This window comes from Opisthocomus hoazin, chromosome 2, assembly GCF_030867145.1.
Source record: "Opisthocomus hoazin isolate bOpiHoa1 chromosome 2, bOpiHoa1.hap1, whole genome shotgun sequence".
Taxonomy (NCBI): domain Eukaryota; kingdom Metazoa; phylum Chordata; class Aves; order Opisthocomiformes; family Opisthocomidae; genus Opisthocomus; species Opisthocomus hoazin.
In genome coordinates, this window is record NC_134415.1 from 68328541 (window position 1) to 68472719 (window position 144179).

Here is a 144179-nt window from a genome sequence, read left to right on the forward strand (position 1 = left end):
ACACCGACTGACTGTCTCTGTATCTGTTAGATGTGTTCCTAAGGCCCAGCCTCACCACCCTAAATCACAGTGAGAAATCCCCTTACATCTCATTGATTTCTGACAACTTGAAGTGAAAAAGATTCCATACAAACAGGGATGCGGGTAAAAAAAAAAAGGCTTTCAAAATAAATCGTCATCTGGGGGTAGAGATTTGAAAAAATGCTGAAGGAATTTAGGAGTGCACATTCTTCATCTCCAGACAGATTTATATTCCTAAATCATATAGACAGTTTTGAAATCCATCTTTATTTCATGCCTAAGAGTACAACAACTGCTGTATCAAATCAGGTTAAACAGCGGTCAAAGATCTAAGAAGATTTCTGAGCCAGAGGGAAGGTCTCCTCCTAAATACCATTTGAGATCATTTTTCGTCATGTCTAACCACTTTTTGAACACATGCACACTTTTAGCATCTACCCCATTCTGCAGTAAGAAGCTTTGCGGTTTAATTCCTGGTGCCTGAAGAAATACCTCTTTAAATCTTAGTTATTATTGTCATCATGTAAAATATGTAGGTCAATGTTATTCGAGAAAGTCCTGTGTCCTGCAGGGTAGCATTACCATTCAGATGCTGCATGTCTCCTTTTCAACAGCTACAGGCATTGGCATTCACCACCTTTTTACTGGAAGCAAGTGCATGGAATGCCAAGTTTGTGTTTCACTGCTGGAACAACACCTATTTCACATGAACATACTAAAATGTCATCAAAACAAGATTCTGGAAAATATCTTTACTTTTGCAAAGTACCCAGAATGATGCTTTAAGACTGGCTGCACTGAATTATCATGAAAAAAGTTTGCGATTTTCACAACGCAAGTTGTTTCTTCCAGTGTTTAGCAGACCACAAATGATCCAGGAACTTGGTGCACATTGAAGGAAGCATCTGGTATTGTAAAATATGATATTACTCAAGAAAATCCACACAAGCAATTAAAACATATGTACAGGGATAATGAGAGAAGTACCGTTTGTTATTCCTTTCAGATAAAAACTAATGAAGGCAAAAGACAGGAGTTTAAATATTGTTAACATTAATATTAACATTATTAATAATAACATTAACATTATACTTGGCAAATGTAATGTTAGACCAGCTGGAAAACTCAAGACATAAAGATCTCCAGAAGGGAGAGAGAAGAGAGGAGCCCCTGGGAGGAAAGAGAGGGGAAGTTGTAGCTTAGGTTTTAATGCTGCAGATGCTGTTTCTCCGTCATCTGAATTTCAGTGCTGTGTATGCAAGTATTGTAAGTTCAGGAGATGATCAGATTCAGTAGAACAAAACACCTAATGAAAGCGTTTTGTTGTTTGGATCAAATTTCCCCCCCCCCCCCGTAAAAGGACAGCCACAAAGCCTCCAAGAAATTAGAATAGCTGTGGCACTTCTGTGCTTCGGAGTAATGACAACAGCAAATACTCCGTGTTTCTGGAGCCTCGACCATCACAGCATTCACCAGATACCTGGGTTTGCAATCCTGACAGCTCTGTGCACAAACACTTTTGAAAGCTTAAACATTGTTTAAGAACAATATCTGTATATGAATGTTCATCAGCCATGAATCTTAGAGCTCTCTAATAATCTCTGAGTAAGCGGACTAGAATCATGTTTTCCTAGGACGACTGTAACTTTTCCAATGGAAACAATTATCTAACATTACAGCCTTACATGTTGTTACTGTCAAGAGTAAATGCCTGTCCTTGCACTGCTGCGTTAGTCTATGCCCAAGTTCCTTGCTGATGCGCATCTCCTGCTCACCCGCTCTGCTTCTGTGCTGCTTCTGGTGTGATGCGAGCATGCACACACAGAAGATTTCACCAAGCAGGGAAACCTTGTCTCTCGGTAGGAAATGTTCACACTCTCGTCTCGATGTAAGTGGATGTGGCCAGCACCTGAGCTCACCCCAATCCTCCTTCAGCTCTGGAGTCTTCAACTCTGTCCTGTCACCCCGCCAACCCATGCGGCTTCCTCTTAGACTCCCACAACAAAAAAACACCCAGGGAAATTCCATGAGAACATTTTAGTATCATTCTTTCGAGCTCCATAGTTTACCTCCTCTGCATTTATGAAAACAGATCTTTAGAAATATTTATAAAAGTACAAGAGGATGCACATTGCTTCTGGTAAAGCTGCTTCAGAGTGATAAAATGAAATCGTTTTCTGGGACATAGCCCAGGCAAGAAGCCCACAAGGAAAGGGAAACAATGCATGTTTAAATAATTGTTAAAAAAAAAAAATCCTTCAGGATGACGTCTCAGGGATGAGGTAAGTGTTCTGGGGCAGGGCACTGCACCTTCCCCTTTTTTTGAGAACCAGCATGAAGACTCTAGCAGGGTGCCCGCGGCTGAATCCCTCCTAATTTAGGACCCCAGCATCTTCAAAAGACTGTCCAGAGATGCACCAGAGTTAGGTGTCAGGAACAATTCCTAGCTCACACTGCACAGAATGTGGGGAAACACATTCTTCCAAGTTTGATTCAAGGTGCCCTAGGCATGATCTTTAGGAGCCCAGAAGATCACAAGGGCTATCTTGCCATCCAAACTCAACCCACTGCTCTGCTTTCAGAGCAGAATTTGAGTATGTTGATACAGGTCATAATTTAGTTGATGGACAAAGAGATGGTGGACAAAGAGAACTGAAATCTGCAGGTGAGGCTGACAGACTCCATCTAGGGAACATTTCCTAAAGGGACACATGGCAAGTTCATCAATGCTGGCTCCAGAATCAGTATAAAGGAATAGTAAAAACAGAAGTCTTCCAGTCTCTACCGTTCTCCTTTCATATCTTCCTGCAGCCCATAAGAGAAGTGGAAGGGAATACTCCTGAATCTATTCAGGAAACAGGATGACAAAAAGCAGGTCTTCCACAAACAGAGCAGGCATTCCTCTGCTGACTCCAAGCCGGCACTGGGTATTTCAGGCAGCAGACTCTCAGCCTGTTCACAACTCAGTTCACTCCTTGTTCCAGCTTAATTTTCAAATGAATCTTCTGAGTAGTAGAGTTACGTATGCTTTGTAAAACTCCCGAATCATTTATGTAAAGTTTGTTAGCAAACTTTTTTTTGCAGATTATCTTAAACTAAATACAGGTCTACATTAAACTAAATCAGCAATTCACTTGTATGGACATGCCACAAACAGATTGTCTTCAGATGTCAGAGGCAGATTTGGTCATTCTGTATTTGCTTCCCTTGCCTGCTAAGCTTGTTTGTCCCCAGACTGTCAGTAGTCTGTCATTTATGAGAAAGTCTGTATTACTCAGCAAATCTTGGCTAAGCATCACTCGTTGTGGGATATGTAATGCAGACTCTGTGCAAGTGTTGCCTTCTCATATGAGCTCTTCCTGCTAAGACTAAGAAGCTGGAAAAAAGGAAAATATCTCAAAAGGCAGATGTATGATATTTACCTGATGAAGAACTCCTCCAGCAAAAAGCTTAAAAGCTCATTTATTCTATGCGTTATTCTATGCATTTTTCTATTCATTTGTCTATTTGTGAGAAGATATGAAGAAAAAACCCCCCACTTTTATCGTCAACTCTTGGAAGGATGTTTCTTTAGACTGTCACCATTTAAAAACTAATAGGTTCAACCAAACCCAACTATGTATTTTAGGGGAGGTTGAATTGACTCTACCAGGATGTTAGTGGTGTCTAAAAGTCATTTTACCCTCACCCCAGAAAGAAACATGATGTATTTTTAGTGAATGTTTATTTTTGTCTGGGGTTCCTTTTTCACGGAAAGTTCCAAGAGCTCTGTGTACCAGATATCTTGGCCACATAGTTGAAAAGTTACTGGCAAATCAGTTTGTCTCAGACTAGCCATTCAAGCTGCTGAAGAATTGCTTGTCTTTGGAACGTATCTTCCTATAACACATTCAGGGTGTTAACTCGCCACCACGGGATTGTTGCGCTTAGTGGCCTTGGTACTTACTCTTATCCTCTGAATTGCAGCATAATTTGCAGAGAAAGAATCTGAACAGTAGAGACAGATGACAATTTGAAGATGGCAAAGCATGTGTGCTAAGACATTTCTTTGTTAGTTACCCCTTTAGACTTCTTTAGTGTCAATAATCACGGTAGCATTCATTGACAGCAAGTTGACTCATAGTGATGCCTTGTGACACATGGTTAGAACCGTTCATCAAATAGCTGGACAAGATCTTATTACATTTTGAATCTCAAATCATTTTTTTAGTCTAGTGTATTTAGAAAAAGGTCCAGAGTTTACTCTGAATTGCTCTCCATGGAGCAGAGGGATAGGCCAAGCAACTCCTTAAGATGAAGTAATCATGTGCTTTAATTGACAGTCACAAGTCATTGCCCATATTCTGCTGGCTTAGCAATCCACCATGCCCCATGGCCTTGCAGAGCATGTACAATCACGAAGCAAGGAAAACTTTGGGCCTAGCTCCGTGTTCTTGTTGATATTCTTAGAGAGCAATGCGAGTGTCTAAGAGGATTCTGTAAATGCAGATTAGTTTTTCTACAGAAACAACACAGACTATTTCCCCATGTACACAAGTCCTAGTTTCTTTGCCTGATGCCTCACAGACACATTTCCTCTGGCTTTTGTCACAGCCCTCTTCACTAGCACAATTTGTAGCACAGGAGTCCCAAGCCTGTCTCTTTCCATGACTCGCATTTCTCTAACATGAAATCCAATTCAACAACTCTGAGATTGCTCAGGAAGACCGACCTGATAAGGAGGCCTGCTTATGCAGGATCAACACCTGTGGCTCCCATTATGACCTGTTCTCTCACCACAACCACCAGTCCCAAAAATTAACTGGTCAGTTGGTCCCAGGTAATGAGGTGGGATGGATCCCAAACACTGATGGCCAGTCCCAGCAGTGCCACTGCCCTTGTACTCCATCCAGTCTACAGTTTGTTTACAAACAAAAGCCTGCATGTTAGAAAATATTATTGTTGTTTAGCTTCTCCACTAATCATTGGAAGATAGATATTAATGGAACGGGTTTTGAGGATGTAAGGAAAATATTACTCTACTCCTTTCTCTGTGTGAGCTTACAGTCTCAAAGTACATGCCAGACATCTGTCTTTTTAGGAGTTTTATGTGAGGAGCAGAGATAAGTAAGCATTAATTGTACCCTAAGAACTACGTAAATACTGAATCCTTGCAAGGCTTACATGAAAAGCATTTGGAATAACCTTTTTAGAAAACTTACAAGGCAATAAATCTGCTCATTCTTCCCCTTTATGGTATAAAAATCCAAAGCTCCATCGTATCAGTTTTAGCTCATGCATCAGCTCAAGCATATAAACCATTTTCCCTCTGATCTCCTTTCTGAGGTAATTTCTCAGCCATTGGTGTTTATCTTACACGTTGTGTGTCTCCTAGATAACTGAAAGGAGGACAAAAAGATAGAGTTTTTTTTTAATTAATCTGGAAGTCTGCAAATGATAAAACAGGCAGGTCTTTCAACTGCTCAGCATCCTAGCATCACAGCTCAGTATTCTTCTGTCACTGATGAAATAAGGATACTGATGAATAGTGATCAACAGCTGCATCCTGCATCCAAAACCATAAAGGGTCAAGGACCCAGCTGTTATGACAGTCACGTGACAGTCACGTGGTAGTCACTCAGTCAATCAGCTCTCACATCTAGATAAATTAATACATTTAATTGCCTTTAGCCTCCTGCATTTCTGCTCCATCTACTGGCTGACTGCGCTCAGGGAATATAAATGGGAATGACTGGCAAGGCAGCTTCTCTGCAATGAAAGGGACTACCACATTCTCCGTCATGTGTCTGGGATCTTCTTAGCCAGGCTGCTGTGCCCCAGTCTCTGCATCTGTTCCAAATAAAATTCACGTATCTTTTTCTTATGAGGAGTTGGAATAGGATTTTAGCAAAGAAAGCAAGGACAACAGCATGAGTTTTGGATGTGCTGAAGAGCAGAGTCATGGCAGAAATGCTGTGCTGGAAAAAATTTCCTGTCCTCAGGGAATTTTTAGGACTTCAGAAACTCTCATACTCTGCACCAGGTCATAGCCATTTTCAGATGGCGAGAGCAGTCAGACAGAAAGGCAACAAAACAAGCAGCAGGTTGGTAGTTAAGATAGTCACTCGAGTTGTACAAAATCCAGCATCAAGCCTGTGCCTGCAAGCTGCTCCGACTGTGGATTTTGTCAGTTCAGCCGGCCATGGAGCAATATGGCTGTCAGCCAGAATTCAATGAGTTCAGGTTGTTTGTCAGCTCAGAAGAAGCCTGAAAAAAAAAGTCATGGCGATGATATGTTGGCATCTAACCTTGTTCTGAAAATTGCTTGGCTGACAAATTTGTGTTGGGACACCACTGAAAGCAATTTCAGACTCTGCAAAATTATTTAATTTCAGTGAGCTGACTAATTCATACCAAAAAGAAAAAACCCCAAACCAAACCAAGTTTTATTAAGCTTTTTCTGACCAACTCTATCCATCCCCTTTTTTCCCTAACTAGTCAAAGGCACTTTGTACAGACATTTTCTGGCTGAGCATGACATCTCCTGTCGTTACCTGCGTGAGGTTTTCTGTCACGCATTCTTGCAGGTACTGTGCAAAACAGTCAATAAAGTCAATACCGGAGGGAGGTATTGATGAGCTGCATTACAGCTCCACCCTTGGAATAAAGCACTCCTCCACCCTCCCACCACCTTTTCCTTCAGTCGTCCACACACATACTTCCCAACCTCACAAACACAGCTGGAAGCAAAGCAAGTAGGGAACAGTTCTCCTGTGCAAGTGTTCAGGAAGATGATTCACAAGCAGTGAAAGCAGAGCGGGAGCTAGAACTGCTGAAATGGCAGCACGACCAGGGCTCATACAAATACTGGCAACACAAATAGGTTTTATTTAAGTTGCAGTAAACCCAAGTGTGTTTCCCAAGCCATGAGGACTTTCTATGTTAATTTACATTAAATAACCTTAAGCACTGTCTCAATCAAGCAGATCTTGCATTACCTTTCTATGATAAAAATGCTTTTTTTAATATACATTTAATCATTATTCACTGAGGCAAAAAACACAGATCCCGCTGAGTCATTGAGGCAGTTCCCTGTTATCATGGGCAACTGTGGCACTCAGGCTGACCGAGCTCTTTCTTAAAGTATTTTTGTTTATTCCTTGCAATTTCCCTCCAGTAGCTGTTCCAAAAGCTTACTGGTGAGAACTTGTCTTCCGATTTCCAGTTGGAATCTACTGCTAGCAAACTTATATATAGTTATAATTATTTGGTGCCTACACTGTTCTGTATCATAGATAGCTTTATTTTTGTCTTTCTCTGCTGTTCATCACTCCTATCACTCCTAACAATACAGCCGGAAAGATTGGTTTGTCTCCCCTCAGGTTCCAGGTTTGCTCTGCTAAACAAGAAGAGGTTTTCAAATCTCCTGTTTGAGAAGAGACTAACGTAGGCAAGGATATAGGGACTTTGTTTTTTGTACCATAGCAGGATCCTTCCTTTCCTCCTGCTCCAAATTGAAATCACCTCTTCCGTAACGGGAATTGCAGTGTTCCCTTACAGTTTGAAGTCCCCTTCACCTACTAAACAGCAACAAGAAGTATCGTCAATATGCATTAGACAGCCTTACCCCAGCTCTACTCTATCTCTACCTACAACTGCCTCTGGAGACCATGTGGACAACAACTGGACAAGCTGTTTGGCTACTGATGGCCAGCAGTCCAAGACAAGGAGGTGCCACGAGTGACAGTCACACCCTTTTTCAGTTTGAAGCAAGCTTTTGGTTAGGTGAGAGACTGCTGCAGCTCTGGGTGAACTCTGTACAGGCTTCAGGATGACTAAGACCATTTTCTTGGAAGTTTCACTGCCAGTGATGGTCATTCCAGGTCTGCCACACAATCCCTGTGCCATCTAGTCTGATCTGGCTAAACCTTAGTACCTATACATGAAACCACTCGGAATTAATATCTAGAGAAAAAGTTACACAATTCTTTGTTTCCTCTCCTCTACTTGGCCTTTAGGGCATCACTGCAGTTGTCACTTGGCCCAGACAAGCCTCTGTGGCTGTATAAACACCAATACACATGGAACACTGCATCTGTATGCAAAGCAATACAGAGAAGTTGACAGCAGTTTCCAAATGACACCTAGTAGTTAAAAAGCAGATGGATTAGTAGAGACCAGGAGGAAATAATTGCTTTCTTCAGTTTAACCACAAACCTCCGTAAACTAGACGTCACCCAGGAAAATCCCAGAGCATGAACAACATACTGGCGCGTCATGTCCCATATATCATTATCCCATGCTATAGCTGTCCAGAATGCTGTGCAGCTTTGTTGGACAAGAAGTAGACTGTGGATTCAGTGATTCAGAAGCAGAAGCTTTAACCAGAACACACAAAGTTTGTCAGTGCTATTTTTCTCTGCAGTTATTCTGCATTAATTATAGTATAGAAACATATCAGAGAAACTATAAAATCAGTTTTTATGAAGAAATACAATCTTTCTTACAGTGGGTTTCATAAAGTTCCTGAGATATTCCAGAAATCAGTTAGACAACTTCCCTTTTGACTTTACGTCATTCTTCAGTGTCTCACCAGGACCCGTTTTTTCAGCAATCGATCAGCAAATTTGTCAAGCAATATTACAGCAGTCTGTCCATGGTATTAGGCTGTTCATGTCTGGAAAACAGGGAGTCTTCCATAACCACACTAACAGCAGGCAACAATTTCTGCCTGCTACTTTGAACTATACACTACTTGTCTTGGTGTGAGACACAAAACACTTTTTTTCCTGTTTTTATTTCTATTTCTAGAAAGCTTCCACATTTCTTTTATACAGATCTTTTAACATTTGGTAGCTATTAATAATTAGAACGTTTGGGATTGCCTCTGACAACATTTCCACTGCATTATTTCTCTTAAAGTTTTTTTTGTGTGAGGATAATATTGAAAGAAAGGCCAGGTATACTTCTGTAGCCCATACAGTTTTGCAGCATTTCTCATACAACGATGTTCACTTGTAAGTTCTCTCGCACGATTTGTTTAGATCAACAGAAGTTTTCTGTCAAAGGGTCTTTACACCAGTAAGTGAAATCAGTGCCTCAGAGAAGAGTTACAATGGCATGCGTGTTACTATAACATGTTAAAGTCTTTTGTTACTGAAAATGCTTATTTCTGGACTTCTCATAGCTCACCCTACTCCTTTGGCAGAAGCCGTATGATTTTAATGACTAAGTTCATCACTTTTATGCTGAGCTTCCTGCAGGCCATGTGTTGCAGCAGGAGCGTGATTTCTGGTCAGAGAAAGCATGGGTGGCAGTGATCACAATCCCGAAGACAGAGCAGGGAGCTTGTTTACAGACTGGTTTTATTTCTAATTAATTGTTTAAGGAATATGGCTGGCACATGAACAGTCGGGCCAAATGCTAAGGGCCGAGCTGGAGAAAGGAACAGGGACTCTTTTAATTGCAAATGGCAACAGCTGGAGAAGCCAAAGACCACATTGAGCCAAATGTGTAGGGGAGAAATATGGCTGGGGCTGGGAAGAGAAAAAGACACTTTGGAATAACAGGAATGATAAGCAGGAACCATGGGAAAAGGAAGGTGCTGGACAGCAGACACAGCCAGTGGCGTGAAAAATAGAAACTGATGTGATGATTGCTTCTTATACCCAACATTGTGGGTCAGCTACAAAGACAGGTCACTGGCCAGTCCTTGTGCCCTCCACAGCCCACAGTCTCCCAGGGAAATGTTACCAGTTCTTTTTGAAACACACCTCACTGCCATCTCCTGCTCTTTTCTCATTCCTCCGCTTTCCCACCAGACAGCGTCCTGTTTGCTGTCACTCCATCTGACCATCCCTTTAGGAACAAGGATTGTAGGGAATTATTTGTTGCCAAACCACCAGAAGCATGTCTGATACACTAAACAGAGCCTGAAAGTTGTTGGCAGTGTTCATAAATAAAAATTTACTAAAACATATATGAGATCATATTGTGTGCATTTCCTAGCCTATGCAGCTAAACTATTTCCAAAACTATGTACTATTCATAGGATTAAGTAGCATGCCATATAAAATGTAATCTAACTCATAACTGAGGAAAGGAAATGAGGCAAGATTTCTCATTCTGTGGAAAGAATTAGAGTAAGCAACAGTTTGAACTCACCTTTCCCATGGGTCTGCAGTTAAGCTTTTAAAAATACCAACGAACAAAGTCTTGAATATTCTTTTTTTTTTTTTCCCCTGCATTCAGTCAGTGCTTTTTTCCTGCCCTTCTTCCTCCTTGGAACTGAAAACTGATCTGAAATGCTTAGGGGATCTAGGGAGATATCCAGCATCTGGAATCTCAACAAAAAATTTAGAAGAATATAAACTGGTGAGATAAAAAGATGTGGACAATGGTCCTTAGGGAAGACTGGAAAGGAGGGCTGCAAACTAATACCTTTGGAATCTGCTGCTGCATGAAAATGTGCTCCCAGATATAGAAAAGGCATCCTTTTGCCTAAAATGGAGGAAAAATTCATAAGGAGAAATTAAAATCATCTATCATTTCTGAAGCACATTTTGCATTCTTGGCTGATGGGAATATCCTTCAAATGTTCTAGAGAGGATAGAAATGGTATTCACAGCTGTAGTTTTGGTAGTTAGACACAAATCTATCAGCTTTTCTCCTGAAAACAAAAAGCAGAACAGCTGAATAGATGGAAGTAACATTCACTGGCTTGCCTGCAAAGCAAAAGGAGCATTCTTTTCCAAAATGCTTTTTCTAAGCCATTCCCTGTCCTTTCTTCCCCTGGAGACCTGGTTACTCCTGAGGTTCAAGAGAAAATTCTGCAGCATGTCCTGCATACAGTAATAAAAGTAGGACAGAGAGGTTGTTAGTTCCCGTAGTTATTATGAAAATATTTTTTCGTTGATGAAATTGAGTGTTTTATATTTACAGCTGAGTGATACAGCTTCCATCTGTGCTGAGGAGTGTTAAGCTGCTCCTACAAAACACTCTGGCATAGCTGAAATGCAGGACTGAAAAAACTCTTTAATCCTGTTTACAGAATAACAGGCTTGTATTGTGCCACTAAGACAATTTCATTACATAAAACCACTGGCTTCGGAAAGCATTCCAAAAAGCACAATGATTAGCCTTGCAACCTTTGGGGCATTGCCGCTGCCGAGTAGTCACTAGTGGTGTACCCCAGGGGTCTACTCCGTGTCCAGTAGTGTTCAACACCTTCATTAATTATCTGGATGATGGGGCAGAGTGTACCCTCGGCAAGTCTGCAGATGACACCAAGCTGAGAGGAGTGGCTGATGTGCCAGAGGGTCATGCTGCCATCCAGAGGGACCTCTGCAGGCTGGAGAAATGGGCTGACAGAAACCTCATGAAGTTCAACAAGGAGAAGTGCAGAGTCCTGCACCTGGCAAGGAACAACCCCATGCACCAGCATATGCTGGGGGCTGACCAGCTGGAAAGCAGCTTGGCAGAAAAGGAGCTGGATGTCCTGGTGGACACCATGTTGAACATGAGCCAGCAATGTGCTCTTGTGTCAAAGAAGCGCTTGGTATCCTGGGCTGAATTAGGAGGACTGTTTCCACCAGGTCAAAGGAGGGGATCCTTCCCCTCTACACCGCAATGGTGAGGCCACACCTGGAATGCTGGGTCCAGTGCTGGGCTTCCCAGTAGAAGAGAGACGTGGGCATACTGGAGAGAGTTCAACAAAGGGCTACTGTGGTGATTAAGGGGGTGGAGCATCTCATTTACAAGGAAAGGCTGAGAGATCTGGGACTGTTTAACCTGGAGAAAAGCAGTCTCAGAGGGATCTTATAAAAGTATATAAATACCTGAAGGGAGGGTGCAAAGACGATAGAGCCAGGCTCTTTTCAGTGGTGCCCAGTGACAAGACAAGAGGCAATGGGCACAAAAGGAAACACAGAAGATTCAACTTAAACCTAATAAAAAGACCTCTTTGGTGTATTAGGATGCGCTATGTTTGCAATCATCTAGAAAAACCATCTAGACCAACCTTCAAGTTACAGGTCTTTTCAGGTTTTTCCTCCATCTTAGCCTGTAAGTGGTCCTTGTAGGCACTCGGGGATCTTCCTGAACTACAGTGGGTATCCTGGCTGGATCCTGTAGAGAAGAACTCAAGTTGCTAAAGGGCAGAATTAGGAAAAAAAAAAAAAAAAAAAAGCTAAGGGGTTTTCTTTTCAGGAAATCATAGAACTTTGGCTTATCATGCCCCCGTCGAAGTAAGGAGCCTAACCAATTGCTCATTTCTCTTTCAGATATATGGCACTGCAAACAGTCATGTACATCATTAAAAAGCCCTCAGTTGCCTTTTTTTGTATGCCTGCCTTTTTGTATCCAGCCTCCAGCTGGAGTTGGTGTGGTTGGCATATCTGTTTTAAACTGTTGATCTTGCTGAAATCACAATGTGGTCAAAACTCACTTGTCCAGCCATGGCTCTCCTAAGAGAGGGGTTTCTAAATCATCTCCTGCTGTTATTGTAACTGTGAACTTCTGTTGTTAAGGTACAACCAGCTGGAGGAACAACTTTCTTACTGCCAAATGTGAGATTACCTGAGCCTCTTCTTTCGTAAGAAAGAAAGACTGTGCCCACCGTCTGCCCAGCTGAGACCACCCTGCCTCTTAGCTTGTTACACCACTCCCTACAGTCCCTAATCTTATGCAAAACCACACATGCCTTTGGTGAGTTGTTCCATTCGTTGGACAGCAACCAATGATTCCATGATAAGAAGCAAACTAGACAGCAAACAAAGCTCTGCAAGTTTGCCTTTCCTCGGAGAACCTCTGGAGAACTGGAGACCTCTTCTCACCAGCCACGTTTCTCTCACATGGAGAAAGACCTGGAGATCTGCCCTTCCTTACAGCCAGACTTGGGAAGCACTTGCTCTCCTTCCAACTTCCAACTGTTACAGGCAAACCAGGCTGTGGCTGAGCTTCATGGACAGTGGGCAGTTTCGTTTACGTGCCACATCAGTTGCCAGGTCTCCTTAATATACATTAATAAGTAATTTGGGTCCTTGGCAAAAGACTCCTCCCGCTTCACGTCTGGCTCATCCCAAACCCAAAGCTGTCCTAAGCCCTTACCCTGTCTGAAACCAAATCACGTTCCACCCACCACCTTTTGTCCTTCTGAGGACACTCAGAAGTTCTTTGGTTTCTGCTCCAGGAATTGGGAAGGGTTCACATTTCCTGCTACTTCCAGGCTGTGGGAAGGAAGGTCATTCCAGTAGTCTTCACTTCCCCCTCCCCAAGGGAAATGGAACCGGGCAGGGAAATGCTACTTGATTAAGAGGACACTTCTGAACCTCCACTTCTGCCAAGACATCAGGCCCAGAGGCATGAAAGATTTGCCTGCCTCCTCATTGACAGCTCTTCACACAGGAGCAGGAACTCCCCACACTGCACAGAAACGGTGCAGTTAGGGTAGAAAAAAAATCTGTACTTTTAAACACAATTACACATATTGCATATGAAAAATGCCATCATCCTATGTACAAAGATTGCAGGACCAGTGCAGGACGTAATTTGAAAAAACAGCCCTTTCTATAGCTATTAATGCTATTTTCCTTAAAGAAGAATGTCCAAAGTAGGAGTCAAGGATATTCCATGCCATTTAAATGCCTGCACTCGTTTGAAAGTAGCCTTCAGTGAGGTACTGAAAAATAGCCATTGGTCTCTAGAATAAATATTAAGTGGAAAAAAAAAAAGGGTGTTTCATATGATAATAGTCTCTCAGGGACAAGGTGTGGTGTTAGGGAAACACGGTAGCGCTTGCTAAAAAAAATTCAGTTAAGCTTTTCCTTGCTCTGGCTGTAGGATTTTCTGGAGCAGGGTAGGCTGTGTTTCCCTTGCCTGCTCTCTTTCATTATTACCCTACCTTGCTACAGAGACAACAATAGTTATAGATAGTGCCATATTTCAATATTTGCTTGTAGGTTTGGTTCTAATACTCTAAACCTCAAAAAACCCCAAGCATAAGAGAGGGAAACAGCCATATCCTCCTGAGTTCAGATTTTCAGTGGCCACAAGAGTGCTCGGTATCTCAGCTTCAGTAGTGGTCTCTGGAAAATCACATTTTACAGAATTTGCTTTTTGCATAAGGTGGCTGTGAGAGCTGATACTCAGCTTTTGCAGTCAGCAGATGGATTTACCCCATCCCACTCCAGCGTGATACTTTGGGGTCTCAAAACTGGCTAAAAAACACAGAAACAAACAGCTTGCCATTTTTGGGAAGTTGTACCCACATCCCCTAGGAAACAGGAGAAGTTTGAAACTTTCAGAAACAGCATTATTTCTTAGTTTTCAGGACAAAGCAAAGTGGTTATCAAAGGAAGAGTGTGTTTTTAAATTAAATATTTGCCATATATTGGTTTTACTATGTGTTATGGTCTATTTATTGTTACTTTTACTGTTTCTTTGTTTTAACTTCTGAATTTCTCAGCATTTCTGAGTAAAAAAAAAAATAATCAAATTTTTCAGTCAACTGTTCTTTTGTGCTGATTTCCTACAGTAAGGAACGTGCCCCAAGTAGACTTCTTACAATGTCACATAAGGTTTCACTGCCTCGGAACTGCAGGATAGAACTTACTGCCCTCCTATTCTCTTCTACACATCAGAGCTTTTGTATATTTGACAACTTTAATGAAGAATAAATATACTTTGCTTTTGAAATACGAAAAAGGACAACCAGTTGAGAGTCTAGAAACATAAGTGGCTGAAATGTTCCAGGTCAATTTTATTTGAATAAAATAATTTTTTTAGATTCTCAGAATGACTGTGCTGTAGTTTGTAGCTTTGGTTGCACATGAATTCTGTTTGAGGCAGCTGTTCGTTTCCATCTCCATGCAAAGTGCGGAAGTTACTCTGTTTCAAAAAGGAAGAGATCATAAAAATGTCTTAGGGAACGGTATACGTTTCAGGCTATATTTCTACTGGTAATGCAACCATATGTACAAAGTACTGTTTTCTTATGAACTGGCAAGATTTTTTTATGTTTTATTTCTATAAATGGATAAAGCATAACATTTCTTTTCAAATTTACACAAAAATGCCCATGCAAGCCTATGAACCTGTTAACAATTTCACATAAGGTCACCAAAGCCCAAACACCAATGAATTTTCCTTTGCATAAATCTCTAGGGTGTGAGAACTGCACTTCCTTCTATGTGCAGCTTTAATTCTGTGATACAAAGATGGTACACAGGGCCAAATCTATCCCCTAACCGTCATTCTGTCAACTTCACTACTAGTTCTCTTAGTCTCCAGTGCAGGCACCGGTTCATGTAACTAGGGAAGGGAAAGCAAGAAAACTTAGCCCACAATTTTCCACCAAATTGGTCAGAAATGCAGACATGCTTTGAAGTAGTTGATGACTAGGATCCCTGGCTGAACTTAGGGAGTTGGGGAGAAGAAAACTTCCCATGCTTGTTCCTGTGAGCAACAAAAAACACAACAGGTTTAAAGAGGCCTGTGAAGCCATGAGATCAGCTAGCAGACGGATGTTACAGCCTCTGAGGAGAAGGAGAGGGAGCACAATGCTTCCAGAAGCAGTTTATAGCAGAGTTCATGTCATGGGGTATGACAGAAGCTGTATGGTACTGCGTAGAGAATTAGCACTGACAAAGCTGGAGACACCGCAACGTGAAGAGAGTACCCAGGCATCAGTGCTAAGGGAAGAATAAAGGGCTGAGAACCAAGTCCTTTCCTCACAGAACATTTTCAGTTGGTTATTCCTGTGTGATCTCCATACTTTCATCTGTAAATGACCCACTACACTTATGAATGCTTAATATTATGACAGCTGAACAAATAGTAGGGGACTTAAACAAGACTATAGCAAAACCACTTTGATATTTGGTTTCTTAGAGTAACTGCAACTTCAGACACCATTACCAGAAAAGTTTGGATAAAACTCAAAGATGTGATCAAGATCCCATGTGTTAAGATGCCGTACAAATACTGAACGAGAAATACAGTTTTTGTCAGCCTGATAGGCAAGGATTTTTACGCAGAAGGGGCCAACTTTTATCAGCTGGGTGGGGTGCTTTTCAGGGGGAGGCTAGACATTTTGGCAAAGAAAAATACTAAAGAATCTTGTGAAGGAGGACAGCGAGTTAATTCCAGGTTCAAAGAGATAGTGCTATGGTTTAACCAAAGATACAAATCTTGACACTCAGCCTGGTCCCACATCTTCATGTAAGACAAATATTGCTAAGCTACGTTTGGAGTGTATGTGCATATACTGATCATCTAAGATATGAGGGAAAAAACATCGTGTGGTGGTTTGTGTTTTTTTGGGTTTTTTTTGTGTAGGCTTTTAAAGCTTCCTTTTTTAAATAGTTACAGATTGAAACACTCTTTGATATGTGTCTTTAAAACTCCCCCACTGTGCCTATAAATCAGACAAATGGTCCATTGTCTGCTGTTATTCATACCTGCGCTTAGCAGCACTTTTGGTGGAGAAAATCAGCTCAACACTCAGTTAACGCATGGCATTTCTGTAATAGTAGAATCTGGGAATTTCCACTGCCTTGTCCCACTTACCTGCCCTCAGTAGTAATTTGTGTACAGCACAGTGCGAGTTAGAGACTCTCCTTGTATAAAGTCACTACGGAAGGAACACTGACTATTTTTCAGACGTCACCAGTAATTTTGTGCTCTAATCTCAGGTTTAACTATTTAAAAATAGACACAAACATTTAGCCATTGCCAGGCATTTGGAAATCGTTGCAAATACAGGTAAATATCCAGACAAAATTATTCTGGCTAGAGCATTTCTTTTACGTCTTCATGTTCAGAATGCTTTAAGATTTCTGAAGGGTACGGAATATAGTTCATTTACGCTAACTTCACTTCTTACTAGCATAATGAATTAACCCAATTGGAAGACACAGGGGATGATCACAGACGACAATTCCACTATTATACAAACTTTTTGCAAGTCTGAATACATTTTTTAAATACATAGTGGTTTCCATGTGAATTAATAGGTGAGAAAGAGAAATTCAGCACGTTTTAGGACATACTAGTATTAGATAACAATAACCTCTCTGATAAACACAAGGGAAAAAATACACATGCTCCTTTCAAACTGTTTCACTTTCCAACTCCATTATAGAAATATTTTCTATACAGTTTACAATTCTGGGGTCTCTATGGGTTTCACTATGAAACATGCTCCTTTTGCTGTATTTTTTTAAACAACTACTAATAAACATTCTCTGTTTTGAAAGTCTGGCTCAGCAAAGATGATTTAATTTACCTTAGGTAATTTTTATTCAGTGGCACAAAACACTTGACTGAAGAACATGAATTTGAAAAAAGAAATTAGCTTCTCTCAGTGTGTTTTCCCATAGAAGAGCTGTAGTCCTTTTTCCTACATACTTTAGCAAGGAAAAAAGTTAAAGCACTTAAATTTGCTTTGTTCTAAGCACTGACACTTTTTCAACAGATACTCAGTTAGTTTCAGTCTCAAATATTGGCAAATATGTCTTTAGCTGTAAGATGTTGGAGATGGGTTCCTGTCTTTCCTGGTAAAAGTCAAGCCCGGTTAGCAGCTCCACATCCCGAACACGTGCAGAATGAGCCTGAACTCTTTCTTCAACCCATTCAGAAAGCGTCTTATTTTCCTGCCAAAACAAACAAGAACAACGTTCAAACACATAAACGGCACTCTGTTGTTTGGCGGTGGTATTAGACAGTAACCAGTGTTTGAACTGGTTTGATGGACTAAAAGTCTCCAGCTGGTAAAACTTCATTCAGGTTTTCCTAGACATCTTTACAGCCTTGCATTTAGGGATCTCATTTAAACAGAATCCAATAGATGTCCCCTCTCCCCACCTCCAAAGGAACAGAGAAGAAAAAGTATGCTGAAATGGCAGGTATGACTTCAAACTGCAAGGTACATTTCAGTCATGGTTTAAAGACAAAAGGACAGCTTGAGTTACAGTATAAATTAGCTGCAGTGCTCAGGCTAGCCAAGCAACAGGCGCCTGACAACCTGAACAAAGTCCTTGCAGCAGCTCAGTCCTGGCTGTTGGACAGCAATAACAATTGCTAGATCGACAGGGAAAACAATGGAAATGTAAGGACTAATCAATCAAAAATGTTATTTTTCAATTCTTTTACTACAAATATTTTTTGCAAAGAGATGGTAATTTGCTTTTCCGTTACCAATATCTGCTTCTGACACAAACGGTTCATGAAATTAACATCACCGCAAGACACAATGAATATAAAGGGCAACTGTGTTTGGGGTTTGTTGCTAAACTTCAACAATAACAGATGTTAATTTCTAAAGTGCAAAGACTAATTCATTCAAATTACTTATTTTGTGTATTTAGTCAACTCTCAGCTACCAAAAAGATCGCTGGGCAGTTGTGGATTAGCCTGCAGAACCATCCAGCTGAACCCCTACTGTCTAATTTCTGATAAAGGTGGAACGAAAGATTGAAAGAATTCTTCTAGCTACACTGAAGGGAGTAATACTCAAAACCCTCTGATACCTCTGGAGTAAGCTTATCCTGCAGCCTCCCATAAAGCCATCTCATCACCCTGTTGGCTGTGCTGCTGTTCTCAGCCCTTCTTAGGTGACAGCATTTCCAAGCCCTCGAATCAAACCCTCCTTTCTGCTTCTTCCTTGCTTCCTATCAGCTCATTAGTTTCCAGCTACCTCTCCTGGAGCTTCCTGCTCTCCTAGCCATCGTTTTAGCTCTCATCTCACTCTCAACTTATGGGGAATGAATTAATTAAACATTTAGACTTCTAAAGATTCTCCAGATGACTGGATCCCACTGGGAGTCAGTTCACAAAGCTCACTGGCCCATAAGAGCGTAGAAGTATACTTACAGCACAGCTTTCTGTGTTGTCAGGTCGATGAGGAATGATAAAAGACAAAACATCCAAGGAGCCTGAGCAGTTCAGTGGTGTGTAGGACTTGTCCTTGCAACTAGTCAGAACCACAAAGTAATGGGTTGGGACAGGGATTTCTGTATTGTTTACATGCCTACAAAACAAATATTAATTAAGGGATTTATCTAGATACCAAGTACTAAAACCACTGACGCTGTTAGTAATTTATAGAACTTAGCATAGATCTTCCACTACTATATGACTTTTATTTATTTTATAATTGAAATAAATACCTGATGGGATAGATAGCCTCACTGTCTGTTTCATAAACAACCGAACACACATGGATTAGTCCTTTTGCTACAAGCAGTCCCACTGAAACCAACAGGATCACTTGCATGGTCAACACTGCTTTGCCAAAGCCAGAGATCTCTACATCAGGAAGAGGCAGCATAGAGCATCGTATTTGCCCTTCATTACTTTAAGAATTTCAAGCACATGAAACTGAATTGGAGAAGAGTGACAAGAAAATTAGCTTCTGGTTCCTTGCCAGTAAGAAATGCCAGAATGATGACTTGTGGCTATGTGCTACAGAAACCAATTCAGGATACCTGATTGAAAATGTCTGCCTCCCTTTTCTGGCTCTTTCATGAACATGGTCACTTTTGTGTATAAACTTATGCAGAGTTGAAAGCTTCCCAAGTTTGCTGTACCTCTTCAGTATTCAACAAAACACCATCACTGAAATCATTATACTGCTTTGTATGACTGACTAATCATTCTGAATAAAACACACTTATTCCAAACTGCAGACAACATTATGTGGTCGACCAGGTATTACAGCATTCTGCTTGGAATGAAGTTCTAGCCTCTCCTCCCTCCCACCCTCCTACTTCGTGGCAGAGCGGATTTTCTCATTCTCAAACCATTTTTGACAGATGTGGTATTAAGTCTAGCCTTGAGTAAAACAACTCCAGTGACAGATTCAGCTGTGCAGATTTCCCAGCACTTTTCTACTACGTAAGTGTTCTTACTGTTACAAGGCATTTTCCCTATATTTGGAACAAAAAGTTGTTTGTTCTTACTCTCTTTTTTCCTCCTGCCGTCCTCATTCACTAACATAAATCATTGATCTTTATCTTTTATACTTCTCTTTTATAGATTTTTTTAATGTAAGTCTTCCCTTATTCATGTTTCTATGCACAGATGAATTTTTAAATGTATTTTGTTATGCTACCAGAGCTCACTAAAATGTACGTAGAACTTGTCAGACCTGCAAGCGACTTGTGTAAGCCATAGCTATGCAGAGGTACTGCTCAGGAATGTTACATGTTACATTCCTAGTTACACGATTCAGTGAAGACAAACACAGAAATCTGATCTTTGATAAAACACATCAGTTTGAGACAACAGGGACAAATAAGAAACAGATGAGCGAGCACAACATGAAAGTGAGAAAATTGTGCTTAAATACGTCTTTTGCGTATTTAGATGTCCTATATTATCCCAGTATTTCTGTTGCAGAGGCCCAGAAATCTAGGCATAAGCTTGGGAAGTAAGTTACTGGTCTGCATCTGTGCGTGTGTACATAGATACACATGTAACTGAAAGGCTTTTTTCTCTTTACTGGAACTTCAACTTCTACAATACTGTATCTGTCTGCAAGAGTAGTTGCTGTTGTGTGAGTAACAGTGGATGTATTATAAAGGGAATACTCCATTCTCCATGTTACTTGTTTCTTGTTCTTTTTGAACAGAAGTTTGTTTGTGACAGTTACAGTGGGAAATAATCTGGAGTTCGACTTCTGGCTTTCCCATGTACTTACTGCTGAATTTCGTCGAGAGTATCAAAATGGCCATCGTAATTGTAATCAAACACTGGTCCACTGACAACATTTACTCCGTTCCTTTCTCTAGCATACTTCTGAAGAAGCTCATTGTGGAAATAGTCCCATATGTCTGTCATTAAAAGAAAATATAAGCATACTTAATATAAATTTGAAGTTATTTCACCACTAAAGAACACATTTCCTTTTTCGCTACAGATGAATAATAGAAAGTTCCAAACTAAACTGCCTGTAAAATCAACGCTTTGTTTCATAAAATTTGGATTTCGTCAGAAGGGACACTCTCAGTCACCATTGAAAGAGGCACAGTAAGTGTTATTATAGCTCTGCAAGGTCTCTTCCACTACCGGAGACAATACATTCAATATGAAGCTGGAGCTACTGTTCTAGAGCTAAGAGGACATTCGTTTCTGGCCTATCTGCTAGCACCTGCGATGGTGCCAATTAGTAGGAACTGAGATAATAGCTTTCTGAGAGGAATATTTACCACCTGAGAGTTAGTCTAACTCTACAGAACTCATGTCAAATATCAATAGGCAACTTGGCTTATTTCACAGACGTTATTTGAGGAAATACAATTTGTAGGATATAAGCTAGTGAGACTATTTGAATATTTACAGTTATCATGGCAAAAAAAACAGATAGGTTGGGGCGGTTGAGGGCATCCCCTGTTGATATACCTCTTGCTTATGGTCTAGAGTAACTTCCTGTAAGTGTAATTCTCTTGTAGAGTTTTCCTTGTAAAACTGGGTTTTTCATAATGTCTTTGATTTACTTTGAAGATTAAAGCCACTTAGGCTTTCTGGATCTCTGTTTTTTATATGACATGAGTAAATGAATAAATGAGGTCAGAATGCATTAGAAAGGTAGTTCGATCATTGCTTTTCCTCTAGCTTTTTCCTTATGCAATTCCTCTTTCTATCTTTTGTCTAAGCAAATGAGCCTAGGCCTAAGAGTAAAACAGGACGATAAGCAATTGTAGAACATTTCTTATCGGTGATTACGAACAAATGTGACTCAGGCTGGATGGAAAGAATTAATGTAGATTTCTGCACTTGTATAATAGAAATATCTGCCTGAAGTAAAGATTCCAAGATTAATATTGTCTGGTTTGAGTTTCCGCTTGATGGAACAGACACTGTAACAGGACATTGTTTAAAAACTTTGTCCTGTCTTCTCTTGAGACCTTGCAAAAAGAAAGAAAAAGTGCCATTTGCATTCACCTTGGGCGTTTCTCCAAGGGGATATTTTCATGAGAGTTTCATAGTTCACATTTCATATTAGAAAAGCACAAAGGAGATGAAGAGAAAATTCAAAAGTAAACAGGTACACCTAAGCAGAGGTCAGACGCAACTATACACAGAAAAAAATTTAACTTATGCAAGTGCATTTTAAAATTTCACACTTCTACTTTTAAAACAGTTTTAAATATATTTGCACAAGATCTGGATATACTGCAGGCCATGCATAAATGTTTTAAGTCCCTGTCATAGCTTTATCAAATCCAGAACCTTAATTACAGAAAATTAATCAATCAAAACTTTGCAACCTACCTCTGAAAGCTCTATACATGGGAACAATATTGCTGGTGAGTAAGGCATCATACTGTTCAAGAGCAGATGAATTGAAGTCTACGTTAAAGAACAAATTAGAAATTAATGAAATACTTTACAAAGACAAATTTGATTCATATGTCACTGTAAATTGCAGGTGCATGTAATTCAGCTACATTTTATATTTGAGCATGAGTGTATGATCCTACTGCAAACATATATCAAAATTTATTTATACAATCTGTTCAATAAATTAATTATGAAATTTTACAATAGGAAATTAATATTCATACAGAGAATGAGGGACAGCCCTTTACTCCAACTCTTTACATCTTTCCAACCAGTTTTCATCACATTCAAGTTGTTCTATTTTTCAAATAAAATCTTAAATGTTCTAAACTGAAAATAATTAGGTACAAGTCCGGCTGTTGGTCAGTCTACAAACACTGGAAACCTTTTTCTGCCCAACATGCTGATGCGAAGAAGTCTGTTTTGGTATTTGGGTATATGTTTAAACATAAACCCACATCCATCTGATTAAGACTTTCTAAGCTCTAGCTATAAAAAGAACCATGCTCACTGGGAGGATAGAGGAAACTGCGGACGAAGGCCAGCCCTTCTGGGTAGTTGGAACAATTTTGGCTCCGAGCAGCAGGGATTCTAACATCAGCCCGCAGACAGTCTGAAACAGTGGGAGGAAGCAATGTGTTTTCCTGTGAAAAGGAAAAAACCAAAAAGTATTACACCCACGGCTGTGGCTAACCCAGTGCTTTGTATGGTTTTAACTTTCTAGAACAGACTTAACTGAATTTTCTCCTATTTTCTTAGTGAATCAGGTCAATGCAAGTAATGGACACTGATGTTTTCTGCCTAGTGTTTTTCCTCTACTTCTGTTTTTAGGTAATTCGGGGAAATCCTTATGCAACATGTAAAATTGTAGTAGCAAAATAAGGTTATACCTTAGGCAAAAACAGGTGACAAGTTTGGCTCATTTGTCATGTTTATATATTTCTGGAAACACAAACTTGATGTCACATCCTCCTGGAAAGCAGCTAGTATATAACGATGACACTATCACCTCCTCTTAGCATCTAAGGATGCTATCTCCATAATAAGATTCTGTGTTGCTGAAGAGTTAAAGCTAAATAAATTCATACTATATTCAGTACATTTTACTGCCTAGCTTCACTAGCTTCAACTGAGACATGTTAACATGCTATGGTCTGGCCAAAAGTGACTCTGAGGAGTATAATTGTTTCTATAACCTTTTTTTTTTTTCTATAACTTTTTCTGTAAATTTTATCGTAATTTTATGATAGCATTAACTAAAACATCAGAATATGCTTTTCTGTGTTTAACTGCATTTTCTTTTTCATACTCCTTTACATGTAATTCATTTTCATTTTGCTAAGAATGGAACACATTTATTTGCTTTATACCTTTATAAACAGTAGTTAAACATCTAAATTGATTTTCAGTACATTGTTTATTTTGATCGGTTAAAACTAAGCAGAAAGAAAGAATTAGAATGTTCTTCTTGTGCCTCCTTGTACTCCTTGATTTAATTTCTTTACTTACTTTTGTGAGAATTCCTGTAAATGCCCATATTATGGCCAGGTTGTATATTAATGGAAAATACATATTCCACATGGAATGAAATATAAAAGACAAAAGACTGCCTTTGCCACCTGAGCAGATAAGCTGTCATTGTCAAGCAAATGTAAAACCCAATACAAAACCGACATCCAATTCATCTGAGCAATTTCTCCTTTCTAGTGTCCAAATCAGTAAGGCAGGGTTAATAGATCAGGGTCACTGAAGAAACCAATATTTTAAACTTAATAATTGAGCTGTGATGTTCAACAATGGCTTCAACTTCAGTATGGCCCCTGAAGGGAAACCTGAATCAAAGTAACAAAGATCGGAGTAAACATGCCAAGGACTGTCCTGAAGAGAACTTCATTCTTCTCACTAAATACAATAGTCACACCTAATGTTATTCAAATAGAGCAGGGAATCTACTTTTGACCTATATCATGAATCTGGGTTATTAATAGCACTCACATGTTCTCAAGCTTGAAGCGATGAGGACACCACTCATATTCAATACAGTGCATAATGAACCTACAAACTCTCAAAATACTGAAAAAGCAACCAGTCAAGAATACTTCAGTTTCTTTTTTTCAAGGTTCTACAGGTCAGCAAGTAAGCAATATCAAAAGTTCTTGAGAGATGAGAATGGCTATGTCTGCGTCACCTTTCAGTACAATGAGATCAACAGTTAACGCATCCCCAGATTGCAAGTCGTATTGCTAATACTCTGTGAACTAATATAACCACTCTGTTACAAACTCTCTTCATTTCTTTTACTCAAAATAGAGGATAAGCTATTTTTAAACAGATTATCTATGAATAAGAAGAATAGAAGCTGTTGATAGTGCTCATTTATTAAGAAATGGGATCTTGACAGTGATAGCCACCACCTCAAAACCTCAGTATCAGAAAAAAACATTTGTCACCAATTCAACTGCTTTATCCTTGGCTCCTTGTCTTTCAGGTCAAAGAACCATAATGTCTTCTGAAGAAAACAGTTACAACTACAAAATGGCTTTGCCTATCACATCATGCATTACTTTCACTGATGCAGGTTATTGTCTTTTGACTAACTAGTAATTAATGTCAAGGAGCATGAGTTATTTGCATTACATGACAGACTTTAAGCATCTGCTGTGGTCTGTCATGTCAGCTTCAGCCACCTCCAGGAATCTTTTTTCAGTAGTCAAGAAGAAAAAATAGTAAACCACAAAAAACAGAACTCCCGTAATCCCCAGTACACTGAGCTTTAGTTCCCAAAACCCCAGTGATTTATACAAGTCTCATTGCTGTTTTCATCCCATTGCAGGATAAATCATATTGTTATACCTTTTAATACATTTTTATAGTAAAATTCTGTGATTCTGTATAGCAAAGCTATTTAAATTCCACAGGTGTCTGCAAGCAGGTGGAGGGACCATCTTTTTGCAGGAAAATCTGCCTTCCAGAATCTGCCTGTCAGATGAGTACAAAACCTCAAGAAAATAAATGTCCTTCAAGCTTAAATTTTCCTTTGATTGAGAATACTAAGTAACCAAAATGTTATCTGGCAGTTTATTTAAGAACTGTAACCATGTATTATTCACAATATCCATGATTTTGATATCACATGCAGGTGCATTAGTACTGCATGGGCTTGATCAGCCATCCAAGTTTCAAAACTTTGAAATCACACAAAACCAGCAAAACTCTAGCCTGTGTCATCTATTTTACTGTGTAAGTCCTGTTTAGCTACCTAATGTCAATAAGTGCCCCACCTTACAAATTGTGTAAATCACTACACAGACTTTACCCACAATATAAATAACCTAGGAGGCAACAAAAATTCTGCATAAATTGCAGGTTTCTGTAATTCCCAAGTATTGTAGTCAAAGCTTACAGTTAAAGGCATTAGCTCTGTCCTTCTGTCCTTCCACTGCTGTTACAATCTATAAAGCTTTTTTCACTTGATTAGTACACGTCATTATAAAAAAACTGTGATGTCAGCTTGCTGTGTAAGGTAAGTCAGTGAGTGAGGTCTTACACTTAGAACCTTTCACCGTTGTGTCTCTGAGAGCATTACAGAGGAAATGTATTCCTTCCTGTTCTTTCTGCAGAAAACATACCTCACTCTAATAGTCTGCTGTGAACTATATCCTCCAATACTTCAGTCTTGGTCGTTTGCTGCTTCCCACAGTGTTGCATAAATCACTATAAGAAACTCCCATGAATATGTACTTCTGTTGAATTAGATGTTACATTGAGCAAGAACTTTCTTTATACACTTCTTTTCCAACTGAGAATTTGGTTTTCAACGAAGGAAAAAGTCTGAAAAGTTACCAGCTTTTTTTGAGCTTTTTGCTGCTGGTGCTGAAATATTAAAAAGACCCCAGCTCTGACGGGACTTTAATTTCTTCAGAGCCAAATCAGAAAAAAACCTGCCCACAATTAACTGGTTTTCATTAGAGTAATGCACTTTCATAGTAAATTTTCAAATCTGTTTAACATCTTTTCAGCGACATGGACAGTGGGACTGAGTGCACCCTCAGCAAGTTTGCCAATAACACCAAGCTGTGTGGTGTGGTTGACACGCTGGAGGGAAGGGATGCCATTCAGAGGGACCTTGACAGGCTGGAGAGGTGGGCCTGCGTGAACTGCATGAAGTTCAACAAGGTCAAGTGCAAGGTCCTGCATGTGGGTCGAGGCAATCCCAAACGCAAGTACAGGCTGGGCAGAGATTGGCTCAAGACCAGCTCTGAGGAGAAGGACTTGGGAGTACTGGTGGATGAAAAGCTCAACATGAGCCAGCAATGTGCGCTTGCAGCCCGGAAAGCCAACCGTATCCTGGGCTGCATCAAGAGAAGCATGACCAGCAGGTCGAGTGAGGTGATTCTGCCCCTTTACTCCACTCCTGTGAGACTCCACTTGGAGTCCTGCATCCAGCTCTGGAGCCCCCAACATAAGAAGGACATGGATGTGTTGGAGCAGGTCCAGAGGAGGGCCACAAAGATGATTCGAAGGCTGGAGCACCTCTCCTGTGAGGACAGGCTGAGGGAGTTAGGGCTGTTCAGCCTGGAGAAGAGAAGGCTCCGGGGTGGCCTTACAGCATCCTTCCAGTACCTGAAGGGGCCCTACAGGAAGGATGGAGAGGGACTTTTAACAAAGGTCTGTAGTGATAGGACAAGGGGGAATGGCTGTAAACTAAAAGAGGGCAGATTTAGATTAGATATTAGGAAGAAATTATTCACCATGAGGGTGGTGAAACACTGGCACAGGTTGCCCAGAGAAGCTGTGGCTGCCCCCTCCCTGGAAATGTTCAAGGCCAGGTTGGATGGAGCTCTGAGCAGCCTGGTCTAGTGGAAGATGTCCCTGCTCACGGCAAGGGATTTGGAACCAGATGATCTTTAAGGTCCCTTCCAACCCTTACCATTCTATGATTCTAAATACGATGAATTAAAAATAATCTTTGTTGAAATGGACATTTGTTTCACTAGACTTCAAGCCTTCTTAGGGTTGGATTTGTAATCCTTCACTCAGATTGTGAAAAATCAGTAGAAAATATGGAATAAAACTTTCTGAATTACTAACATCCTAGCAGCATATATTTGATTCAAATAATTTCCCCATATTTGTACTGATAAAATAAGAAATCATGTAGACATCAATAACAATTCTCTTCAGACAGAAAAATCAGCGTGAAAGTTATTTCCTGAGGGCAACTTAGAAAAAGGGTCAAATTATATGAGGAATTAAGGCTATTAATTTGCATTAGTTTACTGACCCTGAAAACGCAAACAATTTATTCCAAAACCACACACCCTTGGAACTCTCAGAGTTTCATTCAGCTATGATTACATTTTTCTGAAATTACATTGTGTAATAGAGAGCAAATAAACAGAATATACAGAAGTATGCATTAGTACAAATCATCTTGCAGAGTTGTACAAAAGTTTGTTAACAGGAAAGAGACTGTGACATTCATAGGAAAGCTTAAAAGCTTCTAGTTTTGGAAATCACAGCTTGCTTTTCTCCTCAGGAATTGACAGGCAAGTTGGAGCTCTATCTTGAGAGCTTATCCCTTTTACAGAACAGTCTTAATGAAACCAGCTTAGCAGCAGCTCTATCCTTCTGTGTCGTTTGTGTCCCTAACAGATGGCCATTCCCACTTTTTTAAACAATATTTTAAGATAATTGAAACTTAAAAGATATCAAAGACACTTCTTTTTCAGATGTGAGGGCCTTAGGATTTACTAGTCCTTAACCAGGATTCCTGATAAATAAACCACATTTTCAATTTGCTATATTACATGTTTAAGAATAGTACAGATATTTGATAACTTACAGGATTATTCACAGTGTATGCAGTCCACAGTGGCATCCAGATATCATAGCTGTATCCACTCACATACTGATGATGCGAAAGGAGGCAGTATTCATTGTTTTTCTGCAGAACTTTGGGTCTCCCATATGGCAAATGATGTGAGTTTGCCTCCGTTACTGGAATTTAAGCAATAATTATTGATTCATTCTTCTATAATATTTTGGATGGCACAAAGGTTTCAGAGACGTAAATTAAAAATGTAAATTAAAACATTAACAAATATAAATAAAACCAACAGTAAACACAGATGTGTTTCTTCAAGCTCTTAGCTTCTGAGTGGAATAAAAAAATGTAGAAAATAGTTTTCATGTTCTGTTTAACACACAGAAGTCAATGTAATATATTAGACTTGCAAATTGTTGTTTCTTTGCAATTTCATACCAATATAAATCTTTTGAACTTGTCTTGCCAGTGAAGTGAATTTACATCTTATTTGACTAGGAAGAATGACAATGCTAGCTACAATTTCTGGAAACCCCACAAAAAAGTACCAAGAAATATCTATGGGAATTTTTGATCAGAGAAAGGCAAAATTATGACCACAAAGTGGGGAACAAGAATTATGGCATATAGCCTGGAAGTGCCCAGACTTTCTTCAAAGACCACTGAAACCTGTGTGGTTTTTTCCAAGTTTTTAATGGGATTCAGATCTGGTTCCTATGCATAAATGTTGCTACAACAGTATCGATTAGCATTTTTTAAAGAAATGCAAAGAAAAAGAAAAAAAATTATGCTTCTGACTTGGCTTTCCTACTTTACTTTAAATTGTAATTAACATTGCAAAAACTCCCACTGAAACCAATAATACAAAATCTAAATGACGCAATGATTTTAAAACATTGCTGTCCTTTTTATTTCTTGCTACTTACTTTCTTCTGCAGTAAGATTTAATCTCTCATTTAGTACTGAAGCGTTTGATACCTGTAAAATAGAAGGGAATCATTCAGAATGAATCCATAGTTTAGAAAACCAAAGAAAACAGAACACAGTTGACAAATATGATTAAAAGATCCCAGAAGCCCCTACTTACATGCGTGCATGTGCATCCTAGTTCATCTTTGGGAATCAGACTGGAAACTGGACATGAAGAAGGAGCTGAGTCTTCTTTTGCATGTGAAGGATTGTAAAAAGGGGTTTTTAAGAGGTGATTCAGGCTGCCATGTGTTCCATTGTTTGCTGCTGGTGTAATACGCAGCAAATCTGTTGAAACATTTGAAATTTGTAAACATATTTAAAAGCCATTTTAACACTAAAATGGCATTTTTAAAAGTCATTGTCTTTCCAATTCTATGCCTTGCCTATGAATTCACTCTAAATATAGAAGAAATAGCTTATTCAGTTATCTAAACTATTACGGTAACTCCTACCATCAACTTGCAGTTTTCTAGATATGAAGGTTCATTGCTATCTTCCACTGTATCAATATTTGGTAATTATGTATTTTAGTACTGTCGATATAGTTTTATACATTGCCATAACATTCATAAGAATAGATCATTTAACAAAGATTTAATGTGATTGCAAATGCATCACACTGTGAAGCGTACTAGCCTATTGCACTTTTGCTTGATGCCTTAATCTATATTTTCCAGGGCACATACTTCCTCCTTGATTGCTGCCAGGACTGTAATGGTCCATCTGAAGTTATGAGCAAGAGCAATAACTGTCTACAAGATTCTTATCGCAAAACTATTCGACAGGCACCATTTCAATAGCAAGCCCATGCGGCAGAAGAGCCTCTCCCTGATTCTTTAGTGGAATCCTCCTGCAAGCAGAAACAACATTCAAAGCAGAACAATTTCTGGCAGTTAATTTTTAGCACTGTACAGAAGGCAAAAGAGCATGGCTTCAGTGTTTTGTGTGACAAACCTAGCTTCTGAATGAATTCACTGAATATTTAGTTACTCTTCTGTTAGCTTCTACAACACTGGTATTTAAAAACACAGTTGCTTTTTCATCTAAAGTACTGGATTGTTTCTACTCACCACACATAAGGTTGTAAACCTCGATGTTTTCAAAAGCATCCACTTCTGTTTCCTCTTTAAAGCTTGGGCCATATGCTAAGAATATAGCCTAGATTGTAATAAAACAAAAGTTGTTATCTAAAGGAATCCAAATACAAAAAGAATTCAGTTGCATTTTACGGAAACAGGAACACTGGAACAAAATACTGTCTTTTCACAGTCATAAAAGTTAAAATACAGGATTGTTCTGGTAAAGAAGGCAAATTTTGCCTACTGCATATAATTTGAAGACAAATGCAAAACATAAATTAATTTCTCAGGGTACTTTATATAATGAAACTGAGAGGGTGTTGTTCTTTAATATTTTGATGCCTACTTACAAAAATTATTGTTTGCTATGTTTCAAATTCACACCTTTTTACGTTTTCGTTGCAACAGCCAGCAACAATGTCATTTCAACAAACGCAGAGTTATGACGCTCACAGATGCTACCTAAAGGCTAATATTGAGCCAGAAATATAAGCACTGGTGGGCCTGGGGTTTGTTTGTTTGTTTTAATGCATGTTGCATTCTCAAAAGTCTTTGGGTCAATTAAGAGCCTATAGCCATGGCTAAAGCAAGGAGCAGGGAACTGAGGAGACCCACCCCAAGCTCAGCAGAGACCTGTATCAGTACCACTGATGGTACAATGTAGTGATGGGTGGATCTTGCTGGGGTCTGCAAACAATGTAGCAGAACACGGATACTACTTACAGTCTCACATTAGTTTCTACTATTTTGTAAGCCTCCTGAGCTGTCTGCCGTAAGATACAGGAGACATGACTAAACAGGACAATTATATGTCCTAAAATACTACTCTTATGTTCCTATAATAGAAAATGAATTTTTAATTTATTTTAAAAATACAACATTAAGACATTTTGCTCCTTTATAAAGAAAAAAATTTGTTCGGTCATTGTGCCACCAGCATAATGTTATCTATGATTAAGGTTTCCATGTTAACCAGAATTTACCTTTTCTTTCCATACAAACATTCAGCACCATTCTGATCAGTATATTGACATATGGTTTTAATATAGATGTGAAAATCTGGAAGAATCTGATTCTTAGGCACAGAATATGGGACTAGTAGTCTTATGCTTGACCTTACTGAAAGGTTCACACCACAGAAAATACATGAAAAGCCAAAAGCTCAAGACCTCAAAATATTTTCACTGGTTACCAAAAGTGAAAATGAGATGAAACTGCAATACAGCTATATAACATACAGGATATTAATGACTTTTTTGCTTTGATGGTATGATTCTGTCTTGCAAGATAAGCAGAGACAATAAGATTTAGTTTACTTGAGCACGCAGTCTTTCAGTTTCTCAACTGAACTCCCAGAGCCTGTGGAGATTTTTCAGTCCTTCCTTCAGTAGAAGAACGAAATAATGAAATAATTCAGTGTCCCATAGCTGAACATGATATGCCTGGTTTACTGTAGTGTATCTGGCTCCATGGAGTTAAGGTGAGCCCAGACGAGTTTTACTATAGGATCCCAGGGAAGTAGGCCTCGTACACATCGATGAAAGGCAATACGAATATGTGGACCTAGTATGTGTTCACAGTTTACATGTCTGGGTAACATGTAAACAGAAGAAAAAACACACTGCAAAAATTATCATATATTCTGTATGAGTGAGGATGAAGAGTTAGAATGTACCCTCAGCAAGTTTGCTGACGACACCAAACTGGGAGGTGTGGTAGATACACCAGCAGGCTGTGCTGCCGTTCAGCATGACCTGGACAGGCTGGAAAGTTGGGCAGAGAGGAACCTGATGAGATTCAACAAAGGCAAATGCAGGGTCCTGCACCTGGGGAGGAACAACCCCATGCATCAGTACAGGCTTGGGACTGACCTGCTGGAGAGCAGCTCTGTGGAGAGGGACCTGGGTGTCCTGGTGGACGACAGGTTAACCATGAGCCAGCAGTGTGCCCTGGCTGCCAAGAAGGCCAATGGCATTCTGGGGTGCATCAAGAGGAGCGTGGCCAGCAGGTCGAGGGAGGTTCTCCTTCCCCTCTACACTGCCCTGGTGAGGCCTCATCTGGAGTACTCTGTCCAGTTCTGGGCTCCCCACTTCAAGAAAGGTGAAGAGCTACTGGAGAGAGTCCAGCAGAGGGCTACAAGGATGGTGAGGGGACTGGAACATCTCTCCTACGAGGGGAGGCTAAGGGAGCTGGGCTTGTTCAGCCTGAAGAAGAGAAGGCTGCGAGGGGAATCACAGAATCACAGAATAGTAGGGGTTGGAAGGGACCTCTGTGGGTCATCTAGTCCAACCCTCCTGCCGAAGCAGGGTCCCCTACAGTAGGTTGTAGAGGACCCTGTCCAGGCGGTTCTTGAATATCTCCAGAGAAGGAGACTCCACAACCTCCCTGGGCAGCCTGTTCCAGTGCTCCGTCACCCTCAGAGGGAAGAAGTTCTTCCTCATGTTCAGACAGAACTTCCTGTGCTTCAGTTTGTGCCCATTGCCCCTTGTCCTGTCGCTGGTCACCACTGAAAAGAGCTTGGCCCCATCCTCCTGACACCCACCCTTCAGATATTTGTAAGCATTTATTAGGTCCACCCTGCTTCGGCAGGAGGGTTGGACTAGATGACCCACAGAGGTCCCTTCCAACCCCTACCATTCTGTGATTCTGTGATTCTATTCTGGTGGCTCACCTAGCACATCGTGGTTGTCTGTATGAGCAGGTGGAAGACTTGAACAGAAATCATCTTACCTCCATACTTTGAAATTCGTTGTTATAGCCATGGTTACCCCCATCACAATATGTGTAACTCGAGTCCCTAAGGAGAAACCATCATATAGTGTAAATAAATATGGCACAAATACAGCCAGTTAATAACAGTCTTCCTGAATCACTGGAGTCTCGATCACGTCTTAAGAACTGACTCTGGCATAATGTTGCAGTACTTTTTGCTCATTCAGTGTTCACTTTTACAAAGATCTCTTTCCCCTGTAACAGAGATTGCTATGGACAGAAATAAATTATCCTAGGTAGCTACTGAGTGCACAGTGAATCAGTGTTTTCAGAACAGATTGAAAAAACGGCTGTTTTTGAACTGAACCTAGTTACAAGTTTCAGAACAAGTGTAATCTCCGTAGGAAGAATTCTTCAGTTGTATTTGGTGGTATCTGCGTTTAATAGAAAACTTCTAATGGGAGAGCTCTGCTGTTAGAGAACTCTGCTGTGGAACAATATAAATAAGACTGCAAATGATTTTGCCTTGCAAGACAGTGCATTTTCACCACGTATTCTAAACGGTGAAGGAGAGCTGTGGATGTGTGTGTGTGGGTTACAGAATTAATAACATGTCAGAATAGTCTGACTTACAATGACTAACACTTGTTTTCATTACCCGTTGCTGAGATACATGGAAAGATAAAGAGACAGTCATCCCATCCAATGTACAGTTGTCAAGCATATGTATCCCGTTTCCAGAGGCACAAGAACATTTGAGCACAGTAAAAAAAAGGGTGAATATGAGATTTTGCAGTGGTCATTTCTTTTCACATGTCCAGGACAATTATTTGGTTTCTGCAAAACAAACAACCTAGTCATATACTGATTGGGCACTTTCTACTATTTGAATAGTCTTGAAATTCTGCGCTGGCTCATGCTTCTCCTGCAGCAACACTGTAGCTCAGTAAATACAGTATTGCTACTAACAACCACAGGCTTTGTACTGAGTTTTCAAAGCCTCAGGACGAAGGGTTGTCTAAACTGCTCTTGGTTTGCTCAGAGCTATTTTTTTATTCTTTAGATTAAAAGGTGGTTATGTCTAATTTATTATTTTACCAGCTTATCTTTGCATTGCAAAGCCATAGTTTTTATACAGATCGCAGTAACAATTAGTTATTCTGTGTGGAATGGAGACCCCAAGCCCAGAAACAACTCATGGTCATTTAAAGCAATGCAGATCTGGAACTGAGCAAAACCAGACTTCGAGGTAAGAAAGAGCATAAAGAATAAGTACCTAAGACATGTAGAATGCACCACATCTAGTGAACCGAGATGTAATGTTAACTTGCAGGCCAGTGAAGAATGAGCAAGCGTAATGTTGGCATACACACAGGAAGGACCCCATTCAGATCACAGAGTGAGGAAAAAGAAACATCAACATCATATTTCTCCTGATGAAGGACTCATAATGCTGATTACCAGCCGTATCCACACATACACCAGGCTGAAGCCATCAACCTTAGGACCCAGAAGGGCAGTGGAGGGGTGACTGTAACACCAGGAAAAGGGTTAGATACTAGGAAGGCTTTGTGTAACAATTTTAACTACGTTATTTTGGAGGCTTTTTTGTGTAGTAGTATTCATTTCTTTATTTTCTTTATCATTCCTTTTTTTCTGTAAAAATTTTATCTGGAGTAATGATGGTTCTTTTATTAGACTGTTAAGACTTGAATCATACTTATCCTTCATTCTTGGCTTTATATATAAGGCATGTTTCGTTTTTACACATAGTAAGATTTTAAATGGAGCAAACATGGAAATGTAACAAATCTAAAGCAAAACAGGAAATGGCACATCTGTGAAGGAAATTAAAGGGATGAGGATGAGATGAAGAAGGTAACAGTCACAAAAACTGTGTTACCTCACAGCCAGCCACTGTCGATCCACCAGAAGATGAACTTTATCAATACGAAGGTTGTTAGCATAGTGGAATCGTTTCGGCAAGTCAGGCGTCAGATAAGGCTTGAAGTGCTGAGGGGATCTCTTGCACTGTGCAAAAGGAAAGAGCCCAGTCATGAGTTTTGCTCAGTATCAAAAATAAACCCATCATTGAAAATTAACACAAACATCTTAGTGACAGGCATGTAAGCACAAAGCACATTATTCACAGATAGCTTCTCAGATAACCTGCAGGTGTCATTTTTGGCCCAAGAAGCAATGGAAGGAAAAACAGCTTTTTTGTGGAACTGTTTGAAAATATACTGATATAATATGTATAGCAAGTTCACAAATACTGTGGTAAAAGTAATTCTAAGGTTGAAAGACATTTAGTAGTAATATTTAGTCTGTATGTCCATACTAATGTCACGGGCATCTAGTATGTTAAGATTACACTCTCCAAGAGAAAGTTCCCTGGCAGTTTATTTCTGCCATCTTCTATTACATTACCATTCAATAAATAACAAAGAAACCCAAATATACATAACATAGCACAGTCTAGAGTTTTAGCTGCAAGACTGAACATGTGGTCTCATGCCATGTAAATATCCAGTGCTCAGCTGTTGGCTAAAGATCTTACATCCACATTTAATGTGTTAATATAACTGTTGTGTTAGCAGGCATGCCATGAATGAGTTTGGCATTGAGAGCCTAATGACAACCATACAACATACTGCAAACATTTAGCTAGATATGGCCATCAGGAGCCATTCTAGCTGGCTGCCAGTGTCATGGCAATGTTTCAGAAGCGCTGCTCTTGATCAGGAATCCAGCACTGGGACAGCACAGAACATCTAATATAGTGAAGGAAGAGCTGCTAGGAAGCTGGGTAATCCAGAGAAGTGGACCTGTTTTACCACACAGGCAGTACAAACTATGGCATGCTTGGAGTCTGATCTGACATCTTCACCTCTAAGTACTAAAATTGTATACTCTGCACAGAATGACAGAGTAAGTGTGCTGGGCTGTCATGAAAGCAGCACAGTGGAATCCAGCAACATGGAAAATAAGGATTCAGTGGGTTTGCTAGCCCAGGAGAGTAGAACATTCTAAAAAGGATAGTCTAATTAAAGGGAAAAAATAAAAGAAATCAATGTATGACTTTGTATCTATTGATTAGAAATGAATATACAACACACAACTCCCTTCTCTGCCCAAAACTCTCATTCTAAGGACTTCATAGGGACAAAACGCACAAACTCTACCTATTTACAAACAGAAAAGGAGAGAGTTAGTGTCCTGATACCATGATATTCCTGTAAGGCAAAGATGTCACATCTCTAACTATTAGCAGCTGCAGTTTCAGCTGGGGTTGAAAACATGCCAGTTGTGCCATTTCCCTCACACTAATGCTCACAAGTGATGTGCTCCACATCATACAATTGGGTAGGGGATGTGACACTGAAAAGGCTCCTTCTTCTGTTCCAAACAATTGATATCCTACTCCCATGTCTGCTTTGGATGCTGAGGAATAAAGGACATGTTCTTAGGTATTCAGAATCAATAAAAAATTGAACAGGAATGTTCACTGACCTTTAGACTTCAGTGGCAGGCAAAGGCTACATGTAATATTGCACAACTGAGTTGTTCAACGGGTTACAGGAAGACCTCTAGTGGTGATTTACTAGAAATATACTCAGCTGAGTCAGTCCAGATTTTTTCCAAGCTGAGAACATTTATTCTAAAAGTATCAGAACATCTGTCTACTGCTTGGACTAGGACTAGTCACAGAATAGAAAACAAACTGGCAATGAAGGAAAGAAGGAAAAATTATGACAATATGTGAAGAGCAAGCAGTTTAAATGCTTAACTCACTGTAAATTATAAATGTAAAGAAATACAAAAAGACAACTATCCTACAAACATTTTAGTTTGTCCACCACATTCATCCCACATGTATTAATGAATATCTTAAACACTAAAAAAAAAGAAAGGCAGCGAATTATCTACCTAAAAAAGTATAAGAAGAAACTTGCACTGTCAGGAGAAACTTGCACTGTCACATCTTATCACCTCTCAATAAAAGAAATAGGCTTGGTCTTCCTTTGTTTGGCGCTCTGTTCTGCACTCCTTTGTTTGCACCCTTCAGAGTTCAGCTGTCACAGAGTGTACCCACAACAAGCAATGGTCTACATGGGAGACACAGACAAGCTTGGAGCCGCCCTGAAGTGCTGTGTCCATGCAGTATAGCAGAGACCCAAGTAGAACCATCAGTATGAGGCCCAGGGGTAGTGCAGCACACCTAAATGCACTGCAAGTACTTAAGTAAAATGCCATAAAAGATCCTAGAAGAGCCATGATGTCTCATGCCAAAGGTCCGTCTTACCTAGTATTCTGTTTCCAATCATACCTCTAGAATTTCCAGAATCAGATACTTAGAGAAAGTGTTTAACACTTGAGTGAACCTTCTTTCTTGTACCTGCTCGGTATCCTCTAGGCTTCAGGGATTCCATAACTCAGAGGTTGCTTATGGATCATGTTTAATAGCCCTTACAGGCCTGTCCTCCATTAATTTGTCTAAAATCCCCCCTTCATATTTCTATTTCCAGCCTGTACAACACCCTGTGGCAACATGCTCTACAATGTCATTATCTGCTGTGTGGAAAAGCTGCTTTAAGCTAGTCTGGGTGCAGTGGTCCAGAGCTAACAGATGCCTATTATGTAAACCATCTCTGTGTTGTACTCCGTCCCATAACAAAGATATGCCCTACTTTCTGCACATGAAGTCAGCCACTGCTTCTCTTTCAAAGTAAGGTACAGAAAACTCTTTTGCTCTGAGCAGAGATCCCCCACAGCAAACCTTTGTGTACCATCTTTGAACAACTTCCAGAACTGCCTCCCGTGGTACACTGGAGTCAGTACACTATTTAAACTGGCACTGTAGCCTCAGTCTTTCACAAACTGTGCTTTTTGATCAGATTCCTATTAAGAGAAACTATGATGAAAAATTATGAAAATATTTACTCACTGTCAGGTTTTTAACAATTCCTTCTGAGTCAACTGTTAAAAAGAAAAGATGAATTAACATACATTCAAACAGCTGAAGGTCCAAAGCCTCATGAGAAAAATTTCAACATGCTTTTTGTCTGTAAAATTGCATTTCTTTATTAGCCTGTGAAGTTTATGGTAACCATAACCTTCCACATGTAGCGGTGTTATGTTTCCAAGGGTAAATGACTGTAAGTGTGACAGCCTGTGGAAGTACCTAGCACTTTGGATACATCAGGATAGACTGTAGAACACTGCCATGGTGTTGATGCCTACACCTAAGGCTGACACATCATCACTAGAACCAAATTTTCTTCTCGCACCTAACCTCTGTGTGTAGCATAACCTTTTTTACATTGAACTGGACCTGGAGCACTTGTCTTGTATTCCACTTCCAGCACCAGTCACAGAGAAAAATCCCAGAGTCAAAATCTGTCTTAGTACTTTCACCTTCCGCATTTTCAGAGAGTGACTTCAGCCTTTTGAGACTAGCTTTCTAAAAAAACAAATCCAATCACTTTATAGGGGGAAAATTCCTTCAGAAAAAGCAAGACCATTAGAGGAAATGAATCCGCTATTATATTGAGATTAAGACACATACAAAATATCATTATGCTCTCCTATGCTTATTAATCTGCTCCTGTGTGACTTAGACAGTCTTCTACTTAAACCAAGGAAAGTCTACTTTACCTTGTATAAATATTGTGCCTACAAATACAAATATAATTAGAAAAGATACATAAAAACTACAATGGGATCCCAGCTCTTATTTGAGATGTGCAAGAATTACACTTTTTAGAATACTTCATGAATTCTATAAACTCACTAAATAGAGTGCTTCCATGGTTTTAGCTCTCTCCATTCTTTTTCCTGATACAGAATGTTTTGAGATGGGGGTTTTTTTCAGTCTGTTAACACGATATCTGTTCCAAGTCAGAGTCAGCTCACATGGTTTCAATTTTGTGTTCTTTTGTGATACCAGCTAAAGGGCTCAACCAAGGCTGAGATCCCACTGTGCTAAGACTGAGATTTTGTAACTTTGTACACACAATCGGAAATAGTTACTGCTTCAAAAAGCCTGACTCTGCCAATGTTGCACACAAAATCTGTGAAGAGGAATGCCCTTATGAAAGACCTGAAGTTCCAGTTCAAAACAATACAACTATCTTTAGTTCATCTTTCCACATGTGAAGCAAATGCAAATCAGTCTGCAACAAGCTTTTCTAACCTTCAATTTCATCTAAAGCAGTCGTTCTTGCAAAAAAAAAAACACCCAACTTCCATCGATGCTTAAGTCAGGTTAAGTGAAACAGAAAACTGTTCACTCTGCTGATTATGACTGATTATCCCTTTTCCCTATTTATTTATTTATCTCCTGTTATACTGACTGTGCAATCCCAGGATTGGTCCACACTTACAGGTAAAATAGTCCGTTGGAACATTTTTTGCTCGAATGCGAGCTGCAGGCCCAGCATATATGTAGAAATCAATCTGTTGGAAGTAATTAGTCATATATTCTAATTGTTTGCAGTAGGTCATCTCCATCCCTACAGGACAATATAGAAACAGTTATTCTTTATATACAATATATGACAAGGAAGATAAAGTGAATTATAAAATAGTAATAAAACCAGTAAGCACACATATTACACAGAGGAAGAAAACAATGACTCAGTAAAATTTAGATTGAGAAAAGAACTATATACATTACCATGATCAGCTAAAACAATAAGGTTTACACATTTGTGCAGGTTTCTTTGTTTAAGTCCATCCATTAGCATCCCCAGTGCTTCATCTGCTACCTCTAAGGCTTTGATTACCTGTGCAATAAACAAGCTTCATTAGCATTTTTCTTTCTGATTTCAAGTTGTCACTTAAATGTAATCAAAGTCTGAAAAAAAACGAGCTTTTCTGTCAGTTTTCAGGTTCTTAATATTGCTTCTTCTTTTCTTTTTCCATCACCACTAGAGTATAGATGTGCAGAATTCCACTAATCTACCACAGAATATGTACCTTAAAAAAACTCATAATTAATTTTTTTCTATTGCCTTAAAAAATTGACTTTAAAATACGTTTATTGAAAGAAAAAAAGTAGCACATTCAGATCAAATTTGTTCCTCACTCCCAAATTTATATGATATCAGTTTTATAACATTTAATACAATTGCTGTTGTAGTATGAACATGTCATTGTTTTAATAATAAGGAGCATTTGAAAATTATTTACACACACATATTACCTATAAGACCAGCGTAGCATCCAAGAAGGCATGGTGCACTGCTCTCATGTATACAGCCCTTTAAAATTCCAACAGAATACCACTGAAGTAATACGGGAGCAATCCAGCACAGCCCACCCTGCAGCCATTCCTGGCGGATGGCTCTTCCCGAGCTGGCGCAGCTCACTTACAGTCTTCCTGTAAACTCCGACAGCAAGGACAATACCCACCTGGGGTCTGAGGACCCCACATTTCAGCACTTGCACCCTCCTTGTTCCCCTAACGCTGCTGCACTCTCTTGAATGCCTTGCGTGGATGGACAACATACACATATACAATTACACAGACAGTAATGGGTTGTTAAGCCCTTTATGTACAAAAAGAAAAGGAGTTCCATTTGCAATTAGGGAGCCTAAAACTATCCTACAAAGATCAGTTTTTCTGTCCTTGTCCGCTACTACAAGGCCTTTTGCTGAAGACCATTCTTTCAAGTGTATTAAACCAGACCATTCCAGGAAGGATCTGACATGAGAAGTCCTAGACTCCTTAAAGACTGAACTTTTTGCCTGTATGTAAGTAAAAATGTAATATTTGGGGGTTACAAATTACAAACTTTCAAGTACAGTGTTGGGAATAAATAAAAAACAGATCTGAGGATTTACCAGGCCATATGCTTCCAAATACCACTTGGCAATAAAATTTAAGTTCAGCCTAAATACAACCATTCATATTTTTTCTAATAATATGTCTGAAATTCTTTTCTGCCAGTCTGTTTGGTTTACAGATCTTTTGATTCACAGTGCTGGAATCACAACAAGGGGCTCAACCACAAGCAAGAGTTCTTAATAAAAACTCATAAAACGGTCATGGTAATTTTTGATCTACTATATTTTCCAAGTTCATAAGTTGGTTAAGTTCATCATACAGCATCATTTTTAGTGCTATTTAACGTAAGAAAAACACAAAAACGACTTACACCACCACTAACTGGTCCAAATGAATGTCCAGAAGAATCTGGTTCCTCAATATACAAAGTGTAGAAATCAGGCCTCAAGTTAGAAACAAATAAGAATGGAATATTATGAGAATTTGGAGACATCATTTCAAAAGAACACTTTCATTTAAAAAAAAAAATTAAATGAAAATTAAAATGGAATTCTAAGTAACTTCTTTAAACCCTAACACAAGTTTGTACAGCAAATATAATCATTCAACTTTCTCTGAGTTTTGTAACTAATCAACATGGACTATTTGAAGTTACAATTTCAGAAATAGTATCCAGTGTCTTTCATTGGTATCCAGAAATCACACTGAAAAACTTCAAGATCTCAGACAGAAGAGCAAGCTATCCTTTTTGAGATCTAAGTGGAACTATCACCTAAAGGATCTCTTCCTGATTAAGCAGCGAGGCTCTAGAGAGCATCTTCTAACTGCAGATATATTAGGAATCTGTTAACAACTTGTAATCTAAAAGATTTAGTTTGTTTATATGTCACAAAGTTGAGCACCACAATCAGTATTGACATCTACTTTTCGTCCTGAATTATTGCCTGCAATTATTTTCAGATATTTAATCTTTCTTGTGCAATATCTTTCATGTAAAATCTTTCATCCATGCACTTAGACTAGAAACTGAATGTTCCGTGTTTCCTCTAGGCCATATACCAAGAAAAAAGACACAACAATAAAGTCAAACTTATACAACAGTACATCCCATTCAGATATATGTGCACTTTTTCATCTTTTGTATTTACAGTCTTATCCTCTAAATGATTATCTATACTTACAGAACAGGCTTAAGTTCAGCAAATTCTCATTTGAGATAGTGAGGAAGATTCCATGTTTCACAAACACCAATAGAAATTCCAATTGCTAAGCATTAAAACCTTTCTAAACCGTAGTCTTACAAACCAGCTAGATATTACTAATTGTTACCTCTCAGATTTGCTATAATCGAGCCATTTCAATATTCCTGAAATTCTCTCTTCGTATGTAACCGAACTGGGGGGGAAAAAAAAAAAAGATACGATGTTAACAGGGTTTTTCTGATAAGCCCTTCTAACTCCAAAATATAGAGAAATTGTCCACTCTATTCATATAGTAAAGTCACAGACCTGGATTTCGAGAATGATGCATCTTAACAACGTACCAGCAATTAGTTTTATTATTTCCCTTTTCGACTGAATGTAACTCACTTCTAGAGGTAAATAAGACAGATCCTGATTTTGCAAACACAAACATGTGATGTTGATGGGAGGACTCATGTATTCATAATGAAATACATGCAAAAAAAGAGAATTCAAGTTCAGGACATTAACCTGAATTACAAGCCAGAATAATTTTTATTCTTTCCAGCATGTATAAAGCTTGCACTTTCATACTTTAAAAGCAAGTGATGTGCCCAGCAAAATCTTTGTGAGGTCATGCTTTGTTTCCTATGAAGGAATTCACCCATTAATAGCTTTACTTTCCCCCAAAGTCATGCACGAGCTTTATGTTAGTTACCTAGGTGTTTTCTGAGTACCGAACCTACACATCACTGCAAAACCTTTCTTATCTATAGAGACTTACGGTTATATACTTGCTTTTGTATCTTTGTAAATGTGAAGAATCGTGGGAGATTTACTGAAATCACCATGAAAATTTAGAAATAATTTACTAATATCAATGCCTTCCATAAGAAAAAAAATACTATGAAGGTAATTTCTGTATTTTCAGATGTGTAACCTGTGAATTAACTAAACAAAACATACACAACTATGATTCAGAAGCAATGTGCACATTATCATGCATGCAAGCAAGACAAAAGGGAACTGATCCAGAGCCCATCTTCCTTCAGTAGCTTCCCTATCCAGCATCGTCTCTTCAATTAGTTTCTGCCTTCTATAGCCTCTTGCCATAGCTTCCAAGTTTGTGTTCATTATCTTAGGGTATAGGTTATCTGAAAGTTTATTCTCAGGTACAAGTATTTTTAAAAGGGCTCTATAGTATGTGCAGATTTTATGCATGGAAATATGGTAATCATTGGTATAGCTTAGCAGCAGCTACTAATCAGTTTTAGGATACATTCCTGATTGGAGAACAGTGGTTTGCAGTTGGCTGAAACTTTCAAAACTGTCTAGGAGAGCAGAATATATAGTACCCTTTGACTTTCTCACGGTGAACCCCCTAAATGGTTTTCAAAATTTCAATTACTAGTGGCAGTTCCATGGCAAAACCAGGACAAAGTGACATGGCACTTATCTCTCAGATTGTTGTTAAAAAATCTTGTAGTTTAAAAACCTTGTATTTAATTTCCTTCAACTGTCATATGGCTATTTGTATTTTTAAAGTAATTTACAGGAATTTACTACAAGCCTTATAAAAACTTACCTGTTGAATACATAGTACAAGTTGGGGTATGTTCCATTAATTGGAACATCAGAGCCTGGCCAAAAGAAGGTGCCTGCTTTCAAATTTTGGTACATAGCTGTCAGCCAAATCTATGGTGAAAGGTACAAACAAATTATTTTATGGCATTTACAGCACTGGAGGACCTCAGATCACTAAAGTAAAAATACATAATTGGATCAGAAATATGGGCTGCAAGTATGCATTTCTCTTTCTTCTTTCACACATCACACAGTTGCCTAATGACCACTTCAGATTTGAAATTTCTTTTCTACATACACATTGTGAAGAAAAATTAGTAGCATGCGTGCCAGGATGTTGTAATTTCTTGGGTATTCTCAGCACAGAAAAATTCATATAGGTATTTCCACAACTGGCAACAGGTAGTGATCATTTTTCTTATCGTAAATCCCAGTGGAATGGATCGTAAAGATGGAAGATTGGTTCAAAGCTGCATCGGGGATGTTCAGACTTGACATTAGGAAACGTTTCTTTACTGAGAACCTGGGTACCTGAGTATATGATAAACATGACTACACAGAAATATACACACACACAGACATATGTAAATAAATTTATAAATGTATATTAAGTACATACACTATGTACTACATGTGTAATTTTTTATATTTTTGTACCATTATTACATCTTGATATTTCTGGTAAATGAATAATACTAATCATAACCATACGTACAATCAGGGTGGTTTTTTTTACGAAATGTGCCATACGTTCTAGATGTGTTCATTTTGCTGGAAATTAAGCTCTTTCTTTGCTATTCTTTTCCTTGCTTTTACATGCCTGGACTTTGTAAGTGTATTTGTAAACAGATATAAACTGGAAGTAGATTTTCAGGTTTCATTTTGTAGCTAATTGTCAAAAGACAAACAAAAAAATACCCCACAATAAAGCCATATAAAAATTTACTGGGGCTTTCTGTGGCCTACCCTATTTATGTGTGGAAATATGGTAATCATTGGTATAGCTTAGCAGCGGCTACTAATCAGTTTTAGGATACATTCCTGGTTGGAGAACAGTGGTTTGCAGTTGGCTGAAACTTTCAAAACTGTCTAGGACAGCAGTTTCCAAACTAACAAAATAGTTAAGTCTTTTTCACTAACTGCCACGCTAAGTGAAATTTTTAAGTTCAGAATTAACATTTTAAGAGAACTTTTACTTTCACAAAAAACAAACTGTTTTGTAGGCAGCCTATAATATGAAGCCTACAGGATATTTAGCATGTACTGCAATTATATCACACAGCTTTCCATTTTATTCTCTTTTTGTTTTGTTTTATGATATGGTACATGAACCACTCTAGACAGAAAGGAATACCATGATGTGAACTAAACTTACTGGCTGCCCCTTCCACCATGAAGGATCGAATTTTTCCGTCCCTGAGAGTGAGAAATGCTTATTCAAGTCTACATCATACATGCTGTTATCAATAATACCATGAGATTCTGGATACAATCCCTGCAAAATAAAAATCAACAGAAAAACCCGCTGAATCTTGAAATCAAATGGAGCCTAAACTACTTTGTGATGCACAGTGTTGCAGTGTTGCAATTATTCTTAGGACTGTTTTATCACAGACACAGAACACGCTTTCCTGACTCACACAGATCAACAGATTCCTGCCAATGAGTTCATCATGCCTATCAAGATCCCTTGAGTTTCTCTGTTTTCCCCTCAGACCAATTAAAACCTGATGTGCTGTAGATTAAGTACCATATACGTCATGCAGCTGTGTATCAGCTGCCAAACCCATCCTAACACATGCTCTTATCAAATGGCTGTGTCCTCACCCATAGTCACCGGTCCCATATCCAGTGAGACTGACAAAGATCAGGAATAACCATTTCACAGGCCAGAATCAGACAGTGCACAGATACAGCCCCACAGATCGTGCCTACAATCACTGTCTCAGAACCTCTCTCTCTTTTTTACTCCCATAGCTTGAGTTCCCGCGTCCCACAAAAACATTGGCACCACAACATGCTTTCTATGTCGTCCAGATAATGAAAAGGAAAAGCAGCAAATTCTCACTTACTGTGACAATAGTATAGTGATTTGGAAAAGTTTTTGTGGGGTAAGCCGCTCTCATGTATTTTGAATGCGTACCACATGTTTCTGCAACAGATCATGGAGTTAATACAAATTTGCTTGTAATTTGTTTTAATTGACAACTAACAGTCTTAAAAACAAACAGAACATATCACCACAGCCAGTTGCTGTGGTATAAGAGGGGAAATGTGACTCCAAATTAAGATGCATACATTCTGGTGTCTCCTTGTGAGCTATGCCTACAGTCCCGTTGCAGTCGATGGACCCTGGACACTCACTTCAGCTGCCTGAAGCCTAGATGCCTAGGGCGACTTGAGACATCTTTAATGATCCTACCTGGCCTTCACGTGCTGCTCCTACATCCTGTCTGCCAACCCAAATGAGCGTCTCACATACTTCTGAGACCCAAAATGGCACTAAACATATATGTTTATGCACTGAGACCGAAGCCTCAGGTCAGCTCAGGCAAGGTGTTCTGCAGAGCTGTCTGGTGACCAGTTGCGTTGGAAGGACTCAGCTGCTTAAGCACTGGAGTCCAGTGACATCTGAGATACCCTCATATGTCCAAGACACCTGCATGAAAGTTGGCAGTTTTAGTGCAAGGTCACCAGGAGACCTGTGTCACAGTATCACAGAATCACAGATTTATGTGTCCTCCTGGCACAGCTGCTGAAGGCCACCTGGGATACACCAGGGCACCCTAAAGTATACCAGAAACATAGGTTAAGGCAACAATTTGTCCTGTGGCACCCTCTGTCTGTTGGTTGAGCTGACTTGCTCTCTGGGCTCTTGCACTGCACCGTACAGACTGTACTAACTATAAACACACTGACTACAGTGAGCACGTAGACAACTCACGCGCAGACACCTCCAAGAACGTATCTGAATGTAGGTGTCCTGCTCTGGAGTGCATCGCACCCCAGGCATCCTACCTTGATCTCCAAATTTTGCATCACTTTTCAGCAATCTAAGGCTCTTGCCAGGCCTGAACATCTGTAATACCTAAATCCACTGTAGTATCCAACACTGTCAATTTAGATTATTACTGCTGAGACATGCAGACATTTTGTCCAGGTACAAAGTATCTTGAAAGCTGAACTCTAAAATATTCAGGGAATTTTAACGACGCATGCACTAATGGGTCTCACTTTTTAGAGCCCTTTGCAGCTCAAGCTGAAGATCTTCAACTTACTCTTTCTCCCAGTATCTGGAAATACTAGGAAACAGTTACTTGAACGCTGCTGTAATCATACCAATGTATTAAATTATACCAATACATAAATTACATTGCATTAAAGTCTAATATAGTAGTATTCACTGATATACTTCTAAACATGCAACTTCTCTTTAATAGCTTAAAATATGTGACTTGCAAAAGTGCATCTTGCAGGAAAATTCCCCAATAACCCAATACTTTTTCTCATTGTATTATACTTTAATGATGATCTATTTATCAGCTGGAATTTTTCAATGGAGTACAGAGGATGCAGGAAATCCTTCTCTGGAACTTTTTTTCAGTCTTAAACTGTATTTGAACGTATATTTCAAACTATTTATTTAATAAAATGCTGCTGATCAGTATTAGAGGCCCTGTTAAAAAAAAGTCATATTTGCTGTGCACTCAGATACAAGAATTAATGTAGATCATATAATAATGAAAATATACAACTGATGAGGGAGACCTGATTTGTGATTTTCTTATTGCTGAGCAACACATATGCATGACACCAGCAAAAGGGACTGGAGAGGTTGCATGTAGACTTTTAAAGAAAGTAGTCAAAGCACTCTTGGTAACTTACTGAGTTTTTCAATATTTGGCAGCAAAGAGCTCCAAGTTTGCAAGTATTCTGCTCTAAACCCATCCATTGAAAAAATGATAAGTGGTGGCAGATCAAACCTACAAGAAAATATGAGTTTATCATCATAAAGCAGTTTGGAAAGTTGGCGACGTGTTAAGACCTTTAACAACAATACAAATTCTACTTTTAAAAGCAGGATCCAGAATGTCCATGCACTTCCCAGAATGAATATCACAGCATGAGATAAACAAATAGTTCAATTCCAAAAGCAAATACACAGTCCTCCTGAAAACAAACACTGGAGGAATAAAATACAAGCTACTCAGTATAGATGGAACCTAGGAAAAGAGATCGTGTTTTGTTAATCTTTTAATTACAGATATTCAATTACAAATACAAATAAATACAAATGCTGCAGACTAGCATCCAAATACAAGCCCAGAGCACAGAACAGCCAAAGTATCTCTGTACATAGTAATGGGTTGAATTCTCCTGTTTCTTAATGCATCTTACAAAATCTTCCAGCGCAGCTGCACAAGGACTGCAAAAGTACAGCAATCACCCAGCAAGCAATTAGGGTCAATTGGCCTCAGTGCTGGGAAACGTAATCTCTTTGTAATGCCAGGCTTGTGCTACCCCCTTGCCACACTTCCTTTGTGAAGCAGTCCACGTTCTTTGTGGACTATATCTTTCAAGTTTCCCAGCTCTCACTGAGTTGGAGAACACTTTTTTGCCGCAAGGCCCCTGACAAACTGAACTCCAAGCTACAAAAGGAAAGTAGCATCTGCTAATGTGCTTAGGGTAAGACTTCATGTAAAAAAACAAGGGTAAAAGCCTGAGTTCATAGAGTAGGTATGATAAAATAGGCATGAACTGCAGCTGATCTCTAGCACAGTGTTTAAATTCTTGCTATAAAAATCCTAACTAGGAGGTGCTGGCTGTGAAAATAAACTTCAAAGTTATTAAACATGCTTTCTCTTAACCAGCCTAAAAGGATTCCTAAAGGAAAATGCATTAGCAGTTATAAAGTGCTGGTGCTATAACAGCTTTTTACATAACACCGTGACAAAATCAGTAGAATCAAGTCATCTAGTTCTGTAAACTCAGTCTTTCTGTTAACCATCATTGTATATGTTCCACAGTCTCCTTAGAAACATATAAACATAAAAATTGTAAACAAACCAATAAATTAAAAATGTAGTTTGAAGTAGGCTTCACTACATGTAGTATCTAAAAAACCCCCAACTATTTATAATTTATAGGAATGATTCACTACGTAAGCCTAGAAAATATTGGCCAAGAAAATGATTGATAAATTGCTGCTACTGATAACTGACTCCAAACCATTTATTGGAGTGATATTTTGAGTGATCATTGCTAAAAAAAAAGTTATATGTTCACATCAGGCAGTAATCAATATCCCAGTTTGTTTCTCATTCACAGTGGTCTTTCCAAAACATCGAAGAACACTGGCATCAACAGTTTGTATAAAAACAGTTTGTATAAAACAGTTTCCTGATTTGAATCTGAAATTAAATGGAGCTTTATATAGCAATCCTGTCTACAGCTCTCCTCCACTAGTTTCCAAGCTTTAGCCTATGACACTGTGTTAACGCAGCAAGTTATTTGTTAACCTAAAGAAAATATTTTTATACCTATGTTGGGAGGCACATGAAGGAACCCATGAAGAGGCCACAATACTAAAGGCATTATTGTTATAATTTAACTAAATTGGCAGTAAAATAGATATAATGATGGATAACATCACAAACACCATAACTGAACCAGAAAAGAACCCATTTTTCTTTAAGAACAACTTTTAAACTGTTTTTTTGCCTAGCCTCTACCTATGATTTTGCGATACTGCACAAATAGCAAAATGTCTGCAGGTGGACATCAGAACTACCATGCTTCGGCGTTTGAAGATATACAGCTACTTTCATAGGTTTCTTTTTAACACACCTTTCTTCCCGCAGATAATTCAAGTGAAAAAAAACCACCCTGTTACTTAGATAAAAAATTGCGATCACAGATTCTAATAGTTATTACAGCTTGCATAAGGTGATTTATCCGAATTACCACAGATAGAATATGGTAACATAAGATGGACTATGAACAATTTGTGATACATGAACCTTGAGATAACTCTAACAATTTTTCCAGGTCTTTGCAAACTGACTTTCAGTCTGGATTTGAACTCCTGTACTCTGCTCTAAACCATAAATGATAAATGAATGTGCAACAAAGTGAAAAAGGTTTTAGAAAGAAAAAACATTGCTAGCCACAAACCACTTCCACAGAACATTCCTCGGGGCAGGAACCTTATTTTCAGTAGATGTGAAAAACTCATGAAAACCTGCTTCAGGCCACTGGAGCATTTCTGACCATCACAATGATTTTATTTGCTAATAAGACAAAATTATTTTATCCTACCCATCTGGACACTGAGGAGTTTCAAGTGATACACATGGTTCTTCCACCCAAGGTATTTCACCTGAAAGGACAAAAGAAAATTCTGAGTCAGCATGAAAAACCCACACAGACAACAAAGAAGTTTCCTGGTTGATCTTTTTAGAACTCTTCCTGGTACTTTTTCTGCTTTAATAGAGAATTCTAGAAACGTAGGGCTAAAGATACCTTTAGGAATGATTTACTGCAACCATTCAGGCCCTCAAACCCTGAAAGGGCTAATGCTTACAATTTTAAGTTAAAAAAAAAGCATATATACTACACAGACAAGCAAACAAATAAAATGGAGAAGAAATCACTATGCAAGTTTAGCCTGAGTTTTATCTGGTTTTAAATGGAAAATATTTAAACTGTATCCTGAACACACTGGATTACTGCCACCTTCTTTTTGCAGATATGACTTACACATTTAGAGATGAATGCCAGGGCTCCATTTACCTTTTTTGGTTTTTTCTGTAAAGAGCCCAAACTCCTCCAATCTTTCCTTGTTGACCATGGCTTCCAAATTTCAAGTAATTCTATCTGTTCTCCTTTGAATAGTCTCCACCTGCTTCACAGCTATACTCATTTATGATAATGTTTTTCTATTTCTTTGGAAGAAATAAGGGAGGTCAATAACAGAAGAAAGAAGGAAAGCATTGAAGAAAGGAAAAAAACTAAAGAAAAGAGAAGAAACAGCAGCTGTTGAAATTCTTGGCTTACCACAGAAAGCTTCTCTCCCAGTAAGCAGCCAAAGGCAAGGACATGCAGTGACCTTAACTAGGTCAGCTCAATCAATTTAGCACCAAACTCCTGACTGCTTTTAGCTTTAATTTGCATTTAGGTGACAAATATAATTTTTCAGGACTTGCCTTAAAAGTCTGCCACCTCACAAGATAAAGGAATTCTGATAACAGATACTGTATTTCATGCCACCAGTACACTCCTCAGGTATCATTCCTGTAATCTGATTTTACAGTGCTATTCTTTGTGTGTTTAGTCAGAGTCTGTATGAAACAATCAGCCACAAACAAAGATATTCAGAAATATGTAAAACATAAGAAACCCAATCTGAAAATTAAATTCTAATAAAAAGCATGGGAAATTTTGAATTAGGGATGATTACAAAAATATATACTTTGGGTTGCATGAAGTTTGAAGCAGGAAACATGTCTCCATCTATTTTGGAAAGAAAAGAAAAGAAACAAACCAAACCCCCACACTGGGTATACTGCTGCACTGTTCAAAACATTCTGTCTTTCTTATGAATGACACACATTCATATTGTTCTCCAGAAACCTTCTTTTTCCCAGTCAAAAATATCAAAAACTCCACTTCAAAACATTGTTCTCCAGAAACCTTTTTCCCAGTCAAATATACCAAAAGCTCCACTTCAAAACATCTTCATTTTCCAAAACGGCACTGTAAGACTCTGATCTTCAGAAACAAATGCATCTACCTTTATATTTGCCATGTTTGCCCATCTATTTATTTCACAGGACAATTTATATATAAATCTGTTTGACTTTTGATTTACCTTTGCAAATGCTGTTGTAGTTTACACAGCAGTCTTTTTTCTCCAGGCAGTCATCAGAACAAGAACAGTAACTTCCAGGTATCCGTGTTTCACCACAACGGAAATTAGTGCACTTCCAAGATCGGGCTGAAAATCAGAAGAAAAAGATTATGATTCGGTTCACAGAACCTTACATGAACTCCTTTGTGTGGGAATCCTCCAAACAGGAAAAAAAAAAAAGAGTTTCTGTTAAACTGTAATTTAAATGGCCTGCTAGAGTGGCTTTAGAAGTTTGATCTGAAAGGAAACTCCAGATTTCATTTAACACATAAAGCCCATTTCTGTGGCCACTGAATGCTAACACAGAGTCCTCGAATAATTTATTTTACAAAAGTCTCCCCAGAGTCACCCTGTTCAATGTCTTCTACCCTTCCAGGAAGATAAAAAAAAAAAAAAGAAAAATCAAGCCCATATTTGTCCTACATAAGAGAAAGACAAGGAAACAGATCTTTTTCCTGCTCTTGCATGTGATTCCCAGCAGACAGCAAAAAAAGATGCAGTGGCTGAAGCGTGCAGAAGAAGCGATAAGGGCGAAGAAACCCCTGAGCAGCTGCCAGGAGAGCAGAGTGAGTCGGCGGAGAGGAGGGTGGCCTCCACGCAGAGCCATGCCAGTCCCCTGGAATCCGACCAGGGAGTCGGGTCCCTCTGGCCCCACCCCCACAACATCAGGCTGCGAGCCCACCTGGCCGGGAAACACCCACCCATTCCCCAAAGCGAAGAGAAGCCAGCACGGCGGCTGCAGAAAGACAAGAATTTGTCCTTTCCCTATTACTATCACGTGAAAAAAACGAACCCAAAGCAGCATGGAAAGTGGCGAGCACTGGCCGTGAGGGAACGTACTTGGCTCCACGCAGGCGTCCTCGTAGTCCCAGCAGCAGTCCTGGCGCTCCCCGCAGCCGCTGTCGCACCGGCAGCCACGCACCTTCTTCCCCTGTGGCTCCTGGCACTGGTGTCTGCAGCTGACTGCGAGGAGAAGGCAGCACGTCTGAGTGCTCGGACAACCCTGTCCCAGGCAGATCAGTTATATGGATCGTGGATGCAGGACGCGGGGATAATCGTGCTGAATAATTTCCCAAATCCATTTCCCGAGTCATGTTCCAACGCAGTCCCTCGCACACGGGTCAGCAAGGCGAAACAAAAGCCATAGGAAGTCCCCTGGACGTGGAAGGTCCTGGCGGTTGTTCCAGCCACGCTCGCCCAGAGCCTGTGGCAGGGCTGCCCCCGGGACCAGTGGCACAGGAGGCGATGCCTGGCTGTCCCACCCTCCCAGCGTCAGGAGGGAGAAACTGGCATCTCCTCTGCTCATTTCCAGGTCCGGGACATGACTCCCATGTTGGATGTTCCCTAACGCAGCCAGGGAGCTGCGTGGGATGGGGGCTCCCTCAGGGCCAGGCACCCAGAGCTATGGGGGCTCCCCAGGGGTGGCTGGACCCAACAAGGAGCAGGAGGCGGCAGGGGGGACACCAGGGCAGCCCCAGCCAAGCCACTGGGCACCTCCCTGGGGACAGGAACAGGCCAAGGTCAGGCTGTTGGCCCACGGGTAGCCCTGGCTTGGGGGGACCCATGGCCATGAAGGGCAGAGTTGTGGAGAGCTGGAGACCAGCCCTGCTGCGGCATCGCTGGGGCAGGGGCTGATGGCCCCGGGGGGCTGACATGGGGTCCTGGGCTGTGAGCAGGGTAGGGGCTGCCCCGGGGGACTGGGCAGGGCCCATAAGGTTTATTATTCCACTCAGGACTCTGACCATACCTCTCTCACTTCACCGTTACTACGTTCCTTAAAACTCTGCAGGTTTGGTTGTTTTGACCGAAAGAAAGAAAAGGGACGAAACGAGGGGCCTCGTGTTGGACACGGAGACATGCAGGTCCTCACCACAGCTCTGGCACCTTCGTGCAGGCAGAAGGGAGAACTCTGGTTCTCCCAAGGACACCCGAGGACAACTTCAGCCTCCAAACATCACCCGCTGCTCTGCACTAGCCAGGGCAAGCCTTGTGTCCGCATTCTCTGTGCTGCAGAAATACTGTTCAAACCCCTCTGAGCACCTACATTTCCAGCTATCTTGTCCGCTCACACCGTTAGGCAGGGACAGGTAGAACTACTCAGATTTGCTGGTGCAATTCTATTATAGTTGCCAAAAGGTTCATTCTTTTGCAGGGTGCATTGCCTACAAAATTTGGGCTTTAATATCCGCTGTGTTGAAACCACGCAGAGCTAAAATGATTTCTTTCAAGCTAGCTAGCTTGTTTCACATGTAGAAAGTCCTCATGTTGTATCTTGAGCTTTAAATGCTTACATCGACAACTACTGTTCAATGCAAGAAAGGTTTGCAACTAATTAGAATAACAAGCAATACATGTAATGAGCATAAATGGATCTGTCAACAGTAGAGAGGAAAAGAAGTAATTGAGGGTTAAGTGTTTTGTGACTGGCGTCTGTTCTGACAAGAAAGAGCTATGATTTTTCACAAATATACATAAATGTATGAAAACAGTTTCTCTGTGCTTTTTTGGCTGAAGTTCAGTGTATTTTATTTAATTTTTCCTCTATCCATTGGCTTTTGAACACCTCAAAGTTGTACAGATGGTCTACCTGATTTAAAATGATACAGAATATAGTACGGTGAGTCTAGGTCAGAAAAAATTAAACCTCCTCTGTCTTTAATGGAACCGCTCACACTCCTCATGATTTACAACCCACGCTTCTAATTTCTTTAAAATATTTACATAACTATGCAAGGTCAGGAAATTAGTATTTCATTAATTTTTATTTGGAATAGTCACTTCAATTACAGAAGCTACAAGGAAATTTACCTTGAGTATATAAGCAGAACCAATTGTACTATCATCAAATGCAAACTCTGTGCCAATTTTTAAACATACAGAATGACAGGTCCTCCTGACTCCTTTCCAGGCCCTTCCTCCTGAGACCACAAGCCCCCAGCACCCATCTCAACTGAGACTCCCGTTGCTCCTGAACAGCAACACTCTTCCCCACTGCCCCCGTAGCAAATGCAACCGTACAAAGGTGCGTGGTCCTAAACAGTGTAATACCGTGCATTGCTAATTCATCTTTCCCAGGTAGATCTGGTTATGAAAGCAGCAAATAAAGTCAGTCAGTCCCCGTTTAGCGTTGCCCTGTGACACCTGCAGTCAGAGGCACCAAAATGCTAACATGCTGATTTGGTGGCATCTTTCACTAACTACAACTACGACCAAGGTAAATTCCTTTTCCTCCGGTAAATGTCAGTGAAGACTAAAGCTGTAGGTATCTACATATTTTACACAGGAAGCTGTAATACAACATACGCATCATCAAAAAGCAATCACAGTTCCATCTCATCCTATTTGCTAGGCCAATAGCACTGAAAGATCTCAGGAGTCAAGACCTGATGAATAAGTAGGTAAACCAGTTCAACTTGTGATTGGGAATGAGAAAGGGACTGAGCTTCCTTGAACTTCTCCAGTATAAGAGTACTATTGTTTTGATTCTAAAGGAAGTGTTTTATTTAATTCACCATGTAGTGTGTTTGTTCTCATCCAGCTTGACCTCCTGACATCTAAATGCTACTTTGTTTTTCTAACTGAAAAATTACATTCCACCAAATCAAAGCATTATCTCTTTTTACCATATTTTTTCAGAAACTGAAGTTTTCAGAGAAAATTCATAATCAGTTTTACCATTAGCCACCTGAACTATGCCAAACGTACTGAAAGCGTGAATCCCAAAGATGGTCCAATGGTATCTGTTGTACAAAACACATTGCTTAAATAATTGCAAGATATTGTATGTAATAAGATAACTCCTATCTCAAATTTGCTAGAAGTATTATTATAATAAAATTTCCAAACCTGTTGTGAACAATGTTTAACACTCCTGGAAAGAGAAGCAAGGGACTCAGTGGTTTAGGATAGGTTTTTCAAGTATAGACTGTGAGTGTGCAGTTTTTATACAATCCAAATTGAAAAATGCAAGAACTTTATTTTCACAGGTGGTGAGTTTTCACAGAACATTTACATTATGCTATAAAATAGCCTCTGCTGAAGGCCTTCAACAGCTCTAGCTTCAGTGGTAATTGCGCTGAAAGCATCATAAACATACCTTGCTCCTGGTCTCCACGGTTCAGTCCTAGTCCTAAACCTAGTCCCAGGGATACAACCACCAAAGCACACAGCAGAACCTGTCACACAGACACAGGAAAATTAAAGTTCACAACTGCGATAAACTGTTACGTTTATCAGAAATCAACTGTGTGGTTATTATTTCTACGAATGTATGATTTCTTATGAACTAATCATTTCTCTGAACTGGTCCATCGAAAAAATGGAGACATTCTGAGCCTGGAGATAGGAGAGGCACAAGAATAATGATCCTGTGAACTGCTTACAAGCCAACGCCTTAATACCGCACTTTTAACCTATGGCCAGTCCCATGTTGTAATAAGGGAAGTGCTTGCTGGGGAAAATCTAGTAGGAATTGATACCCGTGAATGTAAAATTTCCACAATTAGTTCTCGGAAAAGTCAAGAATATGCTAAGTATTTCTCGAAATATAATGAATATGTATATGTACATTGTCATTGTATTTAACCTGAAATGACAGGGTGTTTGGCGTGCATGTTTGGAGGAGACATCCCCCGTGTGCTTGGCGCCGTAACAAAGAATACCTGCTTAATAGTCTTCCGATTATTGAGTCTTCAACTCCAGCTTTTCATGGTATCAAATTAATCAATATATTTACCTGTTTTGCAAATTCTTAATCTGCGTAAAGAGAAGGAAAGTGCCTTGTTTAACTTCTGTATTGTCCTGAAATTCTCGTGGGGATTTCTTAAGAGACTCAGCTGGATTGAGGCTGCAAGTGTCAAATTTTCATCCACATGCCAGTTTCTAGTCATAAGTCACCCCGTTAGTGAGGTTAGCGGAAACTGGAAAGAGACAAACAGCCCAAGGAAACCCCAGAACAGAAAACAGCATCACGCTTGGGAGATTGCAACAGAGCTGAGGAAGCCTCTATCAGCGAAACAGATGCTCAAGATGAATGGCGATGTTTGCTGGCTGAAAGGGGGTGTGAAAAGTGACAACCCTCTTGGAGTATTTCATAGTGCATGCACTTTCCACTTCACTAAAGCAAAAGTGGGAAAGAAAATGTATATCACAGAAAATCACCACAAACCAGCCCAGTTTACTTCCTTTTTTTGCCCCAAAGCCTTTTTTCGCCTCCTGCCATTTCCAGGGACCAGCAGGCACTAGTAAGTACTATGATTCAAAACAAAGCAGAAACAAGAGACGCTTACTCTCATGCTCAGTATTACTGCAGTGGAACCTCTTAACTGAGACTACAGCAATTATAAGGAGCTGAGAAAAACTCTATGTGTGAGTAGGACACAACCAAGTGCACATACGCCATCCTGTGACTTTTTGCCCATCCCTGCTCACAAAAACACCTTATGCTCTTTGTTTGCGCCTGTCCTGTCTTGCAGGGGCTGGGCAGAAGAACGGCAGCAGGGAGGGCTGCCCAATTGTCTGGAGTGAGTGTACAGTTTGGGCGTGGAGCAGCTCCACACTAGGACAGTCTAAGCACACATTATTCCTTCCCATAGGCCAGGAAGATGCAGGCACGCAAGCCAGAAAGTCAGAGTGCAGCACACGCCAACTAGTCCTCTAACAGGAACCATCAGGAGACTCAACTGTGGGTCTGGCGCAGCATGTACCTCTTCCTCTGGATAGACGCAGTCTGAGGGGCTCCTTCCAGACCCCTCACTTTCTCATCCTTCCGCTATTCTCCCTCCGACCACGCTCAAGAATTTCTTGTCTCTTCCTTGCTGCCCACCCTCTCCAGCCTCACGTCACTGATTTTTTCCCAAGCAACACCAAACACCAGCAACACCAAAGTTACTCCCTTCATGCCTGCTCTCTCCCACCTTTACTTTCTTCCTGCTGCTCACTCCATGGTTTTTGTGCAGAATACTCAAAAGTAGGAACGGAAACGGAATTGCTGAGAGAACTGGGTAAGAGAGATGGGATAAACTGGTTTGGAAAGGTTGCCCAAAGTGGCAGAAATGCTGAAGTCTTTTGAGGAGAGGTCCCAGGCGTGAAGGCAGCAGTTTAATCCTACATCCAGTCAGCAAGGACTGAGAATCAGGGGGTGCACTTGGGCTAGAACCACGGCCACTCTCTCTAGGCAGGGAGGATAACACCATCAGGGTAACCTGAGAGGCTCTGTTTCCCTGAGTACAGATCAGCCCAATTACCAGGGTATGCAGTCTTCACCTTAAAGTTCATGATGGTTTTACCCTCCATCTTCGTTGAAACTCATATTTGTAACTGAAATAAATAGACGCTACGAAATTAAAGTACAGCTGCTACAGCAGCAAACATTCCCACTGCTGCAAGCAATGAGAGAGCTGAAGTAAAAACCCAAAACTCATAGCAGGTATACAGATGAGATGCCGCATTTATTATAGCATTTACGCAAAGACCCTTAATTTTGGGACATTCACCCTTAAGGTGAAATAACATTGGTAGCACCTATTAAAATCCTCAGACTTTCCACAGCTAACCTCTATGTCTAAATTCAGGACTATGGCTACTACTTCATAAAAAAATTATTCCTAATGCATATGCTCTGTTCTCTGGAGGACTTACTAGACAGTGTGACTGCTATTTGTGGGTACACAATTCTCTGCCTAAGCTTTCAGGAAAAAGTTACCAAGGAAGTATTTCATGCATATAGCTTATCAAAAATGTAGATAAATTGTGCAGAATATTAACAGTTTATGCTTCCAATATTTAGATTTTCTTTTTTTTCATATAGGCAGGCATCTGAAAACTAGTGCATTTGGAAGAACAAGTATGTTTTAGGATACTTAAATTTCTCACTTTACTCTTCCAAACACCTCTTGAAAGTGTAATTTACATTCCTTCATAGTTAGATATTTTTCCCACGTTGTTTCTCATGATTCATTTATTTTTACTGAAGACCTAAAGAAAAAAGTCTGTTATTTTATCTTCTCTTTTTTCTCAATTTCCAATATTTCCCTCATATTTTATGCAATCCTTTGCACAACGCAGCATTAAATAGGAAGTTGTACTATGTGAATTGTTCTGATGACACAGGGCTGAAGAGTATCACAACTTGACTCTCTCTCTCATAGACCTGTTTTCAAAATTAAGCTTTGAGTCTTTCCAAAATCAGTACCTGTCATTTTCTCTAAATGCCAATTTACAGATGCAAGAGCTTGTACAAACATATACATGTACATGTATGTGTGTATATATATATACACACACACGCATTTAATGTTTCTTCTGTGGTCACAAACAGAACCTTAAAACTGCGTGTTGGCTACAACAAAAAGATTTTTAAAACATAACAAAAACCCTACACGCTATTATGTACAAGTCGGCTGCATGATTCAAAGCCCTGGGGAATAGGGAAAGAGTTGACAGGATATTGGAGACGTGGGACTGACAACACTGTAGGAAACGGTTCACTGGTCTTTTCCCATGCCTTGCTTCCTGATGCTTGTCACCAACGCCTTGCCTACACGTTCTGTTTTGCTAATGACAAAGCCAAAGATAAAAATAAGCGAAAAAGAACTGCGGCTGCTTTGGCGACGAACACCTCCGTTTTAAACAAAACGTATAAAATAAAGTATTGAAGCAAAGTCTTTGCCGTGCAAAAGAACTGTCAGGGTATCGTAGTAAAACAAAAACTGCAGTTAACGGTCAGAAAAAAACAAGTTGTCTTGGTAAGTGCCAGAAAAACTTTTCGAAACCCGCCAGTGAAGTTAGTGCATTCGTGCTGTAAAACTTCAGGCACCGATTACTGAGCTACCCTGACCCATTGCATCGATACAGTGAAACTTCTCAACAGTCTGCAGACCTGAGAACTGGCAAACCGGTAGCCCCGAAGGACAGCACCTACTTACAGCACAGATGACTTGGTATTTCAGGAGTTTTTTCTTCTTCACAGACTCGGTTGGTTTTAAAGACACCTCGTCCAGATGTCCACTGTGGTGCCTGACGAGACCATCCTGGAGCTCCATCTCGCCGAGGCCTGTCCCTCAGCCCCCCCGGCTGGCTGAGCTGCCGCTAACACACTGTTCCTGCTTCAAGCGTGTATGTACTTTGCCCACAGTTTTTTAATGAGATCCTAGCTTTTGCATCAGTGGTAGGTTCTCAGGAAGCCAAAGTAAGCAGGAAAGCGACTCGGAAAGGTCAAAGGCTGAAAAGCATTATCTGTGTGCGGAGAACCTGTCACATCGCAAGATAAGGAGGGCATTAGGTAAACTCTTAACTGGAGATCAGGAGTAATACGTTGCTAAGCAATAAAATGCAAAAATGACAGAAATCCAAGTACTCAACCATTTATTTAAAAGCTTGTCATGCAAAGTATTTGTTATCTTCAAAGAAAGTGTTAAGTATGTTAAAGGAAACCAAAACGAAAGCAGTTTCTTAACTCCTGCTCTGTCACGCCTATGTTTTCAGGTCCATTCTCTTTTTTAGCACCAGAGGATTGCTCAATCCATCTTTGTCACATACTTCTTTCAGCTTGTTATATATTTTTTCAGTAGTGATAGACGTACTTACTAAAAACAAAACAGCCAAATCAAATACAATAAACAATAAAAATGCCGTAAGTACAACATGAAATTTATTTGTTTTTCAGTTTGGTGGTGAAGGTAAGGGTTGTTTGTTATGAAAATGTACCTTCACAGCCTACTAGGGCTATGCAAGTGTAACTATTCACATGTTGATCTGATTCTAAAGTTGAGCACCACGAGTTGTAATTTATAATAAATAATTTTATAATGTTTCTAATGATAAAAACAAATACAAAACATAGTACTATACGAGCTGGTATGAAGAGCATCCAAGCCCAAATCGGTACAATCTCTGCCCCTTATTCTACACCATTTGTGCCATGTTCATGTCCCACATTGTCCAATACCTTCCCATTAACCAACCCCTTTCTCCCCCGCCCATCCTTTGATACATAGATATCATTCCCGTCATCTATGGGCCACCCCTGTAAAATGTCCATACAATGTACATTGAGTTCACTTCTTCTGTGACCTGAGTTCCATCTGTTACGGTGGTTGCTCGGGACAGGAGAGGCAGTGTGTTGTGTGGAGGTACTGCTGTTGAAAACTATTCAGGTTGGGTCACACTTGCAGAGCTTCTTGTCAGGCTTGTCCTCTGTTCAGGTGGTTCCTGCTATAGTCCTTCCATAACACACAACTCAGACAATGGTTTACAACAATTCAAAGTTATATCCATTACAATCTCTATGCCTGGTCCCTTTTGATGCCTTGAAAAGCCAGAACTGAAGACTCAATAGTCTTCCGACTATTAAGCAGGTATTCTTTATTACTGCGCTGGGCACATGGGGGATCTCTCCTCCAAACGTGTGCACTAAACACCCTGTCGTTTCAGGTTAAATACAATTACAATGTACATATTCTTTATATTTCTGAGAAATGCTTAGCATATTCATGACTTTTCCAATAACTAATTAGCATATGGTAATGTCTTTCATGCATGTCTGTTAGGGTCCTCAGGTGGTCTTTGGGGGTCTCAAGATAAAGGCTTGTACTCCTCATCACAGTGTCCGCTGGATGACCTTTGTTTCTGCACAAACTCAGTTCTCAGATCAGTATACCATGTCCTTCCAGGTTGTTTTGCTCTGGTCTTGTTGCCCTCTTGGTGCCTCTTTATCTCTGTAGCTTGGTGCATCTGCCCTCCCAAGGCTGAGCTGTCTGGGGTAGAATTATTTAGGAGTCTCCCTAGCTTAGAGCTTTCCTGTCTTCTCAAAACAGCAAGTAAAGTTTGTCTATGTAGCGCTATTTAGGAGCCTCTTTATCTTAGAGCTTTCCTGTCTCCTCAAAACAGGAAACACATTACATTTACGGGTATCACTTTGAACCAGGCTATAAGGTTTAATATTGCAATGAACTCTTCCCCTTGCCCATGCTCTGGCATGGACTTATGCATGGGCTTCAGTCCCTTCAGAAGTGTACCTGTGGACCCATCCACAGCCACAGATGCTTTCGGGTCTATCTGCTCCGGCAGGGAGTTACTCACAGGTCACAGTCCCTTCAGCTGGAGTTCAGACTGTAGGTACAGCGTGCCTGCTACAGCAGTAACAGGAACAGCAGCAATGCCCTGGCCATACGCCAGCCCAGGCACACGGCCAAGTGCTGTTAAGGAAAATGTTTGCAGGCGCAGCAAAGGAAGATGATAAGCAGCGCAGCAAGCAGCAGCCACTGATAATCCCTAGACTGTAACATACAGCAAAGCAAGCAAGTCCCCTGGCAAGCGCAGGAGCCTGCTAATTAATAGCTAAACAGCTGTGACAGCTATAAATCTGGTCCAGCACGTTCCGATCAATGCTGTTGTTATTTCAAACTCCTCTGGCCCCGCGCTGGGTGCCAAAAAACACGGTTGTGGGTTAAGCTGGGTAGGCAGCTCGGCCCCACGCAGCTGCTCACTCACTCCCGCCCAGTGGGACGGGGGGGGAGAACTGGAAGGGTAAAAATGAGAAAACTTGTGAGTTGACATACAGACAGTTTAACAGGTAAAGCAAAGCTGCACACAGAAGCAAAGCAAAGCCAGGAATTCATCACTGCTTCCCATCGGCAGGCAGCTGTTCAGCCACCTCCAGGAAAGCAGGGCTCCATCACAGGTAACAGCTACTTGGGAAGACAAACGCCCACACGTCCAACTGTCCCTTCCTCTTTTTTTTCCTCAAGGTTTTATTGCTGAGCACGATGTCATACGGCGTGGGGTATCGCTGGGGTCAGCTGGGGTCAGCTGTCCCGGCTGTGCCCCCTCCCAGTCTCTGTGCACCCTCAGCCTCCTCGAAGGAAAGGCCCTGAGGCTGTGCAAGTGCTGCTCAGCAACAGCTAAACCAGGGGGGTGTTATCAACATGGTTTTCATCACAAATCCAAAACACAGCACCATAGAAGCTACTATGAAAAAAATTAACCACATCCCAGCCAAAACCAGTACATAAATTTACAGAAGTAGCAAATTTGACCTCTAAGAGTGTGAATCATCGGTGTAGGCACCCAGGGTGAAATTCTGCTCCTACCGATATCAGAGAAAATAATTTACCAAATGGAACAAGACGTGATCTTATATATTTGGCTTTGCTACTTTTGCCGAATCGTTGCTCTCTTCTCACAAACACCACTGCCCACGTGATTAATCTCTATGAAATTTCTCACTGATAAAATAAAATAGGTCAAGGGCACTCATCCTACCTGGCCCTCAAGGCAGAATGGTGGGCACTCGTCTGAGTGCAAAGGCTGCAGCTCCGGCTGTGGGGCTCTGCACCACCTACCCCAGCGGCGGCCAATGCCTCTGCCCAGATGGAGCTGCTGAAGGAAGAGGCCACAGGGCAGACCTCAGGCTGCAGAAAGTGCCTAGACCTTTCTCCTGGGGCAGGGACAGGTGGCAGACCTGCCTGCAAACGCTGTGCCCAGGGGTAGAACCTCCTGCAGCAGGTGCCTGAGGTGCAAGGAGGCAGTGAGAAGACTGCAAAACATCAGGGAGGCTGGCAAGGAGGTAGACAGCTGTTTCCAAGCGCAGTCTGCAGTGGATCCACAGCCCATGGCCAAACATCAAAAAACTCCCCCACTGGCACACACAGAAGGGAAGGGAGCCAATAATGCAGGAGAATGGAAGCTTACAATGGCAAGGACCATTGCAAGGACCTCAGCAAGTCTGCTGACAACACCAAGCTGTGTGGTGCGGTCGACACACTGGAAGGAAGGGATGCCAACCATCAGGACCTGGAAAGGCTGGAGAGGTGGGCCCAGGTGACCCTCATGAAGTTCAGCAAGTCCAAGAGCAAGGTCCTGCACGTGGGTCGGGGCAACCCCAAGCACAAATACGGGCTGGGTGGAGAATGGATTGAGAGCAGCCCTGAGGAGGAGGACTTGGGGGTGCTGGTTGACAAGAAGCTCAGCATGACCAAGCAGTGTGTGCTCACAGCCCAGAAGGCAAACTGCTTCCTGGGCTGCATCAAAAGCACCTCGGCCAGCAGGTCAAGGGAGGTGATTCTGTCCCTCTACTCCACTCTGGTGAGACCCCACCTGGAGTCCTGCGTCCAGCTCTGGAGCCCTCAGCACAAGAAGGACATGGACCTGTTGGAACAGGTCCAGAGGAGGGCCACAAAAACGATCAGAGGGCTGGAACACCTCTTGCCACGAGGAAAGGTTGAGAGAGTTGGGGCTGTTCAGCCTGGAGAAGAGAATGCTTCCGGGAGATCTTGCAGCAGCCTTCCAATACCTGAAGGGGGCCTACAAGAAAGCTGAAGAGGGACTTTTTACAAGGGCATGTAGCGATAGGGCAATGGGTAATGGCTTCAAGCTGAAAGAGGATAGATTCAGATTAGATATAAGAAAGAAATTATTTACTATGAGGGTGGGGAGGCACTGCCATAGGTTGCTCAGAGACGCTCTGGCTGCCCCCTCCCTGGAAGTGTTCAAGACTAGGTTGGGCGGGGCTTTGAGCAACCTGGTCTAGTGGAACGTGACCCTACCCATGGCAGGGGATTTGGAACTAGATGATTTTTAAGGTTCCTTTCAATCCAAACCGTGCCATGATTTTATGATTCTCTGCCAAATGCAGGATCATAGGTAGTTCAGTTTTGTTAAAATGAGATCGGGTTAGATGAGGGGTTAATTTAGGAGATAAATCATCATTTGGATCTCTTATGGGGTTCAAGGCTACCACGTGGTCCAGTTTTAAAACTCAAAAATGAGTCTAGCATTTGGGCCAAGTTGCGGACCAGGACTCTAGTTAAAGTTAGACCAAGTCTGTCTAATAAGGATTAGATTTGGGGTGGCATGGTAAGCACAGTTTAGAACAAAGGTTGGTTAATGACCTAAAATCAAGATAGAGTCACATTAGGCACAAAGTTGTGGACAGATTGTGGCTTAGTACATACTAAGACTGAATCAAGATCTGGAGCCCAAGGCATGGTTAGGCACGTCTGTTGGCCTGTGAGGGTGACCAAGCACTAAAGCAGATAAAAGTTAGAATAGCAGACTGGTCCTCAAAATAAGCGTAAGACATAATGACGAGTAAAACAACCTCTTAGGGGCTTGATTTCCAGTCTTATTATGGGTCACTATGGGAATGGATTAGTAGCTTGGCATAGAATTAGTGTAAATACCTACCCTGAGCCAGTCTGCCCAGGGTGGGCAAGTACTGACATGAGACGTTGCCTGGACATCCAAGCACATGTCAGATTGTACTGCAACACACTTTACATAAGCACACAGTGAGGAGTATAATGAACATTTCTCACAGAAGAAATAGCTTTGTGTTAAGACTGAGGGCAACACAATCGTAAGAGCAACACGAGCAAGCACAAATGGACCTTCCTCTATCTTATAGCCTCTCTGTTTCCAGTGACGACTCATTACTTGTATACAGAGCTAAATACTGTACAGGTAAGCATTATTTGTTTCCCAAACAAGTATTTCCTGTTACTAAGAAGAATGCACTGACTTCAGTCACGTTGGCTACAGCACATGTCTCCACTAGCTGCGCAAGTCCTGGTGCCCCGCATATCACAATCTCCTGGTGTACTTTGAAAATTTATTTATAACATTTCTCATTGCCTAAGTTATCTGTTCTTCCGGGCCTGTTTACATAAAAGCTGTTTGCGTTTACAATAATCCTCTATCCAGTTCCACGTAAGCTTTTCACCTACGGGTAATGCCCTGTTACTGTCCACTCTGCTCCAAGCCTGGGAAGGTTGATTTCTCGCTGCTCTGAGGCCGTCACCCAGCCGCTGGGATTCGGGATGACCAGCTTGGTCTCTCCGCCGCAGACGCCAGCCTGTGCCAGCCACCGGCCGCGGCTGAACGCGGGCTCAGCGCCGGTGCTGCCCAGCAGCCGCGGGCAGCTCGGGAGCGCGGTGCCCACCCCGCAGGGACACAAAGCGCTAAAACTGCCTTGACTTGGCATTCTACATTTATCTGAAATCTAAAAACCACTGCGCATGTACGAAGCATCCTCAGACGTTTCCAACCAAACGCATTTTCAGTTTATCCTAACTTTATGACTTTTTATGGGAAATAATAATTCTAACGTTTTAGTAACTACAGCAAACTGTAGTCTCATAAGAACGCAAGGAACCCTCACTGTAAGAACCAGAATATGGATTTTGTCAAATTATTCTAAGAACAGGTTATTCAAAACCCAAAGAAGCCTAAGCAAATATTTTCGTAAAAACAAAACCCCAACTCCCAGACTTCAGACGGCAGCTGCCTTCCCCCCTCGGCTCCCGCTCACTTCCCCCGCCGCGGCAGGGAAACGGCCCGGGGCTGGGACCCGAAGGCCCCGGTGCCCAGACCCGCCGAGCCCCGGACCGGGCACGGCGAGGCGGGCGGCGCCGCCCGGAACGCTGCGACCGCCGGAACGGCCGGGCCGAGCCGCCCCTTCCCGGGGGGGCGGGATCGGGACGGAGCTTCCGGCGGGGAGACGGGGCGCCGCGCCGCCGTCTCCGCCTGACGGAGGGCCCGGCGGGGTCCGGCCCGGCGCCATGGCGATCCCCATGGTGCCTATGGAGACGCAGTTACAGAGCATCTTCGAGGAGGTGGTGGTGAGTCCGTCCCCGGAGCGGGCAGCGCCTTGTGGGCAGGCCAACCCGGGCCCGGGGCTGGTCCGGGGCCTTGCGGCCCGGCGGAGGTGGGCCGGGGCGGGGGGGGGAGCATCCCGGGGAAGATAAAAAAGGGGAGAAAGAGGAGTTTTTATCTTTCTGGCGCACTTGGTGCCGTGAAACACCTCCCACCTTCTCGGCGGGGGTTCGGGCCGTTCGCGCCGGCATCGCGGACTGAGCCCGGGGCACCGGCGGAGGGGGGCGGCTTCGCGGGGCTGAAACGCCCCTTTGCTGGGGCTGCGTAAGGAAACTGGCGCGGGGCGGGACTGGGCGCAGAGCGGGGGGAGGCAGATCGCCTGCCCGAAACCAGGTTACAGTGTGCTGAGCGTGCCGTAGAATAAGCAGTTTAAGGAGACGTTTGGAAGGAGACTGTGAGAAGGTGGATGTCTTGAAGAGACATTTTTCTTCAGCCAACAGAATGGCATGAGCAAATCGTGGGAATACAACCACGTGATGGTACCTGCAAGATGAAGCATAGTTCGGTAGGTCATTGGACTAGAATAGAATATTTCAGTTCGAAGGGACCTATAAGATCATCTAGCCCAACTGCCTGACCACTTCAGAGCTGACCAAAAGTTAAAGCATGTTATTAAGGGCATTGTCCAAATGCCTCTCAAACAGTGACAGACTTGGGGCATCAGTCATGTCTCTGGGAAATCTAGTCCAGTATTTGACTACCCCTTCAGTAAAGAAATGCTTCCTAATGTCCAGTCTGAACCTCCCATGGTGCAGCATTGCCACGTCTCCTATCACTGGATCCCAGGGAGAAGAGCTCAGCACCTCCTTCTCCACTTCCCCTCCTCAGGAAGCTGTAGAGAACAATGAGGTTGCCCCTCAGTCTCCTTTTCTCCAAACCAGACAAGTCCAAAGTCTTTTCCCATTCCTCACAGGCCATGCCTTCTAGTCCTGCCGCCAGCTTTGTTGCCATCCTCTGGATGCATTCAAGGACCTTCACATCCTTCTTAAGTTGTGGGGCCCAGAGTTGCACACAGTACTCAAGGTGAGGCCGCACCAACACTGAGTATGGCAGGACAATCGCCTCTTTTGACTGGCCGGTTATGCTGTGTTTGGTGCACCCCAGGACAAGGTTTGCCCTCTTGGCTGCCAGGGCACACTGCCAGCTCACACTGAGCCTGCTGCTGACCAGCACCCCCAGATCCCTCAAGCTCCCTTTCTGCAGGGCTGCTCTCCAGCCACTCTCTCCCAGCTTATACTTGTGCCTGGTGTTCATCCACCCTAGATGCAGAGTTCGCCATTTGGACTTATTAAATTTCATCCCATTAATCATAGCCCAGTGCTCTAATCTATCTAGATCCCTCTGCAAGGCCTCTTGTCCCTTAAGAGAGTCAGCAGCACCTCCAGGTTTGGTATCATCAGTAAACTTGCAAGTGGTGCATTCAACTCCTGCATTCAGGTTGTTGATAAATGTATCGAACAGAACTGGCCGTGGAATTGAACCCTGAGGGACACCAATGGTGACTGGTCGCCAGGCAGATGTAGCCCCATTCACTACGACCCTTTGAGCCCCTCCCTTCAGCCAGTTCTTCACCCAGTACATCACAGACCTACTTTTCCCACAGCTGGACAACTTATCCAGAAGGATGCTGTGAGGGAGAGTATCAAAAACCTTGCTAAAATCCACAAGAACTACATCCAGTGCCTTCCCTTCATCCACCAGGCAGGTGACCTTATCATAGAAGGACATCAAGTTAGTTCAACAGGACTTTCCCTTTATGAACCTAAGTCATTGGGTCAGTAAGTCATTGCTTTGTAGAGCACAAATCAGTGAGCTTCTTTGGTAGATATGGGTACTTCATGGTCTGAAACACTGGGGTGGCAGTAGTTGGTGATGTCCTGAACGGGAGCCTGAGTGACCTTTTGGACAGAGGAGGCTGATCAAACTGCCTGAACTGGAAAGAGTGTATAGGTCTTGTAGAGAAAGGTAATTGAAAATTATGTCCATATGATGAATTTCAGTAGAGGGAAGATTGGGGTTTTCTTTCTGTTTGAAGTTTGCATTATAAAATGCATGATGTACTTTTCTTAGAATGGTGTTAAGTTCCTCATAGCATGTGGATTGCCTATACCCTCTTGTTATCTCATTTTGGCACTGGCATTCAGGTTATGTTTTCACGTTTGACATTGTGATTTGACTGTGTTGTCACATTGGCTGTTTCTGAGCAATGTTATTTGCCTAAAGTGTTTATGTAACAAGAAAAAAGGCCCTTAGAAAATTTCATTGCATTTTTGAAGCTGTAACTGACAAAATAGTAAGTGGTTACTTTCACTGCTGCTGTTACCAACTTGATGGACAGCAATGAAACTTACTTAAGTTTCTGTGCCAAACAGGTGAGCACCAGTTTCTCTTTTGCTTCTTGAGAAAGCTATGAGTAGCAGTGACAGGCAGTGCTAGACTGTATGATTGAAAAGGAGCACCAGAAAGATTATTTTATTACATGTTCTTATTTCCACAACGTAAAAATGAAAATACATAGTGGTCAGTTATAGATCATATCGGAGTATAATATGAATTTCTTATAGAAGGTAAAAAGAGTTCTAGGATGGTATTTTCCAGAACCTCTTTGCTGATAGAATAATAATAATGTAGAAGGCCTTGAGCAAAATGGAGTTTAAAAAACAAAAAGGAATATTTTAGAGGAAATAAACTGGATATTCACATATAGTCTTTCACCTAGTACAAGACTATATAATCATTCAATGGAATTTAAAAATCAATGGATCTAAACTCAGCTGAGAAAGTAACTGTATATAATCTATTTGAGTAACTGAATGTCATGGAATATAAGTGGGACAAAAACTTAATGGGATTCCAAAATATTAATTTTTTCAAAGTATGAAAGAAGAGCTGCAGTAACAGAACTGAAAAATTTCTTAAACTTTGGGAAGTAATCTCTAGGTGTTTAGAAGGAAAAAAACAAACCAAAACAAAGAGCCTTAATCTGGATCCACAAGGTATATTGTTTATATGAAAACAAAGCAATCTCAACTTTGGAAGAGTCTAGTGTAGCAGAAGAAATATGTCTGTCTGGTACATTCCCGTAACAGTACAACTGTTACTCTTTTGTGCTTCGTCTTGGTGGTGTGATATGCATAGAAAACCTTTTCACAATAGCTCACTCGAGGTTTTTCTCTTACAGAAAACGGAAGTAATTGAAGAAGCTTTTCCTGGGTGAGTGCAATGTTAGTTTATTTGTGCAAGACCTTCTGTATACGTGTATTTTTCTTCTTGAGCTCTTTCTTTGCATCCTGCTAATAACTAACATTCTTATTTGCATTAGTATGTTTATGGACACTCCTGAAGATGAGAGAACCAAACTGATCAGCTGCCTGGGTGCTTTTAGACAGTTCTGGAGCAGTCTTTCTCAGGTTAACATTTAATTTGTTGCTTACATGTACTTTATACTTTTTCAATATAGTGAAGCCTTGTCTCATAGACAGACACTTAAGCTGTAAGGTCTGTGTCCAGTCATTCAGAATCTGGTTTCAGATTTGCTGCATTAAAGAATATAGGAAGACTATGCAAGAAAAAAAGATGAGTTTTGACATTTACAAGATTAAGCAGTTGTTTGGCAGAGGTTGGTGTGCAGTGCAAATAAAGATAAGCAAATGGAAGTATAACAGTAAAGAAATACACAAAAAAAGGTAGTTTGTTACAGGATTTCTAGTAGAAGTGAATAAATAGGGAAGGAAAAAAAAAGAAAATAGATGTTTATGTTCAAGAAGTACCTTCCAAAAGTTAGATACCTCTAGGGACTCTTCTGTAATTGGAGACCTAGTCATCTTTGTTTTCCCTGAATTTGATTGTAACTGTGAAAAGGAAACATTAATATAGAATGGTTCTGTTTTGCTCTATTCTGTGCTAACTTTATACGTGAAAAACAAAATTGGCTATAGAAATCAGTGTTTCAGCTTGGAGGTGTTTCCAGTACTGGACAACTTGACAACTTCTGTTGAACAACTGGACTTCTTCAAAATAAAATCAGAAGAGTTGAAGGGAAGACTGTATGTTGGATAACTGAACAACTTCTACCATTTACAATCTTGTTCTTCTGTTAGTTTCATTTCTTCATGGTAGGATACTATATGAATTTGACAGTTTGTTTCACTACCTGTAAGTACATTCTTTCTCCCCTCTACTGTTTTTTCAGGAATCCCATGAACAGTGCGTCCAGTGGATTGTAAGATTCATTCATAGCCAGCATAGTCCTAAAAGAATTTCTTTTCTTTACGACTGTTTAGCAATGGCAGTAGAAACTGGACTTTTGCCACCCAGGTAAGCTATGTTGGAATGAATCGATGATTATAATACATGGAAGTTGTAATATTGGAGCGTATTTTACAATGACATTGTAAAATTATTCTGGAGAGCATGTGCTTATTATCTGTCATTCATTCTTGCATTGTCTCCTTCTGCTAGAATGGTTTGTGAATCTCTGATAAACTCAGATACGCTTGAATGGGAAAGGACACAGTTGTGGGCATTAACATTTAAACTGGTCCGGAAGATTATCGGAGGTGTAGACTACAAGGTATCTTCCCCTCACTACTGTCTTCGTGATATGACATGTTATTTTCTGGTTTTGTTTTTATGATTTTATGTCAGAAACATCCAGTGTTTCAAAGTGTGCTTTGATTATGAAAGAAAAAAATATTTCAGTGAGACCACTTTTAATGGTTTTTTATAGGTGAGTGTTACCTTAAGAGATAATTCTGTGTGGACAATGTAATTCCTCTTACTCTTTTCGCTATTACACAGTCATCTTCAATCCCTCATTCACTTACAAGCTAAATAGCTCTAGTGAAGTTTCAGTAGTGGTACACATGGAAAGTAATACTATCAAGCATTAAAGCTGAAGTTCTTGCATCTGCTCTGGCCCCTGTTGCTATGTAGGAAAAAGGTCCTGAAAGATTTATCTTTGGCAGAGTATAACAGAAGGAGTAGGAAACCATGCATCTTTTGCAGACAACAACCTCACCAGCTTTGGTGAGTGTGTTAGAGCAAAAAAAGTAAAATACAACATTGTACTTTGGTCAGTCTGCACAAGCCATTGTAGGTTGGATATCTTTGGGTACACATGAAAATTTCAGCAGTTACTTTCTCGTCTGGGGTATCCTAGGGTTGAGAAGCTCCATAAGGAGTTTAATGTCATTAGTGTTTACATTCTCAGTAGCAGTCTGTCTTCTGACACTTAGCAACAACCAACTAATTTGTCTGTCAAAATATTGTCTGACCATATTGATTGCGTAATCTTTCTGCCAAAAATAAAGAATCTCTGGGAATATTAATTTTGTGTGCTGTCTTTTAGGGTGTGCGTGATCTGTTGAAAGTGATCCTGGAGAAAATCTTAACAATTCCAAACACTGTGAGCTCAGCTGTTGTACAGCAGCTTTTAGCAGCGAGAGAGGTAACTGAATTGTGTGTTATTGCTGTAGAGATAGGCCTCATTCTTTTGTCCTGAAGGAGTTTCTAATAGCTGGGATGGCGCTCTCTGGGAGTTGGTACAGTTCAACAGCAAAGACTTACTCTCTGTGCTCTAATTCTTTTCTGTAATTGCATTTTATACAGTAAACAAAGAGCTTTTGGGGAATATTATAGATAAGCACTAAAATCCCTAATGGTGAGTCAGGCCCAATGTTTGACTTGCCTGAGGTGAAATGTATAAGGTACAATATTGAGATTAATTTATTTTTCTTCTTAGTGGATAAAAGTCATAATTGCTTTTAGTAGTTTGTAGGCAGATGTACAGGCATAGTTTATTAGGCATAGGCTTAAGTAATAGGCTTAAACAATCTAACTTACACTTGTACAATTAAAAACAGGTTTTAAACTAATGTAGTACTATCAGAATACAACTTAAGAAAAAGTATTTTGATTCTTACCTTTGTTTTTGTGGGCTGCCTCAGACTAGTAGACAGACTACACCTTTGTTTAGCTTATCCAGAGTCTTTTACACTGATCTCTTTTTTTATTTATAGGTAGTAGCCTACATTTTGGAAAGAAATGCATGTTTGTTACCTGCCTACTTTGCAGTTACAGAGATCAGAAAACTATATCCTGAAGGAAAACTTCCCCATTGGGTAATGATATGGTACCAAATCATGTAATCTGGAGTTTTGTTCCACACAAAACAAAATTACTTTTTTTTTTTTTGAATAAAGTTTAAATGAAGATTTTAAATCTTCTGTTGAACAGTAAGCTCTGTGTTTAGCCATGTAAATTAAGATACAGTCTTGGTGTGATTGCAGCAGCAGCTCCTTGTGTTGTTGCATGAAATTCGTGACATAGTTTCGACCCATGGCCTGATGTTCAGAACTCTTGAAGCACTGAGTTGGTTTTGTTGAATATATTTGGAAATGCAGGTCATGCTTACCTACCAGACTGTGCGTTCTCTATGGCTTCAAGATATCTGACCAGTGTTTTCTTTCTGTTTAAATTCAGTTATGTAAAAATACTTTGGGGCTGTGGTGCAATGAAAATCGTCACCTCTTCCAAAAAGAATGTAATGATGATCCAGTTTTTAATTTTGTATTCTGTTAAAACAACTAGGTGTCAGGAAAAGGATAAAATCCTTAGTCCCTTGAATTAATGGGAAAACTGTTTCTGACTTCTTTTGAGCCAAGATTTAATCCAGAGTGTACTAATCTAGGTCCTTTGTCTTAGTGGAATTGTAATCCAGAGACAAGCAGAGATTTGTTGTGAACAGGAATTGTAAAGCTTGTCTTAAATTATCTGTTACTAAATAGTATGTGCTGAAATAATAGAATATGCATAGGAGACACAGTTTGATGTATAAACTCTCATTTGAGTGCAAGTCTTCAATATTCCTTATCAGTAGCTGCAACTTAAACCCTTAACTTACTTTTTTTGTTTCCTCCTTCTCACCCAGTTACTAGGTAATTTAGTGTCAGATTTTGTGGACACCTTCAGACCTACAGCAAGAATAAATTCCATTTGTGGTAAGAGAATGACTTAATGAATGACTTCAGAATAAATTAACTTATTTTGAACTGGTTTTTTTCTTACAACCTTTTGGGGCATATATTCATCTTAGCAAAGTGATTCAGAGCTTATATTTCATGTAGTATCTTTAGTCTTGTCAGTTTGTTCTCAGGCATGCTTCTCTTAAGTTTTTGTTTTGGAGGGGAAAATTCATACTGATAAGATTATTTTTTTTTCGCTACAAGCTGGTAGTGGAAGCGTGCTACTTGTTACATGGCCATGTACTTTCTAACTACAGTAGACATTAAGAAAACTGTAGGTTTTCTGTGCTTATGGACTTTGAGTACTGGCTGTCCTCTTCTGTGAAGGAAAAACTCATCTTCAGTTATTGCTAGACATCTGAAGATTAAAATTCGGCTGTTACAATAGTGATGCCTGTTGCTTTTTTCTTCAAAAAGAAAAAATGTCTTCTGTTTGCTATGTGAATTAGTATCTTAATAACAGCTGCACTTTATCTTAGATCTGAGCAAGATTTATTGCAACTGAGCTGCTTCAGTGCAGAGATTAGGCATGTAAATTCATCTGTAACGCTACAAAGCATTTTGTGTTTCAGAAGCATGTAGTTATTCTCCCACTGAAAGCGTGGCATAGCTTTTATGCATATGACTCGCAGGGATCACACACAAGTTTTTACAACTCATGTATGTGAAAATGACCTGTGTAGATACGGCTGAAGGGGAGAAAGAAATATTTCTTTACTTTTTGTTTCATCTCTTAGTGCTATGTCCAGTCTGGACGATGGAAGTCATGGAATTTGAACTGACATTTAGATCAAAGCTGAGGCACCTAAATTTAGATACTAAGACACGGGTGCACTAGGGGCTCAGGTCAGATGCTTGTGTTCAAGCAACTGAAATAAATCCCAGGTGTCTAATCTACACTGATTAACAAGTCTAAATTTGCCCTACAAAAAACTCTTCTTAAGTGATCAGCTGAATCACATTGGCCTACACTGACTGAATTGACTAGATCTCCACTGACTGTAATTGTAGTAGAGACACCTGTATTTGACTAGTTTAATTAACAGAATCCTGCCCCCAGTTTATCTTACAAGGTGAATGAAGGAAAATGGAAAGACCAGATTATATACTTAAATTAGTAATACTGTTTTCTTTGTGGAAAGGGTCAGTGTACCAAAATTAAATCCCTAGGTCAAGCAATGGGAATGGAACAGTCTTCTGATAACCTAAAAGGACACTTTGAGATGAATATTTTCAAATACTTCTATTTTCGGGGTACCCAGTCTGAACAAATGGGGATTTTACTCCTTAGATGTTTTATAATGTGAAAATTAGTTAGAAAAATAAAATCAGCCTGAAGCAATCCTATGATAAAAAGCTTTAAACAATGGAATTGTAAGGAGAGCATAAAAGTGGCAAAGGCAAGTTTTTGCATCAGAATGATTAAACAGTAGGCCAGTTTCACTGTTTTAGAATTTATAATGTTTCATTGCATGTAGGTCGCTGTAGTCTTCTTCCTGTGGTAAATAACTCAGGTGCCATGTGTAACTCGTGGAAGCTGGATCCTACAACCCTTCGTTTTCCTTTGAAAGGTCTCTTACCATATGATAAGGTATGCCTTATTAAGCTTCTTAAATATGTTACATTCAATAAATATGAAGCTTTTATATCATTGATGGGGGGGGAATAATTTCAGCGGTGAGTATCTGATTGTTCCAGCTAGGCTATCATTGAAGATGTAGATGTTTTCACTGTGTTAAACATTTCAATGATTTCAAGCTATACGTGGAGGACTTTTAAAGTAGTGTGCAGTATAACTGCTGCCCAGGCTGCTGAAGAACATGGGATGTTTAACGCACTTTGGAGGTGTGTGAGAGAGCAAGCGAGAGCAGAGAGTTGATTGGAAAATTAGTTTAGCAGTGGGGAGATGAAAGAGAATGGGAAGATAATTTCTTCTTTTCTGTGCCCTTTGCCTTTGTTACTCCATAAGAAAGATAATTTTACAATTCAAACTTAAATATGTTAGTTTATTTAAACTTAAAACTCTGAGTGTGAAATAGTGGTGTAGTGAAAGAATTTAAAAACTGTAAAGGATCAGGACAAAAATCCATGTTGTCCAGCATCCCATTCCCCGTATCCTAGGTGTATAAGATATAAAGATAGTATATCTAATGACATGTATAGTGTTCACAGTCTACAGCCATTATAATTTTGGGTGTTTCCCGAGACAGATTTGGTTTCTATATATTTGGTAAACCTTTCTCTTGCAAATATTTGTTCAGTCTGGTCTTGAGCATGTGTAAACTTTCAGCATCCTCAGCATCCCTTTGACAAGGAGTCCCACATTTCAGCTTCATGTTGCATGAGGAATTGGCTCCTCCTGCTTGTTTTGAACCTAGCTTTAAGCAACTTTTTTCTTGAAAGGGACTGAGTTATCGGAAGATACAGTGAGCCGTTGTTCCACAGCTCCTTTCTCGTGCTACCCATGATTTTTATGGATCTTAGTCATGTGCTTCCTCAGTTGTCTTACCTAACTTCCTTTCAATTCTTGACAGTCTTCCACTATTTCAAGGCTGTTTCAGAAAGGGTGCCATCCTTTTATTTGATGAAGAATGTTCTTCTACGTGGTCCCCATAAAGTCTGTCACTTCCTAAGGGCTGTGATTATTTCCTTCTTTCTTTTGGGTATCAGAGAGCAAAAAGATTTGCCAGATAATATATACCTGCATAAATTAAACATTCATTCTTATGTTGTTTAAATCAGTTAAACGTAAACTCGGTATCAAACATAATCTTGAGGCAATATATGTTTGTATGTGATTGCTTTTTTTTTTAAGGATCTCTTTGAGCCACAGACTGCTTTGTTGAGATATGTGCTGGAACAACCGTATTCAAGGGATATGGTCTGCAATATGCTAGGTCTGAATAAGCAGGTACTGTACTATGCTGTAACATGTGATTGAATTCTGCATAGAATCTGCACTATTCTTTTTCTCTTTTCTTTGCTATAGCTAACTAAGCAAAACAGTTTAGGTCTGGAGAGTGATTTTTTTATTTTATTTTTGGTTTTTTATGAGATCATGTTAGGTTAATTGGACACTGTTGTTCCTATCATTTGTATATTGATTTACTAATGTTGAATTGAAAAGTAGATATTTAAAATATGATTTTTTTTTTGCATTGCTTTTTTTTCCTATAAGGCCAGCCTCAAGTATACCTTTGACAGACAGTAGGAGACTGCTAGCTCAAACAACAAAGAAGGCTATTGTTCATTAGTGTTTAAAGCATTGTAGTACTCTGTTATATTGGCATGTTATAGTACTAGAATAGTGAAAAGCTGGGGTTTGTTTTGTTACTTTTTTTTCTTTTTATACCTTAGAATGGGAGGGCTTAGTCTGACTTGGGGTTCCTTGAGGCTGGCCTCATAGTCACTGTTTTGTCTTTTCTTTTTTTCTTCCTTTATTTTTGTTCTGTCCTGTCTTGTCCTGCCCATCCTCCAATGCTCTAGACCTTGAACATTGCTCAGGTATGTTCACAACCTTACTGTTGTATTGTGACTAACGATACGCTGGCCGCTTTGTAGCCACTGATTCCAGTTAGAGAATACATGTACAGTCAGGGCTTGAAATTGGCAGGACCATTAGTCAAGGGCAAATTCTCGCTACAAATCTCTAGAGATATGAGAGATGTAGCATAAAGCTGCCAGTCAGTGGTCCTTTGGTCCTGAAATTTTCGTTGGAATGGACTGCTACCATCTCCCTGAACAGTCATAAGAACTTTTACTTTGTCTGCTGGAATTTTCAGATGAGGAGAGATTCTTAGTTCGAAACTCCTTTCCTTATGCCAGTGGAAAAACATGCACTGCACTTGATTGTAAAATGATAAAGCTGTAAATACATCATTGTTTTCATTAAAAAAAAACCAAACAAACTTTACTAGTGGAATTTTCTTATCATTAGGAAGCCTCTGTAACAAACATCCCAACAGGCAGTTATAATATTCTCCAAGCTAGGTAAAAGAAAGGTAGAGCAGAATACCATGTGAAAAGTAGTTCCTTAAACTTTGACTACTTGCTTAAGTAAGTAAATAAACACCTGAGCAAATCAACCAAGTGGACTTCTGCTTGAAATTTGAAATTATGGGTATTATATTTACAGTTGATCCCTTGTTACAATAATCAATTCCACACTTACTTTAAAAAGCATTGTTTAAGATTTGTAAAATAGCGTTGCTGTTTGCAATACTATAGTGAAGGTTGTGTCAGTGTTTCCATTTAAGAAACTTTTTTCAGATTTGTAACTTGACTATAGAATTTACATAATCCTGAAACCTTGTGTATATTTCACATTGTAAGTGAAATACACCAGTGCTCTTTCTGGATTGGGACAATGTTTTTTAATGCGCAGATTCCGACATATGGGCAAACAGTACTCTGTGTTGTGTATGACAGTCTTTTGTATTTGAGACTTAAAGCAGCTGAAATGTTAAACCCTGGAAACAAGCTGCTAGGTTTAGTGTTGAAATGAGCAGGATTTATATTCTGTGTATATTTCTGTGTCTACATTCAGTTAGTAAATCAACAATTCCTCTATACATCTTGTAGCTGGTAAATAATACAAGATCTAGACAAAAAATACATTGAACCCATTTTATTCTTCTAACTATGGATGGTCTGTGCCTTCAAGTCAAAAAACATTGACGCTAAAAATGCTGGTTTTTAACTCCTGCTTTACTGTCCTCTAAAAGTAATTGAAGAAAATTTAAACTACGTAATAAAATATATTGAACTGTACTTCTTAAAATGTGTTTACTAGTATAGGCATTCCTACACAAAGTTTCAGCCTGGCGTGAATTTTTATGGCCAAGGAACAAACTTGAAGAATGTAGCTTATAAAGGAAATGCTGACAGAACATGAACTATAGCTGTGCTGCTACAGTTACACCAGCATAAAGATGTTTGGGCTGTTGAAAATCTGTGAGTCAATAATGGAATTATAGAGTAGGGTGGTGTAGTGGTATAGAACAGGAAATAATGTTCCATTTAAACATTAATATGCTCTGTTTAAAACTGTTGAAAACATTTAAGTTTTACTCGCTTTTAGGTACAAATTAACTTCATGTTGTAGTTGAATTTGTTAATGTAGCCACCTGACAAAAAATGGTAGGATGCTTTTCAGAAGTTGTATAACTGTACTGATGCTTTCAGTAAAATGGCTGATGATTTTGTGTTTTATTATTAGCACTGAACTAACCTGCAGAAATGAGTTGTCAATACAATAGAAGACACTTAGAAATGCAAATAGTGCCAAGTTTGTTTCAAAATAAATACAGAATCCCCTCAAAGCAATGATCATTATTTATTTATGATCAATAATTATTTATGTGAAGCTGCTTGTATGCCCTGTCAACTATTTACACAGATCCAGTTGCAGGATTGGAGCCTTCATTTGAATCTTTTGGCATCACAAACTAGGTATGGTTCCACCAAATTTGTCCTAGTGCTCAAGTATTCTCGAAGATGAACAATGAAATTTTGTGGTTCAATCTTAAATAAGCAGATCTGTGTTAGAAAGCTTTTCACTCAGGCAGTCTCTTGAGTTGTGTTAAAAAAAACCCCACCACAAATCCAGCTGTCCTGTTAACTTTGCCGAGAGAAAAATAAAGGTAAAATTTGATATGTTTATAGATTCATTTGTTCCTTTCAGGATTCTAAGTTTTGCTGTGGGATTTTTTGTGGGATTTTGTTGTGGGATGAAGTTTTCTTATACATTTATCAAGTATATGGCTTTAAGTTCAGGTGTAATTATATAGACTTCAAAACATCCCTTCTGTTGGAGTCTGGGGAGATGCTACTGTGTACTTCGGTGTGGGACAGTACCTGCTCTTGTATACCTTTTTGAACTGATCTAGAGGAAGTAGAGATTTAGATTGTATTTTATCATGGTTTACGGTTGGACTCGATGATCTTAAGGGTCTTTTCCAACCCAAATGATTCTGTGATTCTATGTCAATTTATATTCTGCTGTTAGCTGGGGTCATACTCCCAATTCTTAATTATATATTAAATAATTTGTTGGGGTATGTAACAGTCTGTTTTTTGGACAATGATCAACAGTTCACAGTGTCTTAATATACTGATGCCAAGTTAACATTCAGTTTAGAGATCCTACAGTTGGTTCGTAAAATGAAGCTTTAGTAGTGTCTGAAGGACGTGAAGTAACTTGAATGTTATGGTTTATATCTTTACCTTCTTTATATGTACAGATTTGCGTGAAGAATAAAATGCCATTTTTGCTTGCATAATTGCAGTCGGTATTGTATTGCAGTCCTCTAAAAAACGAAAAACTTTTTGTAAGACTTTGATTTCTCTGGGCTGGGGAATATTTGAAAGAGGAGGTAATTTTCAGGCATCCGATTTCTGTAATGTTACACAAACTTTTAATTAGCGGGTATGATACTAATTATTTTGCTTTTTGAATAGTAGATTTGGCTGGTCACCTTCTAAACCAGCAGTGATGATCTGCAGGTTTAAGGAGGAAATTATCTATGCCATACTCTGTTCAGGTGAATGTGTAGTTATATTCTCTCCTACCTACAAACCAGGGTAGTTTGCTTGGGGAAGATGTTGTTTGTTTCATGTCTATCCATGCGTTGTGTAAGCAGAATCATTAAGTGAAAAGAATGGCATAATGCAGTGTTCAAAAATTGGCTTTCCTGTCCCTTTTATTTTTGAAGTATTGCAGGTTGATGCTAGGAATTTACTGTCCAATATTATTAGTGTTAACATGGCAAAGTGCTTAAATTAAGGGGTATGATTATTTTTTATGTATTTCTGATTGTAAGAGTGCACCTTGAGAGCACTTGAGTGCAACTTGTAGAAACTTACTCCATTTTTTAATGAGGAAAACTTGAGAATGCCCACCAAACTTGCTAGAAATAGGATCAGGCATAATGTAAACAACAAGCTTTAAGGTTTTGTGTCTTGGTAGCATACAGTTTTGGAAAATGGAAGTGAGAGGGGAGCTATAGTTCTGCCTTGTATTAACTCCTTCAGGCATTTAACTTAAACATTTTGAATTGGACTTTTGGAGACACCATTTACTCTTGCAGAGGTCTTGGGCTCTTCAGTTTGGTCTTCTGAATCTGTTTCTAAAGTGTAGATATTTATTAAATATTTTTCAGCTAACTGTTTTTTACTTAAAATATTGCAGCTAGCCTTACTGACTCCTTAAATTACTTTTCTTTTAGGGAATACTTTCAATGATACTCGCCACCCAAAAAAAACCAAAAAAAACCCAAAACCCAAACCAACTGAAGCTTTGATCCACTTAAAAAAGTACCACTAGTCTATCAGAGGGCTGATCTTGAGAAATTTTAGTATCAAATTCTCACGGTAGCGCTTTTTTCCCCCCTGTATTTCTTTATGGTTTAATAATGTTTTCAATGAGATTATGTATTTGTCAGATCTTTAAATATTACTTTCAGGGCAAAATGGAGAATATGTATTTATATAACTAAGTAACAAAAATTTGAATAATGTTCTCTTTAGGAAAAAAGCATAGTGGTTTTGAATGCTATGTTTGTCCATAAGTAATCCAAAACAGTGGTCTGAGGGGGGTTGTTTCTGTTTGTTTTGTTTAAACCATACCAAAACATGAATTCATACTTATTTGTGAGGGGAATCAGCTCTCGCCTATATTTTCATTTGTCTCAGTAAGTACTGAGATGCTCTTTCAGTAATGAGCAATTAATATAGCAAGGCCCCAATCCTGCAAATTCTTATGTAGCACAGTATTTTATTTCTGAGTGCTCCAAAACTATAGATACAAAATTGGTGCAAAAATGTATATTCACTGGAAATACAGAAAAAAAATGCCAGAAAATTAAATTCATGAAGATAGAATGTGAAGTACTGCTATATTTCATATTGAAAATTGTTCTTAAGGAATAAAAGCATGATTTTCAGAATAAAAGCGTGAATATATTTTTTTAATTTCCTAGCTCATAAACTTTTCCAAATCTTAAAATTTTTCAGAATAGTGAAAATTCCTACTGGAAATTCCTACTGGAAATTCTGGCTTTCTTTTCAACAGTAATATTTTCCTGTTGTATTCTTTGAATAACTTTGTTCTGAATGAAAGTAGCCTAACATGATTAGGCTTTTGGACATTAACCCCGTGCTTAGCAAACTATTAAATTTCAAGCCCTGTACATAGTAGTTTTGCATGCTGGATTATAAACTAGTCTAGTGCTGTCTGTTGCACCCTGCTCTGCTTCATAATTAGTTGCTTTGGGAGGGGGAAAAAACCAGACCACAAAAACCCCAAAGTATTCTCAACTGGTGGTATTAATACTGCTCTCTGTAAACCTGTAACGTGGTTGATCTGTGATAATGGCGTTGCGGACTGGAAGAGGTGGTGAAACTGTAATTGATGCTTTCTGTTTTAGTTAGAGGTTTGTGTTAAGCATGCTTCAGGAAAGCACAGCTGGAATTGTAGCTTTCTGCAGTTTTGAGCTGGCAAAGAGCATGCAACAGGGGATGCTGTTCACTGTATTTTGTCAACTTTTCCCATTCTTACATGTTATTTTTAATTGAAGAGAATCTCTTTTTTTCATGGCAAAAGACTACCATCGATGAAGGTAGAACAAGCATCTCCTTTCAGCATCTCTCTTTCCTTTTATTATTTCTTCCTTATTAATTAAAAGGGGTTTTTCAGGCTGCCTGGCTAGTGAGTCAAAGAACTCATCTAAGACATCCCTAAAATGTTTTATGAGTGATTTTGGGTGATCTTTTAAAACTTTTATTACAGATACCTTTTTGCCTGTAGAAGGGGATACTGCATTTTCATGATTAGTGTTTGAGCAGCTCGGTTCCTTTTCTTTTGTATCATTAAAGTAATAATGTGTTCTTTAAGGCTGCATTATGTTACAGGCATAAGATGTTTAGAAATAAAAGTGACCATTCCTGAATAGAGATTGTAATGATACAAACAGAGGTTAGATTATTTCCGAAGTGCTAGCACTGTCCTTAGTAATAGTACTTTGTACAAGTGTAACTATAGGAATGCGGGATAATAAAAGGTCGTTGCACTATAGAACTTCTAATATGTGACATTATATTTGATGGTCGTAAATTGAAGATTATAAGTTGAGTTCCAAACCACGGGTAATGGGCCTGCTTTACATACATCTGTACACACAACGTATGTGTCTGAATATATAATGCATTCCTTACTTGATCATTCTTAAAATCCATCAGGGAAGGTCTATGTTTTAAATGATTTCTCTGTTTGCATAGCTCTCTGTGGAGGTTCTGGCAGTCTAACATCTAAATGGCTTGTCACTATGATACGTAATTTCTGTTCTATTCACAACATGTAGAACATACCACTTTTATCAGATTAATTTGCACGTCTTCTTGATCTTGTCTTGTAGCAGGTGGTGCTGTGTCAGTAGGACACCACCTAATTATGGGGATATTAACCAGGTGTTAATTCTGCTGTTGGTTGTAAGTGAGTCCAAAATGAGAATGAAAAAGAGAATACTCATAAAACACCTTTATCGTGTATTGGGATGTATCCTCTGGGTTTCATGTTATAATTGTTAATCCTTTTTCTTTATGGTGATCCCTACTTTTAAAATGGACTTAAAGGAGGTAAGAGGGAAGGAAAAAAAAACCAAACAAAAAAAAACCCCAAAAGAACCCCTACCAGTGTGTTAAAAAAATGGACTTAGTTTTCAGTGAATGCAAGATCAGAGAAATAACATTCTGTGTGAGTTTATTAAAAAACACAGGTAAAAACCCTAGATGTTATTTGTGCATTGATGAGCTGTGTTTTGGAACTGGTAGGGAATTATGTAACATCTGATAAAATGCGAAAATCATCATTACCTGTAACATAGTGCAGCTTTAATACACTGGCTTATCCTTAACTTAAGTTCAGACTTCATTTCATGCTTCCCAGCCTTCTGTCAAAATACTGTACTGTAACTGCAGTTATACAAGTTCTAAAGTTAATAGCAAGGCTTTTGGAATACTGTATCTGATCTCTGCCTTACAGCACAAGCAGCGCTGCCCTGTGCTGGAGGACCAGCTGGTGGATCTTGTGGTGTATGCCATGGAACGGTCTGAGACTGAAGAGAAATTTGATGATGGTGGAACCAGTCAGCTTCTGTGGCAGCATCTCTCCAGCCAGCTCATTTTCTTTGTGCTCTTTCAGTTTGCAAGTTTTCCTCATATGGTCCTGTCACTCCATCAAAAGGTAAATTGTTTGTATCGCCCCCACGTGGTAAGAGAGATTTTAAAAAGAAAACAAAACAAATTAAAAAAAAAAAAAGTCACTGACCCCTGCAAAAAGTACCTTATGTGTAAAAATCAAACATTTCATTGTTGTGCTTTGTAGAAGTCAGTCAGATTCTCAAATTATGTTGCTGTAAGCTAGGTCTGTGTCTAGTATATTCAGTTACAGGATGTTGCATTACATTTGAATTCAAAATGTGCTAGTAACTAGAATAATGAGATAAACTGGTGTAGTGCAGGAGATCCGAGTACTGTGCTGTTGCATCCAATTTACAGCCAAGCTTCAAGCAGAGCGAATGCTCTCTTGGGTTTGTGAGCTAAAGAAACATGCCATCTAAAGGGATGCAAAAACTTATGGTTTGTTTGTCTAGTCAATCTAATCAAAGCAATCTAATCAAAGATCATTTGTCCAATTACAGTGATATTGGCAATCACATATCAAAGTTGTTGCTGTTTCCCAGTAATAATTCCGTTAAAACTGACACACTTTCTAGTGTTTACCCTTTTCTCTGGTGCTCAGTGCCTCTCTGAATTCTAAAGGTGGTGGTGCCAGTCCTCCAAAAGAAAGGAGAGGAGGGGTTACAGTAAGTCAGCAACATCCTGAGCAGTTTGCTGAGAGAAAGTGTGGTGTCAATGCTAGTAAAGGGTTGTTCTTTCTCCTGACTATAGGATTAGTTTATGGCTGTTTCGATACAGTTTCTAACATGTGCTACACATTGCTCCATCTTCATTTGTCCGCACTTCCACATTATATCAAAATTTACTATGTATATTATTTTTCACTTGTATTGGATTGTAATTCTCTGCGTTCTTTGGTATCCCTGAAATTAGTTTTACCAGGGTTGCATTCCTTTAATTACTGTTAATGAACCATTGAAACAATAGATAGTATACAACACAATTGCAGAAATCTAATCTAAAACTAACACAAGCTAGAAAATAGTAGAGGTTAAGAGTAGGCTACTGGTTATTAGAGAATTGCAGTTACAGAGAAAGAAGTTAAATATCCAGACAGGTCCAGATGAAGCAAGCCCAAGTTGTTCTGGATCAGAGACTTTCTTTATAGATAGAGTTAATATAAAACCTGTGGCCTGCTGCTAGCAATAGCAGTACTGTACTTGGCTACAAGGCTACAAAGTGACAGTCTGAGTCCAACATTTTAGAGTTGCTAATTTTTCAAAACAGTAATCCTGAAGAACTAAATAAATTTAAAATTTCACCGTTAATTGTAATGGCCCTCCCAGAATCTGTTTCTGTGTAACAACTAACGTACCTGTTTTCCATCTTTCTGAAAACACAATGTACATTGCTATCTAAGTTCTGCTGCAAAATTCCCAGTAATCTGTGCTGGAACTATTCTAGTCTGCCCTTCTACATTTATAGGAATCTTTGCAGTGATTTTTCTTCTGCATCCAGTATTTCTCTGTTACTGAGTGTTTTTGACAGTTGGCAGGCCGTGGTCTCATTAAAGGAAGAGACCATCTGATGTGGGTGCTACTCCAGTTCATCTCTGGCAGCATCCAGAAGAATGCACTGGCTGACTTCCTCCCGGTTATGAAGCTTTTTGACCTCCTATATCCTGAGAAAGAAGTAAGTCTTCTCTCTGAAATGAAAAGTTTTATTTTTAGTTCAACCTGACACCTTCATATGTCAATACTACTGTCATTCTTGAGTCACTGTTACAGCAGCATGCTGCATAGTTGGATAGAGTTGTTTCATAATTAAATGAAATTTTTCTCGATTTCCTAGCTGTGTTTTTCCAGTAACCACATTTGTGCAGTATTTTCAGGGACAAAAAAAGACTTGTGTTAATCATCTCTTCATTGACTTTGTTTTGACTGAGATTTTGAGGAGTTTGTTAAAGTACTGAGGATACTACTAAGGAATAATGTTGTGGAGTTTCATTGTTACTTCTGGGCTGTAATATAATAATACACTGAGAGACACTTTCAGGTCCAAAGAACTGAACAAGACACTTCAAATTTGTATTATATTGGTGACTACTTAAAATTCATTCTGCGGTAGTAAATCACGTCCTAGTCTTGCTTTGTACGTTCCTCTAGAATGAAGGTTCCTGAGGAAGGGGGAGTTAGGAGAAGTTCTTGAACTTCCACGGTGACAGCCTTGTCAGCATGAAGTCCTGATTGCTTGCTCTTGTCATAGTGCCTTCTATTTTGGGTCAGTAGATATGTGAGCACAAATATGTGCTGTACCAAACTGATACATACGAATTTTCCCACCTCTTGAGTTAGTTTTGACCCACAGAAATTCTTCAGTACAAGTTGTTTCATGAGCTTGCAGTTGCTTTTGTCAGCACAAAATGTGGGAAGAGTGACGGGACTATGGGCTCTGAGTTACGCTTGTTTAAGGTGTTTGTGGGACCAGAGCATTTCTAAGGATGCAATTTAACTGTTCTCTGCAGCTGTTGCTCTTAAGAGAGTCTGTCTATATTCTCCCCTTGATCAGGTGTTGCTGTTGTCTCTCTTGTCCTATCATTGGTGCTTGTGCAGTAGTAACTGTACCAAAGGGAAAGAAATGCAGATGTTGGCCAAAGGAGAGAGCCAGAGTGCCTTTTCCAATGACAGTAATATACCCAAGTCCATAGCCAAAACCTTTTGATTTTTGAGGTGTATCTGTTCCTTTTCATAGGAAAGGTATTAATCTTTAAGTATAATGGTGATGCTAGACAAGCTAGATTTTTCAGAAAATATTGATGAACCACTGAGTGCCTACTATGCAAGCAAATACCACAACTGATTCCTGCGTAATGTGTAAGTGGGAGGCTGGGAGTAAGAGTATATGCATAGTAACTATGTATGTCTTGAATTTGTATATTCTAAGCATGAACTTGCATTTGCTGAGGTCTTAGATTATTTGTTTTGTTTTGTTTTGTTTCTTCAGAATAATTACTGAGGTCTAGGTGTCTTCCAGAGCTCTTGATTTAAAATTGCATACACACATGAGGGTAGAATCTGTTTTTTAAAAATGTTGCTTATGGTGTTGCAAGTCAGAAAAGTAAAAACTTGACCTTGTGAATGCTGGCCGTCTAAGTTGGTTTTCTGTACATTAATACATGCAATGTGTCACATTCATGTGTTCCTTCTTTAGTGTATTCCTGTACCTGATATTAACAAACCCCAGTCAACTCATGCTTTTGCAATGACCTGTATTTGGATTCATCTGAATCGGAAGGCACATAGTGACAACTCCAAGTTACAGATTCCCATTCCTCATTCTCTTAAACTTCACCATGAGTGAGTTTTGGGGGTTTTGTTATGTTTTGATTTGTCTCTAGATGTAATGGAACAGGAAGCTCTAAGTCTGTATTCAGAAAGTATTATGCAATGGGATGTTGTGTAAGGGTTATCAAAGGAGTGAAGCAGGACTAAGAAAGAGCTCAGAGTCAAATATTTCTTAAAAAGTGAAATGCTGTTATTATATAGCTAATGGAAATATATTACATCTCAGAATAACAGATCTTTTTATTGATAAGCAAATTGACTATTTTGGTTTATTATACTGTGATTTGGAAAGTGGATAAGCAGTACATTGGGTTATGTTTTGTCTAGAAAGGTGATTTTTAAAGTGTATTATTCTGTTGAGGTGTTTCTCTGATATAGGAAAATCATAACACAGTGAAACTGTGGCATAAGATGTAGTTATTTTGATGTGGTGCAATTAATGAATATTTTGGGTTTACTATTTTACAATGGATTTTTGACTGGGGTTATTGTGGCTGTAATCCTGGAATGCATGTATATTCTTCTGCTTGTTTCTTTCTACTTAAAGTTTAATCTCTTTGGCATGCAGGTTTTTGCAACAGAGTTTAAGAAATAAAAGCTTACAGATGAATGACTACAAGATTGCCTTGTTGTGCAATGCTTATTCAACCAATTCAGAGTGTTTCACTTTGCCAATGGGCGTACTAGTAGAGACTATTTATGGAAATGGCAACATGAGGATATCTCTTCCAGGAACTAATTGCATGGCATCAGGGTCTATTACCCCACTGCCAATGAACCTCTTGGACTCACTCACAGTTCACGCCAAAATGAGGTACAGTATGCAGCTACCTTTTTCTTTTTTAACCTATAATTAATTATCATCAGGCAGGCTTTCCTGTGTCTGGACATGTCATGTATAGATCTGCTAATTTACTTAATAAATTTCTTAACTTTGAAGTTCTTGTTGTTGATTGAAAAATACTTTCTCTCTTTCCTCAGTCTGATTCATAGCATAGCTACAAGGGTAATTAAGTTGGCTCATGCAAAATCTAGTGTGGCCTTGGCTCCTGCTCTTGTGGAAACCTATAGTCGCCTGTTGGTTTATATGGAGATAGAATCCTTGGGCATCAAAGGCTTCATCAGTAAGAAAGAAAACCTTTTTTTTTTCTCTCCCCTTCTTTGTGTTCAGTAGCATTTTCTTTTAAGAGCAGCTAGAGACCATAGTAAAAAGGAAAATATAATGATGCAGCATGTTGACTACATATATGAACTATTTTAATATAAAAGAAATTGTAATAGTTATCCTAGTGCTGCAGTAAATTTTAGATGAGTGTGCTGCTGTCCCTTTATGTAATCACTTGTGTGGTCAGGGCCTTCTTAGTTACGTTGCGTTGTGCAAAAATACGCTAAATGGAAAATCGTAAGCAATGTTACTTAATTAGATGCAAATGATATTTAATTGCACTTGTTAAAATAATTTGCATGTCTGCTGTATATATTCATTCAAAAGATTATTGAGCTCTACGCAGTTACAGCATCTTCAGACAGTGCTTGCACACGCACTCTTTGGAGGTAATAAAATTTTCAAATCAAATATCTTTCTTGCAACTAAATATAACCATCTATCCACAGTGTACTCTGTAGTTGTATTTTGAAGTCTAATCGCTTGGAAAACTTACGTTACAAACTCTCTTTCATAAGGTCAGCTCCTGCCAACAGTGTTCAAATCTCACGCATGGGGAATTTTGCACACTCTGCTAGAAATGTTTAGCTATCGGATGCATCACATCCAGCCTCATTACAGAGTCCAGCTGCTCAGCCATCTTCACTCCTTGGCTGCTGTGCCACAGACTAATCAGAACCAGCTTCATCTGTGGTGAGTGATGGTTACCATATTCAACCGTAATCTTGGATTCCTCCTTCATCATATGTTGAAAGCTGCATGACAACCATGTTTTAAATGGGACATGAGTACTTCCTGCTCTTAGTTCTGTGGCTAAATTGTTTTGCGGTACCTCAGCAAGTCGTGTTTCAGAAATGCAGTTAGATGGTAGTAGTTCTCTGCAGAGTTGCATGAGGCAGCCTCTCGCACAGACATGGTAGCAGTATCACAGGTCAAAGCACAGGAAAGAGCGCTGGAACCGTCATGTCAGGACGTGTTGGGCAACTGTGGAGCTTCTCGCACTGGAAATGAAGGGCAGTGCCTGCTACTTGTAGTCACAGTGGTTGACTTGTCTACCAGTGGGACTGCGCTTGCTTACTCCTGTACAGGTTGTTTAATTCCGTTACAAGAGTTAAGTTGGTTCTGCTTAATTTTTTAGTGAAGTTATTTCTCTGGTCTGACTCAAAACTAATCTGATTCATCCTGCAGCTGTAAAGGAGTTGCCACAAGGCTGTGGTGGCTGCACGTGAACCCGAGTGGAGAAAAAAGTGTTGCTTTCATTGTATGGTGTGCATCTTATGTCAACGTAAACCACCTGTAAAACAGTGGCTAATTTGGACACAAGAAAGACAGAAAAGCTGGTTAAAGAAACTCTAGAGTTGATATGCAGATAATTCTAGGGAAAAGCTTTGAGTTGAACTTACTGTTAACAAAGTTGAAGGGTATGAGATTCAGTTTGTGTATAGAGTCTGGGATTTGTTGTAGGAAAGTTGGGGAAAAGAGTGTCCATTCGCTCTTAGAGTAGAACTTCTTGTTGGGGTAGGTGAGGGAGACAGAGCGATCTCACCATTATCAGTTTGTATCAAGGAAGTCTGATTACACAGTAATTTCTTAGTCCAAATTCAGATTGCTCACTTGTCCTTGATCAAGAATAAAGAGAACAAGTGAAAACAAGTTTCGTCTTAAATTCGAGGTCTTGCTTGTTTTATTCACCTAAGTCTTGTTTTGTCATCTTGGCCTGTGAAGTATGGATGTTAATCAGTCGCTTTTGATAAGCATTGCATGCAACTAGATTGGAGTAAACTAACCTATGGCTTTGGCATTTCAAAGACACAACATTATAAAAGTATTTTAAATCACTTCAAACTACCTGGTGTGAACAGCGCATCCAACCAGATCACTGGAAAGTAAAGTGCTTTGAATCAAAAGCAGTACTGCTTCATTGCTTTAGTAAGAACAATTTAGTGCTGTCTACTTCAGGGTGACAGCTAGGTTTAAAATTTCCCATCCATTCTTGCATTGTTTGTTCTGTCTTTGCATGTATTTATTTATCTATGTATCCTTGTTTAGACAAAGATGTTGAAAAGATAGCAAAAGGGAGTGGCTCTAAATTGGAAAGATTTGGGGCTCTTTTTTAGGGGCATGCTGCATCTGGAATTTTCACTAAATCAACCTTTGAGAGCTTTATTTGAAAACAAAGTACTTAAGTAGTTGACTGAAATTTGTTAAACAGTGGAAAAAGCCAACTTTTCCAAAAGGTTAAGAACATCACTTTCAAAACAAAGGTTCCTGTATTATTTGAAGCAGAAAATGGACAAAAAATTGGTATTTTTTGAATCTTAGAAGCAGCAGTGTAAGCATTATTTGCTAACTGGACTGTTTCCTTCTTTCAGTGTTGAAAGTACTGCTCTAAGGCTAATCACAGCTTTGGGCAGCTCAGAAGTCCAACCACAGTTTACACGATTCCTCAGTGATCCCAAAACAGTTCTTTCAGCAGAATCAGAAGAACTCAACAGGGCTTTGATCTTAACCCTAGCGAGAGCAACACATGTGACAGGTAATAGCAGTACTGTGAGATAACATCGAAGTGAAAGCTGCTGTCAAGCCATTTCTCTAAAATACGGTTTAATAGAATAACATGGAAATGACCCAGTCATAAAACATATCCAGTATGTTTCTGGTTTTGAAAAAATGTATAGCTTTAATTTCCAACTACCTGTTTTTAGGCAAAAAGCCATTATTAAAGCAGTAGCGAAATCAGACATTGTTTAAAAGTTTATTTTTATACAGAGATACAGTGTGATTTTTTTTTTTCTGTCTTGTTTCCAGTTTCATTATTTTAAACTTGAATGTTTGGATTGATTACTAATACATGTCATTAAAAAAAACAAAACAAAACATGGAATGTTCACAGCAAATATGTTGCTCATGTGGAAGCCACCCCCTCTACAGCTTACCTTTGAGAAAACGTAGTGTGTGTTTTGGGTTTGCTTTCTTGGGGAAGGAAGAGGGGAAAGCTTTTATTGTGTGTTTGAATATTTTAACAATGTGCAATGACATGGGTCAGGTTTTTGTTAGCTTGGAGGGGGATGTTTTCTCCGTCTTGTTTTTTATGGTTGTAGTCTGGAGACTTGCTGCAAGTTAGAACAGCTAATTTCACAGAAAATGGTGGAGGTGATTTGAAAGGGAAAGGGCATCTTTATGCTATTTATTTTTTTTTAACCTGCGCTCAACTTTTATTGTTAAATCAACACTGGGTTTGGGGGGATGAGGCTTGTGTTTTATTTCTACAGCTTAATTGGGAAAGGTACTGCTGAGCAGTCTTTTTAAAGCGATATGAAATGGCCTCTGGCAATTTCATCATCATTATCTTCCTCAGGATCTTTTTTTAAAGTGCAGTCAGTTAATCAGCAAAAGCTTGTCTTACTGTCGTTACAGGAAATTAAACATAAAATCTTAAAATAATTGATTGCTTTATTTTTAGCTTAAAATCTAAAAATAATTTTGTTATTGTTCATAGCATAAAAAATATAATATCCAGCTTGTTCGATAGAGTAAATAAGATTCAAAGAAAGGGGATGGGAGAAGTTGGCCAAAAAGGAAACCCTGTTGAACTAGCAAAGCCTTGATGCATGTGGCTGCAAAAGAAGACAATAAAAAGTAGGTTTTTGTGTGAAATTCTAATATCATCAATCCATTTTCTAGACTTTTTCACAGGCTCTGATTCAATTCAGGGAACTTGGTGCAAGGATATATTGCAGACTATCATGAGTTTTACTCCACATAACTGGGCATCACACACACTAAGCTGTTTTCCAGCTCCTCTGCAGGTAATAGTTTCAAACTATTGATTTTGTGGTTGGAAATATAGAGAATTTACTTTCTTAACAAGATCCTTTGCCTTTTGCTAGTTGGTGAGAGTGTTCCCCTGTCCAGACTACATTAATCTCAAATTGCTAAAGAATGCAGCGTGATTGTAACATTGCTATTTCTTCAGAAATGCATTGGCTTCTCCTGGAGTATTCTAAGGCCAAGTTTGGCCAACTGGTACTTCCGGTAAAAGGTAAATCAGGTCTTTTAAAAATCAAACAATTAAATGAAAATAAGTTGGAGAAGCCTAATTTCTTGTGGCAGTTTGTCACATAGCTTTGTTAGTGACAAAACGGTCACTGTGGTGTCACGGTGAAGCAACCACCCTGCCTAGTGGGTGTGTATTGTACGAGGAAGTGGGAACTCGTAAGGTGCTAAGTCGGGCAAAAGTTTGCCTGTTCAGTTGTTTTATTCTAGGCTTTCAGTCACAGCAAAGCCTACTTTATTTCAGGTGTTCTTCAAGCAGAATAACGTACCTCAGGAAAGCCGTTTTAACTTGAAGAAGAATGTGGAAGAAGAATACCGAAAGTGGAAGTCTATGACCAATGAGAATGAGATAATCGCACACTTCTCTGTACAAGGTTCAGCCACACTTTTCCTTTGTCTCCTGTGGAAGATGTTGTTAGAGACCGATCACATTAATCAAATTGGCTACAGGTGAGCTGAAATGATGTGCAATTTCAAATTTATCGCAGCAATATTCTCAGTTCTGAGGATATAGGCCTTGTGCATGTAACAGCTTGATTTGTACTTCTTTTATTAATGCAGAGCATGGAAAAAAGGAGTGGAGCTAGGTATTAATAAGCATATCGTAATAATTGTGCAGTGTTTAAGATTGGTTACACCACACAGTGGTCTGCAATGCATATTCTTCCTGGTAAGACACAAGGATGTGAGGTGTTTGAATTTAGTAGTTTACTTGTAATGGCAGTGTTTCGGTCAATCTGAAATGGTAAACAGAAAATATAAAACATTTATTTACTTAGCCTTTATATATCAGTAAGGGCCAAATATATTTTAGGAAAAAAATAAATGTTTATTTATAGAGGTAGTAGTCCTACATTTTTGTTACTTGTTCTCAATAGTAACAGCATCAGCTCCAGCTGTGAAAAATAGATTCTTTCTTTTCAGTCCTTCCTAGGTCTGTTGAAACAGTATTTATGATAGCATGTGTTACTCTTCTGTGCAATGAGGAAATACCAATATTTTAATGCAGTGGTTATATTAAAATGCATACTCCAGGAAAATGAAGTTGTGTTGCAGAAGATGGTCCTAAGAGGTGTGTAACTAAAAATGCAGAACTAAAGCATGGATTCTGGGCAGAATACTGCACATGAGAACTGGTATTTCTTTCAATTAGTGTCCAGACTTTGGAATTCCATTGCTCTAGGGATTTTTTGCTTTACTTTGGGCTTTTCTTTAGTTTATTTAATAAAGGGAGGTTTTTTGTCTTTTTTTTGCTTCAAAAGACGATTATGTTAAAACCCAGTAACTCTTAGAAAATAGACCAGTTAAAAATGCATTAAGAACAGTAACAATTGATTGTTGCTTTTTTTTTTTTTTCTTTTCTTCTTCCCTGCTAGAGTATTAGAAAGAATTGGGGCCAGAGCTCTGGTGGCACATGTGAGGACATTTGCAGATTTCTTGGTGTATGAGTTCTCTACCTCTGCAGGAGGCCAGCAGCTCAATAAATGTATTGAGATTCTCAATGACATGGTGTGGAAATACAACATTGTAACACTGGATAGGTTGATACTGTGTCTGGTAAGCATTGCCTTAGAAGATAAGATCCCAGTTCTTTATGCAGTTTGCTTTCCAAGTCAGTTTTGTAGGAGCAAGCTTTTTAAAACACATTGGTTTTAAACAGTGACTAGTTGCTAACCCAGTACTGAAGTAAAATAATAGATTACTTCTGTAAGCAACATAAAACTCAGTCTTACAATTCTCTGAATCTTTAGGGAAAGCTTTTAATGGTTATTTAATGGCAGCCATTGAATTAGTGTTATTAAATGTTGTTATTACTGCTTTGGGTCTCTGACCTCAGAGCTGTGCAATTATTTCTGCAGCCTGAAAAGGTAGAAGGGGGATAGCATGCCATGATTCAGAAGCAATGGGAAAATCTTGTACCCATTAAAGTATGCTTTCTTTGCTTAGAATTCATCCTGTTTCATCAGAAGAGTAGGAGAGAAATGGCATCCTCTGTCTTTCCAGGTTATTCTACATACAAAATAAAGCAGAACTCACCTAGAGAGAATTGAATTTTTTTTCAGTAATTATCCTTTACTTATATTTTAAAATCTCATCTTAATGTAAAGCTGGTTGTTTGAATTTTAGTTTGGTTTTCAAACTGAAATCCAAACATGTCAGAGTGGCCAGATGTTTGAGGCAGTCTTAACTTCATTTTCATTAGTTGGTTATTTTCAATGAAAGAACTGGCAGCTAAGAGGGAGTTAGAATTCTTGGAGAATGTGCTGTCACTGGGGAGTTTGTAAGACTTTCTGCCAATGGAATAAAAAATGTGGTGGGTACTTTACACAGGAGGTGATTGAGCCTGCCTCTGTTCTGTGTCTTCACTTGAAAATCAGAGTTGAAAGACCATATGTTCAGTGTGAATTCGTGTGCAGATGTACCTAATGCGCGGTGAAATTTGCTAGCCAATGTTTAGGAGTTACAAAGCAGACAGCAACGTCAACTGTAATTCCATGTTTTCTGATCCGTGTTGTTTAAGGCTATGCGTAGTCATGAAGGAAATGAAGCTCAAGTCTGTTACTTCATAATTCAGTTACTCTTACTGAAGCCTAACGATTTCAGAAACAGAGTGAGTGATTTTGTGAAGGAGAATTCTCCGGAGCACTGGCTGCAGAATGACTGGCATACTAAGCATATGAGCTATCACAAGGTATCAAAGCTGGTAAAATTCTTTTATTGTAATACTTTCTGTGGAGTTGAGATCAGCCAGAGAGTCTTATATCCTGTAAATGACAGGACAGCTCTGTCAGTTTTTGGAGTTAATTAGTAAGTCGTAATTTATTTGGGTTAGTCCAAAAAAAAAAATAAATCACTATGTTTATGTAATAACGTTAAAATTATAATGCAAGGATATTCAAAGATAGAAGCAGCTAAAGAGTTGGTTGGAAATTCATTCTTACTCATCTAAATCCAATCATTTTAAAATCTTGGTTTTACTGAAATTCATATAGAGTTTTTGTGCATCAGGGAGAAGGTATTTCCTTCTGGTGTTTTATGAATAAAACAATAGTTAAACCTATGTTTTCTCCTGATTATTAAAGTTTCTTCCATCTCCTGTGTGGCAAGAACATGATATCCTGACACACTAGGGAAGGGAATTGCTGAGATTTTAATGCTGCTGTAAACATAGTGGCTTCTGCTGGCTAGAAAGGATGTACTAATGGAGTGTTCTGTCAAAAGATAAATCAACACTGAGATGAACTAGACCCAAACAAACTCTCATGTGGCTAAACACATACAATCTAGTTCTGATACAGAAGCTATTTCATCTGTATTGGCCCTCTGTTTTACCTGTACAGTGTCGTTAACAGTGACTACAAGTGCAAGGGTAGCAGGGAAAAGGTCCAGGAGGAAAGGTAAGGTGCCTGTGGACTGGAGAAAAGCCAGTGTCACTCCAATCTTCAAAAAGGGCAAGAAGGAGGACCCAGGGAACAACAGGCCGGTCAGCCTCACCTCCATCCCTGGAAGGCTGATGGAGCAACTCATTCTGGATGTCATCATTAAGCAAGTGGAGGAAAAGAAGGTTATCAGGAGTAGTCAACATGGATTCACCAAGCGGAAATCATGCTTGACCAATCTGATAACTTTCTGCAATGGCATGACTGGCTAGGAGGATGAAGGGAGAGCCGTGGATGTTGTCAACCTAGATTTCAGCAAGGCTTTCGACCCTGTGTCCCATAACATCCTCCTAGGGAAGCTCAGGAAGTATGAGCTGGATGAGTGGTCAGTGAGGTAGATTAAGAACTGGCTGAGTGGCAGAACTCGGAGGGTTGTCATCAGCGGCACTGAGTCTAGTTGGAGGCTTGAAACTAGTGGTGTCCCTCAGGGGTCGGTACTGGGCCCAGTCTTGTTTAACTTCTTCATCAATGACTTGGACGAAGAGTTAGAGTGTACCCTCAGCAAGTTTGCTGATGACACAAAACTGGGAGGAGTGGTAGACACACCGGAAGGCTGTGCTGCCATTCAGCGTGACCTGGATAGGCTGGAGAGTTGGGCAGAGGGGAACTTGATGAAGTTCAACGAGGGCAAGTGCAGGGTCCTGCACCTGGGGAGGAACAACCCCATGCACCAGTATAGGCTTGGGACTGACCTGCTGGACAGCAGGTCTGTGGAGAGGGACCTGGGTGTCCTGGTGGATGACAGGTTAACCATGAGCCAGCAGTGTGCCCTGGCTGCCAAGATGGCCAGTGGGATCCTGGGGTACATTAGGAGGAGTGTGGCCAGCAGGTGGAGGGAGGCTCTCCTCCCCCTCTTCTCTGCCCTAGTGAGGCCCCATCTGGAGTACTGTGTCCAGTTCTGGGCTCCCCAATTCAAGAAAGATGAAGAGCTACTGGAGAGAGTCCAGCGGAGAGCTATGAGGATGATGAGGGGACTGGAGCATCTGTCCTATGATGAAAGGCTGAGGGAGCTGGGCTAGTTTAGCCTGAAGAAGAGAAGGCTGAGAGGGGACCTTATAAAAGCCTATAAATATCTTAAGGGTGGGTGTCGGGAGGATGGGGCCAAACTATTTTCAGTGGTGCCCAGTGACAGGACAAGGGGCAATGGGCACAAACTGAAGCACAGGAAGTTCTGTCTGAACATGAGGAAGAACTTCTTCCCTCTGAGGGTGGCGGACCACTGCAAGAGGCTGTTGAGAGAGGCTGTGAATTCTCCTTCTCTGGAGATATCCAAAACCAGATGACCCATAGAGGTCCCTTCCAACCCCTAACATTCTGTGATGCTGTAGGAAGCAAATTATATTGGGCTGGGAAGTGCTCTGACATGGCTGCACAGCTCTTAGACGCAATCCAGCATATAGCAATTTCAGTTATCATGGGCAAAGCACTATAACCTCAGGCTTCAGCTGTACTCATCTGATATTTGAGTACACTCCAGTTCTTTCCCAGTGAGTTATTACATGCATATTATTTCTAGTGTTCTGATGCAATGTATGATGCAGAAACTTTCAGTAGTGCTGATTTCCCCTAGGTTTTCTCTTAAAATACTTGACAAGGGACATACAAGCGCTGGCTGCTTTCAGCTTTGCCTTAGGATGTTTAATGTTCTCTTATGCCCACTCTGAGTGGTGGTGAAACTTTTTGGTTTGTTTTTTTCTGAAGAAATTGCTATCTACTAGTCTAATAACTAAATAATTTCACTCAGAGTTGAATTTTCTTCTGTTAGCTTAACAGTGAGATCATCTTAGTGCATTCATATGTGATCATGACAGCAATGTAGATTATGAATGTTTAATGCGCTGCTTTTAAGGAAACACCTTTTGATTTTGTTGCATTTCTTTCCTTCCAGAAATACCCTGAAAAGCTGTATTTTGAAGGCTTGGCAGAGCAAGTTAATCCTCCAGTTCAGATCCAGCCCCAGTACCTACCAATTTATTTTGGAAATGTATGCCTGCGCTTTCTGCCAGTGTTTGACATTGTAATCCATAGGTTTCTGGAATTGCTTCCAGTGTCCAAATCACTAGAAACTTTATTGGATCATCTGGGAGGTTTATACAAATTCCATGGTAAGTTGTCTGTGAATCCAGGCCTTTATTCCTGTTCCGATCATTCTGTTCTCCTTCACACCTTCATTCATAATTTTCATCTACTAGCACAGCAGTGTATCCTTTCCTATTCTGTAAGCCCTGTGTACATTTCCACAGAGAAGTACAATCCCTATTTAGTGAATTTCAGCTTACTAACAGTGAACTTGCTTCAGGTAGCTCTTGCTAATTCATGCTTCCTTCACCCCTTTGCTTTTCAGTCTCTTCTAGTAGTAAGTACTTGGACCTGTGTCCTGACAAACTTTCTGTTACCAAGACTGAAGCAGCTCAAAAGCAGTTCCTCAATCTATCCTTGATTAAGATTCAGATTCCTAAACCTGATTTTTTCAACACTTTTATAACTGCACTTTTATAGTAAGTTTTTTTTATACGTCATTGCTGTGTTATGCCCAGACAATTTACAATATTCTTTCTGTACTGTGACTTCATGCCCGTATTTTTCCTATTTAATACCTTTTATACTAAGTGATGGTTTAGGTAGTTTATTTACAAGTATATTAATATTATCATTAAGATATGAACTGTTAGTTATACTGACTTTCTTTGCTTGACTTCTGCCCTTCTGCACACACATTGAAGTATATGTACAAGGCAAAGGAAAATCAGAGTTGTAGAGTGTAGTGAAATAAAGAATGCGAATCAGTTCCATGTGCACTGTTTTACATACATATGACTTAGTCTTGTAGAGCTCTTGATTTTAATTTTGTGTTTGCCACCATAAACATAGTGGTGATGCTAGAAGTTATTTCTGTTTTTTTTTGTTTTACTTTTCTTCTTGGCAGACCGTCCAGTGACTTACCTGTACAACACTCTTCACTATTATGAGACGCATCTCAGAGAGCGCACAAACCTCAAGAGAAAACTTGTTCATGCCATAATTGGCTCTCTCAAAGATAATCGCCCACTAGGCTGGTGTCTAAGTGATACTTATCTCAAATGTGCTATGAATCCCCGAGAAGAGAATCCATGGGTTCCTGATGACACTTACTATTGCAAGCTCATTGGAAGACTAGTAGACAATATCCTTCTTAAAGTTTGCATTAAGCTGTGCCAATGTCTTAGAGCTTCATTTCATCAAAATACAAAGTTCAATTTCCATCTATTCAGATATGAAATAAAGCTCAGAGTCTTTATTTAGCTGCATATATTGGTCTAAATTCATATTAGTTTACTTCAATGTACTTTTTTATTACTCTACAGAGGGACTGAGCTGCCTTGGTAAAGACATTTGAAAGATAAGGTGAAAACAAAGTACAGTACGGCTGTTTCACTGTTTAATGCATTACTTATAAATACAAATACTGATGTTTATGCATTCCGAATTGAATTCTAATTGCCACATGAAATCAGCTGGATACAAAGCGTGACTGTTTTAAGAAAAAGAAGTAGAAAATTAGATTACTTTTTTCTAATGCCATTATCATTATTACTAAGAATAAAGTATGTGCTGTTAGCAGCTGCTGAGAATCTAGTTTTTAGGAGGGAAAAAATAGAAGTTAGGTTTTTACCACAAACCTGCATTTTGTAAATTGCTGCCTTTTGTTAGTTTTTACAGTTGTGACTACAGCTGATTAAGATTTCCATGGAAATAGCTGGCAAACCCATGCAGCTGTGTTCTAGACAATAGCACTAGTGGACTCTCCCTGGATGTCATTGTCTTTCTGGGTCAGCTTTATGGGAGTTGACCAATTTTGTGGATGTTATGTGTCTTCTTTCACTCCTCTTCCTGAATTTGCCTTTCTTTTATGTGTAACTTGAAAGACGTTTGTTAGATTCTTTGATTCTAAATCTCTCTAAAGAAAGCTAAAACTATATAAACCCCTGTTATGCAAATGTTAACAGTGTGTTCAGAGATCTTTTCCATACGTAGCTCAAATGAGTTAGTCTTGGTTGGGTAAGTGGAATATTTTCAGAGACAAAGCAGGTGCTCGTTTTGCGTGAACTGTCACCCTAGAAGTCTGGTAGAAGATCTTACACTGAAGCAAATTAACAGTTTCAGATTATGCAGAGCAGAAAATTCTTGTGATTTTCATCATCTTGTCTTGGAAGCAGATGGTGAATGAGATGGTTGCTGGTATTTTGCTTCACCTCTTAATCAGGGAAATTTATCCTCTGCATGACCTTGTGTGTGTAGTGTATTTATAGCTCTTTATTCATACAGTCCTTCAGTGGTATCATTGCCTTATATTCATACTTTTGTCCATGTGTCTTATTTTTATGAAATGTGGTTGTTTTATTTGTTCTTAGCAGCTTATCTTTCATTTTAATTCAACTTACGAAGTGTGGTATATACATATAGCTTTAAGCAGCATGCTCCTTACACTAGTCTCTGTTGGGGACAGCTTTTTTCCTTAATCATTGTCACCTATGGCAGGCAAATCACCTGGTCCATTTCCAAATTGTGACTGGAGATTCAATGAGTTTCCTAACCCAGCTGCCCATGCTCTCCATGTTACTTGTGTTGAGCTCATGGCTCTGGCTGTTCCAGGGAAGGATGTGGGCAACGCACTACTGAATGTTGTGCTGAAGAGGTATGTTGGCTCTCTGAAATTGTTTCCTGCAATATATACTACATAATTAGCAGATTGCTACGGTGGTATGTGGTACTAATTTTCTAGGTTTTTATAAATTTGTAGTTAAGCATGAATACTTTAAATTTTATATATAAAGTGTTTTATATATAAAGTGCTGTAGGAATCAATCAGAAAAATCATGTGTTGGGTTTCTGTGCTGTAGTGGACTGTGTGTGCTTCAGGAACAGTTGACTCAGCATGATCTGCTTAAAAGACAGAGGGAAGACCTCGCACAGGCAAAGAACTTGTCCCGGGGGGGTTCAGCGGCACAGAAGCTGGAAAAAAGTCTGTTCTCCTTTCAGCTGTCCTGGGAGGAGGACATTTCATCAGTTAATATCACAGTATCTTTGAACACAAAGAAAGGGGCAAGAGGTATTCGGCAGGACTCTGAATCCTTCTGATACTAATGTAAAATCAGAAGTACTTTGAAAGAGAGTGGTGCGCCAAGGCTAGCCTTTTGTTGTGATGCATTAAGTCTGACCTATAGTGCTGTTCCTTGCTCAGCCACTGATAAAAGAACTGAAGTGAAAGAAAGCACCTAGTATTCTTGCAGTGATTCCTGTTTCATCTTTGAGTAATGACAAACAAATGATTTGTTTTCACCCTCAGTCATCTTCGTAATGTATTGTTGTTAGCTCTGTTTGGGGCACATGGAGGGAAGGAGTCCATAGGGACAAGTAACTGTTAAGCAAGGAAGCCTGTTCGGTAGGAAGAACAGTGTGATAACAGCCTTTGAATCTACTAACACGAAATTAGGCCTGAATAAAGTTTTGCAAGCAACATCACAATGGCATTTATACCATCTGTTGCCTCTCCTAAATACACTATACGTGTATAGTTCCCTCAAATGGAGAAATATTCTCTGCATGAGTATACCTTGTCTTTAGATGCACTAGAAGCACAAATTGCAGGTGTGGATTTCAGAGCTTCAGTTTTCTTTTTCTCTGTTCCCAGTCAGCCCCTGGTGCCTAGAGAGAATATCACAGCTTGGATGAATGCAATTGGACTGATAATCACAGCCTTACCAGTGAGTCAATATGTTGTATTTTAAAATAAAAAAATATCTTCTTCAATGTAAGGTTTATTGTCTTTCTGTTGTATGTTGTAAAAAAAATATGCAGTTTGCAATGTGATAGCCAACATCCGTAGATTCCACAGAGAGCTGTTCAGAAGGCTACTTGCGTGTTTGAGAAAGATCTCTTCCTCCAGCATGGGAAAAATGACCAGGTTTTCTGTTTTTCTGTTATGTTTTGAGGGTAGGGTGAAAAGAAGTATATCATTCCTATTTAAAAACATAGTTAAATGCCGTGTGTGTAGTATCAATGGAGAACTGGAACTATGAAATAAGGTCTGTAAGGGTTCTGATGCAAAGCTAATTTTCTATTAATGCTTGCACTCGCACATCCTGTATCTCTTAAACCACGTAAATGAAATGTGCCTCAAACTGCAAAAGCAAATATATGCAGTATTAGAGCTCAAATATCAGTAGACATTTTGTTCTTCTAAATACAATGACACTTCATACCTGACCAGGACTGCCTGAATAATTTTGATCTTGCTTACCTGTTGCTTATATGTGCAGTGGTTATCCTTTCCTTGCGACTTCTCTTCCCCAATAAAATGGTTCCTTTTCTTGGAAGAAAGCCAACATGGGTTAAATCCTTATATATTTTTATGCTTCTTTCTATTCGTCCTGTTCCATCTCCCTGCATCTTCATCTGTTTGACTTTTTTACCTGTTTTTGTTTCTTGTTTCCATCTTGGATTTTGGGTCTGCTTGTGCCTGTACTGAGAACACTCAGAAAATTCTCAGTCTCCTTCCATTAAGGCTTTTTGCCTCTGCTCTGCTGCTTTTGGAGACCTTTATATTTACTAGCTAAATAATTAAATTGGTGAAATATGTCTTGATAATGCCACACCCTCGAGTTTGCCACATCCACTGACATGGATGCTTTCTGTATTGTGCTTCTGAATTTTCGTGTTTGTCAGACAGGGCTATAAGCTGCCATGTAGTTGAAAACATTTTAGAAATGCAGTGATAGTAGAAGGAGATGAGGAAGCATTGTCTTGGATGGTGTTCTTTTCAGAAGCATTGCCAACTCTTTGTTTTTTGCAGGAGCCATACTGGATTGTGCTCCATGATCGCATTGTGAGCGTTATCAACAGTCCCAGCTTGACATCAGAGACAGAGTGGGTTGGTTACCCGTTCCAGCTGTTTGACTTCACAGCATGTCACCAGTCTTATTCCGAGATGAGTTGTAGCTACACCTTGGCTTTGGCACATGCTGTCTGGCATCATTCTAGCATTGGACAGCTTTCTCTCATTCCTAAGTAGGTGTAGTGATATTTGGTGATTTAAATTGTCTTTTAAATTGCATGCATATTGTAGATAACAAAGCTGTATCTGTAGCACTTATACCAGCATATGTGTACAGGGGAGCTCCAAAACTTACCAGGTAGATCACAAGTTTTTTTTCCAGCTCCCTCTTCGACTGACATCATTCTTGTTATCTATATGCTTCAGAGCTTTCATCTAGAGTGTGACTGCCTTTAATGATTCTTTTTTATCTTCATTAGCTTTTATGCTTTTATTAATTTCAATGTTTCTTAAACCATTGACTGTAGAATATTCCTAAAGCATCGACTGTAATCAGTAAATGTATCCTTAATTCTAGCAAGCACCCTCTAGCTGTGAGTTGAGATACTTTGCTCACTGAAGGGTGTGGTAGTGGTCCGCTTAATCATTAAAGCAAGTGAAAAATATGACTGCATGAAACAGTTGATTAGACTTTCCCCAGTGCCATGTTAATGAGAGAACTAACAGACTTCACTTACTAAGTCTTAAAATATTGGACAAAAATGAAGGTGGTATGATGTGTTCCTCTCCATTAAACCTGAACCTTGATTTAATGCTAGTGTGAAAACATTAGAGGACAGCTTTTTGACTGTGTGTAACGTTCTGCTAAGCTTAGAATTGTTCCCTGTTCCAGTCCAGTGATAATGCCTGGAAACGTTCTAGAGCTTCACTGAAATGACTAATTTTTGAAATAACTAACATTTGCATACCTACATTGTATTTTCTAACATGAAGACCCAAAGCTGTGAGAGAAAATGTGATGTTTTGGCTAGAATTTGGGGTAGGGGACAGAAGGGGTAAAAAACCAAATATCCAGTGGAATCATAGAATCATGAAGTACTAAGTGTCTTGAAATACTACAGGTTCCTCACAGAAGTATTAATACCCATAGTGAAAACAGAGTTCCAGTTACTCTACGTTTACCACCTTGTTGGTCCTTTTCTACAACGGTTCCAGCAGGAGAGGACACGATGCATGATAGAGGTAAAGTGTAGTTCTTGGTCTACTATATACAGTATATATTATTTTAACTTCACAATTATATTAAAAGGCAGAATCTGATAGAGATATTTGATAAATATTCAGAATTAAATTCTATATAAATTAAACACCATTTTCAAGGATCTGAATTGCTGAGTTGGTATTCAGCTACCCAGTTAAGTGAAATCTTGTCAGCTTGGTTCAAGATAAAACACCTAGAACTGCTTTTTTTTTTTTTTTTTAAATACAACCTCAAAAATAGCAAGCAATACATGTTTTCTTTGGTTCTCAAACTGCATGTAAAATATGCATCAGACTTACTGCCTGTATTAAAAGCTTCCATGCAGGGGAAGGGAGTAATTCAAGAGCTGAATTGTGAGGATGGAGGAGCACAAGGTGGTTCTTACATTCATATCAGTGTGGATAAGAGTAGGGGAGGAGAAAAGAGATGGAGCTGGCCAATAGGCAAATGAGCTGAAAAACAGCAGGTAGCAGAGACCCTTCTAGAAAGAAGAGCTTACCTTGGGAATCCTAAGTATTTAAATGTCTGTGCTGTCAGTAAATATACACAAAGCCTTTATGTCAGGTATGCCTTTTGTCTCCCTCTAGAGTCCAACCGACATAACATATAGGTCTACTAGCACTACTGATTACTTTTTCATCCCCAGTTACCAATGTCTCTGCTGGGGACTACACTCTTAACCTTCTTAGGTCCCCATTAGTTCCTGTGCTGCAGCTCTCCCCCTGGCCCCGGTTCTTTCTAAAATACTTAGTTTGCATGCAGTGTTTTGTGAAGAAGTCAAAAAGTGTAGGGATGCATATGCAGGGGGAGAAGACTTGTGTGACTTTTGTTCCCATGTTTTTGGGTATATCATGAACACAGGATACTGTAAGAAACGGTATCACGTGGTTAAATCACAGAATCACAGAATGGTCAGGGTTGGAAGGGACCTCTGGAGATAATCTAGTGCAACCCCCCTGCCGAAGCAGGGTCACCTACAGTAGGCTGCACATGACTGCACATGACTGCGTCCAGGTGGGTCTTGAATATCTCCAGAGAAGGAGACTCCACAACCTCTCTCAACAGCCTCTTGCAGTGCTCCGTCACTCCGTCAAGAAGTTCTTCCTCATGTTCAGATGGAACTTCCTATGCTTCAGTTTGTGCCCGTTGCCCCTTGTCCTGTCGCTGGGCACCACTGACAAGAGTCTGGCCCCATCTTCTTGACACCCACCCTTAAGATATTTATAGGCATTTATAAGGTCCCCTCTCAGCCTGCTCTTCTTCAGGCTAAACTAGCCCAGCTCCCTCAGCCTTTCATCATAGGACAGATGTTCCAGTCCCCTCATCATCCTCCTAGCTCTCCGCTGGACTCTCTCCAGTAGTTCCATCTCTTTCTTGAACTGGGGAGCCCAGAACTGGACACAGTACTCCAGATGGGGCCTCACCAGGGCAGTGTAGAGGGGAAGGAGAACCTCCCTCGACCTGCTGGCCACACTCCTCTGAATGCACCCCAGGATCCCATTGGCCTTCTTGGCAGCCAGGGCACATTGCTGGCTCATGGTCAACTTGCTGCCCACCAGCACTCCCAGGTCCCTCTCCGCAGAGCTGCTCTCCAGCAGGTCCACCCCAAGCCTGTACTGATGCATGGGGTTGTTCCTCCCCAGGTGCAGGACCCTGCACTTGCCCTCGTTGAACTTCATCAGGTTCCTCTCTGCCCAACTCTCCAGCCTATCCAGGTCTCACTGAATGGCAGCACAGCCTTCTGGTGTATCAGCCGCTCTTCCCAGTTTTGTGTCATCAGCAAAATAATATGTCAATGTTTTTGTATACTTCTTTTACATATTTCCTTCAGTTTTACCCCTGAGTTATGGTCTTTTCTGGTTCTTTTTAAGTATACTTTGGAAGTATGAAGCAAAACATACATATACAATTCTTTAGGAATGCCTTTTTTTTCTTTTTTTTTTCTTTTTTTTTACTTAAAGCTACAGTAAAAGTAACTCCAAAAAGTGTTTTCATAAAGCAGTGCTTAAGTAAAAGTGCAAGAGAGCAGCAGAAAGTACTGTTTAGGCATGGATCAGTATGATTTTATAGATTCCTGTACAACACTATACTATAAATTGCTAGTAGGTATTGCTTTGACTGGTTTCTTTCTTCCTTCATCAGGAAGGACATTTTTTCTGTGCCTACATTCTAGGTATTGAACCAAAACACAAGAAAGGTTGAAAAGCTGTCATCTTTTCATGCTTCTTAACATGCCCATACTACCCCTTTTTCTTTGCGAGGAGTTGATTTCAGTGTGAGGAAATTGTGAGGAGTTGCTACCCTCAAAGTAGGCAGCAACTATCATCTGACTTAAATCATCAAGCACAAAGTTCGAGTTTCACTTTGCCATCTTGAATGGTCATAAGTGCACATACGTTTGCACCCAACACTTCCTTGATAAGTATATTCAAACACTGTAATTGTAAACTCTTTGTAGAGGATGTCTGAACCATTAAAATGCAGTGTATGCGTTTGCTGAAGACCTTGCTGGAGTCTAGATTCAAGCTGAATGCAGTAAACTGTAGTGTCTTCTCTCTAGAAGACTCAAATCTTGTGCTAAACTTTTCCTAGTTATTTACTAAGGTCTACTTTTGAAAATTTTGTAGGCGCTTACTCAAACCATATTGCAGTCGATGATGTTTAAGCATTAACTATGTAGCACGTACCAAAATACCATCATTGCACTCACTGGAAGTTAACTTGGGAAAATGGGATCATTTGGTTAAGCATAATGGGATGCGTTAGACCTGCCCATTTGTCCTTGTAAGAAAGTGAATAGCTGGGAATCACAGATACTTAAAAAGCAGTACATATATTTATTACACTGTTTAACTGTATTTCTACTCTAAAGCATTTTAAAACCTGTTTTCATTTGGAGTGCTTTTTGTGTCTGTGGAAACAGATTGGAGTGGCGTTTTATGAAATGCTCCTGAACGCAGATCGGTACAGCTCACATCTGAACTATATGGATCCTATATGTGACTTCTTGTATCACATGAAGTATATGTTTACAGGTGACAGTGTGAAAGACCAAGTAAGTAAACAGTAGATATTGATACTGTAATTATCCAGATAGCTATTTAATCTTTCAATGAATTGATTTCATAGGTAGCAGTACAGCAAAATGCTTAGCAGTTGACTAGTCTCTATGTGCAAATTAGGAAGTTGGTGCATTTCTGCACATTTACAAGCCTCAGATGCACTAGACTAGGTATCTCAGATTTCAGGACTAATTTCTGTAGTCTAAGATTTAAGGTACAGCCTGAGGATGCTTTAAGTACTATTATTAAAGCAATCACTAGAAATAAAGCTATTGGATATTTCATAACTTTTCCTCATTTCTATCTGTATCTTTTAAGTTTTTACGTGATTTCTGACTCGTTAATATAACTTGACATGTGACAAAAGCAGGAAGGCATCCATGTTTAGTGGAAAACCATTCACCCAGTTCAAGTTTAGTTTATAACAGTGTGCACTTTTAAAAGTGTCAGTTGTGTGAGTTGTTTTACAAAGTTTTCGTGTAGAACTGTTACGCCAGGGAGAGGGTTGTTAAGGTGGGTTATCAAAAGAGGTCCAAAAGTTAATGTGGTAAATAAAATACTAACATAAATACCACTATTTACTATATCTTCCTCTTTTTTTTGTTGTACTAATGTGATGTTTGTGTAATGACATATGTCAAAATACTTCTGTTTTACCAAATGTATTTCTGTCTATCTTTTTTAAATATTTAAATCTTGTTTTAACAGGTTGAGAAAATAATTTGTAATTTAAGACCAGCTTTGAAACTTCGGTTACGCTTCATAACACACATCAGCAAAATGGAATCAGCTGCTGTTCCACAACAACCTCTCAGTAATGGGTCACCAGCACAACAGCCTAGCCAGGTGCCTGTTAATGTTGCTTTGCCAGTGACGCAGTGAAATGAAGCATTCGGCTGGCCTGGATGTGAAGGCTTCCTTCTGTTACTGATCAGGGTGAAACATCATCTGATCTGAAATCTGGTATGCTTGAGACAAGGAAAGAAAACCACGTACAGATTTCCGCTTGGTTTTCTTTTGCGTAATGAAGCTAACCATATGCATACCAGTCTTCTTACCTATTTATATCAGACACTGGATGAGGTACATGTTGCCTTTCTCTGAACGCACCGAGTAAAGATTCTGTGCAAGCAAATACATGGATTTCTGAAGAGTTTACAGTATCCTGCTCTCTATCATGGTTTGAGTCATCTGGATTTTTCCTTGCTTTCTGTCTGTGATATCAAAGGACACTCAATATATGTAGCCTGGTAGAAAAAATTCTTTTTAAATTTGAGGTCCGCCGTATTAAAAGTGTCTGTTCTTTTTGTCCAACAGCAGAATTGAAATTCTTTTTGTCCTTTGGGCAGACAAGTTAAACCCTTATACAGAAATGCTCCGAGACAAAGATGGCATCAATTGTATTGAGTTAATTCTAACATCTTTCCAAAGGCTAAGAGTGAGACCTTGAAAATATCTGTGGATTTTATATGTACAATTTACATTGAACGGCTGAGCCGTGGGTTTGACCTATCATCAGTTACTAGGCTGTTAGATGAACTACCCAGAGGCTGTCTCTAATGAATCTACTGGAAGTCTGCATATTCAGTTCAAGCTGTGCTGGTTCATATTTTATCTTTCCTATTTGGGAAATGGTGTAGTTTTTATTAAGTCAATCACATGAATTTTACTGACATATTACTATATTTTAGATTTGTATAATATTCTGCTTTAAGTTTTATGTGTCCTGTGTTCAGCAGGTTTTGATAACAGAATTGAAAGGCTCAATGTTTTGTAAATACTCATTTGACGAACTTTTGTAATTAAAAAAACACTTTAAAAGACTGTATTAGTGTTGTTAAACTTACTTATTTTTCATACCTATTACCTTAAAAGTAAGGATTGACCATAGCAAGTATGCTTCAATGTCCCAAGTTCTCGATCAGCTTTGCAATAATGCCAGTTTTAACCTGTTACAGGTAGAGTCCAGCTTAGTAAGGTCAGGTCTGATTTATATCTCTCTATAAGTTTAACAGTTATGAAAAGGAGTTATGGACTCAAGGGGTGGAAGGTTTTTTTGTCTTTCTGTTTTTGAGGACCAGAAAACCTGGACTGCTGGAAACTGCTGTCATTTGTATTGCACTTGGATCCTGAATTCTGCCAAGTGTAATCTGAGTAACAGAGAGCTATGAATGCTCTTCAATGAATTTGTAGTCTGACAGAAAAACATGTTTGCCTATTATATGCTGTATGTATGGTTTAAGACGTCTGGTATTCCATTCCTGAGTCAGGTGATTCTAATACCATTGGGCTCAATTTTGATAACAAGGTAAATATAGTTGGTCTCCAAAAATCCAGTGGACCGTTCTATACAGGTCACTCCATAGGCTTCCTGGGCCAGACCTGAGAAGCAAAATTCTGGTCATGGGGTTGCACACTCCTGGTGGCAGTGAAACTTTGTTAAGACTGCTTCTCTTCCTAAGCAGTTTTTGGAGCACATGAATAGAAAAGCCTGTAGAAACAGCATATTTCATGGCTATTCTGCATGCATGTTCTAACTGAGCTAATGCTGACACCACAGGCATCTTTCTGAATTGTCTTATTTCATACTGAAATAGTTTCGGGGCTTGATGTGCAACCCAGAGTGTCCCTTTTAATATTTAAACTAGCACTTGTTTTTGGTCACTGGGATTTCAGAGGTAGTATCGAGGGAGTTGGCTAATTGTCTTCAGAAGTTCCACCTCACAAGAGCTGTTGGAATTCTTGAAGGCTTTGGGTGTTTCTAGCTTTGGTTTGTTTTTTCCTTTCTCTTGTAGGTCTGGAAAATTAAATTCTTCAGTGCTCTGGCAGGCAGCAGTGTACAGAAGCAGCTCCCTCACTCAGCTTTGTGTCTTTACGACACGTGCAGTTATGTTCAGAAGCTGACTGCAGTGCGCTGGCCTGGCACTGTGTGGAGGTGATTTGCCACAGCTGGGCTGGCACTAGCGAATCACTGAAAAATTTGTGTTTCATCAGTACTGGGCTACATTTGAACTTTTGACTTACAGCTTGAAGGCTGTGTATCTCACTAACAGTGCCACGAGTCAGGACCCTGAGCCTTTGCTTACTTAGCAGAATTAGTGATTTACATAGTTTGCGTATTAAAAAATGCAAAGGGAAGAGTGTCTCCTTCTCTGAGTGTGCACGCTCGTTCGCTGCAAAACTCACCAGGTTTCTGGAAGGCGCTAAACCCTCACTAGTTGGAAGAAAGTATCTCTTCTGCTAAAAGCTATGCTTGCATCTTCAGCAGTACTGGTCTGAAAATTAATTCTTAACAATGCTTTATTTGAGTTAAATAACTTGCCCTCTAAAACCCAGCTAACCAAATTCACTTCCTGAAGTACTAGCCCAGCAAAACAAAATTCCACTGTAATTTGAGATGTATGTTTGTATTTTATTATGGCTGTCATATGACTGATTTTTAAAATACTGCATTTGGACCTCTGCTGGAACTCACAGCAGTTTTGAGTAGCGAAGGGAAACTTAAGTTTCAGAGGCTTTTTTTTTGCTTTTGGATTTTTTTGTATTCCCGGTATGGAATGGACACAATAGTACCTGGCTTCCCCCTCCTTGTCTGACTTTTGTAGAGTTCATATTTATTTCGTAAGGCTTGAACAGTCTATTGTAGGTAGGCTAATATGTATGTATTTTAATCTAATATATAGTATTTTAATTCCCTCTTTACCACCAGAGGGAGGTTTCTGCAAAAAATTTGATCTGATCTTCAGCTGACTGGGTGTATAATGCAACATCCTGAACGCTCAGATCTTCCTTGCATCTACCAACATTTTGATCGAAGATGTAACGGCTTAGAAACCATATTACACTGTTGTCTTTGATGTTTAAAATATGCTTTGTAATTTCTCTTCCTCATAAACAAGCTTGCTGGTGGACCCCCTAGAGCTATGGAATTGGCAAAATCTTCCAAACAAAGATTTTTGATCTTTCAAAATTGTCACAGACTTACTTTTTTTTTTTTTAAAGAAAATCACTTGATGCATGAAACAGTTATCAAAGTTAATGAGAGATTTATTTACTTAATCACCTCAAAAATAAGCAATAAATAAGAAGAGTGTATTTATTTGACTTTGATTTTTAGCACTAAGGCTTTTTAGGACATAAATGAATACTTGTGGTTTGGCATAGGTGGCTTGCATACCTGAAATCACGCAGCCTTTTCTAAAGGTGCCCGAAATGAGGATAATAATATTGTGAATGGCTGCTTTGACTGTTCAATTCGCTTACTCCTGTGACTCTCCACAGGATGGGCTTACCCCCCCAGACCTACTGCTGAAAGTGTGCAGTGAATGAATTACAATAGTGAATGAATATTTGAATAAAATGATCACGCAGTATTTAACGTGCAGTACCCTCCACAACACCAGAAGGCAGAGAATGTTTTTGGTTTCCACAGTGGCTTTGTTCCTTCAGCAAATACAAGCGCAGTCAGGCGCAAACTTCTTTGTCTGGTTTAGGATCCAGAAACCCCGCGTGGAGAGGTTCCCCTCAGCCCTCCTGTTTCTTCTCTTACGCATGTGCTGTTAGCAGTGGTCAGAGAGACACCACTGTGTTTCTCCATCCTTTCGTCCGATCATTTGAATTGGAAGAAAGGTCTTGTCTTTTGTTGTTGTTTTTTTCTTTTTCCTTCCTTCCCTTGCATGTTCTGTGTAAGCTCTTGTGAATTGTAGTCTGTTCAGGTCTAGTCCTTCACTTTGTCAGTGTTTCACACAGAGACCACTTGGTGGTGTGCATTTGATGTCAGATTTAATAGGAGTGAGTTGTTTTAAAGATAAATGAGCACCTTCTAATGTTTTTCCCCTGCAATGTGAGGGAATCCTGTGTGTCCTGGTGAGAGGAATGCAGTAGGCTCCTGTCAGCCATCAAAGGCAGAGGATCTGTAGTTCTGCCCTAACCCTGGTTCAGCACTGGGCAGGCCCAGGCTGCTTTATAGTATAACTTTTAATTAAAAAGCCGAAATGCCAACACACCTAATTGCCCCACCCATCAGTGCTGCATGGGAAATTTTTAAAGCAGCCCAGACGCCTTTGAAGCAAAATGCTGAGCTGCATGAAGGAGGAGAGACTGAGAGGCTGCACAGGCACAGGGAAAATACCCGACGTCACCAAATAGTTCCTAGGTATGTAATTTCATCCACATTGTGCAGGGCTCTGATCCTTTTATACCTTTGTTCTATAAATAAATTGGAAGTTTGATGTTCCACATTTAGGGTGGGACTTCATTAAAGATTTTTGTGCAGATGAAGAGCTGCATAGGCCAACATAAAGCTTTTTTCGGGTCAAAATTATTTATTGTGGTGAAGACTTGAGGGGAGATTTGTGTTTGGAAAGTGAAAGCAGAAAATATTGATGTGACACCAAATTGCAGTCGGGTGACATTAGGAGTCAAGAAAGAATTTTGTAAAAGAGAAGAAAAGTCATTTAACTGTACTAAAGCTGCTGCTTTTCATTAGGGTTGCAGCTGTAAGCCCTACCTGGGGACATAAACACAGCTGTGGTGCTGCAAGCCCAGGAGTGCAAAGTGACCCTCTGTCACTGCAGGCTGCGCCATGTCAAACCTGGCAGCACGTCAGCCAGAACCATTCTCACAGATACTGCCTCTCGGATGCAATTTCTTTGTCACATGTATGAACCAAGATTCATATGCTTTATATTTTTATGGTCCCCATGGGTATGGATTTTGGACACCTCCACTTCTTTAATGCATGTATCCGTAGTGTGGGGGGGCTGGCAGGGAGTATTGTTCTATCTGTGGCGCTGGGAGGGGATAGGCTAAGGCTTGCACTGCATTCCCTGGAAAATATGTGATAAGGCTGCAGGTGACCTCACTCTTGGGTTAGCCATTAGAGCATCCATTCATTCTCTCAAGTACTGGGCATAAGGCACCAGGCAAATGAATAGGAGTGAGTTGGTTGATTGGTTGGTATTGTACTAAAGAGGCGATCAGGAAGGTGGGTGATGTTGGGGTGTGTCTGGAGCCAGAGGAGAGGTGGTTGCGAGCCTCTGCAGTTCGTTTCTTGCTCTGAACTGGCCTCTGGGAAGGAGCCTGCTGCTTTCCATTGACAGCTCATCGAGTCCAGGGAGACTGGCTGGCCGAGCGAGGTGCTGGATGCTGCGTCGTGTGAATACCACCCAGTCTAGTGCTGGTGGATACAATGCCTAGTGATCCCCAGGGCAAGTTAAATACGGCAAAACATGCAAGGAGAGGACGTACGGGGGTTGGTGAGTTCCATGTCATTACAAATAGATAACTGATGGCTACAAACAGTGGAAAATGAGCAGACAGAGAACAGTCTTAGAGCCCTTCTGCGTGACACTTGTACTGAGATACAAGACTTGCAGGGGCCTGCTCCACGCTAATAGGAATAATGTATCTGCCATGACATTTCCTTTTTTTTTTTTTTTGGATGAAATACATTTTTCCCAATGCTGCTCTTGAAAGCAATGGCAGGTACATTTAAAATCAGTGAAGTTCTACTGAAAGTTGTATAATATACAATTAACATGTTTGGTGTGACATGACAGCATAGCATTATCTGTATGATTGCACTGGAGCTGAGAAAGCCAGTGCTGGTTCCCAGTGCAGCTGTAACTCAGGCATGCCATTATTTATTACATACTGTCTAAGTGATGAGCACAAAACAAGGTCCTGAATGAGCCAGTCCCTGCCCTGAAGACCTTGCAACCTATAAATGAAAGCATGCAGGAACAGGAAAATTGTATAGTTGAGAAAAAAAATAGTAAGAACTTGTTGGGTTTTCTTATTAGCATATCAATTTTCCTGTGAGGGCTGCAAAAGCAGGGGATGTGTGTGATAGCTTTGAATGACTTTTATGGAGGTGTTTGACAAATGGAGAAGGGCCTTAAGAGGTGAGGACGAGATAAACAGGTGGGAATGGAAACTGTTGATGTTCTCCGAAGTGGTGTGAGGTTGAATTCTCTAAGAAAATCCCCATAGGCTCCTTCATTCCTTGATGCTCTTTCTGCTGAGACATAATTTAGCAGAAATGAGACCTGGCTGTAGCTTATCACATCAGTATCTTTTCTGTTGGCTTTTTTTCGTATTATCAAGCCCCAGCTGAAGCAGTCCTAAGTGTTGAACGGATAATGTTTGGGCTCCTTAATGGCTTGAGAAGTAGATCAGTGATGGCAGAAGCTCTGTGAGGTTGGACAGAAAGATTTGGGGTGCAGTTCTCCTCTAACTAAGGCACGTCACAGACTGTTGCTGCCGGTTGAGTTGCAAAGGACCAAGCCCATGCCCGTAATGGGTCTCCAGGCCGGGACGTGCCCACACTTTGGAAGTACGGGTCACAAAGCAGCCGTGTCACCTCTGCTTCTTTGGTGGCTTTGTGCCCACTTGCCTCATGAGAGCTTGGCTGGGAAATCAGGTTTTTCCAGAGAAATGCCTTTTTTGGAGATGTTGAGTGCAAACGCTCAGAGCAGCTGAAAACGGGGTCCTTGCAGTCTCCTTCCTACCTGTGATCGCAGATGGAGACCCGTGGTGCCTTGGGAGAATCCCGGCCCTCCCGAGGATGGGATGGAGAGGATTTCACCTCTCCCGCTCCCGCCTGGCTCCTGGCCCAGCCCCTGCTTGTCCCTTGGAGGTGCAGGGAGAACGGTGCTGAGGGCTCACAGGTTGCAGGTCAAGCTGAGTTTTGACAGTGCGCCAATCAACACACCCAATTAAGGCTTGCTGAGCCTTCCACCTCTACCATTAAAGGGACGACTGAGAGAAGCCTGAGCAGCACCCAGGCATTGGCATTATGGTCTGGAGTCCTGCGGGCCTCAGATTTAACGTGTCTGATGCACTGTATGTGCCATATCTAGTTGCAGAAGTAGCCTCAAAGAAGTTTATTTTGTTATGTTAAGGCAGTTCTGTGCCAGAGTTTCCAGTCCAAGATAGTAGTAGGATGAGTAAAGCTTTCACGCTACAGATGCAAGAGAACAACTGCAATTGTAATTTTGTTTTAAATCCCCCCTTTTTTTGTAATAAAAGGGCACTTTTAAATATTTAAACTCAGTTTTACACATTTTAATAGCTGGTTTTGAGCTCTGCAAAGTTCGGGGTTTGGGGAAATAGGGCAGAAGAGGGGGATGAGAGGAGATATGACTTGAGGGGCCTGATTGCTCTGAACACTGGACAGAATTAACTTCTGATTTTCCCTAAACAACTTCTGTGTCAAGTTCAAAACAAAGACAACAAATGTCAGTCGTGAAAGCAGCATTTATGAAAACTCCTTTTCCTCCTCAGTAGAAAAAATGTGGCTGTTTTCCGTGTTTTCCGTGGTGCCCCTTTTTTCGCACAAAAGGAACCATCAGCCCTGAAGAAAGGTCACACTCGGTGGCAACTCCATCATTCACAGCCTCGCATGCCCCAAGCAGAATCGTTCTCAGATTGGCCTGGCAAAAACCAGAGTGGCTGCTTACCTGTCCCTTGGAAAGAGGAGCTCCCGGCATTCACGGTGTCGTGCTGCTTCCGTGCACCGGACCGGGCTGGCCCTTCGCCGCGGGCGGTGGGTTCTCACTCGCCTTCCTGGCAGAGAACAGCCTTCCCTCACCTGCAGCGGGGCGAAGTTACTGCGTGGGGGAGATTTGTTTTCCTTTCCATCCACAGGAAACAGCAAATGCACAACCCAGCAGCAGCACTTATTGCTTTCTTGTCCTTGAGCCTCCTGCAAGGCTGTTTCACTGTTTGCTTAGACTGTTAATCTGCAGTCTCTCACACGACTAAACTGCCACTTTAGCAGTTTTTAAGAAAAACGTGTTTCCATGACGTATAATGCTAGGCATCACCTCTTGCGTATCTCTGAAGGACAAAGCTTTCACAGAATAAATCCTGTCTCATGTTGCTATTTATAATTTAGGTCAATTCTTTTTTTTTTTTTCTTTCCAACAGCTTCATTTTGCTGTAGACAACGGCATTTGCTTTAAAAGCAGGGAGAGCCCTTGACCAATAACTCTGTCACCTCGGTACTCTGGCAATTGTTTCAAATTCCCTTTGAGATTTCATTGGGGTTTTTTTCTATCATCTCTTTTTTTATTCAGCATTTTCTGAAGGAAAAGACAGACAAATCAAGGCCAGAGGATTTTCATGATTGCCCACAGTGCATTGCCACATTTCAGAGAAAAATCCAACATTCCTGTGCTTCAGTGTTTGCGAGGAACTCCACCCCAGACGCAGGGCACAGCTGGGCAAGCACCTGTAGGGGGGAGTCATGCAGAGCAGGGACACAAGGCACCTTTCAACGCCTGCCTTCATGGGCTCCGTTGCGCTCAGCTCCTCCACCCCTGAGCTTTCTCCTCTCGCACCCAGTGAGATTTCAGACCAGCCCGTGAAGGGTGGCCCCATCATGAACCACTGCAATGCAGTTTCCTGATTTTCCACAGTTTCCATGCTGGCATTATCCCATTTCTGTTCCTTTTCCATGCTCCCACTCTCACTGCTGTCACCACAACTTCCACTGGATTCAGCCTCCCCCAGTTCTGAGCTTCTCAGCCCTGCGAGCACGTGAAGCAGCCAAGAGCTGAGCGTGCATATCACAAATAGAAGTGACCATTTGGTGAAGACATGGGACCTTTTGTCTTTAAAAGAGAAGAAGAGAAATTATAATAATCAAGAAAATAATAAGGACATTCATTATAATGTCTCATTATTATTTTCAGAGGAAATCTAAATAAGCCTTTGAGAATTCTGGAAAAGCAATGAACCATATTTGCCATGCAGCTTTGCTAGAAATTTATTTATTTAGGGGTTTTTTTTTTCCTCTCAGTCACCCTAACACGTGAGTGTGATGAGGATATTTTCCACCTGCAAAGAAATGTCACTATGTGATTTTATTTCCCACACCTTTCTGAGAGATGGGCTATCGCATCAGCTGTGGCAACAGTCCAGCCTCGCAGCCTGCACAGTTTTACTGAGCTTGTTGATGGTGCCTTCGCCTCTCGCAGAGGCAGTTTGGGCCATCACTTTCTTGTCTTAAAAATGAATGTTCTAGCCAAAACGAAAATAACAGGGTGCTATAATTATATTCTGTTTTTCTCTCGGTGCGTGAAATCAACACTCAGGAAGATGTTGGCTTGATAACATTTCCAGCCAGTGTGCAAGCAGAACCTGCAGTACTGCAAGCTGTGAAGCAGATTTTTACATACACATTCCTCGTCTGGGCCTTATTTACATTAGAGACATATGTAACTCTATGTAGTGTATTCAAGCTGTCACACGGAGGAGGCTTTTCTAGTGTTGCATCCCAAAATACCCGTAAAGCCCTTAGGACAGTCCCTGCTCTAGGCACCTGCCCAAAGTTTTGGTTCATGTACGAAAGCCTTAAAATGGAGAGGTTGCTCAGACATGTTCCTCTGGGTCCTCTGCAAACCTCGGTGAAGCCCAGGGGAACCTTGTCTTCACTTCTCTGGGGTTTGGATCTGGGCTTTGGCTGCCTTCTGGGACTGGCGTGCAGGCACCCCAACCACCAGATTTCCCCAGTGGGGTTGTTCAGCAGCCAGCTGCAAGGGAGTGATGGCCCAAAGCAGGTTACATGACACAAATGCTCCATTTAAAACTTTTCAAATGTGCAGCACATCAGCCCTAAGCATTTAATTTGTGTGTGTGTGTATACCTATTTTTTTCAGATTGAGACGTTGGAACATATGGTATCCAGCTAATTTGAGGAAAATGCAGGATGGATAGTTTTCTGAATTAAAAATAGAGATGGTGCTCTGGAGCACGTGCAATGCTTCTCAAGTGGCATCCTGTGTCAACTCTGTCAGAGAAAAGAAAGCCCTTCAAAATGGATGGGATACCATAAAAATCCAATTTCTGTGATCTGTCAGCAAACTATTTTTTCTGCTCCAGTAGATGACAAGGTGACAAAGCTTGTTTTAAAGAACATTTTCAACTTGCTTAATAAATTATAAAAGGCAGCTTGCAAATGGCACATTTCATTTGCAGTGACATAAATCCCAAACAGATTTTTCAGTAGTGTTACGAATTACATAAAGTGATTTATAGGTTTCCTTGGAATCAGTTGTCTGTCTTTCTCCCTGAAATTAGACAAGCTAAAAGACAGAAAAGTAGGACAACATTAAAAAAGCATTAGGTTGAAACATTACAGAGTGGGAGTATTTGAGAAATCAAAATATAAAATGCTGACAAACCACCAAGGAATGCTGGGCTGGTCGCTGAAGTACAAGAAGGAACTGCAAGAATCTAGACTCATTCTTCTTCTCTGACACTGTCTTCCCAAGTGGCCTTAGACAAAGCTCTGAGATTCGCTGTGCCTTTATTGTCCATCAGTAAAATGTGGCAAATACAGCTTCCCTACCTCCCAGTCGGGCCATGAGGACTGTGAAGTACACATATAAGCATAGCGACAATCAGTCAGGGCCATGTGATGGCCATAGGGAAATAACAGGAAAAATCATGAACTCAATTGCTAAGAGCATCCTTTCCCTTCAGGCTGGTACTGTCCGCTTTGTCTTCTGCAGAGGTTCCCAAACTTGGGCTCCTGTGCTATTACCAGCGTCACTGTCATCAGCTGCTGCCGTGGTTTCCATGTGTTACAGAAAATTTTCAGTTGTTTGGTCAGCATCTGTAGGATCTGAAATAACAGCTTATTCGCCCCATACAAAATCTACCACAATTTGGGAATCCCAGGTCAAAATATAGAATGATCGTTAAGATGGAGCTGGATTTTGTTTTCCCCAGAGAAAGGAGGGTAGAAAAGGAACTTTTCTCAGACAGAGACATAAGCATTCAAGGGACAGGATCATATTTATCCTATAGATTTTTTTTTTTTTTAACGAGCTATTCTACACAGCTCTCATCTATCTGAGTGGGTGACGTTTCCTGCTGAAATCACTGTCCACAATGCTAGTATCACCCCAGGACACGTGCCACCCTCCCTGGACCTGGGCCATGACAAGCAGCCTCCCTCAGCAAGAACAGCAGCATGATGTCTCTTTTATTCTGGTGTTCTTCATCCCACAGCCAGGTGACAGAGGAAGGGCAAAAAAGCATTAGCAAAGACATGGGAAGACTGTTAAAAACCCCCGTACAGCCAAACAATCCAACATTAAATTAATCCCTGTAGTAACTTAGTCAAGCCCCTCAATTTGAAACTGTCAGAAAGTATTAGTCCAGAAGCGAACTAAGAGCTGGTTTTACAGCAGAGCTGGAGTCGTTCAGTCAGGCTTGCGTGTTAGAGTGGTGCAACTCCGTCGCACGTGCAGTGGCCGATGCGTGGTGCCCCTCACTAAGCCCTTCCACCTCACCGCGAGGTTTCTGTGCTTGTCTTTCCACGTGTTGTGCCAGGGCGTTTTTAAGCTTCTTTCACCTCCTTGGTTACAAGGTGGTGAAGCAACTCACAGCTGTAAAGGAGGAAAAACTGGACTCTCCTCACTTGCTCAGCTGTCTTTCAAGATGTTTTTCCTGTAAACAGCTCACCAGTGGTACTGCCGGGATTGCAGTGAATCGGACCGGCACGGGAGCAGGTACAGACTGTGAGCAGGGGCAGGCGGTGGCTGAACACCGCTCTGTCACCCCTGCCCGGCGTCGGGCGTGGGGACGGTGCGACGGCTCCTGCTGCCGCCCAACCAGGCATGCTGGGACAACATGGACAGCTCGCTTTCTTTCAACAGGAAAATACACTTTTACAGATAATAATAGTCCTTTTTGTTTTCTCATCTTAAATACACAATGTGGAAAAAGCTATTACAGGGAAGGGTTTCTCCCACTGAACCTAAGGGGATTGCTCTTTAGGTTGCACTGTCCCTCTTTCTCAAATCCCTTCTCCTTCCCCTTCCCCTTGCCCCTTACCTTTACTCTTCCCCTTTCCGGTCCCCTTCCCAGTCCCAGCTGCCCCACACAGGGCGTCAGGCCCTGGGCTGGACGCTGACCACTCCATCCCGGTCCCCGGATGGCTGCTGCAGTGCTGCTTGCGTCCAACGCTCTGGGTTTTGGGTGGCCCCTCTGCGCTGCCATCATAGCCCCTGCCAGCCTGCCAGGCCTTCTGCGGGGCCGGCGAGGGTGCGAGGAGGAGGGCAAGGCGGGGGTCCCCGTGCCACCCAGTGTCAGCGCCCGGAGCTCTGCTCTCAGGAGCCAGGTGCTCCGATGACACAGCAATCACAGAATCACAGAATCACAGAATGTTTGGGGTTGGAAGGGACCTCTGTGGGTCATCTAGTCCAACCCCCCTGCCAAAGCAGAGTCACCTACAGAAGGTGACAGCGGGAATACAGCCCTGCCTTTTGCGGGCACAGGGAGGTTTTGGAAAAGGATGAAGGCTGAGATGTTTCTCCAGCCCTGCTTGGTCCCAGGAGTGCTGGAAGCAGTGCCCTACTGAGACGTGGGGAACCTGGTCATTCACTCAGAAGCGTATGTAAATCCAGTTACAGTAGGTTTATACATAGGGAGCCTAAGCTTGCAATAGTGTACCTCACTTCATGCACTATAGCTAATCGTCTTGCTTCAGCACTTCAGGTTAATATATTGAATTTGTGCAGCCATGACCGAGAACCAGAAGCGACAATCACATCAGTGACAGTAAACTTCAAACCCTTCAGGCAGCTAGAGCTTGTGGTTTTCCCACATGCAGATATGCAAACCACAGTGACCTGAAAAACTAATCTTCTGATTTCCCAAAGAGGTGGGACTCGAGTTCCCCAGTGTTTGCGAATTGCCTTCTCGTCTCACTGTTACCAGTTGTTCAGGAACAGGTATCGATGGGAATTTGTTGTGTCAGAAACTCTGCTGCAGAGAAACTTCCTCCTCTATCGTGTTAGCTCTCCCCCTCCTCCTTTGCTCCTCTCCCTTTCGTAACAAAGACACTTCCAATATTATTCTGAACATCCAGAGGAAGAGACCGTTTGCTGAGCACAGTGGAGTCTTGCCAAAGTTACTGCTTCCAAATCCGCAGCTGTTTGTACCAGCAGGCAGCGAAGGGGAAAAGGGGCTCAGGGGCTGCGTCCAATTCTGGGCTCCCCAGTTCAAGAAAGATGAGGAGCTACTGGAGAGAGTCCAGCGGAGGGCTACGAGGATGGTGAAGGGACTGGAGCATCTCTCCTATGAGGAAAGGCTGAGGGAGCTGGGTTTGTTTAGGCTGAAGAAGAGAAGGCTACGAGGGGATGTTATAAATGCTTATAAATATCTCAAGGGTTGGTGTCAGGAGGATGGGGCCAGACTCTTGTCAGTGATGCCCAGTGACAGGACAAGGGGCAATGGGCACAAACTGAAGCATAGGAAGTTCCTCCTGAACGTGAGGAAGAACTTCTTCACTCTGAGGGTGACGGAGCCCTGGAACAGGCTGCAAGGGAGGTTGTGGAGTCTCCTTCTCTGGAGATATTCAAGACCTGCCTGGACGTGGTCCTGTGCAGCCTACTGTAGGTGACCTTGCTTCGGCAGGGGGTTTGGACCAGATGACCCACAGAGGTCTCTTCCAACCCCTAACATTCTGTGATTCTGTGATTCTGTGGTGTCGTGCAGACTTTGTGTGGAGGTTCAGGAACGTGTGAAGGAAGACAGATAGCATGCCCATGCTTTGGAAGTCCCAGTAGTGACACAGAAAAATCACACCCAGCTTTGCTATTCCCCTCGGTTTTCAAGTGAGATATTAAACTATCTTTCAACTTCAACTGATGCTCATAATAAATGTGATCATATTACATTGGGCAAATTCCCTACATATTTAGTGTGTTTGTCATCATCACATACGAGGCCTAAAGTTCTCTGGGACAGAAACTCTCTTTCTTATTGCATCTGTTCTCAGTGACTTATAAAACAGAGCTTTAATTCGCCTCAGCAGGGCTTTTAGGCACAGCTGCGCTGCAACATTAGGTGCTCTGAAGCCCCAGCCCTTCAAAGATGTAGAAATCTGCAGATTCTGGCATTTACTTTTCCTTGAGATGCCTGCACAGCGCCTCTCAAGAGCTGTGCTCATCCTGCTGGGAGTGCTCTGAAGTAGTCCGCTGCTGTTCATCTTTCGGCTAAGATCTTTGAAACCAAATCAATAAATCACGATTTAGAACAATCTTTTGTAACTTCCTGAGGAAGGGGGACTAAATGCAGCGGTTTATATTAGTATTACAACCTTCATCATAATTATAATATTGCTACTTCAGCATAAAATTCCTGACTTCTAAGGGAGTTGGATTTTGCCTCACTAAGAATATTTTAAAAGAGTGAAACTGGATATATGCTCCATTTCAGAATGCATGCTTTTTCAAAGTGTTGTACCCTTCTCATATAAACTCCCAGCAGATTATAGGTGGCAATTTACTACTGTTTTGGTTTTATGTATTTCAACAATCACTCATCCGCTTGGGTGTTCACCTCTACACCAAGTAGTGCTGTAGCCATAATAAACCTTGATGTGATAGTGCTCCAAAAACACATGGAATTGATGTTAGCAGAGCAGAAGTTCTGCAAGATATTCAGTAATAGGTAGAATTGTAATTTTGTGCGTTAGACTAAATGAGAGAATAAAAAAAAAACCCACAAAAGCAACAAACGGAAACCTGGAGTTTGCTCAAACAGCCCAGTTGCAAAGGAGGAAAGTCAGATGCACGTACTGAACAGCAGCCAAGTTGTGACACAAATGCAAATCCTACGTTAAAGATAAGAAAACGTTTCACATGGAAGATTTTATGCTCATCAGGGTTTTTTTTGTTTTAGTTTATCACTAAAGATCAGTGATGTTCCCTCATTATTGTCAGCTAGGGGAAGGCTGTTATTGTTTTTCGAACTCCTAAAACGCTGCAATAGCACAGTGGGGGATTCACAAGCACTTTGACTGGGACATAAAATCGCAAAGAAATGAAAAAAAAAACCCAGACATAAAAGCAGAAGGCGGCTCTTTGTGAGTGTGGTTTAAAATGAAACAGAAAGGAAGGCCACATGCACTCCAGCGTTTTCTCACTGTGTGAAGACCTTCCCCGCGGTGACTGGGGTTGGGAGGGCGAGGAGTGCAGAGCAGACCTTGCAGTGCGCCGGAGATGCCGTGGGTCAGTCCGCAGCTCACCTGAACAACACCTGGTCTGCAGAGCCTGAATAGTTTCTCAGGCCCTGTGGGCTGTTAGCAGGCAGGGACGGTCTTGACAGCCACCTATAAATATCTTATGGGAGGGTGTCAAGAGGATGGGGCCAGACTCTTTTCAGTGGTGCCCAGTGACAGGACAAGGGGCAATGGGCACAAACTGAAGCATAGGAAGTTCCATCTGAACATGAGAAAGAACTTCTTCCCTCTGAGGGTGACGGAGCCCTGGAACAGGCTGCCCAGGGATGTTGTGGAGTCTCCTTCTCTGGAGATATTCAAGACCCGCCTGGACAAGGTCCTGTGCAGCCTGCTGTAGATGACCCTGCTTCAGCAGGGGGGTTGGACTAGATGATCTACAGAGGATCTTTCCAACCCCTACCGTTCTGCGATTCTGTGATTCTGTGATTCTGTGATGTGTGAGACAGGCAGAGAGGGCTAGGCAGTGCCTACCAGTCTCCCCAACACAAGACAAGGACGGTCAGGTTGCACCAGGGGACCTGGGGCAAGAGGACACCCCAGGGAAGCTCAGACAGAGCCGAGTTTGGCACTGGCTGTGCCCGCTGCTGTTCTCTGCAGACCTGGCCTGCCTCGGAGGGGAAGCTGTGATGCAGTGCCATGCGTGGCAGCGAGGACAGCCACGGCGATGGGCGAAGAGGCCATGCGTGTTCACGTCCCACGACCCGGTGCACTTCGGGTCAGCCCACGGCCGCACCGCACGTTGCCTGGCCCTGTTGATCAGAGCAGCCATAGCACCGCGCTCAGCCTAGCGCGTCTCCCCTGCGATATGCCCTGCACAGACTGGGAACTTGGACCTTTCCAGATGCAGTATGGCTTTACCAGGGGGCTTTTCTGCTACCTGACCCATGTCTGCAAAGTCTTCACTTCCCTGTCAACAGAAAAGCTATGAAAGGCAGATTACGGAAAATCTGAAGACCTTGTGGTAATACAGCAGGCCAAGAGACGGTGCCAGAGTAGCAAAAGCCGTCTCTGGAAAGATTGTTTTTTCCCCACCACCAGATTGACCAAAGTCAGAGGTTTTAATGGAAGCTTCTATCGGGGGGCGGGGGGGGGGCCAAAATCATAATCTTAGTCAAACTGAAATCCTATTTAAATATTTTATACTTTATTTAAATAATTTGATAATTACATATTTAATATGAAACATTTAATAATTCAACATATGTCGATAATTTAATACATAAATTCAAAAAACATATTTTACAGTGTTGCTGTGCAGAATGGCATTATGAATAGGTAAACACATGTTTAGATTTCATTTATATTTTTGAATATATTAATACTGGACTTGTGAGGGTAACGTATTTCTCTGTGCCCTCTTGTCCAGGACTGCTGCTGCCTCGTCACAGAAACAGAAACTTAGAGTCAGACTCTAAGAAACAGTAAAGCAAAACATACTCCTTTCCTTAGCATGTCCTCCCAGCATTCACAGTGTGCAGTTTAAGAATTTGCTGTTGAAAGTGGTGTTCATAGGGTCCTGTATGGTTATGATTCATGAATCTTGTCCAGTTCCTCTCTAAATCTATTTGAACATCATAGATACACATTTATCTAGCCGTGAGTGCTATAGCATGCTAGCACCTCCGAAACAGCCCCAGATGCACCTCAGAAAACTCATACACAAATAGGTCAGTTCTGCTCATACTCTGTCTACCTGCAACACAGATCTGTAAAATGTCTCAACAGTAAATAAAAAAAAATAGGGGGGGACATGGAAAAAGAGTCTTGGTTTGAAAAGGTCAAAATGCTTCATGTTAATACTGTTGGACTAGAATGGTTTGATGTTTCATTCAAAACAGGTTTTTGGTATAGGAAGGAAGCAAAATTAGAAAATAAAATTGAAAGGAGTTTAATTACGCACAACATATTTTGGTTTAGTTGAATGAGTCATAGAATTGTTTAGGTTTTTCTCATCTGAGAGGAGAATATTTGTTCTGGCTTAATTAAAGCTGTTTGTTTCCAAGAGTGGGGGAGGACAAGGCTGTGCATACCGTTCACCTGTGGACCTAAACCCCTGTATTTACACACCTGGTCCACTGTCACTCTCTGCCCTTGCTGAGACCCTTCCAAAACGCCTGGTTCTGGCTTCCTGGCCCCCCGGATCCCAGTACCTCCTGGTGCTCCCTCCCTTCGCTTTGACTCTGCCACGCTTCCTTGTGAGTCTTATGTCTCCCTAGCATGTTCCCAGAGCCCTCGCCTTTGGCTGATGGGCAATTACAAACGTGGCACGTGTCCTTGGACTCATCGATGGTCAGTATCTATGCAGCTTGGGAGCACACCGAAGAGTTTATTTTCGCAAGTTTGTTTGCACAAAGCTCATTCTTTAGTAATGGTTTCTGTGCATTTCCCTCATCTAAGCAAGGTCAACCCCTCTTAAACCTGCCTGGGGAGGTCGTTTTACCGTGCACCTTTTCTCTATGATGCAACATTTTTTCAGTAGGGGCATTTGTTTGGCTTTTGGCAAGGAGGAGTAAGACAACAAAAGCACTGGTACCAATGCAGCTTTAAAAAATGTAAGTAGGAAACTGCCTTATTTTTATCATTGAATAATTTAACTCACAAACAGGGCAAATTATGTCAACAAGCAGCTACCTAGTGAGTTAATTAGCTGTGAATTTTCTAGTTTAAATTCATCAGCAGTCATACCACCATGAGTCAACGACAGGAATGAACCTTTTATGTTATTGTCCTAATATTCACAGCTTTTGCCTTAAATGAGAGAGAGAGGTTGATTGACTGACTGAGTGAATGCACCACAGTCTGGTGGTGCAGAAAAGCTATGAGGCTATTATTGCTGCTTGAGAATTGACACCAAATGCTCTTTGAGCTGGAAAACCCAACCACTTCATGCACACAGGTACGGAGGGGCAGAATTCCACCCATTTGTTCGTAAGGTCCAGCAAAGGCAGATCAGGTATGACACTGGAGCTGTGAGTGTGAAAACATATAACATGCTACAGAAATAAAGCTTTAGTGACCCACACGCTCATGTAAATACTGCACCTGAATAAAGAAAAAAGAAATTGATGAGGAATGTGCCCCACGCAATCCTCATAATGGCTCTTCTTTCTAAATAATTTTTTTTATAACTAAAGTGACCTAATAATGTATAAGAGTCTCTTTGCTGCAGAGAGCATATATATGTATTTTTAAAGACCATTCAAAACTCTGCTTGTTCAAGAGGCCAGCCTGTCAACATGAGTCTCTGTGCTGTTTTCTTTTTTATTTTGCAAGATTCAGTAAGTCTGACGGCTAGTTATGAAAAAGATTTTCTGTGGAAATTCAGGCAGAATTGAGTGATAAAAAGTGATTTACACTGTCTTACAAACAATAGCTATATGTATTTGTTTACTCAGTACCCTTGAGATTGGTGACTTCGAGTGTAAATTGCCTTCTTTCCTGAAGAACTGTAATTCACTAGTGACTTCTGTTGCAAATATCACAGAAGTTGGGTACATTTCTTGCATTAACCTTGCTTGCACAGAATGCTAAAGATCTCCTTCAATATCTGGGTGGTAAGACTAGTTCATGCTTTGTCAGTGGTGTGCATCTAAATGGCATTAAGTCTGACAGGAAGACAATAGCGTCACCGTGAAAGCTTTTGTGCTACCGATTGGAGGAGGTGGATCATCTCGCATTAAGGAACTAGATCAAAACTCAGAAGAGACAGCTTACATTGTTTACTCTTTCTCTGAAGTTGTGACCTTTTCTCATACACGTCTGTTCTACAAGGGTGTTGTTAGGAGGGATGCTTTGCATATTTGACCAGATACTGTATAAGGACTATAAATTAAACTGAGTAGAAATTATAACTTCTGCTAATTGTCCTAGCGAATTCAAGGGAGTCTTCCTATAATCTTTACTTGCACCTTATACTGCACACCAACAAAAAATGGAGAGAATGAGGGATTCAAGTCGACATGCTGATATTCTTCCTAAGCTGAGAGGCTAAACGACCTTTTTTCATTCCTTGCAGGAGAAACATTCAACAGTGTTGAACTTGATCTATTTCCACTACATTACTTTTACCCTTGTATTAGGTAAATAGAGAGCTTCTGTCTTCATCATTGTCAAGGTAGATGTTCAGCAAAGACCCAGTCTGGTGACTAATGAAGTTCATGGGAGGCTTTCCACTGACTCTGATAGGAGATAGTGATTGAAATGAAAAACGTACTCAAAAGTTTCTGTATTCTGCAGCCTCATGCCCTTACTCATAGACAATTTGCCTTGCTGCCTCAGCTTGGGGTTGAAAGAAGGAGATTTTAGTGGGAGAAAACATGTATGAGAAGTCCAGCACAAAGTGTCCAAAATACAGCAGCAGGTGGTGAAACAAAAAATAAAGTCTGAAATAAGCAACCAGTAGTGAGCAGTATTCAGAATGGCAAATACATGGGGACAAAGCAAACAGTCTGAAATTAATCCAGCCTGTTGTAAGACGCAGGATTTACTTTTCAAGTTACGTTTACTTTTCTTACTTTAGGGTTCAATTATAAATGGCTCAGAAAACACGAGAAAAGGAAAGTATCACAACAGTCAGCATTTATCCATGGTGTGCTTTGTGAGTACACTGGAAACGCACTTCCCTGAAATTCTTTTGCTTGCCTTATAAAGGGAAAAAGATGATGAGAGTATTTTTCAAATCATTTGTTTATGCCCTCCTTCCAAAGGAACAACAACTTGCAGTGCTTCCTCCTAGGCACATTTCAGATCTGGGGATGCAAACACAATGCGATGATTCCTGCCCTCAACCTGTCAAACATCCCTCTGCCTTCTCCTCCAGCTACTCCGTTCCCTTGGCGGGTGTAGCACGGCGCCTGGGGAACACCAGAGCAGTGCTATGGCTACCACTTAGTTGCATTTTCTCCTTGACACTGGGTGTCTCTGTACTTTCAGTGAGTTCCCTTTTGCCCTCTGCTATCAATGATTTCTTGCCAATATACTTGTAGAAATAATAACAAGCAAGCAAAATGGTAAAAGTTCAGCCAGCTCTTCACTGATTCATGTGTTTATTTCACGTCCTCTGTTACCTTGACAAGGTTGTCAGTACCTGCCAGTTGTCCCCATCACTTTCTTCTAGAGGAAGAAGACTTCAGAATTGACAGGAGAGTGCTCCAGGCCTCGTGCAATCTGAAACCAATATTCTTCTGATCTTTACAAAAGATAAATTGTTGTAAAAATAGATACCTAAATTGTAGTACTCTTGATATTGAGAGTATCAAGATGAGGAAACCCTAGTTCCAGCTGTCAAAGTTTGACAATACTGATATATAAATGGATAATTCCTCATAAGTTTCTACTGTAGCCTATATCCTTGCATGCCCTATATATTCTTTAAATAAATTATTCAACTGAGAACTTTTTCTGTCCATTTTATAGAGGGTTAGACGCCTTTCCAATTGTATAACTGTTCCCCTCTGCAGATGAGAAGAAAACGCAGAGGAATTTATTATTTATGGAGAACAAATATTAATAGTTCATGTTGAATTTGGTATGGTGATTGCAACAGAAGGGTGTCTGGGTAAAAGAGCTACGTTATGACACACCTTTTGTTGTGAATGTTTTCTCTGCTTAACATTCACTGTGTGAATTGTACTCGATGGGAGATGAGGAGGTTGGTTTCATTTTGACACAGGCAGCGACTGCTAAAGCACTGACTAACTGAAAGCAATGGCATCATTGCTGAGTGAGTCATTAGCATCCTCAGAGAAAAGCATTAATGAGGACGGAAAAAACCCAATTGCTTAGAAAATAGCACAAAGCACATGATGGAGTATTTTAATTTGTTCAAAAATAGTTACTGCTCGCCTGCTTCTATAATTAACGTTTTATTAATTTAGATGGGAACACACGAGAGCATGAAGCTTTGTGTGTCTGCATCAGCTCAGGCACAGCTGATAACCCTGAAGAGAGATCCCAGTGAATCACAAGCACCACCACCACTTTCAGAGGGAGACGTTCCTTCATGGTACAGGCTGTGGGAGAAATGAGTACCAGCCTGCTCCATATTGATGCCTACTTGTATATCAGCTTTTTATGGCATGCACATATGGACAATGAGCAGACCTCAAAAGTTTGACAATTTGATCATGTTCAATGTAATTAATTTTCTGTAGGCTCCTAACAACAACCTACAAGTAACAGGCAGAAGAGGCAAAATCCTATGCCTCTACATGTAAATGGGAATGGGAGTATGGGAATAGGAGTATAACCAGGAGTTCAGCCATAATGTAATGATCTCCCAACATCACTTTGACCAGAATAGTGTTGAAATTACCTACAGAAAGTACTCAGGCAAAAAACAACTATAATTAAGGATGAACTCAATGTATTGCAATTAGTAAGATCTGAGTCTGGCAAATTTTTTCAAAAAAACAGTCTAGATTGACATCCTGAGGTTCTCTGCAGGAGCACTGTACAGAGGTTCAGAAATACACATTTTCCTGGTTAATTCTACTGAGCATATTTAAAGGAAATAAAGAATACCTTGTCTAGATTGTCCACTTATATGTGTGAACACTGAAATTGTGTGTTCAGCATATCCAGAGAGGAATCATAATAATGAGTGAGCAAAGATTAAAGGCCTATCGCTGCCAGGTTCTGTGTGTCTTGAATCACAGATTCAGAAAATCACAGAATAATTCAGGTGGGAAGGGATGTCCTGAGGCCCCTTCTACTCTGATCTCCTGCTCAGAGCAGGTCAAATCAGATTACCTTTCTCAGGGCTGTGTCCCATCAGATCTCCAAGGATGGAGGTTCCCCAGGCTCCCTGGGCCCTGTTCTAGTACTGGACAACCCTGATGGCAATAAAAGGTCTTCCTAATATCTACCAGGAATTTCTCATGTCTTCTCTCTTCTCACATCCTCTGATCAGGCAGTTGCAGACAGCCATAACATCTCCCTTGAGCCTGCTCTTCTTCATAGGCTTTTAAAAAAAGTACAGTGCATTCAACTCCTACCAATCCAGGCTCTGCACTGCTGCCTAATCTCAGGCAGAGATCCTTGTTGTGGGTAGCCAGACTGTGACATTACTCATTTCTACCCACTCTTCTCCTCTCGTTGTACCAGGTACCCCATCTCTTTCAGAAATACTATTTTAAGGGAATCACGACTTTGATCTAGTTGCTGGCATACCTCCCTCTACCCACAGGAAAGCATAGCAGCAGCTGAGACAAGCACAGAAAACCTGTACCCACTATTCTCAGCCTATATTCCCCTGTGTGATGGTGGACTGCTCCTGTGCACATGTGGTTAACCTCTGGAGAAGGACTTCTGTGAACAAAAGTGGGATTTCAGTCCAGCACTTCAGGTCCAGATTGAAGAAGCCTAAAATCCATATAAATCCCTGGGTCAAGAGTTTCCTATTGACTCACTCTGTACTGTGAGGACATACATTGGGCATGGGGATCTGGCTGAAAATACGGCTTAGGGTTTTCATCTTCTTGTGGCTAGGGCTTGTTATGAGCTATCCTGTTCTTCTAAGTGTTGAGCCATGAATTTTAGCATCCAGAAATGGGAATAAGTTGGGTAAGAATCTCAAAATTCCTGCATATTAACTGCTGTGCTATGTGAGTCCACATGTGTTGAAATCTCAGTACTGATGATGTCTTACAATATTTTTTGAGGGTGCAACACAAAAAAAAAAAAAGAGAAAAATAGGAAGAACAACAGAATAGCTCGAGGCTTGCATCTGTGGAACTACTAAACAATAGCTGGAGCCAAACAGTTGGATAGCCGAACTGTTTCTTCACTGATCTTTAATGTAAATCCATTTTTACTCATTATTGTATTCTAGTTTAATACTTTAATACCAATTTCAAGGTGGTTTGCAGGTGAGTCCAGCCAGAGCTCTTTTTAGGGCCTGTGTGGCCTTGGTTATCAAAGGTAGTAGAGTAATATGGCGAGTAGGATTCATGCAGACTTCCCACATGAGGCCTAAAAGCAGCATTTCTGATGCCAGAATGACACAGAATCCAGTATGTCTTCAATGCTTCAGGTCTGAGGCAACACAGCTGAACTGGGTGGCTGCTCCATCTGACTGCAGCAGCAACTGGGGTCCTCCACGCTTCACTGTTGTTTTGGCTTGGCCTGGATAAATGCCAGGTGCCCACCAAAACCACTCCATCACTCCCCCTCCTCAGCTGGACAGGGGAAGGAAAATATGCTGAAAGGCTCGTGGGTTGAGACAACGACAGCGAGAGATCACTGACCAGTTACTGTCACGGACAAAACAGACTGAACTTGGGGAGAAAAGGGAGTTTAATTCATAACCAATCAAATCAGAGTAGGATAGTGAGAACTAAAACCAGATCTTAAAACACCTTCCCCCCACCCCTCCCTTCTTCTTGGGCTCAACTTCACTCCCATTTCTCTCCCTCCTCCCCCGAGCGGTGCAGGGGGATGGGGAATGGGGGTTGTGGTCAGTTCATCACATGTTGTCTCTGCTGCTCCTTCCTTCTCATGGGGACGACTCCTCACACTCTGCCCCTGCTCCAGCGTGAGGTCCCTCTCACTGCAGACAGTTCTCCACAAACTTCTCCAAGGTGGGTCCTTCCCATGGACTGCAGCTCTTCACTGACTGCCCCAGCACGGGTCCTTCCCACAGGGTGCAGTCCTTCAGGAACAGGCTGCTTCAGCATGGGTCCCCACGGGGTCACAGCCTCCTTCAGGCATCTACCTGCTCCGGCGTGGGGTCCCAGTGGACCTCCATGGACTGCAGGTGGACAGCCTGCCTCACCATGGTCTTCAGCACAAGCTGCAAGGGAAAACGCTGCTCTCGCTTCTCGAGCACCTCCTCCCCCCTCCTTCTTCACCGACCTTGGTGTCTGCAGAGTTGTTTCTCTCACATCATCTCACTCCTCTCTCTCAACTGCCATTTCCCTGCAATTTTTTTTCTTCCCCTTCTTAAATATGTTAACACAGAGGTGCTACCACCGTTGCTGATTGGCTTGGCCTTGGGCACTGCCGGGTCCATCTTAGAGCTGGCTGGCACTGGCTTTATCAGTCACGGGGGAAGCTTCTCGCAACTTCTCACAGAAGCCACCCCTATAGCCCCCCACTACCAAAACCTTGCCACACAAACCCGTAACAACTATATAGAATAGGTATGGCTTAGGATCCTCTTAGTGTTGCGATTACATGACAAGTAGCTAAGCTTTGTGCAGGAGATTGGACTAGATGACCTCCAGACTAAATTTTTCTGTGATTCTGTGAATCGCCAGACTAATTTTTGAGACTTTTCCCTGCCCTCTAGCTGAGGTTTTCCCTAACTTGGCATCACAAGGGCTGAAGTTTCAAGGATGTTGAAGGAATGTTTTAGGTCGAATCCCTCCTGAAGTTCTTGAGGCTTTAATGTCTGATCCAACATCCAGATCCATGTGGCTCTCATGAGCCTTTTGCAAAGCAGCGGTATCATACTTTTAAGAATAGCTCTGTGTAAGAACCCAGGTCAGCGGAGGTGGCCACCTGCAAGTATTCTTGGACAACAGAACATTGCAATATCTAATTTTTAGTCATGTTTCTCTCTAGGCCATCAAATTCATTATTAAATTCACAGGGATAATTAAATATCTAGGACCTAGTTCAATAAAATACAGCAAGTAAGCAGGGAGCTATCCATTATAGCTAATAAGTCGTACTTATCATTGCTTATCCCATGCGAAATGGGGTTCAAACCAGAAGACTTGAGGAACCTTACCCCAGAGTATCTCACACCTGCATTATCCAAAAGGACATTGGACATGTGGGTCTAAGACCATTCAAGCAGCAAAGAGAATAACCCTGGTCTTCCTGTCTCATGTGAGACTGCTAATTAGAGGTTAAGGCAGTAAATAGGACAGGATCCCAGCTGTGCAATCACTTTTGTTTGCCAGATGTGACAGGGTGATCAGCACTCTGTACCAACTCCAGCAGGGCCCATAGCAGGAGTGAGGAGGGTATTGACCTCCCTGAGAAAAGGGTTTTGTGGGCTTTGATGGTGCAAGCAGGAAACCCAAGAACCTTGTTAGCAAGTGCACCAAAACCCAGGAATATGAGGTACTTTGAAGGTTGCAGAGATGAAAGTTTTTAAGAGCATGTACATTTGGGGACAAGTAGGCAGCTAAATCCATCTGTGAAGTCAGTCTCCTTTTTTGGAATGGGCCCTCTATATTGTGTAAATCAACAGACAAATTAACAGAATAGTATTCTTGAATTACACTGCATAACACATAGGGCTTCAGGGAAGAAAAGAATAACTTGTCTCATAGTCTTTAAAACTTGTGTAATTTTAGTTGAATTGTACTTAAAATCCATTAATCATTTAATTGCATGTTTGTCTTTTAAACTGATGGGTATTTTCCAACATGTTGTCATGTAGTACTTTTTTTATATTTTTGGTACAAGAAAAAAACCTTAAGTACTAAAAACAATGATTTTACAGAGTGAAAGAGAAGAAAGAGAGAGTAAAAACATCTCATCCCTTCTCTCCCTGAACACGAAAGTAGTTCAAACTGATTATCATTTTTTTCTGAAAATGTTGCAGACTTCTGGTTACTGTGAACCCTGGAAACCCTGTGCATTTGCACTTCAGTTTAGCAAACAGAAGCCTTGCTGTTCTCTTTGTTCAGAAAGGTTTAGTTTAGAATTAACAAGCTGATAAAATACTTTGCTATAAATTTTTATAAGACTCTACACCAGGTCATATCGCTACGTTGTCATGGTGATGAGAAGCGCAGATGTCAAATGCTAACTAGAAAGTGGTATAGATGATGGTTTGATTTTGAAAAAGATTTTATTAAAGCAGCTCTCAGGAACCTCAGATGTTCTTTCTTCCAACAGATTACTCAGACTTCAGCAGCTAGAGGCCCAGTCTAGAGAACACCACACCCAGTAACCCTCAGGCTGTTGGTTTCAGCGGACTGTGGACATGGCCATTAGGAAGGTATTGATGTGAGACAAATGCATTAGTTTCCTCTCTGCACAGAGACAAATCCCTCCTACATGTTGAGGCCCTACAGCTCTTGAAGCACATGTAAATTTTATAAGGATTATTTTTATATGGTTGTGTTTGATAGATGATAAATGGGGTGTTACTCTTGGTAAAGCTTGCTGTTATCTGAAGGGTATATTAGAATTAAAATAGAATTAAGATTCTAATTTACTTAACCAAAGCGTAGAGTAAAAATATAACTTCACATACAAATTGCTGACATATGGTACAAAATATGGTGAGTGGCAATTTAAAAAGCAGCATTGACTCTTCTGAAGGTGAGGGAGACTGACTGCAGGTAAGTAGTGGCATTGATCAGGGATGGAGTCCGTAACAAGGGCGACAATACTGAAGCCATTCCTCTATTTCTGTTCTGCCTTTGTTCACATTTTTTAGTACCTTCTTGTTATTTCCTTTGTGCTCACACCACAGAGGAAAGCTTTCATACATGTGTTTGACATATGTTCTTTGTTTCTGTTGTTGTAACCTAAAAATTGTTCTATTCAGCTCTCAAGGTTGTATCCCTTCCGTGACTGGTACTTGTCTGGTTGATTTATATTTATATGCTGGGGCTCTCTGCTATGATGCCTCTCAGGCGTCTCAAGGCTTCCACCATCACTCTTTGCTTGTACCCTTAGGAGACAAGGCCTGCAGGTCTCTTGGTGGCATTATGAGTTGACAGAGTGAGTTGTCCCTCCAGGGCCCTCTGAGCTGAACACCTGAAGCACTTGCCCCCAGTGCAAGCCCTCCCAACTCTGCTGGACCTGAGGATGAGCTTGGTCTGTATCAGCATCATGTGTGTTGACACGGTATCTTAGTGCCAGGTTGTCTTGAGTCACCTTCTTAAGAACCACATCAGCTGATGACTAGATGTGGAGGAGTGCAAATCATGCCTACCACTAAAATCCAGATAGGGCATGACAGCCTTCAGTTACATTTAAGGGCTGACTGTTTACATTTTAGGACATGCTCAGCTTCAGAGCAGAAGCTACAATATGCAAACAGTAGATGACCACCTGCTTTTTCCATGTTTCCATGAGGATATCACATGCCTCTTATGCCTGAAATAGTGGAGGAATAAATACAAAGATGAATTATTTCTTTACCTATTCTATTTTTCTTCTGAAAACATAATAAGCAGATAATTGAGAAGATATCCTTCATGTTCTTCCATCAAGCATTCAGCTAGCTGAACTTCAACAGCTGCCTCATCCTTCTCCTTTGTGCAAACACACAAAAATTATTAGTATTGCACCCAACAACCCAGTGGTAATTTTAGGCAGGACTTCATACTCCCATCATCTTATTTTGTCCAGACGCTGGGTCCTGGGTCTTATCCCAGTTCTTGTGAAGACAAGCAGACATGGTGACTGCTGGCTCTGAGGCCTAAGCTGAAGAGGAGGGGTGCCTGGCTACTGCTAATCTTGGTCTCGGCAGTCAAGCGGAAAACCTTGGGTGGGTCAGTGGTGGAAAAGTTTTGGACCAGTTGCCGTAAAGAACACCCACTTCCACTCCTCCTCTCCCCCCCCTGTTGCTGGCTACTTTGTTTTCCCGATGGGATCCATCCTGCCAAAAGGCCAAAACCTGGGGACAGATCCAAGACCAGCTGTGGGTGTATCTACATGGTACAGGAGTGTCTTAGGGTGCCAGTCTTCCCCACCCTGCAGCCTATATGCCCTGCCCAGACACATCATGTTCTCATCCCTTGGCATTAGCTGAAAAATCTCGTACCTCTAATGTTGACCACAGCCACCAGGATCCTCCTCAGATTCTGCAGCACCTTATCTGACTCTTGGATGTTATTTTCTAGCTATAGAAAAAATTTTCTGTCAGCACCTGCCTCAAGTACAGTTGGGATTTTGCGCTACTCTCAGCGCAGTGTGGATGCCACTCACAGGCATCTCATAGGCAACGGGAAGGCTATGTGGAGTCATGTTAGCATGAGCTGGGCTTTTGAGCTCCAACCTGCTGAGATTTTATTGGGGAATTTTTGCCCTGCCCATGAGATGAGTCCCCAGGTGTGACATAAGCAATTCTACATGGTTGTTCATGTGAACAGAGTGAGGTTTTTGACACCACCAGATCTGAAGTATTGATGGGCATCTGTGTAGTGGTGGAAAGAGTGGAGTCAAGACCAGAAGGATTTACCTGAAGTACTAGACGTAAATGTCTAACTAATTTTTGAAAAGCTACAGTCCTCAAGGTTTTTGAGAGTTTCCAGGTCCAATGCTCTTTGGTTGATAGCATGTCTGGTCAGATAGTGGTTCAAAGTGGCGCATTCTGGTTACAGACATTTCTTTCCCTCAGAATGATGTACTTTATGTGGGCTGCGTTGTCCCACCACAGCATATAGCATGGAGATCCGAGTTTCTTTTTAACAGTTGCATTTCCAAAAAATGTGATGATCATGGAGGGTAGAAGAAAGAGAGGGAACATGTATTTCTTAGCAGAAATCTCAGAGATAAAAAGAGTGTGGGTAAAAACCTCTTACAACAGACTATGTGAATGACAGGCACATGTTTTGCGTTAACCTGTGCTGCTGTGAAAAAACAGGTGTCCTGAGCCTTCCCAGAAGCCCATGGAGATGCCTGCAGGGGCAGCCCAGATCCAGCCAGGCTGATATTTGGACAGAAACACAGTGACTGAAAATAATCTGATTGGGCAGGTGCACCAGAAGAAACTGAAAAGGGCTCTAGAGGTCAGAGTCAATAAGTGGAAATCTCATACATTAATTCAAGTATGCTGGCCTCTGCCACATTATTTCCAGATAAGTAGAAATCTGACTCATTTCCAAGACATAAAAAATCGTTTGGTAGAATGGCAAAGGGAGTTTTCGAAAAGCAACTTGACTCTAAGTGCTCTGAGGACATTATTAAAGACATAGTTAGCTGACAATCTGAATGAACTTCTCTGTATACACAATGTTGTATCGCTTCATCCAAACACTGCCTTTAATAATCTGTCTTTTTGCCTAACCCTTTCAGATGACATTTGGTCAAAAGACTTAAATGTAACAAGATCACAGGGATTTCAGTTTAAATCATTTCACCATGTCAGGGAAGGCTGTAATTATTCATCAGCTATTGGGTGATGCTCAACTTCCAAAATGAAGAGAAACCTTCGGCTGAGAGTGCAGGCACTGCAGTGGAATTAGCAGTGATGCAATGTGGCCTCCATTTTCTGTAATTGTCACAGCTGCTACCACAATTATGATCATTATTCCATCAGGAGCTAATGCTCCTGATGTGGAAGGAAAGGGGGAATGTTTGGCTAACCATCTGGTGATGGCTTAACTGTGGAGAGTTGTTCAGAGGTCGCAAGCTCATTTGCAGCTCTGATACTTCTGCTGCTGGGTGAAAGTTGTTATTCAGTCGCTCACGTCTGTTAGCAGTTTGTGTGAAAGGGTTGGTGTTCAAAGCCTGTTCTGCAATAGATTTTTGCATCTGTACTTTAGGATTCAATGCCCTTGTTAGAGGGATTAGGAGAAAGGAAAATGAAGACCTGCTAAAGGCCAAACTCTGGAAGGTGCAGGAGACTTTCGCTAATTTCAGTGGGAATTTAAAGCAGCAAATCCTTCAACTTCTTGAAGCCTTTTGTTCTTAAGAAACAGCTTTAGTTTTGCACTCAATGCAAACACAAGCAGAAGAAATCAATACTTAAAGCAAGTATTCTACATTAACAGCCAGCTCACCCATAATAATGTGTTTCATGAATAACCAAAGATAGATCTGCAATACGCTGTATTAACTGCATTAGAAAAAAATTGAGGTCACATTCCTGGTTCACTGTACTACCAACTTCAGCTGCAGACAATTTCATTCTGAAATACATAAATCAATAAGTTATTTCAGTTTTACAAGAAAGTATTTTAAAAAAGGCATATTAGTCAGAACTAACTCGAGTTACAGCTGTCACACCCCTCTAGTACAAAAGGCTTTTGGTCTGTAAAAAACACCTCAGAAACATTCATCGGGACTTATTCTGAGAGCAGGAATAGAATCACACGATTTTTTTTCTTGATGTCTTCAGGGTTCAAGTGTGCTCCCCACTACAGCAGAGATCATTCCTACCTAGCACGAGATGCAGAACCACAGAATCACAAAAGGTTGAGGTTGGAAGTGGCCTCTGAAGGTTATCTGATCCAATCCTTGCTCAGGCAGGGCCACCTAGGGCCAGTCACCCAAGACCATGTCCAGAGAGCTTCTGAGTATTGTCAAGGATGGAGACTCCACAACCAGGCAGCATGACCCTCTGGCATACCAGCCACTCCTCCCAATTTGGTGTCAGCATCAAATTTGCTGAGGCTACACTTTGCCCCATCATCCAGATCATTAATGAAAATGTTGAATGGGATTGGACCCAATATTGACCCCCCCATGGATACAATGCTAGTTACTGGCTGCCAGCCAGACTTCGTGTCTCTGATCACCACCCTCTGGGCCCAGACGTTTAGCCAGTTTTCAATCCACCTCGCTGTCTGCTCATCCAACCCATACATCAACAGCCTTTCTATGAGGATCTTATGGGACACAGTGTCAAAAGCCTTACTGAAGTCCAGATAGACAACATCCACTGCTCTCCCCTCATCTACCAGGCCAGTCATTTCATCACAGAGGTTTATCAAGTTGGTCAAGCATGACTTCCCCTTGATGAATCTATGCTGACTACTCCTGGTGATTTTCTTGTCCTTAATGTGCCCGGAAATGGTTTTCAGGATTAGCTTCTCCATCACCTTCCCAGGGATTGAGATGGGCTTGACTGGCCTGTAGTTCCCTGGGTCTTCGTTCTCTCCCTTCTTGAAGACAAGATTGTCTCATTCAGCAACAGGCCCATTTTTTTCCTCTACTTCCTTTTACCACTCCTGTACTTAAAGAAGCTTTTCTTGATGTCTTTGACAGCCCTCACGAAATTCAATTCCAGCTGGGCTTTGGCTTTCCTAACCATGTCTCTGCATGCTCAGACAGTGTCTCTGTGTTCCTCCCAGGTTACCTGTACCTGTTTCCAACTTCTACCTGTCTCCCTTTCTACTAAAAGGGATTGCCTCCTCTCAGTTGCTGAGTTAATAACTCTCAGATTAGTCTGTATGGCAATTCAGTGACACTTTTGAAGCCCTCTGAATATCTAAGAAAACAGGTGAAGGATTGATCATTATTGTGAAGGAGTCACGTACACAGGTTTTTAGACTTTCCCCCTCAAAGAGAAGGACATACTCTGGAATTAGAGACATTCCAGCCGCATAAATAGGGAAAAATTAAAAGTCAAAGAATCTGCTTACTTAAAGACAGTATTTTACGCAAAGGTATAATGTTAAAGTATGTCATTATATGTTGCAAAAAAGTGATTTTCATCTGATGCTCAAGTGTCTCATCTTGTGATCAGGGTCACTAGCCTCTGCAATTTTTCTCAGTGCTAGCCTGCCTAGAGGGTTTTTAGAGCTTCAGCTTTCCTGCTCCTGTTGTTAAAAGGAACAACCATTGCACTTGTCCTAGGAAAACCATCCTTCTGTCCTCCAAGGCTGAAAGATTTTTCCTCTCCCTTCCAGTATGGATGGACACTAGATACCATACAGTACAGCAGAGCACTGTCATTTCATACTTTACTCCTTCGTAAAGTTAGTAATTAACATTTAAATGTTATTTGATATATTGTATAGTTCAGCTTAGATATTTCAAACTTGGAATTTCATGCTGATTTCTCTTTTCTGATGTCTAGTAAAACACAGTGGTATATCTGCAAATTGTATGTCATTAAAAACAGTTAAGGTTCAAGCTTCCTTTATTATTCATAATGCATAGTCTTTTGTAAGCTTTGCACAGGGCTTACACATAATATATGAAGAGAACAAAAGCTGGCACTAGGGATGGGCTTGCTGGCTGAGCACAATCCTGCTTTGCAATACTGCTGGGATGCATTCATGGAGAAGCCACGTTTCTTTACCAGTTGATTGCTATCCCTTTTGTACCTACCTAATATCCTCCTTAAGATCTACGTCTTTCAGAGAGTCCTCAAAACACAGTAGTGTATACAAGAATCCTTTCCTCACAAAGAATAGTTTTTCTTCCCTAGAAGGAAATTATAGTCTTTCTGGGATTGCTTGTGTTAACTGTTATGCCTTTAGATTCAGCTCCCTGCTGTCTCATTAAGTCATGTCTTCATCTCACTTGCAAGCTCTGCAGAATGTGAGGCACGAACAGGCCCCAGCTGCCAGCACTGCATGGCTCCGCTGGCTTCGCTGAGGCCAGTGAGCTGCTTCAACAGCACTTTCTTGGGTTGCCTTTTTTCCTCAGCACATATGCATGGGCAGGGCTTTTGAAATCAGAGTACAGCCTGCAAATCCATGTGAGCAAAATGTGTGGGCTATTTCCTACCCAGACCAGCTAGGTTTCTAGAACCTGTACTTTCGAAATTATTTGTTGAGAACAGGTAGCTGTGCTGAGTTTCACACAAAAAGTTGAGATCCTGCTTTGTGAGGTGCAGAAGAAGTCAGGCTCCAAAAGAAGCTGGGCAAGCTGGGTATCCGTCTTCGCTGACTGCTGCTGCTGAAGCGTGTGTTTGGTGCATGCAGTCTCCTGAGACACCAGCTGGCACTACTCAGCTCTTTCTCCAGAGGGGAATGGCTTTGGTCAAAGCTGGTCTCTCTTGGAAAGCTCTTCACTTGCTAGCTCAGACAGGTGCTGTGTGTTCAGCACAGAGCCCAGGACGGGGGTTTGTGCCGCTCTGTAATCCTCAGTGCCATGGGTCACTTGAGTGAGGGGCTGCACTGCCTCTGCATCTCAGGTGATCTTGGGGAATATCATCCCGTAACATCCATGCTGATTCTACCATATTTGCATTATTTCAGGTCACTGGCAACTGGGGAATGCTTCACTGTAACAGAGGGCTCCTGCATTTTTTTAAGCCACAGTTTAATAACAAAAAGCAGCTGCAGCTAAGCTGAGGTTTAAAAACAAAGCAGACCACATCACAATGGGAGGATGCTAAAGCAAAGTGGCTGTTGCACCTATCAATTACCACCCTCAGTCTATTCTGACCTAGTATACGCTTCTGCCCACATAGATTAATCGCTGCCTCTTTCACGAAGAGATGTAACTGCAAAGACATTTCCCTCATTTTCCAGGCTTTGGCTTCAAGGGTGTTAATTTTCTTCACACAGTAAGCAAATTACTTCACTGAATTGTTCTTGGCGATAGCATTTAAGAACAGTGGCAACTTTAGCAGTGACATGCCATATATGTCTGTGTCTGCTGTGTCTGTGGATGCACATTTAACAAAATCTGCACGATGGCAATGAACAGAAAGGAGACCATCTTGCTGTGAGAATTTCATTGCTGTGATGTAGCTTCATCTGGTTATGTAGTGAAGGGCAGCACCAACTCCTCAGAAACAGATGACCATTTCCTTTGGCTATATGATCAGTTTTTCAGTACTCCTGTCAGTGGAATGGATGGGAAGTAAACTGGCAGAAGAAATTTCAACAGAGACCTGCTGTGCCTGTAAATAAAAGTATATAGTACAGATATGTGTAAGAAATATTACCGTATCAATTTCAGAGCTTCACAATCCTCATTTGATGGTTTAATGTTGATCTTTTCTCTCCTTAACTTAATTTACGTCTTGCCTTCTCTGCAGTGAATGTTGTGAGCAAATTATTGCCTTTCTCCTAGCAGCTACTCTTTCTCCTAGCAGCATATGACTTTTGTGTCATATCAGTTCTGTTTCTTTTATTATCCAGGACAAACAATTCTGGTTACCTCCAACTTTCTTTGTAAGATGTGCTTTCTAGAACAATGATAATTCATGTTGCTCTTTGGTGGACTTTCTCCCATTGCTTAGTGGCTTTCCTGAAGTACCAAAACTGGACTTGATTCTGCAGTTGGCTCTTAACAGTACTGAGTAAATCAAAGGAATTATGTACTACTATACTATAATTGATACTCCCTTTTTTATGTTCTGGGATGGTGTTCCTTTTTATTTTTCCTATGAATGATGATTATTTTCTAACTTGCAATCAGGCTGTTGTCAGCTCTAGGGTGTTGTCTTTTCTGCAGGGCAGCTGTTAACCAGCAATGTCCCCTACTCTGTACTTGGGCAATTGCTTTCTTGTGTAGAATTTTTCACCTGCTAAATTGCACTTGGCTTGGTTTTTCTAAAATGTATCTCCAATTTGTAGAGTTCATGTCTATTCTCCTCTTGTATTCCAGCGTGTTTCAGCTCTCCCTGTGCTGGAGCTGCTGTCTCTATCCCATCATGTAGTCAGGAGTTTTACTCACCTGAAGTTTCCTGTGAGCGTGGAGAGAATGGAGGCACCTTGCAGTATCCAGAAGACTATAAAATGACTGAGTTTGCATGGGACAGGCCTGCTTAACTTCCCACAAGTGAAGAAAGTTGGTGTAGATGCCAAGTCAGAAAGGTCCGCTTCAATAGGACAAACTTCGTCACCTTCCTTTCCCATGCTGTGGAAACCAGAATATCACAAGTGCCTGTCCCCATTCTCTGAGGGGAACCACCAGGGTCTTGGGCCTTTACATTCTCTGAGGTGGAAATGAGCTACTTGCCAACTCCCAGATCAGGAGCTGGGTGTCTTTTCTAGCCATGAGCTTGACCAGTAATACCAACAAGAGTTCAGCATGGGTAAGGAAACAGTTAAAGGTAAAGTGACTCAGAGACTTTGCCAAACGAATACAATGTTATTCCAGGAGTCCAAGACATATAGAGCTTTCTTATAAACTTAGCTATATCTCCATAAATGTAACCTCTCCACAACAGCTCAGGCATGTCCGCCTCATCTGCAAGGAGCAGGCTGCATTGCCACAGGGTGCTCCCCTTACCCTGTGCTGATCTTTCCCCGTCTGTCAGTGTTTTCACTGATGCATCCCTGGTGACCTCTCAGCTCTTAGAAGTTTTAGGTCTCCATTGATCCTGGAATTATCCTTGGGTAGAGTATTGTGTCCTAGCCCGGCTAGAGCTAATTATTGTTATCTTAATACCTTTGAAGCTGCTTACCTGAGACCAAATTTCCATATTCTTCTTTTTCCTTCTTGTTCTTCTCTACCTTTTCACAGCCCCTGTGGACTCAGTTCTAGGCATTAAGCCAGACAATGGTGCAAAATCAGGGAAGAAAACAGAACCGCAAGTACATTCAGACAAAAATACCACAGAATTGCCAGACACCCACCATTTGCCACTTCTGTGACTACCAAGGGTTTATAAAGCATTAAGAGTTTGAAGCTTTGAGGATTTGGTGAGCAGAAGACTGTAGCTGAGCCTGAGAAAGTAAAGTCTACTGAAGAATTTCCAAAGGAAAGCAAGGCTGAGACAACAAACATTGTCTTCTTCTGCACTTAGCCTCCAAAAATACCTCTTGATCCTTCTCTGAGGCTCCAGCAGAATTGCTGAGTCGGCACCTACATCTCCCAGAGAAGTTCATGGCACTCCCATAAGCCTAGTCTATTCCACAGTGAAATCTCATGAGCTGGAACTCTCCAGCCTGCAGTTCAGTGGCTTATATCTATTACTGTTCCCTGGAGATTAACATGCAAGAAAATGCAGTCTGGTATTCACTGTTTCTGCCAAAGGCTGCATATGTACTCCCATGAAACCTAAGCACAGAGCACCACAGGTTGCAAAGCATAGGTTATACTTTCTTCTGCCTCCATGTTTTGTTACTGAAGAAAACCAAACCCCAAACCCCTGCCTTCACTGTCACATCAAATATTTCTGTGAAGAACTGCTGCTCTTAATGGAGTTCATAAACTTTACAGAAGGCCATGTCAGGAGGGGTGTCTGCTTCTACATCATGACTTTCTGCAGATCACAACCCATAAAGATCACCCTGTTTCCCTTCAAGAAGCTCAGAGGCATGACCTGGTACTTCAGTCTTTCAAAAATAAAATGGTATGTGCTAAGCTAAGAGCCAGAGACACCAGATGGTACCAGTGCCCACAGGCACCTACTATTGCAAGAGTTTGCTGTGTTCAGAGATCCTGTAGATAATGTGTCATGCTGTAGAGATTAATTGTGTCAATATGATCTAGAGAAAAATGTGACACTAGAGCCATCGGCAGCACTTTGTAAGTAAGGACATATTTTGTGCATCACCTCAGAGAGCTTGTTCACACAAGGCCTTTCCGTGATAGTCAGCACACACTTGCCGTCACCTTGAGAGTAGAGTTGCTGTGCGTGAGATGTGCTGTAGAAAAACGCATGGCACCCAGCAGGACATGAGCAGGCAGATCACAGCCAACTGCAGTTAGACAGCTCTGAAGAAGGTTGCTTCTCTGTCAGAGGTCGATAATTTCTCAAAAGTATTTTGCACTGCATTGTTTTCAACAAAAAGAACAGAAACGATTCAACATCAATTTGTTTTTTCCTTTCAAAATATTGTGTACTTTTTAGACAATATTAAAATGGATTATCTTGTTAAAAACAAAACAAAATCATTGATAACCTTAGATTTTGTAATATGGAATTATTGGAAAATTTTGGTTGCTTGGAGTTTGTTCTACCTCTGGTCGGAGTTGTGTTCTGATTTTGTGGCAATCTTTATGAAATGGCAAATCCATTTACTGTCCATCCTTGAACTGACCAGCCTACCAAGCTTTGTTACTGGTTTGTCTATAAAACTTAATCTGATGTGTTTCTGTACTTTGTAAAAAATTGTACAAATTTTATTTCTGAAAAGTAGAAATTTCATGTGATCCTACTGTTTGTTCCTGATATGTATTATATTTGCAAAGCTAA

At 40.7% G+C, this 144179-nt stretch overlaps 2 protein-coding genes across 4 annotated transcripts; one reads left to right on the forward strand and one right to left on the reverse strand.

Moving 5' to 3' along the window:
- Window positions 1-14731: 14731 nt before the first annotated feature.
- On the reverse strand, window positions 14732-59509 carry ENPP3 (ectonucleotide pyrophosphatase/phosphodiesterase 3). Its single transcript, XM_009931973.2, has 25 exons — window positions 59323-59509; window positions 55494-55572; window positions 52238-52360; window positions 51359-51484; window positions 49807-49867; window positions 47374-47471; window positions 45561-45640; window positions 44864-44983; window positions 43490-43599; window positions 42053-42118; window positions 41094-41166; window positions 39611-39719; window positions 39318-39446; window positions 37880-37911; window positions 34835-34962; window positions 32950-33016; window positions 30211-30298; window positions 29256-29425; window positions 29095-29146; window positions 28187-28341; window positions 22853-22985; window positions 22273-22350; window positions 20699-20831; window positions 18871-19027; window positions 14732-17651 (listed from the first exon to the last, which is right to left on the reverse strand). The coding sequence occupies exons 1-25, from the start codon at window positions 59437-59439 to the stop codon at window positions 17478-17480; spliced, it is 2658 nt and encodes an 885-aa protein (XP_009930275.2). The 5' UTR covers window positions 59440-59509; the 3' UTR covers window positions 14732-17477.
- Window positions 59510-65883: 6374 nt separating this feature from the next.
- Window positions 65884-108209, forward strand: MED23 (mediator complex subunit 23). 3 transcript variants are annotated; one of them, XM_075414047.1, is made up of 30 exons: window positions 65884-66015; window positions 69231-69262; window positions 69372-69459; window positions 70242-70366; window positions 70511-70622; window positions 71400-71498; window positions 72070-72171; window positions 72981-73050; window positions 74553-74665; window positions 75890-75985; window positions 76561-76578; window positions 83114-83314; window positions 84799-84942; window positions 86461-86606; window positions 87163-87408; window positions 87576-87718; window positions 88278-88452; window positions 90132-90295; window positions 91444-91568; window positions 92060-92265; window positions 93192-93372; window positions 94337-94507; window positions 97144-97360; window positions 98182-98418; window positions 99765-99930; window positions 100927-100999; window positions 102088-102302; window positions 103191-103311; window positions 106254-106385; window positions 107101-108209. In XM_075414047.1, the coding sequence occupies exons 1-30, from the start codon at window positions 65956-65958 to the stop codon at window positions 107272-107274; spliced, it is 4152 nt and encodes a 1383-aa protein (XP_075270162.1). In that variant the 5' UTR covers window positions 65884-65955; the 3' UTR covers window positions 107275-108209. The 3 variants fall into 3 exon arrangements, with proteins under 3 accessions (XP_075270162.1, XP_075270163.1, XP_075270164.1); XM_075414048.1 differs by lacking the exon at window positions 76561-76578; XM_075414049.1 differs by lacking the exon at window positions 69372-69459 and having other exon boundaries at window positions 65975-66015.
- The last annotated feature ends 35970 nt before the right edge of the window (window positions 108210-144179 follow it).

What these genes read in the sequence shown, in the direction of transcription:
- ENPP3 (XM_009931973.2), bottom strand. Translation starts at nt 59,439, where the DNA reads ATGGAGCTCCAGGATGGTCTCGTCAGGCACCACAGTGGACATCTGGAC. An exon ending in TCCAACGGACTATTTTACCT is followed by an intron (nt 37,912 to 39,317) that starts GTAAGTGTGGAC and finishes TCTTTTTAACAG; the next exon opens with TTGACTCAGAAGGAATTGTT. An exon ending in CATGTATAGAGCTTTCAGAG is followed by an intron (nt 20,832 to 22,272) that starts GTAGGTTGCAAA and finishes TTTTAATGACAG; the next exon opens with ACATATGGGACTATTTCCAC.
- MED23 (XM_075414047.1), top strand. Translation starts at nt 65,956, where the DNA reads ATGGCGATCCCCATGGTGCCTATGGAGACGCAGTTACAGAGCATCTTC. An exon ending in TCCTATATCCTGAGAAAGAA is followed by an intron (nt 84,943 to 86,460) that starts GTAAGTCTTCTC and finishes TTCCTTCTTTAG; the next exon opens with TGTATTCCTGTACCTGATAT. An exon ending in TGATAATCACAGCCTTACCA is followed by an intron (nt 101,000 to 102,087) that starts GTGAGTCAATAT and finishes TGTTTTTTGCAG; the next exon opens with GAGCCATACTGGATTGTGCT.